Source organism: Xenopus laevis, chromosome 1S, assembly GCF_017654675.1.
Source record: "Xenopus laevis strain J_2021 chromosome 1S, Xenopus_laevis_v10.1, whole genome shotgun sequence".
Lineage (NCBI taxonomy): Eukaryota > Metazoa > Chordata > Amphibia > Anura > Pipidae > Xenopus > Xenopus laevis.
In genome coordinates, this window is record NC_054372.1 from 141,871,671 (window position 1) to 141,990,176 (window position 118,506).

At 40.7% G+C, this 118,506-nt stretch overlaps 3 protein-coding genes and 1 pseudogene across 7 annotated transcripts; 2 read left to right on the plus strand and 2 right to left on the minus strand.

Moving 5' to 3' along the window:
• Positions 1-18,168: 18,168 nt before the first annotated feature.
• On the minus strand, positions 18,169-47,690 carry med15.S (mediator complex subunit 15 S homeolog). Of its 5 annotated transcripts, none has more exons than XM_018244100.2 (18): positions 47,533-47,690; positions 41,644-41,731; positions 39,767-39,818; positions 38,286-38,315; positions 37,992-38,204; positions 35,091-35,500; positions 33,891-34,154; positions 33,340-33,759; positions 28,711-28,827; positions 27,645-27,778; positions 27,416-27,543; positions 27,184-27,318; positions 27,038-27,101; positions 26,387-26,453; positions 23,841-24,001; positions 22,552-22,718; positions 20,538-20,636; positions 18,169-18,672 (listed from the first exon to the last, which is right to left on the minus strand). In XM_018244100.2, the coding sequence occupies exons 1-18, from the start codon at positions 47,589-47,591 to the stop codon at positions 18,536-18,538; spliced, it is 2,745 nt and encodes a 914-aa protein (XP_018099589.1). In that variant the 5' UTR covers positions 47,592-47,690; the 3' UTR covers positions 18,169-18,535. The 5 variants fall into 5 exon arrangements, with proteins under 5 accessions (XP_018099589.1, XP_018099588.1, XP_018099590.1 ...); XM_018244099.2 differs by having other exon boundaries at positions 33,340-33,762; XM_018244101.2 differs by lacking the exon at positions 28,711-28,827 and having other exon boundaries at positions 33,340-33,762.
• An 8,972-nt stretch (positions 47,691-56,662) lies between these two features.
• klhl22.S (kelch like family member 22 S homeolog) lies at positions 56,663-71,779 on the plus strand. The gene is made up of 8 exons (XM_018244102.2): positions 56,663-56,881; positions 59,997-60,251; positions 62,255-62,420; positions 64,090-64,314; positions 65,167-65,660; positions 67,614-67,806; positions 69,103-69,336; positions 70,154-71,779. The coding sequence occupies exons 2-8, from the start codon at positions 60,046-60,048 to the stop codon at positions 70,511-70,513; spliced, it is 1,878 nt and encodes a 625-aa protein (XP_018099591.1). The 5' UTR covers positions 56,663-56,881; positions 59,997-60,045; the 3' UTR covers positions 70,514-71,779.
• Positions 71,780-84,415: 12,636 nt separating this feature from the next.
• LOC108707121 lies at positions 84,416-87,807 on the minus strand (annotated as a pseudogene).
• A 1,017-nt stretch (positions 87,808-88,824) lies between these two features.
• On the plus strand, positions 88,825-105,430 carry crkl.S (v-crk avian sarcoma virus CT10 oncogene homolog-like S homeolog). Its single transcript, NM_001091144.1, is given in 3 exon segments — positions 88,825-89,393; positions 93,481-93,943; positions 102,999-105,430. Coding segments are annotated over 3 exon segments (909 nt in total). The 5' UTR covers positions 88,825-89,082; the 3' UTR covers positions 103,134-105,430.
• The last annotated feature ends 13,076 nt before the right edge of the window (positions 105,431-118,506 follow it).

Below are 118,506 nucleotides of genomic sequence, written 5' to 3' on the forward strand. Positions count from 1 at the left end.
AGTGCATATTTTGTTTAATGGCTTTTTAATGAAAGTATAATTCCCCAGGTATTTGTGGAGATATGGCTTCATCACTACTCTCTTGAAATGTACCAAAAGATGCAATCTCCAAATGCAAAGGTAATTACTTGGCTTATGATTAATGATTCATTTTATAATGCAGGAACAGTTGATTGTTTGAACTGCTGTTGTGCGGAAGCACATCTTGTTACTGAACTGATTGCTTGCATATGGATTTTCCTAGCTTGCAAAGGAAGGTTGATCTGAATTTTTGCACATGAGTCTCTAGCCTTCACCCCTCTTCTGTCAGTGGATGCTGGGAGTTTAGCGATTGTGCACTTGTCTGCAAGTTATCTCTTACGACAAATGATACACAGTCATCTTTCTTATAGACGTGGAGCTAAGATTAAGGTAGGGAGAAAGGAGCAGTGATAGTGATCGTGCAAAGGGAGCTAATGGCCCCATGTGAATGCAATATCCACTGGTTAAAAAAGGATCAGCTGAAACCTATAAAAAATAATTAAGCAATTTTAAAATGATTTCCTTTTTCTCTGTAATACAATCCTGTTGGATTTCTTTAATGTTTACACTTTTTTTTTAGTAGGCTTAAGGTATGAAGATTTAAATAACAGTAAAAGCCATTATTCAGAAATCCCAAAGTCCCATGCATTCCACATAATACATCTCATACCTGTTTAACCTCTTAATAGGAATGAGCACTTTATTTACGAGTAGTACACAAACAGAGATTGTGCTAGTCTGTGCTGGCACTTTTTTAAGTACATGTGCATACTTTAGCAATGAACTTGCAAAACTTGGAGGGGAGCTCTTGTAAAAGTTCTGCTCCCTCCAAGTTTTGCAAGTTCATTGTAGTACTGTATTTACTTAAATGAACATTCAGGGGCTGCCAGAGATTCTCTGGCAATGGCTACATAAGTCTGTGGTTTCAGTCTTGATGAAATGTGCCTTTCCTGGCCTAGATGTTTTTTGCTTTTCTTTGGTGTTGCTTTTCCTGTGTTTCTGTGTCTTGCATCTTGCTTTTCTTCCACTTAACATTTCTCTTTCCTTTCTTGTAGTTGTATCTTTTGTAAAATGTTGTAATATCCAACCTATTTATTAGCCCTTTTTTACTGCAGTGTTCTGCTAGTAATTGCCCCTGTGTTATCAGACTCAAACTTAATTTAACAAGTTTTCATGTGCTAACTTTGTGTCCCTTTTTGTTTTAGTGTAGTAATGTTTAGTGTAATATCTAGTATACTAAAATGCAAATATTCAATCATTTTATTTTATGCAAGTTTATTACATTAGGCTAAGGAGATTTATTTGCCTGGCAACAAATTGCCTCATCCGCGGCGGGATGGCACTCGGATCGATTTGTTTTCCGAAGTCGTCCGAAGTTTCCTCGTGAGGCAACTTCGGCGACTTCAGAAAATGAAGCCATCCCGGCTGCGATTTAGATTCTAGCCGGGGGGAAGGCTTTTCAGGGAGAATAATCGCCAGAAGAAGAGGCGATTTGTCACCGGTCAACTAAATCTCCCCAAATCTTAGCGTGTGCCCTTACCCAAAGGGTCCCTCCAAAAATCTTGTAGGTACTTGTAGACTTATGTGAATTGTCCAGCTAAAAGTAATCTGCAATGATTCGGAACTAGGGTTGCCACCTGGCCGGTATTTTACCAGCCTGGCCCGGTAAAAACAATGATTGGTCACAATGTTATTAATAGGGAAAAAAGATACATATATAGGAAAGCCGGTATTTTTTTTCCAAAAAAGGTGGCAACCCTATTCGGAACTGACACAGTAACTTATTTATAAAGACTGGGCAAATTTGCACCTGGGCAGTAACCCTTAGCAACCAATCAGTGATTAGCTTTTTTTCATCCAGCTGCAGGTTGAGCAGTGAAAGCAATCATCTGATTGGTTGCCTTGGGTTACTGCCCAGGTGCAAATTTGCCCAGTCTTTATAAATGACCCCCACAGACTGTCTGTCTGGATTTGATACTGTTAGGTCAGCGAAGTACAAGGCATCATCAGCATTACATGTTTGATGTAGCAGGGTATTTTAGGGAATTTTGTTTAGGGTGTATACTGCTGTGGTTTCCTGTGTAGGAAGCACAATTATATGTAAAATATTGTAAGGGAAGCACTCTTATGTAACGGGTCATTTATAACCCCAATGTGCACAAGTGCAAGAGCACCCAGGGTTGTTGCATGGAGCATCACATCTAAAATCCAGCTCTCCATGCATAGAGCAGCATCAGGAGATTGGGTACAAATAGGGGCTGTGTCTCCTTCTGCTTCTTACTTTGCACCTCTGAAGTACATGGACGTACAGGGCTGGAAGGGGGGAGATCCATAGGTGCCTCCCCACACCACAATTAAGGAGCACACAGATGCTAAATTGAGCATGTATTTTTAATAAAACATAAATACATCTCATTTGATATAAACATTGATTTGGAAAAAATATTTGCACACAATTAGCACATGTATATTGGTGTAACTTTATTTAGTGCTACTCATATACCCATTGTTTATACCACATTTTTACACTAAAGTAACAGTTCAAACAGGCAGCATAAACACTTCAATAAATAAAGTTACAAAGATTGTGCCGTGTGCTAAGAGTCTCAAGAGAAAGGAATTGCCTGTCTCATGCAGCTCACAATCCGCGATGCATTTACTCCAAAGGATTTTATAATCATATTAGCAAGGGCTATCCCTCTCTCATTGGAAACCCTTTTATTTCAGGGGAATGTTGGTGCCGATCAGTGAACATTTAGTGGGTAAAAATAATTATTATTCAGAGCTTACAAATATATATTTGTGTTGTCCACTTTCTCTGGATTTATATAATTTCTCTCACTCCATATTTTGTGTTTTGTTATTTCTCTGTTTGTTTCTTCCCCATCAACTCCTGTTTGTATCTCAGCTGGAAGCTCTGCACAACAGGCTCAGTGTGTCCAGCGTTACGCCCGTTTATCCTGCGCTTCCCGGCTCCCTTCATTCATACCAAGTACTACCAGCTCTCTGCCTCACACACGTGTTTTTTTTTAATCAAGTCTAAAGGGTTGGGATGTCATGTAGGGGGAGGAGGAATTAAAGCATTGGTGCCCCCAGCTTGTGATCTCCAAAGCCTTAGCGTCTTGAGCAACCTTGCTTCAATATGCTTCCTGTGACTGAAGAGTGCATATATCGATCATTTTCTAGCTCCTCTATTTGTTAGCTTTTAGAGTGCTCAAAGGCCTCTATGCTGGCTGTGTGATTGTCTGAACCTCTGGATGATAAACTGCTTTGGCTGAATTGTGCTAATGTACATTATTTTGGTTGAAAGATGCACTTCACCCTAATAATGTTGAGACTCCAATATTAACCATTCACTTTCTATTACATAGACAATTTTATGTTTTTAAAAATAAATATATAACATTTTGAATTGCATGCTTATTGTAAGGCAATACTCTACAGTCTGGGCAATTTGCTTAATTCTGCACATTATTAAAGTGTGAATGCAGTCTAAAGACCTCCGATCATTTTTATTTTCTCCCTCTCACGTGATCTGACCATCTGCTGAAAAATCCCCGTCTGCACTGGTTTGTACTGCTACAAGCAATTTTGATCTGCGCTTTTTGGGTCTAAAAATCTTAGTATGTGTTTTTTTAAGAATTGTTTCACAATGTCTCTTGTTCTACCTCTTTGTCAGAGTTATACCAGCCCACAGAAGAGCATGTTCTAGTGGTCCGGCTTCTAGTGAAACACCTTCATACTTTCAGTAACAGCCGCAGGCCTGAGCAAGTGTCTCCCTCCACTCACTCTCATACTCCCAGCCCTCTGGAGGAAATAAAAAGGTGATGTATCTGTGTGTTTGTGTGGAAGATTAACTTCTGTTCCGAGTTCCGAGTCAGCATCTTACATACCTATGTATTCTGCCAATATGGCAGCCTGCTCAAGCGATAGCTGGCCAAGTCTCAGCCAGATTTCTATTGGACAGGGCTGCTGATGTGATCCTCTCCCAATAAGTCACCAATGGCCACTATATGAACTGATTACTGGTCCTGGGCCAAACAATTAGATCAGTCTGGACTGATAAAGAGTCATTCAATGTACAGTTATGAGATCCGGTATGCAGAAAGCTCTGAATTATGGAAAGGCTGTCTCCAGCAGACTCCATTTAATCCAATTTTTTTTTTAAAAAAAGTATTTCCTTTTTCTCTGTAATTATAAAACAGAACCTTGTACTTGATCCAATCTAAAATCTAATTAATCCTTATTGGAAGCAAAACCTATTAGCTTGATCTAATGTTTAAATTATTTTTATTAGACTTGAGGTATGAAGATCTAAATTATGGTAAGATCCAGGTCCCAAACATTTTGCATAATAGGTCCCATACCTGTATTATACAATTTATGGTTCTGACACTAAAACATGAGCAATGTAGATAAGCGGCTCCAGACTCCACAACATGGAAGCCTGCAACATCTGGCACGCAAAAGGGTTGAACTCAAACAGAAAAAGCAGATATCGATTCTAAAGGCATATGTTGTTTGTTGGAATGGATGGTACAAGCAGATATTTAAATGAATATATAATAGTCTTGTAGTTGGATTTCAAATATTTAGAGACCTGGTGCTTGATGCTGTTTATGGGTCAGACAGGAAGATTCCTTTCTAGTCAAGATATACTGTAAATGTAGCTGTATAAATGTTAAATTTAACAGTATATTGATACTAGTATATTGATATTTGATTTTTGAAATAGATATCTGAACCTTAAAATTGCACAGACCATACCCATGATACAAGACTGATAGCAAGAGAAATTGGCTGTATTTACTGGATATTGTAAATTTGCAGGTAGCATGTCAGTGATTTTTTTTTTTTGGCAAACAAACAGATTCTGACACTAGTCTGTGATTGGAAATGCCCAACTGTCAATCGTTGTTGTTTGCAGCAGGAATAAAGACGTTTACTGTTAAATAAAACACTCCACTTAGTATCTCAAGATTTATAAGAAAACATTAATACCTGTCGGGGAAATGCATTTATTAAACATTTCATTATAAACATTTGTACATTTTAAGTGTTTCCCTTTAATTTTTTTAGTATGAAGCATGAACATGTTTGATTTTGTTGCCTGAAAAATATAATTTAGTCTCCTTAAAGTTTGCTTGTTTCTTCTCCCAACAGGGTGGTTGTCCCAAGATTTATTCAGCAAAAGCTGTATATCTTCCTGCAGCACTGCTTTGGGTATTTTACAAGACCATTTAAACAATTTTATTTTCCTCATGTATTGTCTTAGATAGAAGTGAATATACCATTTATTTTTCTGTTGTACTTTTCCCATGCTTCTATTAAGGTATTTGTTAGTGTGCTTTTAGTTTCTGCCATGCAAAATATATTGTTTTTGACCAAAGCTAATCTACTTGCACGGTATTTCAGTGAGTGATTCTTTTGATGAGACCTTGTAGAATCCTGCATGGACATGGCCTAGTGACCATAGCATGGGTTTGATAGAATAAGTTGGCTAAATCTAAAAAAAGCAGTGGTAGCGAAACCCCTTAAGTTTGCTGAATGCTTTATTGAGAGAAGCCATTCCAACATAGTTAATTTTCCACTTCTAACTCTACGGGAAGTATTTAAGGCTTAGTGCCTTTTTAACATATCTGGTAGTAAATGTTTTACATTCTTTTCCAAGGTATTGGAGATGTGGCTAAGCTATGTTCAGCCCTGGCGATATGTCCTGGAAAGGTCTAGCCCTGTTAGTGGTGAAACACATAATCGCAATGTACCAGAAAAATGGTGAGCCAATGGAATGCTTGCTTACCCAGACAGCACAGAAGATATTTTTCTAAAGCTTACTTCTCACCACAGTCACCTCTAAATGCCATTGTCATGTTGTAATTAACATGCCATTTTTATACAGTTCAGGTGAATATATATCCATAATGTCAATACATTGCCACAGGAAAGATGTCACATACTGAAGCCGGTACCAAGCAAATTCTACTTTCATTCCAAGATATATTATACAGTGTCGTACACAACAAGAATACATATAAATTACTGACACATAGTTATACTATTCAAAAAAAGTTAAATTTATTGGATAATTTGTAGTATATTCTGATTGGCACCCTCATATACCTCAAAACCTCCTCATATACTTACATAGGTCTAGAGGTTAAATGATAACAGATATGGAGTATTGGTCACTTGATTCTCTCATAAGCTAAACGTTCTCCTAAATGTCATTTAGTTATTTATGGAAATAATTGTTTCGTTGAAATAGAGTGCGGGTCCTATAATACACCCAGATAAACACTTTATATCAAATAGCTTCCCTGGCCTACAGAAACTGAAGAAGGCTTTGCAGGACAGGTGCTGAAGCACACAACTCATTTTGTCAGTAATCATATGATTTTTGTATTATTGGTCATGTAATACCATTTTTTTAATACACAGGTCCACATTTGTGCAGGAGAATTTGCTTTTCTATACAAAGCTGTTTCTTCGTTTCCTCAGTCGTGCCCTTCGTACTGACCTTGTCAACCCTAAGAATGCTCTCATGGTCTTTAGGGCAGCAAAAGTGTTCTCTCAACAAAACCTACCAAAGATGATACAGAATGGTAAGAACAGCGTAACACGGGAGGTGCAATAACAAAGAAAAGTAGCACATGTAAATATTAGCAAGAAAATATGTTCTTCAAATATCTTCAAACAGACTAGTTAGTTATAGATAAAGTAAGAATTGTTGTAATCAGGGATACTACACCACGCCGGTCACATATTACTTATTTGACCGCACAAATTATACCCATATTCTAATTTTTGTATGCACTATACCCCTATTATTGGGGGGCTTCCAACACAAATAGATTAAAGGTTTAAAAAACAATAAAAAGGCCTCTCACTCCGCACCCAGTGCTTGTACTCACAAATTAATATTAGCTTGCCTTTGCCATTTTAACTTCTCTGCACATTTAATTCATGATAAAACATTTTATTATACATCATTTCACCAAAAATGCACATATACCAAACTCATTATCACATCTTATTACAATTCACAACCTTAAGAATCCAATATAAATAAAATCAAACACATGCTAGCTTTAACTGCTCCCTACTTCATACATTGCTTGTGGCACCAATGATTAACATTTAGGAACACGTTTTTGCTTTTCACAGATCTCCTGGGCCTTATTATGTTGCATTTACCGTCATTGTGTTTGCCTACTCAAAATGTATAACTTTATACATTTATAGGTGTTGATATTTGTAGTTCAGCAACACCATTGCAGCATTCCATTATTCCACAATGCCATCCACCTATATGAAAGTCTACACCAGCTTAGCTTTGTATTCAGCAATTATTATTTAAAAAGCCCTATTCTTGAACTTGTAAGACACAGGAAGGAACAGCCGTACAGTGCATACTTTACAGACATTTTTGTGATGCCTGCAGTGTATTCGTGAGAGAATGTCTTTAATTAACTGTCTCTCTGCACACTCTCACCTACACCTTGGGCCGTCCCCTGGTTTCTCAGATTTCAATCATAGCTTGCAAAGCACTTGGGGTATTAATACACAGTGCGCATAACCAGAATTCGCTCAATTTGCACTGCTCCCAAACTTAGCCAGTAAGGCGTTTTAAACTTCTTTACTCCTTCATTGAATTTTCTCCAGTGGCACCCTCCAGTCACTAATCACTAGTCTGTTTTTCCTGCACTACACCTTTCCACCCTTCAGTTACTTCCAATGGCCAACGCACGTTTCTCCTTTTTCTTCATTAGAACACACTTCCTTGTCTTAACAAAAAACTATGAATTACTTCAATGTGCCATTCCAAAGTTCTCATTGGTTGCTTTATTTATTGTCCTATGGGCTCAACCCCTCCTGGATTCTGTTAGTCATGCCTTTCATGGACTAAATTAACCACTTCTACTTCAGGGAGCTGTTTAACAATGCCCCCCTCTCTCCAGCATATGATATGATCACTTTAATATGTTCCATCTCTCTGAGTTTTTCGATATGTTTTTTCATCCCACTTATCTTTTATCACAACAACATTCTATTACGTATAGTAAATCACCTGCGTTGTGTTGCTGTTTATAAACTGTTTTATTAAATACATTTTATCTCCAGGGTCAAAAACTTTCTTCTTCTTCTGCTAAAGCTTTCCCACAGTTCATTAACTGACTGATATGCAGGCTGGGTGCTATGTGTCTATTCTAAGCTGCTTATCGCCTGTTGCCCTTTGTAATGGCAGGTGAACAGCTGTTTCTAGCACCAGAGCATGTTATTCCTCAACGGCAACACCGTCTCCTTCTGACACCAAACCTCAGTGGCAGCTTTTTGTCATCCTGGCAGCCCCCAATTACAGACACCTCTTAAAAAGTGAAGAGTCTGGAGGGACAAGACTGTCAGTATATGCAGATGTTTGGCACAGAAGCACGGAACCTGGTTAGTATAGAAACCTCAAGCCATGCATTTCTGTTCCGTCCTTTTTCTACAAACAAAAGACTGTTTATGCTTTTGGTTCAAAGGTCCTTCGACTTGCACAGATGATCTCCCAAGCCATGCAAACTGCCAAATCAATCTCTAACCACTCACCAAATCCCTCTGCAAATCAGTCTCTCTTATCTTGGTTTGGATTGGGTTCCCCAGATTTTAATGGCTCCTACAATGGGAATGATTTGGATGAAGCTGGATATGAAACCATTAGGAAGACAGATGAACATTAGAGAAAGCACTGGACTACTTTGTGAGATATTTAAGGTGAGCACACCTTTCCCTTCAGTTATTCTACAACCACAATGTTTTATTATATATTAACTTTAATGTGTAATAATTCAGATGTGAGGATAGTTGGTTACTGATTATTCATGTCTGTACTCAGCTGAACCCCACTCAATTTGGGCAACTTACAGCAAATTATAACAGCTCGCAGGATTATAATGGAAAGCATAAACTGCCTGATTGTATACAAAGTGGAGATGAATTGGTCCTCACCTCCTTAGGAAGATACCAGGTATGAGACTCTCCAGCCAGGTTAGGAAGGTAACTAACTGGCATCTGTAAGAACATTGCCATAACTTGTCTCGGCTGTACATATTCTTTGAAGAAAAAATTATATTTGCACACTCAATTGAAGCAGTATTTCCATACAGCCATAGCATATCTGATGAGTAGACTTATACAAATATTTCTTTATATCTGTAAACACTGAACCAGTTGAAAGGGAACCGATCGTGTGCATCTGTCTCTGCTCAAGATATTGCTGAGCACTTAAACAAAAGTGACCTCATCAGAAGTGACTACACTACTAAAACCCCCTAGACTTTCACCACACTCCCTCCACTCTTCCCAGTCTCTTCTGTGCTCCCTCTCTCCTGTGACTGATGAGGAAGTCTCAGAAGTTTTGGCTTCCTCTCACCTTACTACCTGTCCAAATTTCTCCGCAACACCAGTCCCAGTCTAGTTAAAGCCTTAACTCATCTATTTAATTTCTCTGCCTTCTCAAGGGGGACACAGGAAACAATGGTGTTAAGTTCCATCCTCCGGAGGCAGGACACTATTTAAATTAAGGGGGCGTGCCAGAGCAGGCTTAACCCCCCACATTGTACACTATAATCCGTTTTACAAGTGTCCTGCTCCTGGGAGGATGGATACCCATCACTCAGGTGGATTCTTCGGTCAGCTGAGTATGACACCCAGGGTGAAGCTTAGAACAGGAATACCTGTTCTTACATTAGCTAACCCCCTACGAGTGGAACAGCACCGAGAACCTGGCCATTCATTTTAAACCGACCACCCAGACGGATCCCTGCACTGATATTACCAGAGCAGATGGTTTGGACGGTGTGAGGGGTAAGTGGCATATTTTACCTGCAGGTTTATGCCTGGGGGGCCCTCATGCGACTGCATTGTATAAGTGGCAAGCGCTACTATTCCACAGCACCCCCTCCCAAACCACCCGCCCTTCTTACTACCTGCCTAAAACCTTGTCAGCCAGTACGTCTTCCCCTCCCTGGACTGCAGCTGGTTATGTGCAGTATAGCGTCTTAAGCCCAGCAGAAGAGAGCAGCCAGGGAGGGGAGAAGGAGCCTGCCTGTTTGTTTTAGGCGTGCACTGAGTTTGTCTCCCTCCAGACAAACAGAGTTTAGAATCAGGATAGCCACAGATGCCAGCCTACAAGGCTGGGGGGCAACATGGGACAACCTCTCAGCACAAGGTCACTGGTCTCCGATAAACATCCCCGAATTAAGGGGAGTAAAATTAGCACTCTATCAGTGGTCGCAACTCCTGCAAAACCAGCCTGTACGAATACAGAGTGACAATGTCACCACAGTGGCTTACATAAATCGCTACAGAGGAACACAAAGTCAGTTGGGGCTGGCAGAAGCCAGGCAGATTCTGCACTGGGCGGAGACCAACTCCGTGAAGCTATCAGCCATACATATTCTGGGAGTAGCCAACATAAAGGCAGACTTTCTCAGCCGGAATTAGCTGGACCCAGGGGAATGGGAACTGTATTCAGAGGCCTTCGAGCAACTCGTAAGCACCTGGGGACGACCAAGCATAGACCTAATGGTGTCTAGACTCAATCGCTCGCTCGCCACTGAGATCCGCTAGCAGCGGGCATAGATGCCATGACTCAGCACTTAGATCTAGCTTATGTCTTTCCACCTCTACCCATGCATCCACAAGTTTTCAAAAAGATAAAGAAGTCCCCAACCACGGTGATCGTAGTGGCTCCCTTTTGGCCCCGGAGGACATGGTTCTCCGACTTCCAGGAGATGTCGATAGCTCAACCAATCCGACTAGAGTACAGACCAGATCTTCTCCAGCAGGGACCAATAGTACATCATAATCCCGGCCTGTTCGCTTTGACGGGATGGCTGCTGAGGCATCCATCTGGCGGAGTAGGGAACTAGCAGAGGATGTCATTCCAACTATGCTCAAAGCACGCAAATCATCCTCTTCCAAATCACACCATAGTGTGGCACACCTACTCCAACTGTTGCAGAGCAGCTGAATTTACCTTCTCTGAGCTTGACATTCCTAGAGTGTTGTCATTCCTCCAGCACGGATTACAATTGGGTCTGAAGATCAACTCACTCAAAGTCCAGGTGTCTGCCCTGTCGGTCCTGTTCCAACATAAGTTGGCAAATGAAGATGCAATACGCACATTCCTGCAGGGAGTAGCTCATATAGCCCCTCCATTCCGCCCACCGGTGGCGGGATGGGATCTCAACATTGTGCTGGAAGCACTGCTGGAGTAGGTGTCCCTCTATAGTGACGATACTCGGATCTATCTCTCCTCTCCTGATCGCAACCCAGAGCTCTTAAGTCGGGTCTCTTACTGCCTGTCTGCTATCTCTACTTGGATGTGCACACCACTCCACACCTTGTGTCTCAATCCATTCCCCTTTTAAATTGTTAGCTCTTATGCACAGGGCCTTCTTAACCTTTTGTATCGATAACTGGTCGCTATGTATGTAATTCTGTATGTTCCTTGTATAAACACATTTATTTACAGCTCTGCGAAATATGTTGGCACTCTAAATAAATACATGTTAATAATAATAATCATACAGAATCAATATTCCACTTTATATACAGTACATATTTGTTCAGTTACTAACGCAAAGGATCTAAAGATGGTCACAAACTGGCCAATGAAAAGCTGTTTGGCCTCTCCAGACCATGCTTTCCGCTGAAAATTGGGCCATATGTCTATCAAACCATAGTATTCTCCTTTAGCTGATAAATATAAGCTGTCAGTTGTGGGTTCGGATTTATGCTGGCTGTTTCACAGATCAGAACTGCAGAATAAATGCTTCCCATGATGGCTCTTTTTGTCGGACACATGTACCTAATACAATAATAATATGCTAACGTGGTGTCTAAATCATTGAGTCTCTCTCTGCAACAGTAGCTATTTAATCCTAGCACATGAAATATCACTCTATTCTTTACTTATAGGGGATGCAGTTGGAAGCAACTTGATTAAAGGAGGAGGAAAGGCTAAAATGAAGTAAGCTTTACCAGAAAGGTCTATATAAATACACCAGTAAACCCCCACAGTAATGCTGATCTGAGTCCTCTGTAAAAAGAAACAGAATTTATTTCCTTCTCTTGTGTACACATTGGCTTCTGTTTCAGACTTCCTGTTTTCATAAAACTCCAGGGCTAGGGCTTAAGCTTGCTCAGTTTGCTCCTCTTTCCCTCTCCACCTCAACCCTCCACTTGCCTGCTGTAATCTGAGCCCAGAGCTACGAGTGAGCAAATGGCAGCTGCTATCCTAAACAAACAGAGAGAGCTTCTAGAGCTGTTTACTCAGGTATGGTAAAGCATTCTGCAGAATAAATATAGTGTTATAGCTTGCATTATTGTGGCTAATCTATTGGCTATAAACTGCTTTGGTAGCTTTCCTTCTCCTTTAATGGTGAATTACTTGCAGGAAGCTTTGTGACACATTTTATATTTGATACTAGCTACAGGAAGTTTTGAAATGTCAATCATCATTCATAGTTCCCTGGACCATGATTAGCCCTTCCACTTTTGCTGCCATTCTAATTGATATGTGTACTTACTCCAGATAAGAAATGCAAAAAAAGCCCCATAACTTCAGGCTCTGAGCCAGCAGCCCCACGCATCCCCCTAAGGTTCCTCGCCAGCTATCGCACCCTGGCCTTTTTGTTCATGTTTTACATGCTGGGTCCCTTTCTGTCTTTGGGGCCCTTGAGCTGCACATTTCTCCTCTTATTTGGCTGCATGTTTTATGCTATTGTCCAAACACTGCTCTCTGAAGAGCAGAAACCACACAATGACTAATCATATTTTTTTTTTTAACACTTTGGATACTGTTAATTATTTTAATGGGAAACGCTTTCTGACCATAAATATTCTGAATTAAATGTTTTGAAGAAAAAGATGGTGTGTGTTGCTGTAAATAAGGGTGAATGAGTACATTATCACATTTAGGGCAAGGGCATACTGAGCAGATCATCCACTTTCCTTAGCCTGAGTTTATATACAGGCAGAGGAAAGTTGATCCACTGTCATCTGCTCCTTAATGTGGCCCCATTCACTGGCACAGCGCGGCCTGTGTGTAGCTACACTAAGTGGATATTGGCACAGAAAAACAAAAGTATTCAATTCTGCTTTGAAATCCACTCGTAGCTCCACACAATGGAGTTGTGATTGGTTTGCTCTAGTGGTGCTGAATGTAGTATCTAACACCTCTCCCAGCACTGAGCTCTTTCTGTTGTCTGGGTAAGGGTTTTTTTCTACAGGGTTGAATTCTCCTTTAAAGGGTTTTTCACCTTCAAACAACTACTGTAATTGTTTTCAGATACATCACCAGCAATAACGACTTTTTCCAATTACTTTCTATTTTCTATATGTCACTGTTTTTCTAATATTGAAGTGTCATTTTTCACCTTCTAAAGCAGCTCTGGGAAGGGGTCGCTGACCCTGTAAACTGTTCTAAATGTATACATTTAGTTGATATATTTGTTATCTTTGTCCCTGCTGAGCAGATTCCCTGAGCATTACAGGCAGCTGTTAGAATTGATACAATAGTTGCTAATATTCCAGAGATGCTGCTGAGAAATGTATCAACTAATTGTTGCAAAGTTGTAACAGTTTAGAATCTGCACCTGAATTACTGAGCTGCCAGACTCAAACACCAGAGACACAAACATTCAACTTTAAACTTAGATTTTGGAAAAACATTAAAAAAAAAAAAAAATAATGGAAAGTAATTGAAAAACGTCTTTATTTCTCGGGAACAATCTGAAAACAACTGAACTGGAAAAAAGAAGATTATAAAATCAGGGAATTGTATTATGCATAATATATAGTTAGGACCAGAAAAAAAAACAATATAAAATGAGAACAAAAATAAAACCAAGGGGATGTAAAGATGAGGTTTCACTGTAGTCCATAATTTAAAGCCTAGTGTGTTACTACTGCATTTCAGAATTATCAGTTCCAATATTTGTACAGTTTCTTTTAAGGTTTATGCTGTAATTCAAGGCAGAATTTGATCCCCGGTAATTAGATGAAGTGACCTCTGTAAAGCTATAAGGAAAAAGCTTACCTATCCCTCACACAAGAACATCTGTAAAAAAAATAAAAATGTAATGCTGCATGCCTAACAAAACAGTGTGTATTCTGTGTGACATAATAAACCACAAGGGATTCATGAAATTGCTTTTGTGTGTTGGCTCTGAATCCTCTTGTGCCTCAGAGGTTAAAAGGATTGTCGTTGCCCATCAAAGCTGTGCAGCAGACATGAGGGGAGAAGAGGAGCAGGTACTGTGTGAGTGTTTATGAGTGTGAGTATTATGGACTAGCTACAAGGGCAGAGCCTCCCTGATGCAAAGGTACAAATTGCTTCACCCTAAGGGTAAAGACACACGAGGAGATTCAGGGAGATTTTGTCGCCTGGCTACTAATCTCCTTGTCTTTTGAGCAACTATCTCCCTGAACTGCCTCAGCGTTTCCCCCATAGGCTACAATGAAAAGTCGCCTGCGCTAATGCACACACGGCGATGCGTTTTCAATAGCTGTCTGAAATTGCCTCACTGAGGCAACTTTGGGCAACTATTGAAAACGCATCACCGTGTGTGCATTAGCGCAGGCGACTTTTCATTGTAGCCTATGGGAAAAAACGCTGAGGCAGTTCAGGGAGATAGTTGCTCAAAAGACAAGGAGATTAGTAGCCAGGCGACAAAATCTCCCTGAATCTCCTCGTGTGTCCTTATCCTAAAGCTGGCCCTTATTATGAGGAGATCCAATAGATTTAACTTCACATGGCACCTCCCATCTTATACTTTTTTCTCTGTTCTGTGTAACCTGAGGAGGCCTGTGAGTGACAGGGAGCCGGCAGGGGTGGATGTGACGTGCATCACCATGGTAACTGATACAAGCATGTAGTGCCTGAAACCGTGGCTGAAGTCACTGCTAAGTTTATCAATGCAGCCCGGGTGGGCTTGAATTTAAGTGGGACAGGCAGTGCTTGCGCCTCTCTCCTGGCTGGCAAACAGCAGTGTAATCAAGATGAGCAACTCATCCATGTCCATCAACTTGCTTCTACCAGTATCCGCTAGGTCACATGCTGATCCCGGATCTCGGACACCTCCAAGGCTTCCTTCTCCAGCAGAAGGGCTGCCTGGACTTGAAACCACAACCAGTCTGGCCAAGAAAATGTCTGTGCTGCAAAAAAGGATCTAATTTTTGCTGCAGGAGCAACGCAGATACCCTGCACAGCCTCCACCAAGAGATCCACCTCTTGAAAATGCAAAACTCAGGTACTGCCCCAACATGCTGCTTCCTAGGGGCAGCCCAAGTCAGCTTGGAGAGTCTAGCCATGAAACCTCACACAAAAGTAACTATTTTCTCTTTTTGCAGATCTAAAATATGAACTGATAATGCGAGAGAGGAAGAACAATGAAGGTATGTCGGCCCTTTTCCTTAGACTTGCTTGCATTGCCTTTTATTCATTATTAAAGGATAATAAACCCATATTCATTGAAATGCATATGTTACACGCACACACCGCCGCCACCACATTCCCAGGCTGACGGTTGTTTTTTGGAAAAAAATGCATCGGCCAGGGAAAACGTTTATTGTGCCTTTTCCAATCATCCGTCCTGTAGCTCAGTAGCAGCAAATCTGAACATTTTACTTAAAGGAACTGTTCAGTGTAAAAATAAACACTGGGTAAATAGGCTGTGCAAAATAAAAAATGTTTTTAATATAGTTAGTTAGCCTATAGGGAAGGGCGAATTTGACCCGTTTCGCCAAAAATTTGCCGCGGGCGAAATGTCGCGGACGCCCATTAAAGTCTATGGCCGTCAAAAAAATTTGTCACGCGGCGAAATTGTTTTGACACGTCTTTTTTTTTTTTTTAAGCACGACGCCATACAAGTCTATGGGCGTCATTTTCGCGGCGAAACAAGGCGAAAAATTTGCCCATCCCTATTAGCCAAAAATGTACAAAGGCTGGAGTGACTGGATGTCTAACATAATAGCCAGAACACTACTTTTGGCACGCACCTTTGGCACTGCTGCAGTTAACCTGTTATTTTTTTCTAGAAAGCTAGCTTCATTGGGCTCTGCAGGTAGCAGCAGCCTAAACACTGAGCCGGCACACCCCATACCAGTCGTTTCTAAAGCATCTCTTTGTGCAGAAGTCCACGCCATATCCTCTGAGATCACCAACTTTAACAGAACACGAGAAAATAATTCAACAGCTTTGGGCAACAAACCAGCAAGTGACACAAGAGGTAAAGAAGAGGGTATAAAACTAATAGATATTGCGTTTACTTCTCTGTCCAATGCTGATAGGGAAAACACAGATTTAACCCCCTGCCTCCCAATCTGTCTGTGTGTAGACAGATTTACATTGCCCCATGTCAGCAGTGATTGGTGTATTCAAGTCATGTGATGGAAGTGGGTCAAAAGTGACACAGCATTAGCCATAATCTAAGTCATACAGATGAAATAATTCAACATGACTCATTTTCTTGCAGCTGCTGCAAATAAAAGCGTTTTTGAGCAATGTGATCCAAACTGAGTGGAACAAGAAAGCCAAACCCTGGCCAAAGCTTTCCTGAGAGAGACTGTAAGGTGAGATCTAAGTGCAAGGGCACATGGCTCCGCTGCTGTTTCTCATGCTGAGAGAAGTGATCCACTCCATGTCCCAGCTTCGTCCATCTCATTGTTTCTGCTTGTGTGCATTCACATGTAGCAGAATGGAAGTCAGGCTGGAAATGTCTACTTTCGCATTTTAATCCAACCACTGCAACATGTGATTATACACTAGCTGATCTTATTAAAATCAATAGACATGGAGCACAAAGTGGATCGCTTCTCTCAGCCTGCAAAAAAATACCCTGGCTGAAAGCAGTAAAGCCTGTGATCCATGTGCCTTTGCGCTAATAATACTGTTGAAAGCAGTATTTATCGGAGTACTGTTTGGCTTCTGTTCTTTGCATTGCTGGCTCCTGGCCAGCTGATTAACAGTGTATTAAACGTGCATACCTGATTCCACAGACTGAAAGGAATCCATGCTACTCTGACAAACCATTTCCCAACAGCATTTTCCCTAAAGCTGGCCATAGACGCAATGATCTGATCGTAAGAATCGTGGGTTCGTTCGATTTTCGGACCGTGTGTGGAGTGTCCCGACGTTTTTCGTCCGGCGGAGATGGGTCGTTTGGTCGATTGGACAGGTTAAAAGATTTGTCGGCTGCTGATAATATCTCTGCATGTATTGCCGATCGTACGATTTTCAGAGGGAGACTGTCACCAGCTTTGTCAGACATAACTATCGTACGATTGCTGTCAGGGGCAGAACATTGCTGATCTGTTCATTTACTACTTTATTTGATCGGAATGGTTAGTAGCAGGTTGGGAGATGGGGAAGTCCGATCATTCGATGATTTGTACGATTTGATCTTTGCGTCTATGGCCAGCTTAAGGCCTTGTGTCATGCAACCAATCTCTCACCATATTCCATTGTAAAGAGGTGGCTTCTGGGACTTGAAGTCAATCTACAATCCAGAGAATCTGTGCACCACCCACTTGAAGTTACAGAATCCATAACTTTGCAATGAAACTTTGAGTCTAAGGGGTGGTGACCTGGTCCCTGCTAGCGGAGACATATTATCATGGTCTGTACAGATTCACAAGTACAGCAAAATAAACATTTGCACCCATACTCAGGTTCCCTGCTCTCCCCTTAACCCTATATTATTCAAGCAGGAAATTTCTAGATGTCAGTGCTGTTGCTCGTAGCATGATCAGAGTTTAACATTTACTTAGACACTTGTTGAATTGTAAATTAACTCTGTTCCCTTCCCTTTTACTCACAAGCTGGCTCTCCGAAAGCATTATGCAGACTGTTATATTCCCTTCACTCCGACACTCTCTGGTGAGCAATTTGGCCGTCAGACAGAAGAAAGTGCTAGCTGTTCAGAGAAGTCGTTTTCCGAGCATTCTGCATTAATGCTGTGTGGCTTTAAAGAGCTGTTCATTTGCAGCTAAAATAAACCACACTGGAGAATAAATATGTGCAGCTGCCAGCACATGCTCTGCTATCCCAATTCTTTGCAATTAACCAACTTCCTTCCAAACAGAGGACGATTCAGACACTTCCCAGAAAAACGCTCTTTTATTAGAACAACCAAAGACAACTGAAATCCATATAAAAATCCATCAAAAATCAGTTTGATAGCATTACAAATTTACTTATTAACAGAGCACATGCCAATGCTCATGTGAACAAAGGCATACTGTTGCATACAAAACTATAGGGCATTATACAACGTTAAACCATTTGCTGCAACTTGTCCCAGAACGTGATACAGAATGCTGTGCACGTTACTATGAATATTCAGCAATTTTTCCTGCTAGTCATTAGCTTAGCTCGATATCCTTGATAAGCAGGAAACGAATGCAGTGTCCACAGAGAAGTAGAATAAAGAGGCACAGATATTTGTTGTTATTATTGGACTGGACTCTATGCGGCAGAAAGACAGGCTTGTCTGATACTCTGGGCCCAAGTGTTCAGCAGTGCTGTGAGCGAGTGCTTGTCTGGAAGCTGCAGGAGTTTGGATGTCATGTAACGATATACAGATTGCAAGAAGGGATTTGCTTCTGTACAAAACAAATATGAACATTTAGCAGATCATACGATGGAGAAGTGATACAGTTATGGTCCACAAACAAAGACTTCATCAATTACTTTCCATCTCCATGATCCAGGAGCATCTGAACTGTTACAATTTGCTACATTTAATTGATTAGTTGATGAGCCACAGTATCTGTGGAATATTAGCAACTATTGTATCAATTACAGTTAGAGTTGTAGTATTTTTGGTCAGGTGATCTCTGAGGCAGCACACAGACCATCACAAAATGGTGGCTCAAGGCAAGAGATGTAAAAGGGCAATATTTACTTAAATATATATTCCAGTTTGGTCAGATTCTTTAATATGCCACTTAATATGATATGAACTATCTGTTGCTTAAGTGTTCATTTTGGGAGTATAGTTTTCCTTTAAAGAGTCGGCGACCCCCCCCCCGAGCTGCTTTAGAAGGTAAAAAAAATTAGAGAAATAGTCACAAATAGAAAGTAATTGGAAAAAGTCTTTATTTCTGGTGAACTATCTGAAACCAACTGAACTGAAAACAGTGTTTGAAGGTAAACAACCCCTTTAAAGGAATTGTTCAGTGTAAAAATAAAAACTGGGGAAATAGGCTGTGCAAAATAAAAAATGTTCTAATATAGTTAGTTAGCCAAAAATGTAATGTATAAAGGCTGGAGTGATTTGATGTATAACAAGTCAGTCAGGACACTACTTCCTGCTTTACAGCTCTCTTGGCTTACTCTGACTGGTTACCCTGGCTACCAGGCAGTGACCAATCAGAGACTTGAGGGGGGCCACATGGGTCATTTCTGTTGCTTTTGAATCTGAGCTGAATGCTGAGGATCAATTACAAACTCACTGAACAGAAATGTACCATGTGGCCCCCCTTCAAGTCACTGACTAACTCAGAGTTATAGAGCTGAAAAGCAGGAAGTTGGATTCTGGCTATTTTATTAGACATCTGTTCACTCCAGCCTTTGTATATTACATTTTTGGCTAACTAACTATATTAGAAACATTTTTTATTTTGCACAGCCTATTTATTTACACAGTTTTTATTTTCAAACTGAACTGTTCCTTTAAGTTAGCTTTCAGTATTTTATAAAATGACCAATTTTAAGCAACTTTGAAATTGGTCTACATTATTTTTTATAGTTTTATTATTTGCCTATTTCACCTGACTCTTTCCAGCATTCATACGGGTCACTGACCCCATCTAATAACAAATACTCTATAAGACTACAAAGTTATTAATATAAGATATTGCTCCTCTTTCTATTCAGGCCTCTCCTATTCATGTTCCAGTCACTTATTCATATCAATGCATGGTTGCCAGGGTAAATTGTATTCTAGCAACCAGCATGCTAAAATTGCAAACTGGAGAGCTGCTGAATAAAAAGCAAAATAACTCAAAAAACACAAATAATAAAAAATGAAAACCATATGCAAATTGTCTCAGAATATCACTCTCTACATCATACCGTAATAAAAGTTAACTCAAAGGTGAACAAGGCAGTTATAAAATGACTAACCTTTAGGGTGATGGCACACTGGGAAATTTGTCTGTGTTAAAATCTTCACTACCGCAGGCCCCCAAAAAAAGACTTTCCATTGAATATCATCACGATCGCCAGAAGTTTGTTTTTTTTCTCAATTTTCCCACAATTCGATCACTGAGTACTAGGTTTTACCGTTGCCAATTGTAATATTATTCATTGGAAAGTGTTTCTGGGAGATTTGTTGCCTGCAGTAGCCCAGATCTAACAACATGCAACATGCAATACAAAGTAAGATAGTGAAGGTCATGACATGCTGTTGTGGTTTCAGAGTAGAGGATCAGAGATCCTGAAACACTATGTGCCTAATAGTTACCATATTGGCGTGGGTTGTCCATCCACAGAGGACTTTGATCTGGATATTCAGCAGGAACGCTCAGCTGCAAAGGGGGAACACTCGGGAGGTTCTTATCATCTGGTAATACATTTTTAAGGGCAGGTTTATCATTTTGAAACACATCACACAGTCGCATTTGTTTTTCTGGATAGAATCTGGATCTTTAAAATACAAATATTATACTTTTTCAGCATGCAAACAAATGTAGACACCTGAAAAAAAAAATCTACAGACACTGGCAAGCTCTACAGTCATTCTTCTCACCACTGTAAAAAAGCAATATGCCTTACATTCTAGGGTTAAATGCCAGATTTGTAATATAATTAATTAGACAAAAATGTAATGTATAAAGGCTGGAGTGACTTGATGTCTAACATAATAGCCAGAACACCACTTCCTGCTTTTCAGCTCTCTTGGTTTCCACTGATTGGTTACCAGGCAGTAACCAATCAGCGACTTGTGGCGGGGCCACATGGGTCATATCTGTTGCTTTTGAATCTGATCTGAATGCTGAGGATCAATTGCAAACTCACTACAGAAATGTACCATGTGGCCCCCCTTCAAGTCACTGACTAACTTAGAGTTAGAGAGCTGCAAAGCAGGAAGTAGTGTTCTGGCTATTATGATAGACATCCACTCACTTCAGCCTTTATACATTAAATTTTTGTCTAAGTAACTATAATAGAAACATTTTTTTTATTTTGCACTGAACTGTTCCTTTAATAACTAGTGACTGCTTATTTCATCTTAACAGAATGCCTATTACATTTGCCAAGGCAAGTACAGGGCTAGGAGAACCTCTAAGAGGTTTATTTGTTAAACCTTGAATTTATCAGGTCAAGTTTTAAAGGGGAAAAAACCCTAAAATATTTCAAGATTTATTATATTCCAGCTAAAACCTGTCGTCAATAGTTATGTCAATGGCAGATAGTCCCTTTTACAATTAGAAGATGTTTTTTGCCTTTATGATGTTCAAATGTTTTAGGCTGTTTGACACTGGTTTTAGTTCAATAGTTCGAAAAATTCATGGTTTCTGTTTGATAACCCAAATAATTAAGAGTTTTCAGGTGACAATTCTAAAAATTTGCATGGTTCGAGTAGTCAAGACTTTTCCCGCATGGACTTTTTTCCATCAGATTTTTGATAGATTAATTTGTTATAAATTGTAATAGATAATTTGTGGTTGGGAGTTAGGTTGTTTTTTAGGAGTTTTAGTAATAGTGAACTTTAGCGGCAAATCTCTGGGGCATTTTTAGCAAATGGTTAAAGGACAGTTTGCAATGTTTCTCCAGAGGAAACTTTTTTTCTAGTTCAGGTAAACCAGAATTAACAACTTTTTCAGTTTTCACAAAAAAACCCAAAAAGTTTAAACTTCAATCTCTCTGGAGAGAGAGGGGGGGGGGGGCAACCTAAAGCTTTCTAATTCTGATTTTTTAAACATTTATATTATGTGCAATGTCAATTGTCCATGTCAACAGAGCACCCCAATACCAAATGTGTATAGTTTTATATACAAAAAAACAGTATCTTATCTCCTGCATGTTCTTAGATACAAAGATAAATCTGCATTAATATGAAGGCCAGGTATTATCTTATCATTTTGATGCCCCTGGGATTAATGCACAGGATTACCAAGATCAAAAATAGGAAAAAAGAAAACATTTGAATGTCTAATATTTAATTGAATAGCCCCGACCTGAAAATTTGAATCTAATTCGACTAAAAATCCCTCCTAAAAAACCCTCATGTCAGGAAGGCAATTAACATATTCGCATTGGGGGATTCAAATTCTAAAGTGTGAATTCTGACACCAAAAAACAATTCGAAAATTCGAATTTACTATTCGACCCTTTAGAAATCTGCCCCTAAAAGTTACATAGCACAATATTGTATCTACTGAACACATTAACAAGCGGAGGACATGGCCGAGTAGTACTTACCCCAGAATTAATGTAATTTTTAGAATTTACGGTATCAGGTCTTCATGACTCACCTATTTTGCATATAAGGTAGACGGTGCCATTATTACTGCAGTGAGATGGGTCCAGATTCACCAGGAATTTTGAGTGCAGTTTGGCGACTTCACCCTGAAGCACATTTGGAATACCCTGCCTCTCATCTTCTTCAAACTTTCTCTTCCTTGGCACTACCAGCTGAGACCTGATGAGATGAATAGAACAAAGTATAACCACATAAATGCATTTTGATAAGGGGAAGTGTCTCTTCTTCTATATAATTCCCTCAAATAGGCATTTTATTTATATCAAAAGCTATTGCTTAGTATACGGAGGGAGGATCTCCAATATATATACTGGTAAAGGTACTTTTAGCAGGTCAGATGCTGAGAATAAGCAGAGGACTGCGCCTCAGTCTGTATATGCAGAACAGTCACTCCATGTCCTGAGAACAGAGGAAGTCTTTTACATCTCCTTCATTTTAAAGCACAGTAGCAACTTTGCCACCATAGATTCATTACTTTACAACTACAATGTTCATGACTGTACAGTTAGCAGATGGAGCATTAAAGGGCATGTAAAGGCAAAAAAAAAATAAAATCCCATTTTTACCTTCGTTAATGAAAAAGAAACCCATCTCCAAAAAATGTGTACCGTTTTTATAAGAAACCTGACTGTATGCAGTGAAATTCTCCCCCTTTACTACTGTGGACAGGAATTGTCAGATGGTCCCTAACTGCTCTGCAGGAAAAACAATCATACTTATGAGCAGCAGGAAGAGCTCATCCCAGCCATGCAAAACTCAAGCAGCTTTGTTTGTTTCCCTGTAGAGCAGTCGGCGAATGTGTAGAGATTTGTATTGGATTTTATTTTTGCCTTTACATCCCCTTTACTGTTTCCAACTCCAACTACAGGGACAAAGATCATGGATCCAGATTTAAACAGATAAACCGGGATTCTATTTGAAGGATTATTTTGCTGCAGCCACTGGTTCTGCAGAATTGGAAAAAGTTTGTATGAAACAATACTACAACTATAAAATCCACATTAGATGCCTATTCTGATTATCAATCAGTCTTGCTGTATAGGCTTCTGGCAGATATTATTTGACGTGTGCAGCCCAGACCACACTGAGCATGTGCACAGTCTTGTTCTTGCAAAGATGTTTAACAAAGTTACAAGATGGTGACTCCTTGTGGCCAACTTTGAAAGCATAAATCAATTGTTTTATTAGGCTTGTGGTGCAGTAAGTTCATGGTTACTATACAAAATACAGCATTTCTAGCCTTATTCTATTTTACACTTTACTTCCCCTTTAATAACTCACGTAATAGGCTGCCCATGAATTGCAGTCATAGCAGGCATAAAGGTTCGGTACAGAGAGTGGTTGAAAACAGGCGAGCGGATGTTTGCCAGGACAGCATCCAGCAGAGGTTGGCACAGGTACTGTTGTTTTGTGGATGGGACTGTTGGTGGGGGAGGTGTTGGCTGCGGAAATTATATTGAGCATATATTAAACAGTACTTCAAGCAAGCAACGTTCATTTAACCTCCTTAAATAAGATTTATCTATTTTCCTATTAACACAAATGTATTGTTTAATATAGTGCTGCCCACCTGTTCCATATAGTTCCATTCAAGATACATTAAAATGAAGTACAAAGGACATATGTGGTGCTTATTGGCAAAATACAATCTTTAAGAGGATGGCATCTGTCCCACTGAATCCAGTTAAACAGCACTAGTCACAAATCTCTTTACTGCAGGCAGCAATGTATCTTTATTGCCATTAAAGGGTGTGCATGTATACTTCCCAGGATTCCTCTATACATCAGGTCTGCCTTGAAAGATTCTGAGAAAAACAGCAGTCATATCCAGTATTACATGAAAGGCAAACATATACAGTTGTGTTCAGAATAATAGCAATGTGTTTAAAAAGTAAATAAAGCTCAAAATCCTTAAAATAGCTTTTATTTCCATACACACAAATACATTGGGAGCACTGCACAATCTATTCCAAATCATGAAGAAAAATGTATCATGTTTGTCTTATTCCTTTACAGAAAGTGAAGAAAAGGGAATATTAGGCTGTTCCAGTGTCTGCATTCTTCTTTACAAACTCATTCACTGTATAAACTGAAAAATGTTTCAAGACTTTCCTTTGAATGACTGAACCAATATTTAGTTGTATAATCAGTGTTTCTGAGAACTGCTGCACATCTGTGTAACATGGAGTCCACCAACTTCTGGCACTTGTTACATTCCACAATTCTTCTGCATTTCTTGGTTTTGCCCCATTTTTGATGTAATCCCACAAATTTTCTGTTGGATTAAGGTCTGGGGATTGGGCTGGTCACTCAATAACATACAGGTCCGGACTGAGAATTAAAATAGGCCCTGGCATTTCAGGTACACAGAGGCCCAATCAGCCCACATAGAGGCCCAAACAGCCTCCATCAGCCCACTAAATACTGACTTTCTATGGCATCTTATAGCAGCCCCCCTGACATTTGCCAGAACCCACAGATTGCCAGTCTGGGCCTGATAACATCAATCTTGTTGGCCTGTAACCAAGATGTTGCTCATTTACTGGTGTGTTTGGGGTCGTTGTCTTGCTGAAACATCCATTTCAAGGGCATTTCCTCTTCAGCATCAGGCAACATGACCTCTTCAAGTATTTTGATGTATTGAAACTGATCCATGATCCCTGGTATGAGATAAATAGGCCCAAAATCATAGTATGCGAAACATTCCCATATCATGATGCTTGTGCCACCATGCTTCGCTGTCTTCACATTGTACTGTGACTTGAATTCAGTGTTTGGGGGTCGTCTGACAAACTGTCTGCAGCCCCTAGACCCAAAAAGAACAATCTTGCTTTCATCAGTCCACAAAATGTTTCGCCATTTTGCTTCAGGCCAGTCAATGTGTTCTTTGGCAAATTTTAACCTCTTCAGCACATCTTTTTTTCAACAATGGGACTTTGCGGGGGCTTCATGCTGATAGCGGCTTCACATAGACGTCTTCTAATTGTAACAGTATCACAGGTAACTTTAGACCTTCTTTGTTCTTCTTGGAGCTGATGATTGGCTTTGCCATTTTGGCAATTCTTCTATCCATTTGAATGGTAGTTTTCCATTTTCTTTCAAGTCTTTCAGGTTTCACGTCTTTTTGGTTGCCATTTTAAAGCATTTGAGATCATTTTAGCTTCTGCACTTTCTTACTTGTTTTCCCCTCTCTACCCTGTTCATCTGAACAATGTCTGGAACGACCCATTTTACTCAGATTTTCAGAGAGAAATGCACTATAACCAGCATGCACAACATTTGCCGTAATTGACAACTGTTTTTTCACAGAATGAATGAGCTCAATAATTGAACGTCACACTGCTATTACATGGAAGAAGATATTATTATTATTTGGAACAAGCCTCAATTAATGATTCAGTTACTCAGAATCAGCAGCATGCATGTCATGAATGTTGGCTCTGTTGGTTTCCAATTACTCTACTACACCTACTAGTAAATTATTTGCAATGTAGAAATATAAGTTCTACCAAAACCAGTGATTGATCAGGTTAGTGATGTCGGACTGCTATTATTCTGAACTCAACTGTATCACATGTTATGCTTTATATAACAACTGGGCAATGAAATATATTGGTTGCTAAAATCTCGGTTCTTTACAGCAAATACACATATAGCGGCCCTTCAGGAGATCACCACAGTAAAATGGTCAGATAATCTCAACTCATGCAAGATAAATTCTTCCTATGTGAAATATGTGCATGGTGAGAATAATTTTCTCAGGCTTTTCCATACTAATCAATTCATTCTTCTTTTAGCAACACATATAAACACATGTATATTTTTACCACAGCCATGTCATTTTTAAGCTTCTCCAGGGCAATTTCACACTTCTGCAAAGTTTTCAGGGGGCACCTATAAGAAATGAGCGCCAGTGAGTCTTAGGGAAGATTGCTGAAGTACAGAAATTATTGTGAACACATATTTATAAAGTGTCAGCATATTTTGCAGTGCGGTACAACAGAGGGTTATATACAAACATTATATTCTAAAACTCATCAGTTTAGGATATAAAGGGGCCCTACTCAATCTAGAGTCCTGCAGCGGGTCGGGTACCCGCGGGTTACACCCAAAAACCTGCAGTACCCTGCGGGTTGCAGGTAAAAGTTCCGGGTGCGGGTATAGAAGCGGTTCTGCTGGTCAGACCGTGGGTCTTCTCAATAGCGATATTTACTCCTTTTTTCTGATCGCGTCTACTTCAGATGACGTCACTTCCGGTTTACAATGACAGTACTTCCTGATTCTTGATGGTCAGCGGGTTGCGGATAAGGTACTTGTGGGTCGGGTAGTTGGTCCAAGTGGGTAAGAATGCGGGTTGCGGGTCCGGATTGCAGGTTGCAGGTATGGGTTCCAAAAAATGGACCAGTGCAGGACTCTAACTCAACCTACTATTTAAAAGGAGTAAGGGAGAATTCAGTCATGCACAATAAACAACTTACCTCTTGTTTGGATCTGTCAGTATATCCAGGAGACTCTTCATCTTACTTAAATCTTTCTTTCTCTCTGACATAAAAGTAAAATTTCAACTAAGCCATAGTACGGTAATACAAATACCCCCGTTTATCTGTAGGTTAAATGCACTCACCTTCATTTTTATCAATTTTATTGATCATTCGTCTCAGTGGTTCTATGTACTTGGAAAGCTGCTTCAGTTTATCCAGATACTGCTGTTCCTCTGATTGGTTGTTACTTGCAGGACTCATAACAGAATTTGGGTTTCCTATAACAATGTGTTAAAATGTGTACCATTATAGGTATTATTTAAAGAGTGGGGCATAAATGTATACCAGTTACTGACGGCCTCTTGTTTTTCTTACCTGGAGTATTAAGGGGTCCTGGTGATGGAACACTGAAGTTCTGAGGGGTGCGTACTGATGCTGGACTCTGGGAAGGTTGAGGAGATGGACTAGGCATGAAGCTACTGGGAGATGGAGCTGGACCAGAACTGAAAAACAGATATAAATATGAGGAACTGTACCTCAAAGAAGCGATCATCTTTGTTAAGAAAAAGAGGCAGTTAAGTGGATCCAAACAAAACAGACTTACCTGACATTAGAATTAGGTTGTGAAATTGGTTGAGATGGCTGAGGGGATGGTTGTGGAGGAGGAGGCATGGACTGTGTCGTTTGCGCCTGTACAGGGGATGGTGAGGACATTACAGGAATGCTGTTCTGATTGACCTAAAATGTAAATTGAAGTTGGTAAGCAAGAAGACACCTGCGTATGGGGGAAAAAAATACTTCTACGACGAGAGAAAACTAAACTCAGCAAGATCAAATCTTAGAGCTGGGAAACCTGTCCTTAAACACACTTTGGACCTGCTAAAGAATTGTTAGTGGGAGTTAGTGTCCTCTTCTGTGAAGCATCTACACAAGAGAAACAAAATAAGAATCCATTTGCACAAGCACAATAGTTACATCATTTGTGCAATAAATCAATTCTCGTGTGCGTCTTGGATTTCTAGGAAAAGCAACCGTGTTTTGTTAGTTTAACAGCATGAATGTTCCAGTGCTAGCAAAAAATGAAAACCATTGCCTTGTATAGAAGTTATCTGAAAATACTGTGCAGGACCTGAGAGTAGAAAAACACCCTGCTAGATTCTAGCAGCAGATAAAAAGGATTTCCAACAAATGGTTGGTATGATGAGCAGCGAGAAGAGAAATACTGGAACCCAGTAAAGAAGGACCTAAAGTATAAGATTCTCAGAGTAATATGGAGAACATCGTGTGTTTGCCCTTCCTATTGATTGTGGTGCTGATCTTGCTTATATTGAAGCAAACTCACATATAAAAGAGCGATTAGCGGGAAAAAGATAACTAAAGCAGGTACTATGTAGTAGCATGGAGAGGTTATCCAGATAAATACAATAATGCAACGCACAAAGCAGAGAAGCTAAACCCAGACTTGTTGCATGACACTCTAAAGTACACACTTTTGTTAATAACTGCCAGAGATGAAGGTGTTAATACAATTCAGACAATAAATTCCTGGAAGGACCACAGGGGCATAACTGACAACCCCCTCACAGAAATGTGTATGCACTCAGGATTGAGAAATTGTGGCTAGCCACCTGGACCAGAAGCAACATTGGGACCTAAAAGTTAGTCAATACCTGTGGGATCTGCTGTTCTCCCAAAGGGACGGAGCTTGTAGGATTGGCAGGAACAGTGGATGGCGGGAAGCGTGGTCTTACTGGCATCCCACCTCGAGGCATAGGTGTGGAGATCATCTTCAGAGTACAGAGGGATAAATGTAAATCAAGCAATGCAGTGCCAGCGGCACGTAGGAAAGGATGCATGAAGGCCAAATTAGCAAGGATAAAGGGCACCCTACAATCTATATGACACAGGATTGAACAGCACCCCAAGCTAAAGGGCCACAGCAAACAACCATCAAGCAAGCCAGGGCCATATGTGCTTCACTAAGAATTACCTACTGAGTTTACACTTTCTATGGCACCCCATCAATACATCTCTCGCCCAACAATGGGAAAAAAGATTAATACTCCAAGGCTGTGATTTGCAGACTGGGCCCAGTAATACTGGACTTGGAATTGAAAAGAGTTCAGAAGAAGTCCCGAATCATCCAGTGCCTAGTTGCAGTCTCATATAGGCAGTATCAAGTAGTATTAAAGGAACAGTTCAGTTGGGTAAATAGATAGGTTGGGCAAAATAAAAAATGTTTCTAATATAGTTAGTTAGGCAAAAATGTAATGTATAAAGGCTGGAGTGACTGGATATCTAACATAAAACAGAACAGAACTGTTTTTCAGCTCTCTAACACTGATTTAGTCAGTGACTTTAAGGGGGGCCACATGGGACATATCAGCGAGTTTGCAATTGATCCTCAGCATTCAGCTCAGATTCAAACGCAACAGATATGACCCATGTGCCCCTCCCTCAAGTCTCTGATTGGTTACTGCCTGGTAACCAATCAGTGGAAACCAGGAGAGCTGAAAAGCAGGAAGTAGTGTTCTGCTCTGTTATATTAGACATCCATTGATTCTGTCGTTAATTCCATTTTCAATATAGTACAGGCATGGAATCCATTATCCGGAAGCCCGTTATCCAGAAAGCTCCAAACTACAGAAAGGCTGTCTCCGATACACTCCATTATAATCAAATAGTACAAATTTTTCAAAATGATTAAAAATGATTTCCTTTTTCTCTGTAATAATAAAACAGTACCTTGTACTTGATCCCAACTAAGATATAATTAATCCTTATTGGAAGCAGAGCCAGCCTATTGGGTTTAATTTAATATTTACATGATTTTCTAAATAGACTTAGGGTATGAAGATTGAAATTATGGAAAGATCTGTTATCCGGAAAACCCCAGGTCCAGAGCATTCTGGATAACAGGTCCCATACCTGTATAGAAGAAATAAACACACTTGGAGGTGACATAAGGTAGTCAGCAAGTACAGTCTCAAGTGCTCAGAATTACACAAGAAACATTTTTAATCTAGGCTATGAGCTAGCACTAGCCCAATTTCATTTTTATTAGATTGATACAGATCATGTGAATCTAAGTATGCCCTCCTGATCTCCACAGCCACCAGCTAAAGCTAATATTCTTACATGGCCTTCTAGTTAGGTCTCTGCATTGTTCTCTGAAACTCACAGGTTAACTCCCTGTAGCAGTGGAAAGAGGAGTAAAGCTTTCACATAAGCACTAAACATATTACCATTCACAGTTCCTATGTGTACACTTAGGAAATGGTAATACATACAAGGCTTATAGGAGAAATACAATGAAAATAAAAGAAAATAACCTGATTTATGTTTATCTTTCTGCTGCTACAGAGAGTCATTTAACCCACGCAAAATACACAAACCAGGAATACCTGTTTAGCAAGAAGGCTCTGAATGAATGCTAAAAAAAAAAATATAAATAGAGCAAGCTACTATTTCACTTTCGAGAATGCGTTAACTTCCCCTTTATTTACGTATGATACTTTCTCAAGTTTGAATAAACAGATGACCGATAACAGTACACGAGTATTGCTCCTGTGCTCCAAACACTACTTCTTTTGCTGAACTGCTGATACAAGTCAGTCATGGGTTATAGAGTTAAAAAGAATTAGCACAATTAGGGAGAGCAATAGACTTTCGATATTCATTCGGCATGTTTAGAAGAAAGATATACTTTAGGATTAACAAAATAACTTTTGTGTTTAAAATAACATTAAGTCCACTAATGCTGTGAGAAATCATTCAAATATCCAGTCCAGAACAAAAAGGGAAAAGAGAAACAGTATTATCAGAGTTTAAGCTGGCCATAGACACACAGATCAAAAATCAAACCTGACCAATCGACCAATCTCCGCCAGACGAAAGCTGTCGGCACTCTCCACACACGATCCGAAAATCGTGCGAATCGTCAATTCGTACGATTTTCGGATCGTGTGCGGAGAGTGCTGACAGCTTTCGCCCGGCGGAGATCGGTCGTTTGGTCGATCGGTCAGGTTTGATTTTGACCCGACCGATCCAGCCGGAGCCCATTGCACATCGTAATCTGATTGTTCGGCCGTAGATTACCCCCGATATAGCCATGCTTGTTAAATCAGGGAAAGATCTAATAGGAACCAACGAGGGCAGGGATGTGTTCTTCTGTCTAAAAGATACATTCTGCTTAATATAAGCTGTGTTTTCAGTATAACCCAGTAACAAACAGTATAACACAAATCATGATGCCTCAAGTCATCCCGTACATTTTGTTGGATGACCAAAAATGAGCAAAATATTGTGTGCTAAAAAGCTAGAATTGGTTAACATTATCACAATCAAATCAAGACACCATTAGAACATGGAAACGCGCATAATATAGCACACAGTAATATTAAACTGTAGATTGATGTCCTGCCTTTCCATTGTAACCTGGCATAAAAGCATAACTACTTTAAGTAAAACAAAAACACATGGTGGTGCATTTATACATTTACCTATTCAGACTGTTGACTTGAATCCTCCGAACAATGAATGCTACCACAAAGGACTCTGCTAAAGGCCAGCTAGTGTATCATTTTTCCCACCACACAGGACCAAGCATTAAAGTTGGTGAGATTTCCGTTGTCTCTATATGTAGGACTAGGAAATCACATTCTAAATAAACAACCTCCCTGTTCTCTCCTTGCATGTCCAAGACACTAAAATAACATGAATTAAGCTTAACCAGGAATGGCAGCCATCAGGAAAATGCAGACAAACTTTAGGAGGGTAATGTCGTTGTTGGGGCATCAAACATCCAAAATTAACAAAACTTTGTATGTTATTGGAAGCTCCAAACTTCACTTATACCTAGGTAGGTCTGTCCCTTAACACTGTCGAAAACCTGCAATACTGCATTAATGTTTTGGGTTTTCAATATGGTTAAGCACAAAACAAAAACTGTGGTACCTTGTTAGCCAGTAGCAAAAATAACAAATAAAAAAACAAATACAAAAAGTATTGTAGAAGTGAACCCTATATTGGCTAACAATAAAAAAAATACATTGCAAGCTTTCGGAGCACCAAGGTTCCTTCGTCAGGCAAAATATGAAAGCTAGAAAGGCACAGCATATATTCTGTTAGATCAGTGAAAGGTATTCATGGGCAATAAATTAGGAAGTTACAGAAAGATAGAGATCAAATGTAGAGATAATACAATGAACTAGGGTGGGTTGTAAATAGTCCAGGAGTCTGGATTCAGTCAGGTCACATAGTGTGACATGAAACCTGACCCTAAATTAAGGCCCTGTCTTAATGTGGTTAATAACTCCATACATTTGAATTCATAAATCTTCCCTTCCCGTTCAGTTTTAAAGTTTAAGCAGTTTTAAGACCTGCGTGTCCTGAAGACTGTGATTTTGATTGCAGAAATGTTGCCCCACTGGTGTATCACATGATTTGGTGTTGATTTTATGTCTGTGATGGTTCATCCTTGTGTGCAATTTTTGTCCTGTTTCACTAATGTATATGCCTCCTGTAGAGCACCTAGTACATGTAATCATGTATACCACATTGGATGAAGCACACGAATAGTGGTCCAGAATGTTGTAGACTTTTTGTGTATTCGGAATTGCCTTGGTGCTCCGAAAGCTTGCAATGTATTTTTTTTATTGTTAGCCAATATAGGTATCACTTCTACAATACTTTTTGTATTTGTTTTTTTATTTGTTACAATATGGTTAAAGGAATTGTTCAGTGTAAAAATAAAAACTGGGTACATAGATAGGCTGTGCAAAATAAAAAATGTTTCTAATATAGTTAGTTAGCAAAAAATGTAATTTATAAAGGCTGGAGTGATTTGATGTATAACATGTCAGTCAGAACACTACTTCCTGCTTTTCAGCTCTCTTGGTTTACACTGACTGGTTACCCTGGCTACCAGGCAGTAACCAATCAGAGACTTGAGGGGGGGCCACATGGGTCATTTCTGTTGCTTTTGAATCTGAGCTGAATGCTGAGAATCAATTACAAACTCACTGAACAGAAATGTACCATGTGGCCCCCCTTCAAGTCGCTGACTAACTCAGAGTTATAGAGCTGAAAAGCAGGAAGTCGGATTCTGGCTGTTTTATTAGACATCTGTTCACTCCAGCCTTTGTATATTACATTTTTGGCTAACTAACTATATTAGAAACATTTTTTATTTTGCACAGCCTATCTATTTACACCGTTTTTATTTTCACATTGAACTGTTCCTTTAAGAATCACTTCATGCACAGGAAGTACATCACCCAGTTGCCTTAGGTGCTTACCTGCCCAGCTGCCAAGTGGGCTTGAGCTGCTTGCTGCTGAGCTGCCTGCTGTTGCGCCTGCTGTTGTGCCTGCTGGGCTGCTTGCTGAGCTTGCTGCTGAGCCGCTTGGTGCTGCTTAGCCGCTTGGTGCTGCTGAGCCGCTTGGTGCTGCTGAGCCGCTTGGTGCTGCTGAGCAGCTTGGTGCTTCTGAGCTGCCTGCTGAGCCTGCTGTTGTGCCTGCTGTTGTGCCTGCTGCTGTTGAGCTTGCTGCTGTTGAGCTTGCTGCTGTTGAGCTTGCTGCTGTTGTGCTTGCTGCTGTTGAGCTTGCTGCTGTTGAGCTTGCTGCTGTTGAGCTTGCTGCTGTTGAGCTTGCTGCTGTTGAGCTTGCTGCTGTGCCTGCTGTTGAGCTTGCTGCTGTGCCTGATGTTGCTGTACTCTTACCTGCTAAATATCAATGAAAGACATTTAATTTCATTTAATGGCAGGTGGAAAAACAATTAGAACCCAAAAATCAAACATTCAGTTTTGCATAGCATACAGATCAAACTAGAAATTTTGCAAAAAAACGATACCTGCAATAACTTTAACTGCTGCTGAGGTGTTAGTGTTACAGGCATAACTTGGGAAGGAATCTGTCCTTGGGCAACAAGAGATGGTGCCTGTGGCTGCGTGGAGAGCAGCTGCTGCTGCTGACTTTGTGCCACCTGTTGCATTTGTTGCAACTGCATTACTTGTGGAGGTGGTGGCTGCTGTTGCTGCTGCTGCTGCTGCTGCTGCTGCATTTGTTGCATCTGTAGATGTGCCATTCTCTGGAGCTGTTGCTGCTGTTGTAATTGCTGAAAAGAAATAACACATACTGTAAATATGTTCCCCTCATGAACTCAAACACAAGAAATCTAACAGCTCTGTCCTGTTAAATGACAAGGAAAGTCTTTTATAGGAATGCACCGAATCCAGGATTCGGTTCGGGATTCAGGCAGGATTCGGCCTTTTTTAGCAGGATTCGGATTTGGCTGAATCATCCTACCAGGCCGAACCGAATCCGAATTTGTATATGCAAATTAGGGGTGGGGTGGGAAATAGCGTGACTTTTTGTCATAAAACATGAAAGTAAAAAATATTTTCCCCTTCCCACCCCTAATTTGCATATGCAAATTAGGATTCGGATTTGATTCAGTAATCGGCTGAACCTTTCGAGAAGGGTTCGGTGGTTTAACCAAATCCAAAATAGTGGATTCGGTGCATCCCTAGTCTTTTAATCTACATCCCTTTATACAATAGAGACCCCAATGTGTACCTGATCACTAAAATAGTTTTTCTGAAAACCGCTCCTGTCTCGTTCAGTGCCCTCTGGAAGGTATCAATATTTCTCTGTTCTCATCACCAACATTTTCTTTTTAGTGACGCAATAAAGCTGGTACCGGCGAACTAACTGCGCATGTGCCAAAACTATTCCTCCCTCTGGGCGCGAGCACTTCTAAAAATCTTGTGCACTGTTACAACTTGCTACAATAACGGTGCACAAGTAGTTTTAAATGCGCATGAGCTGCCTTCCAGTTAAAACAACAAAGCAGATTCGCTGGTCTTGGTCTTTGCTGCATGAGCATGGAATCATGGTAATCTCTATTCTAATACTCAGCGGGTTTTTTTCTAGTATAGCTTTTCTGATCACACAAATGGAGGCATGCCTATCAATGAAGATTTATTCCACTTTCCTTGTCCTTTAAGGACCTTTAAAGTTACCACTGAAGTAATACATTTGTGGCAACCACCTGCTGCTGATTCTGCTGCTGCTGTAGTTGAAATTTCAGTATGTGTTGCTGCTGTGCCGCTGCCTGCATCTGTTGTTGCTGTTGCACCTGCTGCTGTTGCACCTGCTGCTGCTGCTGTTGTTGCACCTGCTGCTGCTGTTGTTGTTGCACCTGCTGCTGCTGTTGTTGTTGCACCTGCTGCTGCTGTTGTTGCTGTTGTTGCTGTTGCACCTGCTGCTGCTGTTGTTGCTGCTGCTGCTGCTGTTGCTGCTGCTGTGCTGCAGCAACAGCTGCCACTTGAAATTGCTGCTGCTGTGCCACTTGGAACTGCTGTTGTTGATGCTGTTGTTGATGCTGTAGAGCTGCCTGGTGCTGCTGTTGCTGAAATTGCTGTTGCTGGTGTTGTGCCATTTGCTGCAGCTGTAACTGAGCTATGAAAACAAAGCAAGCAACATTAAAATATACACCATTACAACCTAGCGATAATTAAAATAAAAGTTCACTTATATAACAGATAAACATTTTAATCTATGTTAAAAAATACTAGTTGAGGAAATGAATATTTGGGCTGAAAGTCAGTGGGTTAAGGATAAAGCTAAGGGCCTCCAAAGATCCTTCTTATACCATTCTGAAGCAAATACACTAGTTTTACCAGTGCAGGGCAACACTATATTATATTGTCATTGACAGCCTGTATGCAAATGCAAATCCATTACAAGAACAGAAAAAGCAAGTATACTCATGGGTCTATTACTCACTTGCAAAACATTTTAAGTGTTAGGTGTTGTGCACTTAACTTCTTTCAATCAACATTAAGCAGATTGTGGTTGTAGGGGACTCAATTATTAGGAAAGTGGATAGGGTAAGCTGTCGTTTTGCTGTCTACCTGGTGCCAGGGTTCGGCATGTGGTTGATCGGGTAGTCAAATTATTGGGTGGGGCTGGGTATGACCCAACTGTCTTAGTGCATATCGGTACTAATGACAAAATAAATGGTAGATGGAAGACCTTAAAAAGTGATTTCAGGCATCTAGGCTCTAATATCAGGGAAAGGTCTTCCAATGTCATTTTTTCTGAAATTTTGCCTGTGCCACAAGCAAGTTTAGGAAGACAGCGTTAGCTTAGGGACCTAAATGCGTGGCTCAAGTCTTGGTGATGGATGGAAGGGTTTGGGTTCCTAGAGCACTGGGCTGATAATAGCAGAATAATGCTAACTTAACATATAATTCTCCACTAAGTAATGCAAATTTCAAAAGTAAAAGTAGTAACCTCCGCTGTATGCTGGCAAATGCACGGAGTTTGTCAGGTAAAATGGGAGACCTAGAATTAATTGCATGCTCTAAAAATTATGATATAATTGGTATCACTGAGACCTGGTGGGATGAAACATGTGACTGGACTGTGAATTTAAATGGTTACACCATTTTTAGGAGGGACAGAGGGATAAAAAAGGGCGGAGGAGTGTGTTTGTATGTAAAGCCTGAATTAAAGCCATGCACTAAAGAAATAACCATAGCTGGCACTGGTGAGGGTGTAGAATCCCTCTGGGTAGAGATTTTGACTGGGCAAAAGGTTACAAAAAGAATTATCATTGGTGTATGCTATAAACCACCTCGTATAAGTGACGAGTATGAAGCCCAGCTACTCTTGCAGATACAAGCGGCTTCACAGCTGGGTCATGTTGTTGCTATGAGTGACTTCAATTATCCAGACATTGACTGGGGTAATGGGGTTGCTAAGTCAGAAAAAGCTAGTAGGTTTGTAAACATGCTGAATGACAAATTTTTATTCCAGCTCGTTCAAGAACCTACTAGGAATAACTCACTTTTGGACCTTGTAATAACTAATAATACTGAACTCATCTCTAACATTTGTGTGGGTGAGCATTTAGGGAATAGTGATCATAACATGGTCTCCTTTGAGATTCTGTTGCAGAAGCAATTCTATAAGGGAGTAACTAAAACACTAAATTTCAGACGTGCAAACTTTGACAGTATGAGGGCATCTCTGCAACATATTAAGTGGGAAATGCTTTTCACAGGGTTAAACACAGAACAAAAATGGGAAGTCTTTAAAATGCTGCTAAATAAATATACTTGTCAGTATATTCAACTTGTAAGCAAGGAACGTTGTTGCAAAGCAAAACCTTTTTCAATAGAAGTGTTGGTTTTGAGGTGCTTTTAAGGCTTTCAAGTTAGCTGGTACAGCCGAATCATTTATAAGGTACAAGGAGGCCAATAAATCATGCAAAGAAGCTATAAGGCAAGCTAAATTGATATGGAAAAGGATATTGCAGCAAGCAGTATTCAGCAGCTCCCCAGTTTGCAGTTTCAGCTGTCTGGTTGCTAGGGTCAAAATTACCCTACAACCAAGCATTGATTTGAATAAGAGACTGGAATAGGAATAGGAGAGGCCTGAATAGAAAGATGAGTAATAAAAAGTAGCAATAACAATACATTTGCAGCCTTACATAGCATTTGAAAGCTGGAAAGTGTCAGAAGAAGGCACATAATTCAAAAACTATAAAACATAAATAATGAAGACCAATTGAAAAGTTGCTTAGAATTTGCTATTCTATAACATACTAAAAGTTAAACTGAAGGTGAACCTCCACTTTAACTGTGCTGTGCAACCTGTGCCTTTTTTCCAGCTTGAATGGCTGCCCCTATTGCTACATAGTAGCTTGTTTACATAAACTATAGTAGTCTTTCTGAAGCAAACACGCTAGTTACCAGTGCAGATCAACAGTACATTATATTTTAATTTTTTTTGATACAGTTTTAGTTTTGGTTACTGTTCCTTTAAAAACAGAGGATTCTGAGTCAGAGGTATCATAAAATGAGGCGTCGGAGTAGAAGGATTAATATACCAACTCCACAGCCCTGCATGTAAACAAACAAACAATAATATAATGCTAACTTACTGGCTTGGTTCCCTGCAGCTACACCAGTTATTCCATGTGGTGCCATTCCTGATGCACCAGGCTGTGACTGTCCAGGCAGGTTCATTTGCTGCGCTATCTGTGTCATCCCTCCCATGGCTCCCATCTGAGCTCCTTGAGGACGGACACCCATGCCCATTCCTTGCCCACCAACTACAGCGTTGCCTGTTAAATTCTGAAGAGCATTCATGGGATCTGTTGAAAATACAACTGTTAGAATCGAAATCCTTCACTTTCTGAAAAAAGGTGCCACAAAAATTTGCATAACATCCTTACCAGAAGCAGCCGTCTGGTTCTTCTTGTTAACTGCAGAGGAAAGAAAAGAGAACAGACCACTCAAATGAAACATAGCAATATAATTCTTCATTTGTTTCATGGTACAATAATAAACCGATTACCACCCAAAAACTAACTATACAGGTGCATGGGAGTATATATCATTGCAGGCTGGCACCAATTCTGACCAAATAGTTGAAACGAAAAGCCATAAATTATGATTTAAATGAATTTGGATTTATTTTTACACTATTATATATATAAAAGAAAAAGTCTTACATGCTTCATGTCAGCAAAGGACACTTAAACACGGGTGGTTAAAGGCGTAGTTCACCTTTAAAGGGGACCTGTCACCCAAAAAATGTATTCCAAATCCTATTTTATCACGTTAGTCAAGCAAAATAAACTTTAATTACACTATATAAATTATATGAATCCTGTTTCCATCGGTTTGGGAACTGATAATTATAGCAAGCAGGCAGGAGTCATTTTGTGGACACTGTTATTAAGGCAAGACTTGAATTACCTCAGAATCTTGTTTGTGCCTCAGAATGGGGGACCTGATGTCCATCCTCATGAACTGGTTACACAAATATATGGTAAAGCGAGAGGGGGAATGCAGGGAGTGAAGTGACTGAAGTAAGTGCTGAATGGAAAGTGAAAGCAATAGCCTGCCCTGCCTCAATGCCTAAGTCATAGAGGAGGGGCAGGCAATTTTTGATTGACAGCTGAGATTTTTAAATGACTTTGCAGCAGCTATGGATTCTTTAATAAAAAAAGAATTTGGATTTCATGTTTAAATTGAAAAGGACTTTTATTATACAGCGTTTTATGTCTGGGTGACAGGTTCCCTTTGAGTTAACTTTTAGTATGATATAGAATGACCAATTCTAAGCAACTTCCCAATTGGTCTTCATTATTTATTTTCTATAGTTTTTTAATCATTTGCCTCCTTCCTCTGACTCTTTTCAGCTTTCAAATGGGGGTCACTGACCCATCTAAATTCTCTGTAAGCCTGCAAATGTATTGTTATTGCTACTTTTGATTACTCATCTTTCTATTCAGGCCTTTGCTTTTCATATTCCAGTCTTTTATTCAATGCATGATTGCTAAGGTAGTTTGGACTCTAGCAAACAGATGGCTGAAATTGCAAACTAGAGAGCTGCTGAATTAAATAACTCAAACACCACAAATAATAAAAAATGAAAAACCATTTGCAAATTGTCTCGGCTTATCACTCTTCACATCATACTAAAAGTTAATTTAAAGGTGAACAACCCCTTTAAGTGTGCAATGATGTACACCTATGCAAACTCCTTCTTGCTGAAAATCTGGGGCATGTGCACCCGGACTCACCATTATCTGCCATAAGCATATACTGACAACCACTGAACTGATCCTTCTGTTATTTACGTAACTATACAGGTGGATTAGTCTGTTCTCAGCAATAAAATAAAAAAGTTATGTATTTAGAGACTCACAGATGTCTCGGAAATGAATGATGAGACGAGCAACCAAAGAAAGGTATTCCTCCTGAAATCAGAAAAAAGAAATGTCACCTAAAAGTACAATAGAACATGTTTAAATATGTAAAATATACCCAATGTATTATTTTATAAAGGCACAGCGTCACAGGTCAATAGCTTTAATACATGTCTAACAGTGACTTGTAGTAACTGAAGCATTATTTATAAAGATACATTTATAGGAAATTCATGACTCTTGTGTATTATAAGTGGATTACTTCCACAATATATTCCTATATATGATAGGTTAAATTGCACATATTACTGACATGCTTATATTAAGACCAGAAATTGCTTTATATTTAATAAGTTTACTTCAAATATATTGCATTGAAATAAAGGACCAGAAATGGCAAAATGTGAAAATAGTTTTTTTTTTTTTGAAAATAGGTTTTTTTTTGTTTTGGTTTTTTTTATGGCAAATCTCTCCCACGGGTGAACCCAAATATACCTGCCCCTTCGAATTCCTCTGAATGGCTGCATATAAAACATTTAAATGAGGCAGGCACTGGTAATTGCCTGAAATCCCCACATCACCATCTGTCATTGCTCTTAAAGGAATTGTTCAGTGTAAAAATAAAAACTGGGTAAATAGATAGGCTGTGCAAAATAAAAAATGTTTCTAATATATTTAGTTAGGCAAAAATGCAATGTCTAAAGGCTGGAGTGATTTGATGTATAACAAGTCAGTCAGAACACTACTTCCTGCTTTTCAGCTCTCTTGGTTTACACTGACTGGTTACCCTGGCTACCAGGCAGTGACCAATTAGAGACTTGAGGGGGGCCACATGGGTCATATCTGTTGCTTTTGAATCTGAGCTGAATACTGAGAATCAACTACAAACTCACTGAACAGAAATGTACCATGTGGCTCCCCTTCAAGTCGCTGACTAACTCAGAGTTATAGAGCTGAAAAGCAGGAAGTTGGATTCTGGCTGTTTTATTAGACATCTGTTCACTCCAGCCTTCATATATTACATTTTTGGCTAACTAACTATATTAGAAACATTTTTTATTTTGCTCAGCCTATCTATTTACACAGTTTTTATTTTCACACTGAACTATTCCTTTAAAGATCTATTTCTTGACAACAAATATTCTGTTTTATATCAAAGTTCTTCATCCTATAGTCCTGTAGATTGCTATGAATTCTATTTGACCTGTTTATCTTCCTGTGTGGAAAACCACTGTATTCTACATGTTTATAAAGATTTCATACAGGCTCAAAATATAGAGTATCTAGAATTAATTTAAAGCAAATGGACTTTAAATATTCAGCACTCAGTGTGGTGAAATGTTTAAAAAAAAAAAAACTCACACGGTCCAGTTGTTTTAAACTTATTTCTACTAGATAATATATTCTACATAGCTTGTCTGTTATCTGCTACATTAAAGGGTTTGTTCATATGTTATACTTAGTATGTTGTAGAGAGTTATATTCTGAGACAACCTGCAACTGTTTTTCATTTTTTATTTGTGTTTTGTGAGTTATTACGTTTTTTTTATTCAGCAACTCTCAAATTTGCAATGTCAGCTATCTGTTGCTAATGTCCAATTTACCCTAGCAACCATGCATTGATGGATTGACTGGTCTATGAATAGAAGAGAGCCTGAATAGAAAAATGAGTAATAAAAAGTAGTAATACCAATAGAAAGTAAATAATTAAAAAAAACTATAACAAATATAAAAATGAAGACCAAATGAAAAGTTGCTTAGAATTGGCCATTCTATAACATACTAAAAGTTAATGTAAAGGTGAACCACCCCTTTAATATGCCCTTTTTTGCCCTTGAATGGCTGCCCTATGCCCCACTATCACTGTGACACTTACGCGGGTCTTTGCTTTCAAAAACACGTGGCTCTCCATTTCCTTGCTTGACTTGGTGTGAGCAACACCTGCTTTCCTCATTGCTTCATCTCTGGAAAACACAACAGCATGATTATGTAATGAGTTTTCAGTTAATTTCAATATGATAGAAATGTGAATCTGGGGAAACAGCTTTCTTGGGGCACATACACTCTGTGTCCACAACACCTTTTCTTACAATGTATTTGGTACGCGCTTCAATGCATGCACCGCATGGTAACACATTCTGACTCTGTACTCAAAAAACAGAAATCAGCACTGAAAGTAATAAAACCTGAAGCCAACCAGTTTTTTTTTAGAGCTAATGTCTCTGTGCTTATTAATTTATATACAAGAAAATATTTCAGCAGCACTCCGATTTTGGTGAAAAAAGAGTACTTTTATTCGTGCCTCAAGCTAAGCAACGTTTCGAGCTTATCAAGCCCTTTATCAAACACTACTTTGTCTTTGTGTGCTTATTAATTTGGTACAAATTAGATTTTCTCCATGTAATTAAATAATAATTTAAAACGCTGTAAATTACAAGTAACATAGTTAGATTGTGTTGAAAAAAGACCAAAGTCCATCAAGTTCAACCCCTCCAAATGAAACCCAGCATCCATACATACACACTGACCCCTCCATTCACTCACATAAACTATATATACTATATATTTGATTTGATCATATTTTTGGGGTACCGGAGTAGTGCCAGCTCTATTTTTCGTGTTTTGTATGTATTTCCCCCCCTGCTGAGGGTTTGGAGCATGAGCACCCGGACCCCATATGGAAAGCGGTAAGCTTCCTTACATATATATTTTTTTCAATGTTTTCTGCTTTTTATTTAGTTTGCTTTATATATACTCATACACTAACTATAGATTTTAGTATCACAATAGCCTTTGAAATAATGTCTGTCCAAGAAATTATCCAAGCCATTCTTAAAGGCATTAACAACATCACCCGGCAGTGATTTCACAACCTCACTGTTCTGAGGTTCACTGGCCTCTGGTACGGTGATCCACTTTACGGGTAAAAGGTCCCCGGCCATTTGTCTATAATGTCCTCTAATGTACTTGTAAAGTGTAATCAAGTCCCCTCACAACCACCTTTTTTCCAGAGAAAACAACCCCAATGCTGACACTCTACCCTCATAATTTCAGTCTTCCATCCCTTTAACCAGTTTAGTTGCATGTCTCTGCACTCTCTCAGATGAGGCCTCACCAGGGACCTATAAAGAGGCATAATTATGTTTTCATCCCTTGAGTTGATGCCCTTTTTTATGCAAGACAGAACTTTATTTGCTTTAGTAGCCACAGAATAACACTGCCCAGAATTAGACAACTTGTTATCTACAAAAACCCCTAGATCCTTCTCATTTAAGGAAACACACTGCCATTTAGTGTATAACTTGCATTTATATTATTTTTGCCAAAGTGCATAACCTTGCATTTATCAACATTAAACCTCATTTTCCAGTTTGCTGCCCAGTTTTCCAATTTAGTCAAATCAAAGTACAGGTATTACTCCCATTTTAAAAGGTATGGGGCGAATTTGACCCGTTTCATCTCGAAAAAAATTCGCCACCCGGCGAAATGACACTGATGCCCATTAAAGTCTATGTGCGTCAAAAAAATTTTGTTTTTTTGACGCACGACACCATACAAGTGTACGGGGGTCATTTCCACGGCGAAACAAGACAAGGCCCATCCCTAGTACTAGAATAAAATAATAGCTGCATGGTGCTTAGTACAGAGGAATGGCTAGGTTATTCCTGCTGGTACTACTTCTACACTGTTCCATTACAGGTTTTAGCGTAACCCCACCCTCCATGCCAAAACATAGACCACTGACTGTTAGATAATGCTCCTTGTTCATTTTTTGTAAGGGGAAAAGAAAAAAAGTCTGGGAACAGTAGAATCTTATGTCAATCTCACATGGGGTTCATTTGTACATTTTACTTGTTGCATTCCTTAGTAGCAAACAGGCCTGAACTGGGAGTCAAAATAGGCCCTGCCATTCCAAGTACAAAGAGGCCCAAACAGCCCCCTACCAGCCCACTATATGGTAACTTTCTATGGAACCATACAGCAACCACTCTGGCATTTGCCAGAACCCACAGATTGCCAGTCCAGGCCTGGTAGCAAAAACATTCACCATTGGCCACTATTAGATACATCAGTGGCCTTAAAAGAGAACTAAACCCTAAAAATGAATATGGCAAAAAATGCCATATTTTATATATTGAACTTGTTTCACCAGCCTAAAGTTTTAGGTTCTCAATAGCAGCTATGATCCAGGACTTCAAACTTGTCACTGGGGGTCACCATCTTGGAAAGTGTCTGTGACAATCACATGCTCAGTGGGTTCTGAGCAGCTGTTGAGAAGATAAGTTTAGGGGTTGTGGCAAATGTTATAGCAGAAAATGAGGTTTGTGGGTAATATTAGCTGATGCTACAAAGGCGATTATTACATTCTGATGCGAATTGCACTGGTTTCTGTATGTAGTATTATCTGTATTATTAATCAGTCTTATATTATGACATTTCTATACTGTACTGTATATTGTGAGAGTGTCCATAAGCTCAGTAATTGACAACAGCACAGAGCCTTGCAGTAAATCAGCAGAAAAGAAGATGGGGAGCTACTGGGGCATCTTTGGAGACACAGATCTTCCCTGATAAAGGGCTGTGGTTGCCTTGGGCTGGTACAAAAGCGCAAGGCATAATGTAGAACATTTCTAGCCTACTTCTGTAGTTAGACTTTAGTTCTCCTTTAAGTTAGTGCTTTTGCAATATATTCCAGCATATTTCTTATGACTGGGGTGTTGAAAGGAAAATAAAGTGGTTGTCTGTGCTGTCTACTTTCTGCTATTTGCTTGTGTGCTTTGTATTTAAATTAAAGGAATGTAATGGTTAAAATAAAAAGTGACTGGTTTTGCTTCAACACAATGTGCATGATTAGGTGACTGAGGCTACTAGCATAGTGAATATTGGAGCATCCTCAGTATAAAAAACAGCTTGTGTAACATTTCCTGTCGCTTATGGGCCTGTTTTCTCATTTTAGTTCTTAACCAAGTACTGGTTGCTTGAAATCCCTTTGTTCTCTTAGAATGGCGCCTTAGGCTGATGGCATATTTCAGTATGCGAAAAAGCACCCGTGAATGATAGCTCCCTTGGCTTCCACTCACTTCAAAGGAAAAACAGTGGGCAGCACAGGTGTGAGGAAATTTTGGCCTGAAAATGTGCCGTCTTGCAGCTACTCCAAGAGTTCAACACAATGCAATGGGCTTGGCACACATTTCTCACATACTATATTGATTGCTACGAGAGGAGGCAGAATGCAGTGTTTTTTTGTTTTTTTTTTGAAAACTTATTTATAAAGCCTGAAACCAATAGATAGGATCTTCAAGTTTTATGCTGCTCTATGCCCTAAATGTGTCTATTTAAATGTTGCCAACTGTAACAGTCAAAAAGAATTTACCCTATCAAAAAAATGGCAACAAGTGTGCAGATGTAGCCATTCTTATCTACTCCTACTAACAGGTGAAAAGATCTGTGATCTATTGTGTTTTATTTAAACACTGGAAGCAAAACTGGCACCATCACTAGTGGGACCTGAAAGGTTCCTTGGTTGGATATTGAACACCAAGAAACTGTGTAAATAGTGTTAATAGAACATGCCAGAGCCTCTAGTCAATAACCGAACATGATAGATCAGAAATCTGCTCATTCTAGGGATAAAAACATTCCCTGTTTTCTAAGCTCAGTCGAAATCACAATTCTAAATCAAATACAAAGTACCCCCCTCCCTAAATTCTTTGGCTTTGGTGGTACAACACGGTAGAATTCAATAAAGGATTACAAAATAATGAAGCAGACATGTTCTTGTTTATTTTCTTATTAAACCCCACTATACCAGGTTGGTTAAAGTAATAGGCACGCACTGGCACACCTTTTTTACCAAAAATGATTTCCAGCTCAGAAATGGCAGGTAGCAAATTGCTCAAAACTACTCCCTATTCATTTTGAATTGCGGATAAAGCAAGTCTGGCCAATTGAATTAATGGGGAGCGCGGTCAAACATTTGTCCCTGTTTAAGATTATAAAAAACGCTCCGCCAACCAAATGTCCAGGGTCAACCCAATTGTCAATGTCACTTCACCAAAGTTGAGAACAGACAGGACGCTGAAGCAGAATTACTGCTGATATGCTCTTTTATTTTCCACACAACATGTTTCGGACAGCATATGTCCTTTTTCAAGGACATATGCTGTCCGAAACATGTTGTGTGGAAAATAAAAGAGCATATCAGCAGTAATTCTGCTTCAGCGTTCTGTCTGTTCTCAACTTTGGTGAAGTTGCATTACTAAATTTTGGTGCTAGGACGGAGCGCCAGTGAGACAGTTACAGGACTGGCGATACTCTCCACCTTGTATATATCTACCAATTGTCAATGTCTTCAAGCTGTCATCTGGCTTCAAGAGCTGTAGAAAAGGAAACTTTCCCAGAGCTACATTGTATTAAGGCAAGATGTAGTTATACATACAGTGCTACGCAATATGTTGGCGCTATATAAATATATAATAATAATAATACATTGTATTTCTAAATATGAAACAGACTCCAAAAGTAAATGACAGCAAGTCAGAGCTACAAAGGACAGAATTAGTTATGACTTCATATTATATTATTCAAGATGTGCTGAAAATATTGCTTTTAAATCAAAGGTTGGCGTGCAAGGGGCAGTGAACTTTTCATAAGGCAGGATTTAAAATGACACGGTCAAGCTTCTTTTAGGTTGGGATGCACCGAATCCAGGATTCGGTTCACGATTCGGCCTTTTTCAGCAGGATTCAGCCGAATCCTTCTGCCCGGCCGAACTGAATCCGAATCCTAATTTGCATATGCAAATTAGGGGTGGGAAGGGAAATTTCGTGACTTTTTGTCAGAGAACAAGGAAGTAAAAAATGTTTTCCCCTTCCCACCCCTAATTTGCATATGGAATTCGGTTCGGTATTCGGCCAAATCTTTCACAAAGGATTCGGGGGTTCGGCCGAATCCAAATAGTGGATTCAGTGCATCCCTACTTTTAGGGTAAGGGCACACTGGGCGATTCGGGGAGATTTAGTCACCTGGAGACTAATTGCCTCGTCTTTGCGACGCCTTCCCTCTGTCTTGCGCCGGCTAAAATGAAAAATCGCCTGCGCTAAAGCACACGCGGCACTTCGTATTCCTAAGTCGCCTGAGGAAAGTTCGGGAGACTTCGGAATACGAAACGCCATGCTTTACTGAACTGAATTCAGATGAAAATACTGCTGATGTAAACAAGAAATGCAGACAAATGCTTTATTTGTACAGTTATTTAGAACACATTGAAAAACAGACTGAGGCATTTTATTGGCCCAAAGCAAATGTAAGCCTTTAGCTCTAGCTACAACCCCTCCCCACAAAGGGTAGAACAGGGATTGAGAGCTGATTCCGTCACCTGCAGTCAATAACATCAGCTTGGGAAAAGACCATAAGAGAGAGTGTGTGAACTCATTATAAACTGCCATATCTAACAAAAGCATAAAATTCATACAGAGGCAAGCACGAGAAAGCGTTCATTATAACTACAGACTACTGAACTCTACTTTGCTTTAACTTTGCTTTAACTCAGGCAGCGATCGCCGTAACCCAAGAAAAGTTTATCACATGTGTGAGCCCTCCTTCCGGGAAAATGATGCGCAACTTGGGAACAGCCTGAAAGAACTCGGCTACCAACAAAGCATGGACGCCTGTAAGCGCTTACTATTTATAACCTACAAATTACTAGAAGTCACCCCGGCCTGTCGGTAATTACGTCGCTCCCACCCTGCGCCCCCTCACTCACATCTGGCTGACCAGCTTCTGCCTGAACTGCGCGCTCCGCCAGTCACTATCCGCATCCATCTTCTACTACCGCTGCTGCTGTAAGGCCTAAACACTACACAAACCACTCGGAAGCGCTGCAAAGAGCGGAATTCTGGGAAATGTAGTTCAGCCAGGAATTTCCTGAACGCTCGCACTGCTCTCATTTAGAATTGGTGGCTTGTTTTTAAAGTAAAAACCCGCTATGAATTTGAGATAGATGGTGGAACTTTGTAGTTTGAAAACTTGCAATTTTTTCTTTCTTAAATACAATCAGAAAAGTGTACTTTTCCTCACGACCCTGGTACCTTCTACTTTATTTCAGTGAATTCTCTGTTAGGCAGTACCCAGTGCAAGATGGGAGATGTAATTTTTCATTTATGCTTTGCCTGCTAAGCATAATTTTCACTCAAGCTGGCCATAGACGCAAAGATTCGAAAGATCGGACTTCCCCATCTCCAGACCTGCCACTACTAACCATTCAGATCAAATAAAGTAGTAAAAGAACAGATCAAACAATGTTCTGCCCCTGACAGCAATCATACAAAAGTTATGTATGACAAAAGCTAGTGACCGTCTCCCTCTGAAAATCGTACGATCGGCAATCATGCAGAGATATTATCGGCAGGCGACAGAAATCTTTTAACCTGCCTGATCGACCAACAACCTTGATCTCCGCCGGACGAAAAATTTCGGGACTCTCCACACACGGTCGGAAAATTGTACAAATCGAGGATTCATACGATCGGATCTTTGCAGAGGCGGAACTACTGGGGGAGCAGGGGTGGCCCGCACACCCTCAGGGCCCCCTGGCAGCTCACGCGCCACTGACAGATGTGGCCAAATGCAGCCGAACGGAGGGGGGCGGGGCCCGGCTGCGCGTCACGCACCAGGGCCCGCCCCCCTCAAGTGACGCTACTGGATCTTTGCGCCTATGGCCAGCTTTATGCAGTTAATTATCCACTGCAATCAATGAAAAGATTGCTTTCACTTTCCAATTTGTATTGACCTAAACCTGGGCAATGCAGGCCATACATGTAGCCGATGTTTCATGAGAAAGAATACTGGGTTTTATTTAAAATCGAACACCCACTGTAAGTTTTTCAGGGGACCAGGAATAAGTAGTGTAAAATCTAGGAAAATGAAAAATCAGGTGAATGTTTAAAGCAGTGCTGTCCAACTTATATGTAGTGGGTCAATTATATGTAGGGTTGCCACCTGTCCAGTTTTGACCTGGACAGCCCAGGTCAATACTGCCAGTCTGGTTTTCGAAATTTGGAAAACCGGGCAGGATTCTCTAAGATTGAAATGGCGATCACACAATCACAGAGTCATAGCCCCGCCCCCGACATCATGGTCTGCCTCCTATGCGTCACAGCCCTGCCTGGTCTCCACCGAGCTAAAAGGTGGCAACCCTAATTAATGTTGGAGGGCCAGACTGAATTAAAATAAAGTTGTGAGTAAAGTCTATGGAGGCTCTAAACAGACTGGGGGCCATAAAAATCCTTTGGAGGACTGCATCTGGTCCACGGGCCTCCAGTTGGACAGCCCTGTTTTAAAGCAACTTATTCCTCTGTTTACTTTGAAATGCAATATCTACTGTGTTAATGGAACAGTATCTAGTTTATTATAGTAGTTGGGGTTTGATAGCTAATTAGTTAGGGTTCAATACACTCACGATTTGTTGAAACATTTTGAAAGATTCCTTGTCGGTATTATCTTCATATAATCACGTGACTCGACATGAGTTAACTGAAATTCGAGAAGATGCATTCATACGGTTAAATTCGGTGTACCCGAAGTACCTTCACTCAGTTTCAGGGGCCTCATGCCCCCATCGTCAGTGATAAAGTTTGATAGCTTTCTGCGGGGCTCTTTTTTTAACGTAGCCCAAAGTATTCACAATGACCACTGCACCCCCTTTATCAGCTGGTTATGATAATTATTTCTTATTGCTACTTATGCTCAAATTATGGTTCAGTTTCTTCTGCTTGGCCAGGATAGCTGATTTAACCCTAAATAATTCTGTACATTGATACTGTTTGGGAGTAAGGCCTGCACGGGGTGTCTACTTGACTTTCTTTCTTGTCATCTGTTCCTGTTGCATGGAGGTCAATATATTATTAAACCCCAATCACTATAATAAACTATAATAAACTAGATACTGACCCCACAATGGCCTATAGGAGAGGACTCAAAAACATAATCAAGAGGCTCCTAGCCACACAATCACATCTGTTAGATTTGATACCAGAGACCCCCAAAACAAGCACCTTTATATACTTTCTAAAATTCAAAAATAAGATAACCCTGGATAACCTATAGTATCTTGAATTGGCACTCCAATTGACAGCATATCAGGCTGGGTCAAGCAGATCTTGAAACCTGTTGTAAGGGGTCCACAAGCTATTTACAAGGTATAACCTGCAGGTATAGGACCGATTCCAGATGGCTCCAATTTGGCAAAAATGGATGTGGAATCACTATATACAAACATTCAAGACAAGGATGGTATAGCTGCTTGCAAATAATTTCTGCAAATGCATGGCCTACCCTCCTATGCAATTATACAACTGATGAAGTTTACCCTATCACATAACTAAATATCTGCAGCATATGAGAACCAACATAAGTATATGCTTTGCACCTCGATATGCAAATCTCATGGCAAAACTAGAAACGGATTTCATATCCACCTGCAACACCAAACCTTTGCCATGCCTCTGTTATATAGATGACATATTCATAAACTGGACAGGTACTGAACAAAAACTTATTTAAAAACGTATTACTAAATACAATGCCCAACAGGAGGACTGTAAATAGGAGAGACTAGTCAAAGCCTGGTAAACAAAAATACACACCGCCGCTTCTTTATAACTGATAAGAAACTGGACACCAGTAGGATACTATTTCAACAGCCACTGATCCATAAATGATTTAAGAATCTTGATTGTAATGGGAAATTTTAGAATAGAAAATGTTGGAAGTATAAATTAATGAAAACTTTCACCTCTCTGAAGAAGGTATTGAACCTAGGCATTGTATTTATGGCTAATTATGTAGATTAAGAACTGCCTACACCAAGATCATATGAAATTCCTTATATCTGACACTTGTTCTTTATCTTTTTATCCTTTGCATATTCCCTGGTATATCATTTTGTTAACACCTCACAGACAGCTTCATTGTTATCATCTTGCAAAAGGAACTAAAATGTTCTGAAAGCTTGCTATGATTATCTTAGTTATACAATAAAGGTATCACCTTTATACCATTTTTGTTATTTTTCTGACTGGCTAACATGGTACAACAATTTTACTTGCAACTACAATGTTAGCCCCTCCTACCCATATGTATAAATACAAATATACAGAAAAGGAATGTTCTGGGCACACAATAAGTTATACCCTCATACTGTACTGTCGGAATGCATCTGCTGGTGCAAATTCTGTATTTGCTATAACCAGGCTGCATCTTGGCTTACCTCTCTAACCGTTCATTCACTATCTCTTGTGCTAACAAAACTCCTCTTAATGTAGGGGTTCCAAAAGGCTCTGTACTGGGTCAGTTGTTGTTCTCCCTGTACACTCTGGGACATCTCATCAGCTCATTTGGCTTTAATTATCACCTGTATGCTGATGATACCCAAATATATTTATCCACCCTTCATTAACAGCTGAAACCGAGCCTCAAATATCTTACTGCCTCCTAGCAATTTCCAACTGGACGAACCAGTGCCATTTCAAACTCAACCTAACAAAAACTGAATTGATCATCTTTCTGCCTAAACCTGGTCCTACTCCCCAACTTACTATCTCTATTGGTGGTCTGCTCGTTAACCCCATCAACTCAGCACCCTGTCTGAGGGTAGAATCTGGCTCTTCTCTCTCTTTCACTGATCATATTAACACCACTGTCAAGTCCTGTCACTTTTACTCTTGCGCAATATGGCCAAAATCTGTCCCTTTCTTTCTCCTGCTACAGCCAAGATGCTCATGTATGCTCTCATCCTATCCTGAATAGATCACTGTAACTTTATACTACGTGGCCAACCTATGTATTAAATACTGCTGACATAATTCTCCTCTTCTCATCTAAAAGGGTACAGGCCCGCTCCTGCTGAAGTCCTTATTATGGCTTCCTATAAAACAAAGAATAACTTACAAACTCCTCCTCATAACCTTTAAAGTCCTTCATTGCTCTGCACCTAACTACATCTCACCTCTATTCTCTCTATATGCTACTGACTGAATCCTCCACTCCTCATCAGAGCAACCGCTTGGTTACACCCCCACTACTACTGCAGTTTTCCGCATCAAACCCTTCTGTCTTGCTGTTCCATGTATTTGGAAAGACATTCCTGAATGTCTCTGGAAAAAATCCTCCTTTAAAGGAGAACTAAACCCCCCAACTGATGAACCTACCCTTCATAGTCCCCCCCTCCCTGTCCACCCCACAGGTCTTAATGCCTGTAAATGCCATGTCTTTAATTACCCCTCGTTGCAGAATCAGCTGAGCTCACGGGCACCATCTTCACTGCTTCGGGAGTGTTCAGTAAGTAAGCAGCGTTTAGGCGCATGCGCAGTAGCGATTTTCTGGTCCCGAACAACTGCGCATGTGCCGACAACCTTGGTAATTGCAGAAGGACCCGAAGATTCCCAAAGCGGATGGCGCCGTGAGCTCCACCGACTCTGCATCGAGGGTTAATTAAAGACTTAGGGGCATTTACAGGTATTTACACCTGTGCGGGGGGGAACAGGGAGGGGGGACTATGGAGGGTAGGGGGTAGGGCTTTTCAATAGTTTGGGGGTTTAGTTCTCCTTTAATGTCTTTAGAACTAAACTCAAAGATCAACTCTTGGAGCACCTGCATAACACCTGAACTGAGAACTGGCACTTATATGGCAGGCACCCACTGTAACCTACAGCACTTAATATCCCCCAATTTGTCTGTAAGTTACCCTTCCATTTAGACTATAAACGCTACGGGGCAGGGACCTCCATCCTTTTGTCTCCTTGATACTAAGCACTTCATCTGTTTTGTAACTGTAATTTATTTATTTGTATTGTATTTTTGTACTTATTTGTATTTACTATTGCAATGACCCCCTGTTTGTTCTACTAATTTACTGTTCTGCTGTACAGTGCTTTGCCCTCAAGGAGCGCTATACAAATAAAAATATACATACATACTGAAATTACTAGACTAGCAGCCCATAAGACTTGTGGTCATTTAGAGTATGCTTTGGCCATGCTTTTGGTTCATGTGTACCTATACACAGGTAGATAAGCCGTTATTTGTGCAGTAGAGTAAATGCTACTACGCATGTGCACAAAGCAGCCGCAAGGGAGACCAGAAAAAATTATAGTGCTAGACCAGGGGTCCCCAACCTTTTTCACCCGTGAGCAACATTCAAATGTAAAAAGAGTTGGGGAGCAACACAAGCATGAAAAAGTCCCTTGAGGTGCCAAATAAGGGTTGTAATTGGTTATTTGGTAGCCCCGATGTGGACTAGCAGTCTACAGGAGGCTCTACTTGGCGTAATAACTTTTTTTTATGTAAATAAAACTTGCTTCCAAGCCTGGAATTCAGAAATAACTACCTGCTTTGAAGACACTGAGAGCAACATCCAAGGGGTTGGAGAGCAACATGTTGCTCGCGAGCTACTGGTTGGGGATCACTGTGCTAGACAAATGAATAGCTTGGGGATCAGAGATTAGCAATGCTAATAACTACTAGAGGATGTCTAATAAATTGGAACCACCCCCCAGTGATTACCTTTTCCTTGTCCTCTAAACACTGATGTACTCAGGCACCTGCATGCTCAACCCACTGCAAGGGATGCAAAATAAAATGGAGCTGCCATGCTGTATAACTAAGTAACCTGGGATGTTCAGATTCTGAAAAGACAAACCACCCCAGAATAAAAGGATGGTAACTTTAGGCACTAGAAGAGTACAATGGCACATCCAGTATTTACTTTACTTGCACTTTAACCTAGAATTATGACTAAACCACAGCATTGCTGTCTACCTGAATAAAATGACCCACAGTGTAGATTTTTCCAAATTGTTTTATGTATTTTTTATATTTGCTTTAGGTCTATTCATCCAATTTTATATCTGGGGACTGTTTTGAGTGAAGTCAATTAGAAAGCAGACAGTTCCTTGCTCTGGAGAACCAGAATTACCAACAGACAATAACGGGAAGCCACTTCATCTGGCTTGCCTATTTTGCATTTTTCCTAAATTAGCTTTGACTTTCCTCCTGCCATTAGTTCTGTGGCCAATAAATCTCCACAGAGGTCTTTGACTTAAACCGTTGCCAAGTGATCTGCACAAGTGGGCTCAATGTTGAGGATTGCAATTGGAAGATGTAGTTCTTGGGTAAACCAATATCAAAAAAAAGATTTAATATGTACTAGTAGTAATCTGAGAGTGTGAGCCAAAACTGTATTGCAAGATTACCTGTGTTTGGAGAGGGGAGTAGGCAAAGAAAACAAACAGTAGGGCAGTAGCAAGAAACCATACAGAAGGACAGCACTGATTGTTTACGGGTAGCAAAAATAAACATTCTGTATTAGCAGCACTGCCATTACCAACTTTGTTGTCAGAAGGTAATTCGATCCTCCAGAATTCAGTGACTTTTTTCCCCCAGTCCTGCATGATTATGTCAAGCTCCTGCCACATAAGTCCCGCCCACTGCCTGGCAACAAGGAGTCCTGATTCTTTGGGGTAAATTTACTAACGGCAAAAATTTGCAAGCGACAGCTTTGCAGCCATTTCAACACTTCCCCAGGCGAAACTTCGCTTAGACACCGGTGATTTACTAAAATGTGAAATTGTGTCCAGTGCGCTGAACGCTGGTGAATTTTTGCTAGCGTTACTTCTGCAATGCGAGCAAATCAAGGCGAAGATGTGCTAGCGTTCAATTCTGCCTATCACAACTTCGTTAGAGGTCTTTGCTCAGGCTAATTTGCATGCAGCGGGAAATTTAAAGTTGAATGGATGTATATGTTGTAGCAAATACCTTACATTACACATGTTCAGGGAACCTTATTAAAGAAAATAGAGTTTTTATAATGCCCTACACATGAGCCCACTGTATAGTTTGTGTTCCATATGTTAGAAAATGTATGGGGGGAACCCGGTTACCCAAAAAAAATTTCAAGGACTTTTGCAGGCTATCACTCTGGAAATAGGAAAAGATGCCAGCGTTTTTTGAAGCATTTTCCACTAAAAAATATGATGTAAGTAACAGGAAAATTAGGAAGATCTATGCACTCCATTGCACTTCGCCAGGTCTGAGCTGGCGAAGGGAAGGAGGTAATGTTCAGTAAAATCCGCATCTTTTGCAGAGTAACGTCCATTCGCCAGAGCGAAAATTTGCCTGGGGATAGAGTGTGAATGACCGCTAGCGTCTATCTCTTTCGCTAGCAAAGTGATGCCTGCACCCATTAGTAAATCGGCGAAGTCCCTGAAAACGGTAACGTTAGTCACTTCGACCTTTAGTAAATCTGCCACTTTGTACCTTTTTTCTGGCTGTTCAGTGCAGGGGATGAAAGAGAAAGTCGGAACATTTCAGTAACAAGCAGGCTGAGCTGTCAAAAGGGGGACTGTCCAGCTCAAAATGGGGCAGTTTGGAGGTATTAGGCTGGGCTCACAATTTGGCAGATTAGAAGGCAGGATGGCTGTATTGTAGTTTCAGATCCCCCCTTCTGCTCTTCACACTCTTAAGCTGGCCATAGACGCAAAGATCCGATCGTACGAATCAACATACGATCGGACTTTCCTGTCTCCCGACCTGCCACTAACCATTCCGATCAAATAAAGTAGTAAAAGAACAGATCAGCCAATGTACTACCTCTGACAGCAATCGTACGATAGTTATGTCCGAAAAAGTTAGTGATAATCTCCCACTGAAAATCGTACGATCGGCAATACATGCAGAGATATTATCGGCAGGCGACAGAAATTTTCTAACCTGTCCGATCGAGCAAATGACCGATCTCCCCCGGACGAAAAATGCCGGGACTCTCCACACACGGTCCGAAAATCGTAGGAATCCACAATTCGTACGATCGGATTGTTGCGTCTATGGCCAGGTTTAGTCTATCAGTTCAACAAGAATGCCCCTCCCCTCCCCTCTCCTATCAGCGTGGCCCCTCCCCTCTCTATCAGCGCAGAGAGAATGCCGGGACAGCCGGTAAGGATACATTAAAAAAAACTCCTTTATGACTTGTTCTGCTTAGTGTTTAAACTGTCTATTTACTTCCTCCCACTGTTCCTTTATCACAAGATTCTTACAGGTATTTCTCTGGTCTCGCCTCCGTTTCTCACACTGTGACACCATTAGCCCTTTCTTTGCCTTAGCAAAAATTGCCTCTGTGCCATCCTGTTATGAGTTCTGGGGTATTTATGCATGAAAATGGATAATCATCTTATTGACCCCAGCTGTACCATTATAATAACTGTAAAAATGACCAATGAGCACTCCAGCAATCCTAGACATGTTCATAAGATCATTTGAAATATATCCATTAAGCACTCCATTGACTCCAAATATGCCACTAACTCACTTTGGGAGATACTCAATAAACAGAGTGGCAATTCCATGTATTCCTCTAGAACTCCTAGCAGGATGGTACAGTTGCAATTTCACTTATAAATACCCCACAAACTCATAGCAGGATCATGGATGGCACAGAGACTATTTCATATATAAATACCCCAGAACTCATAGAAGGATGGCACAGTGGCAATTTCATGTATAATACTCCCAGAACTCATAGCAGGATGGTACAAAGACTATTTCATGTATAAATACCCAGAACTCATAGCAGGATGGTACAGTGGTCATTTTTGCTAAGGCAAGGAAAGGGTTAATGGTGTCACAGTGAGAGAACTGGAGGAGAGACCAGAGAAATCATTTGAAAATTATGAAAAAAGAAATCATTGTAAGAAATCATTGTAAGAATATTGTGATGAGGGAACAGTGGGGGAAGTGAACAGACAGTTTAGATAACCAGGCAGAACAAGTCATAAAGGAGATTTGTATGTATCCTTACCGGCTGGCCGGCATTCTTTCTGTGTTGATACAGAGGGGAGGGGCATTTGATAGACTGGGGGAGGGGCATTCTTGTAGCACCGAAGGGGTGTGTGAAGAGAGTGAGGGGGAATCTGCAACGTACAGGACAGCCATCCTGTCTTCTAATCTGCAAAATTGTGAGCCCAGTCTGGAAGCGTGAACAGAAAGCCTGGCGCAGAGATCTGGCATGTGATTGGCCGATGGATTCTGTGTGACAGCCACAGTTGCTGAGCCCGGACTGAGTAAGTAAAACGAACTGTACGAACACATACACCCCCTTCTAGTCTACCATCAGCTTTGCCAATGAAGACAGCGGGCCAGTCCAGACACAAACGTATTTATTTTTTAAAAAACAAAACGAAGCACAGTCAGTGGGCCCCAAAGTAGGAGGCTCCCCATGTTTACAGAAGTGACGTCATGGCAGGTAAAGATTTTTGTAGGTGCAGCTAACGTCACGGGGTGGCTCTCTACACCTGTAAGGCCGAGGCTGCTGTAAACTGTGGACTTCCTCTTGGCATAATGACTCCTATTCTTTACACTGATCTGATGTTTCATCTGCTCCCTGTACAGTGTCGGACTGGGGCACCTGGGGCCCACCAGAGAACCTGATCTGAAGGGCCCCCCAATTTACACACAAAAGCCCACAAGGGAAAATAAAGGCAATGCATACTAAAGTAAACATTCTCATTTGTATACTATTAAATGACATTAAGTTGCAATAACTATTAAATAAGCTTTAATACCAAAAAAGCAACAATATTAAAGAAAGATGTTAAATTACGGCACATACAGTATAATTGTTAATCACTTAACTTTTAATCATCTATAAAAAAAACACAAAATAAATTAAATTATTTGCAATGTCCCTTACAATGTTGTTAATATTTTGCATGTATGTACTTACTGTAGATAATTTGTAAGATCACTAAGGCAGGGACTGATGGGAATGTGAAGGGGTAAGGAAAGCAGTCCACGGAAGGTAAACATTATCATAGCTATATGTCTAAATATATAGATATATACACAATTACACACAGTTTATAATAACCAGTACTCCATTCCATTTAATCAACTTGTTATTTATTAATCAACTAAAAATTCATGTTACACTAACAATTAATCAAGTAAAAATTCAGTGAACATTTAATTTATTTAATCAATTTTTAATTCATTGTAAGCACACCAGTCACAGTAAAATAACTTATAACTCAACCAGGGGCAGAGTGATGGAGAGATGCAGCAACTACAAAGGAGCATGGAAACAGGCAGTAAAAGTAGAGCAGCAAACTTAAAGGGGCAAACAATCTAAGAGTCCTCAGGGGTTAAATGTAAAATGACATTTTGGTGCTGGAATGTTTGCCCTCCCCCAGGATCACTTGCTCTGATAGGCAACAAAATAATGCAGCTTAGAAGGAACACAGTGAGTGCGAGCATGCAGCCCCAACCGGCCCAGAAGATCAATCAGCACAGGCAGCCACTCTCTGTAATCCACAGACGCTCCCTTCTCAACTTGCCTCTCTCTGATTCCCTCCATGTGCAGAGTCTGACATCAGGTCACACAGCAGAAAACGTGCACAACCGGATAGTAGCAGGAACAGCGGGGCAGCATTTCCAATTAAAGCACTATGTGCCTGGTGGAGTGAGGCGGGCCCATTCAGTCCGAGGGGGGGCCCATATAGCTAGTATATACTTGAAACTATACTAGAAACTGGGGTGCACGATCTAACCACCTGCAAAGAAGTGAAGTAGCGAGTGCCGGCAGGGGCCCACCGGGATTTCTCCCGGTGTCCCGGTGGGCCAGTCCGACACTGTCCCTGTATAACTAGCTGCTCTCACTCAGCTGAGCTGTCTAGCAACAAAGCAACTAGTTCAGATGATCACACTGCAACTGTCAACTATATCCCAAAGCAAGAAGGATGTGGAGGATTGTCATCCAGCAACTGTGTAGTTACAGGTTAAAGGGGAACTCCACACAAACATAACTTGAGCTTTTTGAAAAGTAAACATAATTTCAAGCAACTTTGCACTATACATCAATTAAAAAATATGTAGACTTTTCATGATTTTTAATTGTTTGGAACAGTTCCCTAAGCCTAGCCCCCTGCTCTCCTGCTGATCTCTCTGACTACTTTGCTGAGCTGGCTGACTACTGTTACTTTGTATCAACAGCAATCTGTCCTCAGCCTGCATCCTTCAAACCCTACAATTCCCTGCACATGCAGGCCCGGATTTGCGGCAAGGCCGCATAGGCCCGGGCCTAGGGCGGCAAAAAATAGGGGTGGCATGCCGCCCAGCCGCATTATGGGGACGTTCGCGTCCCCGTTTAACTACACCAGCTGCGCTGGTGCTTTTTCGCCGGCGCGCTGGGAAGGTGGGCGCTAGGACCGCACGGCTGCCTGGTCGGACCGCGCGGCCTAGGGGTGGCCGGAGAAGAAATCCGGCGCTGTGCACATGTGATTTCAATAAGGACAGCGCCGGATTTACATAGAGGGCACCCCTAGGCCCACTGATGTTCGTCGCCCCCCGTCCCCTCCCTTTTATTTGGGAAAAGTTTCATCATTGGGACCGGAGCAATGGGGATTGGTGCACAGGAAATCTTAAAAGCTATTTTATCTCCTGCACATCCCCTGTGTTTCTGAACACATGCCTCCCCCTAAAATCCTGCCACCCTAGGCCCGGGCCTTGGTGGCCTTTCCACAAATCCGGACCTGAATAAGTAAAGGAACATCATAGTGCAATGCATTGTGGGTTATATAGTTCCTGCATGCTGTCTGTAAACTGTGGAGAAGTTGTTACAATTTGTAACATCATTGTGTAGTCCCTCGTTCCCTGCCAGGATTTCAAATGACGCAGAAAGAGAAGAACTGGTAACCAGCTGTATTTCAGCATATAAATGACATTTATTCATACTTTTTGAAGAAACAGGTAACTATGATGGGTATATTAGGGGTTTCTGTGTTATGTGGGCCTCTTTATCAAAAATTGGTTTGGAAGCCGGAGTTCCCCTTTAAAGCTCCACTGTATAACCAAACTTATAAGTTGTTGTGTAGTTACATACGCAAACACCACACCCCTCTGGCTTGTGTGCCCTCTTGGCACTGGGTGGGTCTTGATTTATCTCCATTTTCACTTTCTGTATGGCAATACAAAGTCTTCTGCTAATAGTGCTTACAAACTGCAGTCAATTGGTAGTGCTAGGCAGTTTCACTTATGTACTTAAAGGAACATAAACACCAAAAAAAGGTGTTTTGCTGTGTATCCTGTGCCTTTTCTTATTTTTCAGCTTTGAATGGCTGTCTCCATTACTACAAAGCAGCTTGTAGTAATGGGAGCTGTTAATGTATTCAATTCTTACAGATGCTCTTCTGGTTCAGCTATAAATTTGCTGCCTGAGGATTTAGAGACAATGAAGCCAAGTCAAGCTCCCCAACAGCCATCCCTCCCGCAGGGCAGCAGCAAGATGTACCGCAGTGTGGAACACTCCCATGCTCTCCTGAGTGGCCTGGTAGGGCTCAGGGATAGTGGAATCCTGTTTGATGTGGTCCTGAAAGTAGAAGGGAAGTGTATAGAAGCTCACCGCATCCTTTTGGCTGCATCTTGTGATTATTTCAGGTTGGTGACTGGGTACTTTCTCGAGGCCTATGCTTTCTGTCAGGGATCTGGTGTTGCTTTGTTTTTAATGAAAAAATAAGCAAATGAAATTGCAGCCTGGACACATTGCTCCTTTTCACATAATAATTATGCTGATTGTTATGTCAGTTGCACATACTCAGTGACATATAGCATAAGTGAAAACTCCCAAAATCCTGTATGTAGGCAATAATGAATAGTATATGTGTTAGTTTTCACTCTGGGCTAAAAATAATCATTATCTTAAAAAATGGCCACTTTATTGGGGCTCCCCATAGATCTGCTATTGCTCCTGCAGTTGCAAAGGCAGGCTTCAGTTCCCTATCAGGTACTTAAAGCAGTAAAATGCAGTGGTAAATTCATGTTTTAAAAAAAAATATGTCCCCTTAAAGAAGACATTTTGTGTAAAAAATAAGAATGTACCAGTGCATTATACTATTTTAGATATAGAAGAATTGTGCTTCAAAAATTAGTGTTTCAGGCTGATTTATTGAATATTTGCAAAAACCCTAATAATCCCTCCCACTTCCTGCTCCCTGAATTCCCAGGCTGTGCAGGGGAGCTGGCAGCTCTCAGCTCACTGCACTGTTGAATAGGAACCAATCAGTAGCTAGCGGGACCTGATAGGGAACTGAAGCCTGTCTGTGCTTGTGTGACTGCAGGGCTGTGATTGGCTGTCCCCCCCCTCCCTCCTTTCCCCTGGCCTACCTGTCCCCCTGGGTAAATGCCCCTAACTTGTTACTCACCCCTCTACGCAGGTCCTGTCCACGGAGTTCACAGTCGCCATCTTCTCCCACGCACGTCTTCTGCTCTGACCGGCGTCTTCTGGCGCATGCTCAGTAGGAACAGTTACCGGTATGGATCTACTGCGCATGCGCCGAATGTCACAAAGTTTTCCTATCTCACTTCGTGACATTCGGCGCATGCGCAGTAGATCCATTCCGGTAACTGTTCCTACTACGCATGCGCCAGAAGACGCCGGTCAAAGCAGGAAGAAGACGTGCGTGGGAGAAGATGCCGACTGTGAACTCCGTGGACAGGACCTGCGCAGAGGGGTGAGTAACAAGTTAGGGGCATTTGCCCAGGGGGACAGGTAGGCCAGGGGAAACGAGGGAGGGGGGGCAACACAGGGGAGGGGGAGGGGTTTTGCGCCTAGGGGGTTTCCTTCTCCTTTAAAGGTACGTGTGTCCAAAATTCAGTGGCCTTGAACTAGCGCACACTTGTCCCTATATATATATATTATCTTAAAGAGCTTCCTTTTGGACATTAGCTAACTTCTCTGTTATCAGGAACTTCAGCAAGAGAGAGAGACCACTATTTTGGAAAAACAGTCCATAAGCCACTGTAAAATCTGCTATTATTTCAATAAATGAGTGCATCATATTGATGGTATAAGTATTTATACCATCCTTTTTTAGCTTTGGTATTTCTAGCAAGTGATTTCTGCCATGGTGGCAAGCAAAGGAAAACTATTTTCCTATATTGGTATTGCTTCACCTATGTTATTGATTAAAGGAGAGGTTTTATTTATTGGAAGTGACCAGAAAAAAATAACTAAAAATCATTAAAAAAACAATATTTTTTCTTTTTACTTCTATGTCTTTCAAAGAGCTCTACCCATTTACAAAGTATTTTTGTTCTGTATTGTAACTGTACTTTATATTTATTTGTATTATATTTTTGTACTTATTTATTATTTACTATTGCAACAACCCCTGTTATTTCTACTAATGTATTGTTCTGCTGTACATTGCATAGCCCTCAAGGAGCTCTATATAAATAAAAATATACATAAACAGATATGTCAACTGGTATAACAGCAAACAAACCTAGACACTGTTTGGGGAATATCATGTGTAATTTTTATTTTATTATTATTCCATGTGATATCTGAGCCAGAAATTGTGTAAAATAAACTAACCAGTAAGAAAACAGGTAAAGTAAAGGAATATGGAGCTTACTGTGCCATTTATGCTTGGTGCTAGGGGAATGTTTGCAGGAGGACTGAAAGAGATGGAGCAAAGGGAAGTGCAAATACTTGGCATCTCATACAGTGCCATGTGCCGAATTTTGGATTTTATATACACCTCCGAACTGGAACTAAGTGTTAACAATGTGCAGGAGACCCTTACTGCTGCTTGTCAACTGCAGGTGAGAAGTACAATTAGTAGATGCTAGAAGAATAACAGTGGGCTTTGGTGTTAGAATTTGCACAACTGACATGCTTTGTGGAATAATCTTAGTGGTAGAGGGCACAAATTGTGAAAAAGTATGTGAATAATTTACCACCCTTGCTAAGCAGACACTATTCAATTCATATATGCTTCTTGGGAGGGTTTGGGTTTTGATCTGCTGATATTATTAAAAAAGCAAAGTACATCTCTGTGAAACATGAGCCCAATAAATATAGAATGTAGTAAATGTCTGTTCTGCCTTCCTTTTTAAGATCTATGGCACCTAGATTGATTGTCAGGCATTTCCCACTTCACAAAGGTATATAGGGCTGTTGTTGTACTGCTTCACACTTATAGCAACCTCATGCTAGTGAACTAATGGACCAGCAATCTCCATAGGTAATCTAGGAGAGATCAGTGTGAGAAAAACAGGATTTCATCAAGGAGGTTTGTGGAACACAGCGCTCCAACTATAGTGGTATAGGGTCTGCCTACCCTGACTTCACACTTACAGAAACCTCATGCTAGTGAACTAATGGGTCAGCAATCTCCATAGGTAATGTAGGAGAGATCAGTACAAAGTACAGGTATTGTACCCAGGCCTGGATTTGTGGAACCACACCTACATTGGTTCAAATACACTGGAGATATCTTGGAGATACATTAATTTTTTTAATTTCCTGTGCGCCAATCCCCATTGCTCCAGTCCAGATGATGAAAATTTGCACGAATAAAGGGGAGGGGACAGGGGCGACTAACGGCAGTGGGCCTAGGGGTGTCCTCTATGTAAATCCGGCCCTGATTGTACCTGCTATCCAGAATACTCAGGACTTGGGGCTTTTCCAGATAAGGGCTCTTTCCGTAATTTGTATCTTCATACATTAAGTATACTAGAAAATCATGTAAACATTACATAAAACCAATAGGCTGGTTCTGCTTCCAATAAGAACTAATTATATCTTTGTTTGGATCAAGTACAAGGTACTGTTATATTATTACAGAGAAAAAATAAATCATTTTTAAAAAACTTGGATTATTTGGATAACTTTTTGGAGAATGGTTTTCCGGATAATAGATCCCATACCTGGATTGCATCAATGAGGTTTGTGGATCACAGCACTCCAACTATAGTGGTATAGGGGGCTGCCTACCCTGGTCATTTTAAAATAAAATATATTAAAGTGCAACTAAAGCTCTCAATTCTGTACAATATTAACACTGAATAAGATGAATGAGCTTACAATTATACAATAAATATTTTCATAAAAAGTGCAAAACACATACAAATAACCCTCTTTTTTTTAACCACAGTGCACCGTATAATGGGTTGACACATACCTGACCAGATGTAAAGCACACCAATTTTCATATACCTGAATATCCTTGCAGTTTTAGTTAACAGAATTACTGATTGCATTTATTTATAATCTGATTAGCAACCAAGTAAGGGTTTCTTGTACCGGTAGTTGTACAACTTGTAGATCTGAGTCCTAGGCAACAATATACCATACATCTTTACAACAGATAAATTGAACAGATACACTTCATTAATTGCATACAAATCCGTAGAAAGAGGTTAGTCCGTATTCTTTGGTATTATATATAATGGTTTTATATCTGAATAATTCTTGCTGTTTTTCTTGCAGATCTCTGAAGTTATCCAGTTTTGCTGTGACTTTCTAGTATCTTGGGTTGATGAGGAGAATGTGTTAGAGTTGTATAAACTAGCTGACGTCTTCCACCTGAACCGCCTTACTGAACAGCTGGACACATTTGTCCTAAAAAACTTTATCACTTTCTCCCAAACACAAATGTATCGACAGTTGCCTTTGGACAAGGCGTACTCTTTGCTTAACAGCAACAGACTGGAGGTGAGATAAGTGTAAGCTTCTTGCAGTATTACAGTTTTGTTCAATGGCGTAACTAATGTTACCCCACCTACCTACTGCTCACCTACTCCCTGCCTGCCGGAGTCCCACTCCTGCACCCTTCTCCCAATTCTGATGTCTCCCTGCGTGTCCATGCAAACTATAGAGGGGAAGAGAGACTCCCCTGTTCCCCAGGACCCCCTGCCATGGGGTCTGCTTACTTTATAGTTCCACCACTTGTCTTGTTATTTAGGGAACATATAAATACAAATATGACGGATACACAATAGTCTTACTTAATTTTAATCACACATGAGTAATGACATCATGCAATGTTTGCACCAATTCTAAAAAGCAGAGATAAGAATTACACTTTAAGGACCAAATAAAAAAAATCATAAAGCAAAAAACAGGGCAACCACACAATCCACAAAAAACATGGTGCAACTGATAAAGATGAATGTTTTCTAAAACAAACTTCCCATTTTTATCTTAAAGGAATACAAACACCTTTTAAAATCATTCTTTCCTGGGGATGACATTTCTAGGGCAGACTTGCTAAGTAAAAACGGATTAGAGATATGTAGAGATGGTGTAGTAGCCTTACTTCCTAAATTCTCATTAATACGTCTGTATAAAAATTTGGAGACTTATCGGACATTTGCAAAAAAATAAAATAAGGATTTTGTTGGTATATGTGGTCAGTGAGTATTTCATATTCATACTACAGATGTACTACAAATGGAGGCTGGAGATAGATTGTCACCTGTTCCTATGTGTGCAATTGTATGAGAGAATACAGCCAGTTCATAAAATGAGTAAACCGTTTTATGAGTAAAATATGTTGTTTCTTAGGTGTCATCTGAGAATGAAGTGTATGAGGGAGCTTTGCTTTACCACTACACCCCTGAGCAATTGGAAAAGGACCAAGTAAGCTTGTCGGAATCTCCGAAGCTCCTAGAGGCTGTGCGCTTCCCACTGATGGATCTTGCAATACTGCAGAGACTACATGATAAGTTGGGACCGTGCCCTCTCAAAGCAACAGTGTTGAAAGCTTTAGAGTATCACAGAAATGAGAGCATGCAGCCAGTACTGCAAGGTCCCAACACCCAGCTACGCTCTGAATTCCACTGTGTGGTGGGTTTTGGGGGTATGTACTCTGCCCCCTACACGGTCCTTAGTGATCAGGTCAAGTACTTGAATCCTCTGCTGGGGGAATGGCGGCCACTAACAGCACCTCATGCACCACGCATGTCCAATCAGGGTGTTGCTGTGCTCAATAATTTTGTCTATCTTATTGGGGGAGATAACAATGTGAGGGGATTCAGAGCAGAAGCACGTTGTTGGAGGTAAGGGTTCTTCATGCTTAACAGGAATTGATTACAGTACTCTGTTAAATAATCCTGTAGATATAAGTATATCTTATTTATATTACTCCATCAGTTAAATCAGAATATTGAGAATTAATTTTCATGTTAATTACAGTAAGACTGAGTGTACTTTTTCACTTCTGTACACTGCAGCCCATGCATAGCTGTACTTTACATACATTTCCAAACGTTAGCTTTACTGAACAAATACATTTGCAACATCCAGTAAGCAGCATCAGCAGCTTAGCTAAGCAAGTGGCTGAGAATGTGTATGTTTAGTGACCGATTTGTACATTCTGAATAAGGCCTGAATTACATCTTAAGAGTCTGTAATCTTAATGCATTGCCCGCCCCTGCTTAGCCAACTACATACCATTAGTTAGTAACACAGAGAGAAGTCCGAGAACAGTAACTCTATATGGAATACAAGGCAGCCAGAAAACTATTGTTTGCCAAGCCAAGACACAGGTTTGAAGTCAGCACAGCATTCCTCACATAGGCAGGTGCATGTTCCACTGAGGCCACCATCCACGGAACAAACATAATATTGTAAAGAACAGCACTTTGTAATAAATTAAAAAGCCTTTGCAAGCTTTAAAAAGAGCAGAGGAACGGCTTGAAACTTCACTGTATACTTGGTCTAAGCCATGAAGTAATAAAGGCTTGTTAATTTATTACAAAGTGCTGTTCTTTACAATATTGCCAACAAAGACAGTCATATAACAACCAGGCACTTAATGCCCTACCTTTACCTATACAGGCACAAAATATTTCTATAATTCAAAATGAAATAAAGCACTTTCCCACAGAAATGCATGCTTTTTCTCAACATTAAAAAATATTTTAAACACAATATAACATTAATAATATATAAATACATACAACTAGGAATAGGGGCCATAGTAAATAGATTACTAGAAACAATAAATTGTATTATTTTAAGCACTGGTTCCTCTGTTGTAGTAACCTCTCTTTTACATTTGATTCATAACACTGCTGTTTGGAAGCACCTGCAAAGAATATAAATGTGAGTTGGTGATCATAGGAATAATCCCAAAATCTAGTTCAGATTGCTATTTCTGAGAATGCTGTAGATCAGGCACATGCCATAGAAGTGGCAGAGAACACACAGCTAATTATTTACCAGACTAACCCAGGGATGTTTGTAATTTTATATTTGTCACTGCTCAAATTATTTCTCCTACTATATTTAAATGAAAAAAAATAATAACAATGAATCGGTTAGATGACTAGTAAATATATTTATGATTATTTTACTTTTCTAAAAATGTCCAATCGTGGTGATTGATAAAAATTTGTTAAAGCATGATTTCAAGGGATATCTTGTTCAATGATGTGTCATTCGTTTTGTTCTGATGAGATTTTACCTACAAAGCTAATAGAGTTTCATTGGTGTCTTTAGAAACATTATTTTGCTATCTTGTAAGCAGAATAAATTAAAATTATGCAATATTGCTCTCTGCAGAAAAACCTGTTCTCGTATGTACTTCTGTGCATTTAAAGGGGAAGTATATTGTTGTCTTTTGTCGGTCCACAAATGGCCACGTAGACTTTCATTTTCCCGGGAGGTTTTGGTCCACCATTACAAATGTAAAGGGTTAACCTGGAAAAGGTGCGCTATACACCTTTACCACTAGTTGTGCTTTGCAAGCTCAATGAAATTCAGTCCTCGCTGATCTCGTCATGTTTTAGTGTGTCTGGCAAAAACTTTGGCTTATTGCAGAATGGCTGACACAAAGTTATTCTTTTCTAAAGGTTATTTTTATTTTTTTGGAATACATTTTTCTAATGATTCTTACATACGAAATTGTCTTCTCTTTTTAAGAGATGGCAGTATAGAAGGAATCAATATGGTCTCCTTCTCTTTCATTGAAGGTTCATCAGAATATGTATATTGTTTTTATCTCCAAGATACGACCCACGACATAACTGTTGGTTCCAGATACAGTCCATGCAGCAGCCACGTGCAGATTTGTCTGTTTGCTTGCTGGGGGACTTCTTGTATGCTGTGGCAGGCAGAGATTACCATGATGAACTGAAGGAGGTAGAGAGGTACGATCCATTTACCAACACATGGGAGTATGTGGCACCACTTCAGAAACAGGCAAGGATATTTTCTCTAAAGCAATATTTATATATATATAACAGTATGTTTTGCAAATGAGTATCGGTATAATAGAGTGTGGAAGAATTCAGGGAATTATGTCTACTTTGGTTGTTGGGACTAGCTGCTAACACTGTGTATCTCAGAAACTATTTAAAACAGAATGAATGTGAATTGTAAAAGTGCTACGAGGACCACTCTGAATACATTTACACCAGTTCATATTTTCAGTTTAGAACACATTAAAGACTTAAAGGGGCATATTTATCAAGGGTCGAATTTCGAATTTGAAAAACTTTTTCAAATTCAAAAAGACCAACCGAAAGTAAGTCGAATAGGTACATTTTCGATTGAATAGGTCCGTATTCGCCCAAATTCGAATCCTACCAAACGAAGTAATAGCACATACGATCGAATTCGAAACAAAGTTTTTCCCCCCATTTTTCAAAGTCCACCAATTGACTCCAAATAGGTTCTAGGAGGTCCCCCATAGGCTAAAACAGCAATTCGGCAGATGGCAAATGGTCGAAGTCGAATTTTTAAAATGACAGTACATGATAAATTTTGAATTTTCTTCAAATTCGAATCTAATTTGGACTATTCCCTAGTCGACGTACACAAAAATCAGCTCAAAATTCAAATTATTTGAATACAAAAATTCCCCTCGACCTTTGATAAACCTGCCCCAAAATGTGTCAATATAATTTGTTTTTGAATCATTTAGTTACAAAAAGTATTATAGTTTTTGGGAGGTGAAATGTTGGGGTGTGATCTGATAGAGGTACCCATTCATTCCCTTCCATGGAAACCTATGGGATGAAATTTGGAATTTTCCATGAAGTATGCAGTGCTACATGCTACATTTTTACATGTCTGGACTGCCTTCTTGATATTGCTGCCCTAGGTTTTGACACATCAGAAATAGTCCCTTGTTTAACATATGTGTTTTCATCTGCTTAGAAAATGTAGCCAAATGAATCCTGCATCTAGGGTTTTTTGTGTTACTTCACAAGGACTGAATTCTGTGAATCCCAGTGTCAGAATGGGAGGCTCTGAGACCACTGGGGCTGCCACATCAGGGGCCCACACACCCCTTCACCACCTGCACGCGCCACGCTACAAATCCCCCTCTGTCCCCCCGGCGGCGTGTTCAATGCGTGGTTGGCTGGACCCACAAGGACTGGGGCCTACTGGATTATTTCCTGGTGTTTCACTGGCCCGGTCCAACCCTGGTGAATTCATTGCTTTCTTTATAATTATTTAAGATTAAAAAGTTTTATTTCATTACCTTTGCAGGTACATGCACATGCAGCAGCAGCTCTGGATGGAAAGATGTATGTTGCTTGTGGCAAAAGAGGAAATGCCTATCTAAAGGACACTTTATGTTATGATCCAGAGATGGATCAGTGGGCAAGTGTAGCCTTAAGCCCAGTAAGAAGAGCCTGGCATGGCATGGCAGCACTTCTGGAAAAAATATATGTCATTGGTGGGAATAACGATAATGAAGGGTTCAGACAAGATGTCTTAGAGGTAAAACATAATGATAGTGGTTGGATGACAAGGAAAAATGTTGCCATGTTTGAAATAGATGATTAAAATATATATTCTTTATCATAATCCTTCCCCATTCATCCTGAGCATTGAAAGTAAACAGTTTTATGTGTATATTATCAGTTCCTGTTTATTTGGTTTCCTATAATAATAACCACTGTTACATAGTTACATAATTAAATCTGGTTGAAAAAAGACAAAGTCCATCAAGTTCAACCCCTCCAAATGAAAACCCAGCATCCATACACACACCATCCCTACTTTCTCATAAATTATATATACCCATATCTATACTAACTATAGAGCTTAGTATCATAATAGCCTTTAATATTATTTCTATCTAAGAAATCATCCAAGCCATTCTTAAAGGCATTAACTGAATCAGCAATCACAACATCACGCGGCAGTGCATTCCACAACCTCACTGTCCTGACTGTGAAGAACCCCCTACGTTGCTTCAAATGAAAGTTCTTTTCTTCTAGTCTAAAGGGGTGGCCTCTTTGTACAAGTTGTATTTTGTTTAGGAATAGGGAAGAATTATTTTTTAATATTCAAAGTCACCAATGCTCCCTTATTAAGTTATGAACAATTTACTAAAAGGCATAGTGACACATTTCAGGCTTTAACAGAAACATGTCACTGTGCCTGTACCTAGCATAAATCCTTTGGCAACCTGTGATTAAAGCTTTATTTCTTCTTTAAATCTGGACACACTTTGTGATAGCCTAATGAGAGATACTTAATGGACTGAGTTGCTTGATTCTTTGTATAATTTTGTTCTTGCTGTCTATCCAAGGTTGCTTGTTACAGTCCAAAAACGGATCATTGGACTCTTGTGAGCCCACTTCCTGCAGGGCATGGTGAACCTGGCATTGCAGTCCAAGCCAAAAATATCTATGTTTTGGGTGGAAGGTCACACAATCAAGGAGATCGAACAGACTATGTGCATGTGTATGAAACAGAAAGGGACTGCTGGGAGGATGGTCCAAGGCTGGAAGATGATATTTCAGGAATGGCTGCTTGTGTTCTCACCTTGCCCAGGTCTGTACTTACAGATACTGATGTCTGGACTCAGGAGATGTACATGCAGTACATGGACCCTGTGCAACATTTGGATGACAATGCTTCTGAAGTGCTGAGTGTGGGACTTGGATAAATTCTGGTGAATACTGAGTCCTGTGTAAATGGCATTGTACATGGGCTGATTATTCTTATTCTGACTGCCTTTCAAGAGCATCCAGCGCCTTTGCAATGTGCATGTTCTTTTATGAGACAGTTTAAAAAGTGCAGGGATTTAAAGTCTATGTTCAGTTGTTTGCCAGTGACTTTATTTGCACCAAAGGTGCCTTCAAGATTGTACATCTTCATGCAGAACCTGTCTAGGCCAGGCTATACCTTGGCTGGTCTGGCTGTTGCTTTTTGGATCATACTGAAACAGTGACTCCATGCAAAGTTCTCTTTAATCTTTTATGGGGATAAGACTTGTTGTTTAATATTTCAAACACTTGCCAAATGTACAAAAATGGAATTGTGTTTCTCTTTATATTTGTATGTCAGCACGGTTGTCTTTTACATATGCAAGTGCACAGGGTTAGAGAAGGCAGGGCATCGAAAAATGCAGTAAAGCTGGGGCCCCATATACATAACTACAGAAATAAAAGATATCCAGCATAATACTTCCTACCTGTTGCTGGATTACTTCTTCCTACTGGTAGTTGTAGTTCAATAACAAATACTATATCTGCCCAGCAATGTTCCTTCTAAGTTGTGTGTGTTTTTACAATTTATAATAGCGTGAGCACAAATAGTAGACTGAACATAAAAATGAACATGGCTTACATGATATTAGAGGGAGAATTGCTTTTCAGCCCTGCAGGTGCACTGAATTATAACTGGTTATAAAAGTCTTTCTTAACAAAAAAAAAAAAATCTTTGAGGACATGCCAAAACGTTTTTTTATGGATCTTCATTCTTAAATCAAGTTTGATTCTCTTCATTATATTTTTTGCAACAAATGATCTCATGGCCATTTTACAAAAAAGCAGAAAGAGAGGGGATCGTGCCATGGCCTTGGAAATGAACCCTCATCATATTATGGCAAGAATAGTAGCAGCAAAAACGTGTCTCCCTTTTATTTTAGTGGGAATGGATGGGAGTTCTTTAAGTAATTGTCTCAGAAAATGGGAGTGGCTGTCTATTGGGCAGATAGTTGTGGGATGTAGGCTACTCACTGTGATTCCCACTGAAGCCAGTTAGAATACATGGCACTTCCCCTGCACTTTTGTCACTTATACCCTTCCCCAGGACATCCCATACCATAGACCCTCTTGATTATCTATTATGGTTGTTAGTTTTGCTTTAAGTGTTCAAACTTGGTCTTAAGTGACACTGTAAAAAGTATATTAAAATCATGTTGCTTTCATAATGTGTTTTGAGTGCTGCTTTACTTGAATGGATACACTGCATACCCCATATTCACTTTAACTGTTCTTGTGCAGCTGGATCAATGAAAGCTAATCTTATTGGTTATGGTCCCAATCTGGCCATATTCCTACCTTCCCACTTCAGCCTCTCGGACAAAGCTATATATATGAAAATGTAATATAAGCTTTCTCATACTGAAATAAGAAACTTTCTAAATACAATCAATTAAAAATGATGTACTGTTTCTGATATAATCAAGTTTATATTCACTATCCCTCTCTCAGCATCTGTTTCTCTTCATTCTGTCTTCATGCAGCAGTTGGGTGTCAGATGAATGATCCAATATATCTTATAGGGGGGGGGCTTCCTTTCCTAACAGATGTATTAGAGCTCAAATAACTGATTCCAGTACTAACAATCTGTCAAAATAACAGACATGATTTTTGGTGATTTTAATAGAGTGAGCTCTAATACATCTGTTGCCATTTTGCTTAAGGGTGGTGGCACACGTGGCGCTTCCGGGGAGATAAGTTGCCCAGAGATAAATCTCCCATTTTTCGGGCAACTAATCTCCCCAAAATTCGAGCAAGAATGTGAATCACCAACGGGATGGCACTCGGATCACTTTGGTTTTCCTAGTGAGGCAACTTCGGAAAAAGAAGCGATCCGAATACTATCCTGCCGCATAATATCTTTTCCTCACTTAGTACAAATCTAAGAAGATGGTATTCGATATCAACATGTTTGCATGTTTGCAAAACGGGTTCTTTGATTATCACTGGCTCATATTTACATTCACTATCTATTTCTTTGAGTAAGTGCACAAAGTATAAACTCTCCTCTGTGGTAGCAACCAGTGCTACATATTCAGCCACACAGAAAGACAGTGCAACCGTGGGTTGTTTCTTTAAATTCCAAGAAATCAGTGCACCATTCATGGATAGACTAAAACAATATCCTGTTCTGCTTCTTCTGTCATTTAGGTCTGAGGCCCAACTAGCATCACTATGTGCCTCAAGATTTAAGGACTCCTTACATTTTCTGTAGCTTAGCTTAAAAGCAATAGTACTTTTCAAGTATCTCATCACATGTTTTGCTTTGTATGTTTCATATCCATCTGCATTGATTTTTATTGCACAGACCCATCAACCCCCCCCCCACTGCATTTTTACCTTCTGGTTGAGTGGTCAGTGTGAATGTATCATTCTCTTTTATTGAATCTATTTCATCTTTCATTGCATTAAGCCATATCTGTGACTGGGGTGAATCTATGGCTTCTCTTAAAGTTTTAACAGTAGCCGATGTTTGTCAGTATCTGGTCATTACAATCTGACTTTTGTACAGTCATCTAAGTATTGAGGGGCATCTTGTGCAATGGCTGTCCTGTATTTGGCCATTATCATTGCCCTCTGCAATCTCAACTTATGATACTGGGAATTCCTCTGGATTTGGGTTTAATATAGGGCGCACACACCTTTCCCTATAAATGTTATCATCAGCATCTAACAAAATCAGTTTGAGTTTGTCTCTCAGTCACACTCTTTGCCATAAATTCGGTGCCATTACCAGAACGTTTACATTTGATAGTCCCATAGGGGGCAGTATCCGCAATGAACTTTTCTGTGGCTAATACTGTATCACTCTTATTTCTCAGAAAGTACACAAATACTGCACCAGAGTAATCATCAGTAAATGTTATGGCATATCTAAAACCATCTTTTGCTATTGGCTCTATGGGGCCTGCTAAATCAGTGTGTACTAGTTCAAGTGATTGTTCGGCATGGGTGTCAGGCTCTCTGTTTCTGTTCTGAACAAATTTTCCCTGGATAAAAATTTCACAATTTAGGTTAGACTTATCAACCTTACCCTTAATCTTCATTCCATCAACCACACTTTGTAGTTTGAAAAGATGATCATAATTACAATGACCAAGGATTTCCTGCCAGGTTTGAATATCATAATAATCATGACAATTGTCACCAGTCTCTTCAAAAGTATTCAGATAATAAAGTTGATTATAATCCTTCATGGTGAATGTGGTACCTTTCTTATGAATTAGTTCATTCCCATCTAGCAGACGTCTTTTTACTGTCCGCCAGCTCCATATAGTGGTTCTCTGGCTTGAATGTCTCATCAAATCTTTTAAACTTTTTAATGTTTGTAATTATGTAATTAGTCCCTTTGGTGTTAAACTGTTTGACTGCCTCTCACTTATTTTGAAGGCAAATGTTTGCTCTATGTCATCAGCTGTTTGCTTTACATTGTCTTGCCCCTTACATCTGCAAAATGCCTCTTTATGTGTCGTGCTCTTGCAATAGTTACACCTATTGACCTTCTTTTATTTCATTTGCTTGGGCATGCGTTAGCTTTGTGGCCCTTTTGGTCGAATTCTGTGGGCTATTATACATGAATTCTGTGGGCTATTATACATGAATTCTGGGGGGTATTATACATGGAATTGCCTATGTGCCATGATCCTACTGTGAATTCTGGGGGGTATTACACATGGAATTGCCTCTGTGCCATCCTACTATATGAATTCTGGGGGGTATTATACGTGGAATTGCTTCCCTATTTTTTGCTTATCTATGTTTTCTTTCGTGTTCTCATAACTTTTCTTTGTTTTAGTTGTTCCGTTTTTCTCCTTTCCCTTCTGCCCCCTCCCTTTTCCCTCTGGCAGCGATTCCCTTTAATTATGTTAAATAGAACTGCACATGGGTAGGATAAGTTGGGCCCTAGTTATCTAGATAGCAGGCCATGATCAAATTCTTCAGCCCTTGTTCAATTTGTTTTTCCTTTATCTAATTTACTTTTCCATATATTCCATATATGTTATTCTTACGTCAAAAAGAAAAAATGTATATTTAATATTGGCATTGCCACTAATTAATATAAATGGAGAGGGCACCGAAAGTTGTTCGCCAGGGGGGCCTTGAAAGTTTCTCTGCAGGGGGGCCCCACAAACTCTAGTTTCGCAACTGGAAGTCCTCACTTTATTGGTAGGAAATAGGGATGGGCAAATTTGACCCATTTTGTTTCGCCAAAAATTTGCCACCGCCGAAATGTCCCTGACGTCAATTAAAATCTATGGGCGTCAAAAACATTTTCGCACGTTTTTGTTTTTTTTTTATGCACCACGCCATATAAGTCTATGGGCGTCATTTCCGTGGTGAAACAAGGCGAAAAAAATCGCCCATCCCGAGGAGGAAACACAAGATAATGGGAAGGTATTTATGGAATATATCATGAATGAGTTTCATGTGGTCTTCTCTGCGCTCTCCTGTATCTATAATATAATGTATCCAGCATCATAATCTGTTGCTTCGACTGTGTTGAACAAGCAGGATCCCAACTATCTGGCAACGATGGCCATGGATGGAATGGAGGTGAGGAAGGGCCAAGAGCCATTGAGGGTCCCATATTGGCATACACAGCAGAGAAAAAACTCAGCAATGTGCAGTGGGCGAGCACCCAGCCTGACTGGATTGCCATTTGTTATAACAACTGTCTGGAGATCCTGCGAGTGTGACTCTATTTATTCCTTACCCTTCTAGCCCACTCCTCCTGCCCCTTTCCTACTTGATTTTCCACGCCTCAAGGCCTACAGTTTTTATACATCCAGACTTTCCCATGTTTGGTCTAAGCCAGAAGATCCTCATACTCCCGGGGCTCAATGGCTTTCTGTCTGTTTTTACAGTATATGGCGCAATATGGAGGTATTAGTGCTGCTTAGTAAATCAGGTCCTGGTTTTTAACCTGCATCATTAAAAGGGATTCCCTTCCCTGGTCAGTCCCCTGTACTTAGCCTTGAGTGTATTTCAGTTGTTGGGGGGATTATGTGGGTGGGATGGTAACTATTGTACTGTAAAATGACGTGTCTACTATCCACATATAATACACAAAAGCCATGAATATCCTGTAAATTATATCCTTATAAACGGTGAGTTCTGATGTCATCAGTTATAAACGGTGAGTTCTGATGTCATTTCTGTCACATGACTCACCGAAACTTGTGTATTATAATAAATAAAGTACCCCCAGTTGCAAAATATGAGGATATTAGAAGTTACCTCGGAGTTCCATGACCTGTATAAAAACACTCGGCCTTCGGCCTCGTGTTTTTATATGGTCATGAAACTCCTCGGTAACTTATAATATCCTTATATTTTACAAAAGGGGGTACTTTATTCACTATATATGTGTGCAGGCCCGGACTGGCAATCTGTGGGTTCTGGCAAATGCCAGAGGGGCTGCTATAAGGTCCCATTGAAAGTCAGTATTTAGTGGGCTGGTGGGAGCTGATTGGGCCTCTGTGTACCTGAAATGCCAGGGACTATTTTAATTCTCAGTCCGGACCTGTATGTGTGTGTATTTGTAGTGTTGACATGCTATTTTTATTTATTGTCTGATATGAAATGAGTATCAGGTTCCCTCCATTGATTAGTAGCAATGATTTCACATATTGCTTTTTTAGATATGGACTCTGTACTCCTGGTTGCTCTTTGGATGCTTCTCTTCTGTGTCTTACTTACAGCTTGTATTTTGGGCAAGACATATCCGTAACTAATGATGGACCCAATAAAAACCTGGAGGAGAGATTAAAGGGGAAATATTGCAAGTGGGAGAAAAGGGGTAGGAATGGTGCAATAATATAAACATTTAGCCTGCATATAGTAGTCTGATAAGCAGATTTTCTCTTTATCCATGTGCAATTTTCTTTTTGGTTGCTAAAAAGTAGCTAAAGGGCTGTATGGACTTATACATCGGATGTTCCCCCCACATTAGGGATCCCTCGATCTCTATTCCTACTGCAGCTTCCCAGAGTACTGCAGCACTTCTGCACTTGCCTTACATTGAACTACAACTTGAACTACAAATTGTATTGCATTAGTTGCCTCACAAGGAAACTTCGGGCGACTTCGGAAAACGAATCGCCGCGTGTGATTAGCGCAGGCGATTTTTCATTTTAGCCAGGCGCAGAGCGAGGGGAGGCATTCGGGGAGAAAAGTCGCGGCGATTAGTCGCCAGGCGACTAAATCTCCCCAAATCGCCCAGTGTGTCCCAGCCCTAAAAGACGTAGTGATAAGCACGTTAGATCGGAACAGGGGCCTCTACTAGAGGAACAGAAATTGATGCCTTCTCATTGGCTGGAAGAGTTTTGGTGACTTGTCAATCAACTAAGCAATCCAAGAAAGGGAAGCACCCAAGCTACAAAGAAGAGTCAGGGGTTTGGGAGAGAACTTGAAAAGAAGTTATAGAGTAAATGGTACAGGTACACCCTGGAACTTACTCTTGCCTGAGAACTGGAAATCCAGCTCTGTTTAATCAGTGCCTGTGATAAAAATGACCAATCACATTTTTTTTTGTTACATTTCAAAACACCAATGCTGAACACAGTTACAACAGGGCTCAGAATCAGATGAAGGCTCACTAAGTGCTACATGATTCAGATGGAGGTTAAAACAATCACCCAAAGCCATTTTTATTTCCAGTCGAGAGAGAATTAAATTTCTTCTTGATTCCAATGGGGTTATGTAATAAAAGGCACTACGTTTGACAGTAACCCATAGCAAAGAATCAGCAGGTAGAGTTTACTGGTCATCTGTTTAAATGCAAACATCTAATTGGTTGCTATAGTTTTACATATGGGGCAAGCGGGCAATCAAACCAGTCCCTGGATCAATGCTAATGTCAGTAACCCTATATTTTCTCACTTGCTAAAAAGTCATCCCACAATTTCTCGAAGCTATATAATATATCTGCCATTACAACTGATTCTGGGAGAGAATTCCACAACTTCACAGCTCTCACTGTAACAAACCCTTCCCAAATGTTAAAATGGAATCTCCTTTCTTCTAATCTCAGTGGGTCCCTTGTGTCTGCTGGAAGGATATACTGGTGAATAAAGCATCAGAGAGTTTATTGTATGGTCCCTCTAGTATATTTATACATAGTTATCATGAAACTATGAACAACCCAAACTTGGCCATAAAGGAGACCTTCCATTCTCTTTGTTACTCTTGTCTGTATTTTCTCTACTGCAATAATGTCCCTTTAGGAGCTCTAAAACTGTCACTAGGTGGCACAGTGTGGCCCCTGTTCCATTGTTCCTGTTATAAGACTCTGCATGATATATTTTATTGCTGCTATATGAATATTTGCTTTGTTACTATAAGCTGTTATAGAGGATTTGGGCAAGGGGGTCTAACTCCCAGCAACTCCCTAATCCTAAACTCTGCCTAATCCTGAGCCGAACGGCTCAGTTCCCCTCTGGGAAAAAGTACATACTCTGGGAAAAAAGGACCCAGCCTAGCTAGCCAACTCAATCCCTGGGGTGTAGAAAAACCTCACCTACATATGTCTAAGTATAGGCTATGAGCAAACCTAGAAAATAGCTGCTGCTATACCAGTATGTAGCTCATCTGTCTGGGGTATATCCTGCTTGTGAGCTTATCCCTGTCCCCTGACATCATGGATCAGAATCAGAAATGAATATAGTGTATATGAGGAGCACTGGTGCCCTGCAGTACTGGGGTTGAAGGCTCAATTCCATCCAGAAAATGATTTGTAACCCCCTGTTCTAGCTTTCTAACCTCAACCTGAGCAAACCAATCAGTCTATACCTATACTACTATTATATTTCACATTCTCTGTATTTAGTTCATGCATTTCAAAAGGTTTTCTGCCATTAATGCTTTTAACTGTCTTTCTGAGTCTTAACCAATGATCTTCTTGGAGCTCCTAGTGGGCGGGACTGTTACTGTTGGCAACCCCAGCATTGCACTGTGAGCCAGGGCCGCCATTAGAAATCACAGGGCCCCGTACAACAAAATTTTTGGGGCCCCCTGGGCCCCGCCCACACTGACGACCAAGCTCCGCCCCATATCCCGCCCACATCGCAGTTAAAAGACCACACAGACATCAGCGCTAAAAAAGTAACCCCCCCCACACAAGTTGTAAAAAGCTATTGATGGTCAGGGCCCCCTTATAAAAAATTGGGGCCCCAAAAAAAAAAAATTAAATTTTTTTTTTTAAAAAACATTGGTGGCAGGGGCCCCCTGTTAAAAAAAACTTGGGGCCCCAACAAAAAAAATGTAAAAAAAACTAAAAAATAAACAAACATTGGTGGCAGGGGCCCCCTTCTAAGTTAAAAACAAATTGGGGCCCCAAAAAAAAATTTGAAAAAAAATTAATTTTTTTTTGAAAAAAAAAAAAACATTGGCGGCAGGGGCCCCCTTATAAGTTAAAAACAAATTGGGGCCCCAACAAAAAAAATTTGGAGAAAAAAAATTTTTTTTGAAAAAAAAAAAATGGTGGCAGGGGCCCCCTTACAAGTTAAAAACAAATTGGGGCCCCAAAAAAAATGTAAAAAAAAAAAAACTGGTGGCAGGGGCCCCCTTACAAGTTAAAAAAATTTGGGGCCACCAAAAAGAAAATTAATTTTTTTTTTAAAAAAAAAACCCAAAAAAAAACAAAGGTGGCAAGGGGCCCCTTACGAGTTAAAAAAAAAATTGGGGCCCCAAAAACAAAAGTTTTAAAAAAAGATTGGTGGCAGGGGCCTATAGAATATTAAAATAATACATTGGTGGCCAGGGGATTAAAAAAAAAAAACACAAACTGGTGTTCAGTAGAATTGAACTCATGGCTTCAGTACTTCAACTTCGCCTCCTTTCGTGACTTCGGGTCTTTTCACCGCTTCAGGACTTCGGCTTCGGCTGTTTTCGTGACTTCGGGTCTTTTCGTCGCATCGGCTTCGGCTTCGGCTGTTTTCGTGACTTCGGGTCTTTTCGGCGCTTCGTGACTTCGGGACTTCGGCTTTTTCCGTGACTTCGGGTCTTTTCGTCGCATCGGCTTCGGCTTTTCGGCACTTCCGCATTCGGCACTGAAGAGGCAAGACGTACGGCTCGGGCGCTCGTAAGGGGGGCCCGGATCTTCAAAAAAATGCAGCGCTGCCGGGCCCCCCTTCATGCCCGGGCCCAGTACGCTTGTCCCCCCTGTCCCCCCCTGATGGCGGCCCTGCTGTGAGCAGTTACAGTTGGGAGATTTGGAGAGAGACAGAGCAGCTAGTGATTTAGGGAGAGAGAGTTTGCAGGAGATTTTTCAGTGACCCAGGCAGCCACTTATTGGAGTAAGTTAAGGGTATATCATGGGGGGCTTTTTTATGGGATATTAAAGGGGGCAATGTTATTAATGTTGTTATCAGGGGACTTTATTTACAAAGTGTAGGTACCAAGCACAGACATACAGACTAGCAGCAACATCTGCCCATGGATAGAGATATGAGTTGGCATGTATAACACACAATACAGAGGTTGGCAGCTACATGTGTCAGCTTAATGGGAGCTAGGGTTGCCACCTGGCCAGTAAAAATGATGGTTGACCTCAATGTTTTTTATATGGAAAAAAAAAAATATATATAGGAAGGCTGGTATTTTTTTCCAGAAAAGGTGGCAACCCGAATAGGAGCCAGTGATAGTATGAATGCTGGGGTGAAAGAGACAATTTTATAATTGTGGGTGGGGGGGGGCTGGTTTAGAAGTTCGTAAAGTATGTTGTAGATTCTCTTTATTCCATTAATTGAACACAGCTATGTACATTTATTAGGTTTCCATCAACTGCTTCTTTTAACTGTTGATGTTAAGAGTTCTTAACCAATAATCTGCTTGGGGCTCCTAGTGGGCGGGACTGTTACTATTAGCTACATCCACTCCTCTCACCCCTCACCCTTGCTTTCACCCACCTCCTCTCATCCTTGTTATCACCCCCTTCTCTCACCCTCCACCCCTTACCCTTGCTTTAACCCCCCTCTTCTCAACCCCTTACCTTTGCTTTAACCCCTCCTCTCACCCCCAACTCTTACCCTCACTTTAACCCACACTCCTCTCACCCTCCACCCCTTACCCTCACTTTAACCCCCTCCTCTCTCTCCCCAACTCTTTACCTTCACTTTCACCCCCCTCCTCTCACCCCTTACCCTCGCTTTAACCCCCCTCCTTACCCCCACCCCTTTCCCTTGCTTTCACCCACCCTCTTCTTATCCCACACCCTTACCCTCGCTTTTACTTCTCTCCTCTCACCCCTTACCCTTGTTTTAAACTCCTTCCTCTCGCCCCCTTTACCCTAGCTTTCACCCACCCTCTTCTTAACCCCCCACCCATTACTTTCACCCCCTCCTCTCACCCCTGCCCTCACTCTCACCTCCCCCCCCTTACCCTCGCACCCACCCCTACCCACTTATCATGCACCCACATTAGTACTAACATAAGCACTCACATGCACATACATGCACCCTCCCTCTCAAACATACATATAAAGCCATGATCCAGGGAGTAATACCGATTGCCATTTGGAGTCAGGAAGGAATTTTTCCCTTTAGTGCAGATTGAAGTACTCTAGGGTTTTTGCCTTCCTCCGCATCATCGGCTGTTAAGGATGCCCGAACCCAATTGACTTTTAATATGAATAAATCCTGTTCCCACCAACAGGTTTCCCCATAAATATGTCTCTGTGTATTTCTTGAATCTCTATGGTAAATATTGAGGGGAGGGAAGGTGCTCCTGTGCCTCATTCTTATCAAGGTAACAGACCAATAGTGTGATTTAATACTGAGGAGAGGCTGCTCAAATGTGCAGATGCAGGGCAGGGTGGGATATAACTCAGCAGTGGTATTGATAGAGTCTTAAAGATCTGTATAGTTTTATATCTATGCAGGTTTTTTTTAGCATAGGTACTGCTCTGGGAATTCATTGGTTAAAATGAACATCATGGGGCTGAAATACCCAGGGTCAATATTTGTGCAGGGGGTTGTTACAATGGGTAATGATATGCAATTTCATTGGTTAATAATTACGTGATAGGACTGATAGACACAGGGTCGATATCTTTTCAGGGTTTCTATGGAATATAATAGAAGGGGTGATGTTCACCTCTTTCTTCTTTCTGTGCCACCCCCAGAGCCCTGGGCATCAAGCATGACTGTACCACGAAAATCACAGGACAAGCTCATGTTATCTATTATGGTAAAAGGCCCATCCTAAAGCTTTACATGGGTAAGAAAGCCTAGGATGGAAAAACCAACTAAAATGTATCCTAACACCCATACAGTGCCCTCGAAATACACCACAGGCAAAACACAGTGCCCCCATAAACCTCACAGGCAAAACAAACGATATATAGTGAAGTTACCCTTAAAGCTTTACCTACACTAAATATCTGATTTAGTGGATCTGATAGGGAATATTTTCCAGGCAGCTTCTCTCTAACTGTTGTTTGACTACCACTCCCAGCACCCCCAGGCACACAGCTTCAGCGCTGCACACTGGATATCTCTGCTATACCTGCAACAGAGGCATAAATAAAAAATCTGGTTGGGAGTTACAGGGCGTTGAGTCCTGCACTGGGTCGGGTACTGGCTGAATACCCACAAATCAGTCAGATTCTGTGTTGAAAGTCCCCAATTCCCTGATTATGAGAGCAGTCTATGGGTACCAAGCTTGAACGCAGGGTCTTATCCCCCAAGTGCAAGGAGCCTAGTGGGTCTGGTTTGGAAAAGCAAAAAGACACTGGATTCCAAATCAGGTGTGATACTGGAGGAAGACCTGTAACAAATGCTGTAAAAGCCCATGAAAAATATGATTTATCTCTAAGTACAGGTATCTGTGATCCACTATCTGGAAACCCATTATCCAGAAAGCTCTGAATGACAGAAAGGCCATCTCCCAATGACTCCACTTTATATAAATAATTTCAAAAATGTCCTTTTTCTCTGTAATAATAAAACGGTACCTTGTACTTGATTGCAACTAAGATATAATTAACCCTTAATGGAAGTAAAATCAGCCTGTTGGGTTTATTTAATGTTTACATGATTTCCTCGTAGACTTAAGGTATGAAGATCTAAATTATGGAAAGATCCCTTATCCAATAAAACCCCAGGAACATTCTGGATAACAGGTCCCATACCTGTATTTCCATTGGGTTACCACAAAGGATAAAGAGAGGGATTACAAAAGAAAACATTCAGTTTCAGTGGAGCCCAATATTAATATTATAAGCCCCTCCCCTATTTATTGTTCAGAAGGGGCCCAAATAGCCTGGGAAATAAAAAGATCAAGGGTTTGTATGATCCAGATTTGTTGAAAAACACCAGCATTATAATAGAGTAGGGGCGCCCTCTAGTGTGTGGTGAAATTGCCTACATCTCAGAGCACACAACAGATTATGGGCTGTTTTTATAGACACTAACAATGTCTAAGGGTACAGTGTCCCTGCAAAAGGGTGGGTCACCTTTAAGTATGTTATAGAATGCCTAATTCTAAGCCAAATTCCCAATTGGTTGTCATTATTTCTTTTTTTCTAGCTTTTGAAATATTCTCTTTCCAGCTTTCAAATGGGGGTCACTGACCCCATCTAAAAAACGAAATGCTCCGTAAGGTTACACATGTATTGTTAAAACTCATTTTTATTACTCTGCTTTCTATTCAGGCCTCCCCTATTCATATTCCAGTGTCTTATTTAAATCAGTGCAAGGTTGCTAGGGTAATTTGAACCCTAGCAACCAGGTTGCTGAAATTGCAAACTGGAGAGCTGCTGAATAAAAAGCTAAATAACTCAAAAAACACAAATAATAAAAAATGAAAACCAATTGCAAATTGTCTCAGAATATCCATCTCTACATTTTACTAAATGTTAATTTAAAGGTGCTCAACCCCTCTAAGAACCTTTAATGTATATATCAAGCCTTTGCATATTTTTTTGTCAAATTATAAAATGTTCCCCCCCCCCCACACACACACAATGTTTCTTACGTTTCACCTCTTTTTAAATATACATGGGGAAACCACACTTGAGCCATTGGTTGGTTGAATGGTTTTGAGTGGTTTATTCTAACAACACATCTTTATACAAAATGAACAAATCTGTGTGGAAAATCCACTATTCCCTGACAAATTCCTCATCTTCATTATACATTAAAAAAATCAAAAAAATTAATTAAAACGTCAGTCAAAACAGATCCAAAAAACCCCACAATTATTTATCACACCTCACGTTGACTGCTGAGGTAACGAGTGGTTGTGCTGGCCAAGTTCATTGAAAAAATCCAATTCCAAACAAATCCAAAATATACAAATTTGTAAAAAACCAACAAAAAAAATAAATTCACATTTTCTGGGAGGAGCCTGCTGAGTTTCTCTGCGCTGGAAATCGACAGGAGTGAATGAGCTGGTGCTATTATCAATAATTCATTATGATGATGATGAGCGAAGTCAGTCTGAGATTTAATATTTCAAAAGTTTTGCTTAAAAAAACCCATATAACTTTCTTTTTTTAATAAACAAGTCCAGTACATGGATTGCGATTTCACTTTTCCAGTGGCTTTAAATTTATCTGTAAATGCCATTGATTTTAAAAGCAGTGTTTGCATATCCTTGTGCTTTCTGGTTCTGACAGGTCCATTCACCTTCAGGTTGGTTAGTCGGCTGGTTAGACTGTTGAGGAGTCAGCGTGGAGGGACACATTTGACTCTCGCATATTCTGCACATGGGGGGGCATTTTTCTTTGCATCACCCTGGTCACATGACATATTTCATACAAATGGATCAGGATGCAGCAGGATGTAACAGCATAACAAAATCTACAGGACAGCAATGCACGTGGCTCCATGCGTCCTACACCCTAGTTTTGCGCTCACAGCAAAATAATCAGCATTGGCTGGCTGCTCCAGAGTCGGACAGTTTAAATAACAGCAGTGCTGGAAATGGGAGACTGCACAATATTCATCAAAACCATAAAATAAAAATAATTTAAATGAAAAAAAACACAAAAAGGCAGCAAACCGGAGTGTGTAAACAAAAGCTAGTAGGTGCAAGAACAACACCACTCGAATTTCCTACGTGCTGCTTTGGGAAGGACAGGCTTGTCCCGAGTTACAGTGTAAGATGGCAGCATGGGCCTGCAGTAGCCACGTAGGGTGGAGGGTATTTGGAAGAGGGTTCCTGAAGGCACAGGCCAGCCAAGGCTATGGGATGATGGAGCAGCACTGAGCTGAGGCTTCTACTGGAATGAGCCCCTGCTGTTCCTGAGATTCACTCACAAGTTGCCTGCTGCACAGAATGGAATAAAAAAAAAGAGGATGAGTTGGGGATCATCTATTATAAGACATAATGTCCCCCCTCCTGTAAATGATAAGACTATTAGAAGTCATTGAGGGGTTCTGTGACCCCCAAACTGCCCCCCTTACCTGGTCCTGCAGCATGTATTGGTGTTTCGTTCCCATGTCCCCTTGTGAAGTGGCTTTGGGGAGGCTGCATTTGGAATGGCATCCTGTAAAGAGGAGATAGAGAGAGATTAAAACATGAACTCACTGGTAAAACAATAAGTCTCCACTTCTCCACTTAATACTGAACTACAGAACCCAGCATCCTCAGCCAACCAGCCCCTATACATGATATACGTTAACTCGTATTCACATTGGCCTATGGATTAAATACCAGAAGAACAGAGAATACTGGGAATTGTAGTTCAGTAGGAACTGGAGATGCTACCGACCAGATGGCAGCAATACACTTGCCACAATACTCACCACTGGGGTCGGTACATATTCTGGAAAGGGGGCATGTTGCCACTTTGCTCAAACATGACAGCCTGAAAGTGTCCTCTGTGGTGATCCAGGTTCTGGTATATGGGCCGCAGAGCAGCGTGGCCATTAGTGTCACCTTGAGCTAGGGGCCGCGTGGCATGCACAGGTGGCTGGAAGGTATGCTTGAGGTCAGTAATGGTGCTAAGGTGGATAGGGAGGCTGCAGCATCACTTATTTTTCCTTCCTCCTTTGCATTGCCTTGGGCTCTCCCTCCAGGAGAGGGGACATAAGCAAGCTCCTCAGATCCCCATTCCCTGCATATTTTGGGGGGCTCCTGTGTGAGCATAGGTTCCTCTCTGATGAGGAGGCTGGGGCCAGTGAGGATATTCCTGAGGGTAATAGGGTGGGTGCTGATAGGCTGATAGGGAGAATGTGCTAGTTGTGGGTGCCGTTGGCAAGGATAAGATGGGTCCTGATGGGGTATCTGGGAAAGGACCCTGGTGCAATTTTGAGCGTGTCCATTACCAAATTTCTGAGGTGGAAAATGTGAAGCATATGCCCCTGGGGGGGCCTAACAGTCCCAGGATTGCGGGGAGGGTCATAACCTGTTTTAATACCCCTAGTGGATAACAAGGAGGCCAAATTCCTGCCAGTCTCTGTCCCTGGTTGGGGGTGAACTACATCCTTCCAAGGGTTCACTCTTTGGGGTCTCCTCCACAGTTTCCTTCGGTTGCCCAACTTCTGTTTTCCCTTCCACCACATTCCTGTCGTTCACAGCATTATTAGGGCCCTGGTGGGGTGCCAGGCTGGCTGTAGTAGGAACATCCTGGGTGCCATCTGTGAGACCCCATGGCTTTTCCTGATCTCTGAAGGTGCCACTGGCTGGATTCCCTTGGCTTGGAGGGGGCTTGGGGCACAGAGGAATGACAGGGGGAGCCTTGGGTTTGGGATTCCCCTGGTGACAAAGCTGCAAATAAAATACAAATGCAATGATTAGCAACTCTAATAGGTTATATTAGCTTTGCCAGAGTTTTAATTTCTGGACTCTGATTGGCTGCAAGTTGATCTAGCTCTATTGCTCTAATTGAAAGTAGATAAGAATAGAGAATGGGCCAGGCACATGTAATACCTAACTTTCTCTCCTGGAACAGTTGTATGCGTTCTATCCATGGCAGGGGGTTGGTAAAAATCTCCCCCATTCGCTGTGCCCGAGGAGGTGGATAGGGTGTGGACCCTAGAGGTGAGGGGTAGACAGAGCTTGGAGGACCAGCAAGGGATGAAAGTCTCTGCATGGCTACCATCTCCGGACTGTCCATCATGGAGTTTCCAGCTGAGCCAAATGTATTCCTCCCATTGTAGACTGAGTCCGGTGGTCTCACCATGCGAGGGTCCATAGGCGGTGCAAAGTGTTGGGGCCTTGGAAGATGGCAGCCCAAATTTAAATGGGAAAGAGACAGTAACCCTAAGAGGGGTAACCCTACCAACTGTGAGACCAGCTCTCATCTGGGGCAGGTACCCCTTGGGGGTACAGACGCCCACCCTCCTGTGATGAAGTGCTCATTCTGGCAAAATGGGGTGGGATATGGGGACCCCGGGAATGTCTGAAATTGGCTAGGTTACTGTTCAATGCTTCAGGAACATCAGGAGAGGCCTGAAATGAGACAGCACCTCTTTACCTCAGCTCTCCAACCATATAACAACAACCTCTGTATAGCAAAGAGGAGGCTCCCCGTTCTGCTCTACCTGAGTTCTGTAGCTTTGGGTTTGCTGTACAGGATCTCCAAGTTGCAGTTCTGGAAATCGAAGTGCTCCATAACCGAGACCAGGCTATGAACTCCTCAGAGGCGCATGCATCCCTGGGGCCGACCCTACCCTACATAGACCCCCGTCCCTCGTCCCCCCCCCCAGCCTAGCTGCTACCCTGGGCAAATGCCCCTAACTTTTTACTTACCCCTCGGTGCAGATTCATGCCATCGGAGTTCACGGCAGCCATCTTCTTCTCATTGGTCTTCATCAGGAAGTAAGTTCCATATCGGTGCATGCGCAGTTGGAGCAGTCTTTGGGTTTTTGTCAACTGCGCATGTGCCGAAAGTCACGAAAATTGCTGAAATGCCAGAAGACCTGATGAAAACCGAAGAAGAAGAAAACTTAGGGGCATTTGTCCGGGGTAGCAGCTAGGCTGGGGGGAGTGCCTATGTATGGTAGGGGGGTAGGATTTTTTTTAATAAGGGGTTTACTTCTCCTTTAAGTGCTAAAAGCAGTGCATACTGTAAAAGGCTCATCTTAGCCTATCTAGCAAGCTGGGCAGCTTCCCTTTTAGTCATTACCATAATAGGTTGGACTAATGAGTCGCTTGAGGCTACACATGTTCTGGGCAAAGAATAATTAGACCAGGGGCCCACTCAATACTATTTTTCTTCCTCTCCTCATTCAACCTAGTCTCTTTTCTTCATATACTATACTCTATTTTTACAACTTTTTAGCCTCTGTGTTCTCATAAAAATAGGGAATGACCATGAAATAGGCCAAATGTTTAGTTAGCAGCATGAGGGCCCACTGACACCTGGGACCACCGGGATTTTTCCTGGTGTGCCGGTGGGCCAGTCCGACACTTGTCATACAATAAATGGCATTTCTAGCCTTATTCTGTTTTAGATTTTAGTTCTCCTTTAAAGATACTTTCACATTACAGTATATTTTTAGATATTAAATGAGCTAAGACATGGCCTGAAAGTGATTTATTTGCTATTCCACGCTCATGTCAGATGTCAGTCTGTCTGCTCAGCACAAATGGAGTTTGTACCATTAAGAGGTCAAGAATAAACGATTCCCCCTAGCGACTTATTTAACAATCTGTCAACTGGGACAGCCACAAGTGCGTCACAAGAACACCAACACGTGACAAAAGTCAACTTTGAAGCCACTTATTCCCCGATATGATTTAGAATGAAAACTATCTCTGACACAAGGCAAGCGCGCCAGTCACTCGTAGAAATCTTTTTCTGCTTGAAACGTGCAATCTGCGCGATGTCTGGGACTGGAATCTGTGACTTTATTGCGGATGGGGAAGTTTGTCAGTCGCTGCTGTACGAGGCTGACATTTGCTCTGCAATAAATCGTACGTCTGAGTCACTGTGACATAATTAGAAGGAGTGACGTAATGCAGCTGCGGGACGTCACCTGTCAGTTTGCGCTCGAAGCCAATGAGCTGACAAAGACGTTACTGCACAGCGCTTGGCTGTCAGGTTTAGCATTGTGCTCATTTCATTGGCTACTTATGCGAACATATAGTTCGCCTACTAGACATAGACTGACAAGCATATTGTCCAATTGTCGTTCAGGAAACGGATCGCGCCTTGGTATCATTGGTCTAAAGCAATACAACCAGGGCCCAATCGTAGCAAGGATTTTAGGCGGCGCATAGATATCGTCCCCCAAACGCTAATTGGCCAGTGTCTGTTAGTGACGTGCTTCCGTTGGCTGTATGTGAAAGCCTGCCGTCTCGCCGCCATCTTTATTATTTCCTCAGCCTAGCGGGGTTAGGGAGGGGAATCTTAGCGCTCGATTCATGTGCAGACAGCGCGGGCATAATGGGACGTGCAGTTTCCTGATGGACATGAGAGGCAGAGCGGGCAGAGGTCGTGTCTGTAGCTGAAGAGACAGATTATTTCCTTTTCGCAAACTCTGTCCAGTTCGCTTTTATCCACAACATCACCTACAAGATGTCGTCCGCTAGATTCGACTCCTCGGACCGCTCTAGTTGGTACTTTGGACCGGTGTCGCGACAAGAAGCTTTATCGCGGCTGCAGGGGCAGCGCCACGGCGTATTTCTCGTGCGGGACTCGTCCACTTGCCCCGGCGATCACGTGCTGTCCGTGTCTGAGAACTCGCGGGTCTCTCACTACATCATCAACTCGCTTTCTGGCCGGAGGTACAAGATCGGCGACCAGGAGTTCGATAACCTACCGGCCCTGCTCGACTTCTACAAGATCCACTACCTCGACACCACAACTCTGATCGAGCCCGCGCCCAGGTAAGCCAAGTGAACGATCCATTGTGCCTGTCATAAGGGCACTCCTATTGCTCACTGGATCCCCGCTAATGGGGGAAACTACAGCTCCCACAGTCCTCTCTGCCAGAGCTCAAGTGGTTTTTAAGCAATTACACGGGTAGGTTAGGGGGGCACATGCTAGACATCCCACTTACTGGTTAGCCTTGTGTTTTTCCAGTATGCTCTTGGGGCCCCCAGAATCCTTAGCAAAAAGGTGTTTCTGGTGGCCCTGTCTCCAAATTATTTAACATATTTTCCCAGAAACCCCCTCATAGTGTCAGATTTATGCCCCCTCCGACTTGTCCAATATGAGCCCCTCCAGTTGTGAACAGCATTTTATACCTGAGAGATTGGCATGGCATTAAAGTGATACTGACACTAAAAAATTATTATTCCAAATATTAATGTACATCAATGTATCTCTCTAATGTGCAACACCAGCAGGAGGGCACCTGAAAGCTTCAGAGCCAAGAGACAAGTATGTTCTTTCATGACTGACTAAAAAGTGTCTGTTTGTGAACTTCTAACTTACACATACACATGGACAGATTTAATAGTGTCCTCCACACTTCCTGTTTCACAAGGGCTTCTGTGTTTGTGCCATGTACTCCATGGTTAAGTATAAATTCTTTGCATTCTTACATTTAATACAGGAGAGCTTCCAAACGTTGGAATACATTCACTTTGTAAGGGGAAGTCTACTTTCTGTTTTTAATGGAACATAAAGCTGCTATGCCATATTTCTTGACCAGAAGCTTAAGGCTAGGGGCACACGGCGCGATTTCGCCGCGATTCTGCGCTGGGCGAGTTGTCGCTGCGTTTTTTAAGCCGAAATAGCTTTGCTAACTTTGGCGCTGGCGTCAATGCAAATCGCGGCGAAATCGCTGCGCTAATTCACACGCGGCGATTCTTTTTCTACTGTCGCCCGGAAACGCCCAGCGAGGCAACTTCGGACGACAATAGAAAACGAATCGCCGCGTGTGAATTAGCGCCGCGATTTGCATTGACGCCAGCGCCAAAGTTAGCAAAGCTATTTCGGCTTAAAAAACGCAGCGACAACTCGCTTAGCGCAGAATCGTGGCGAAATCGCGCCGTGTGCCCCTAGCCTTATGTCACACAAGAAAGCCCTCATGAAAACCTGACACCCTTTTTCTGTGTTCATTCTAGCCTGTCATTATAGTGTGCGCCCAGTGGGTGACCTCGGGACACAGGGTGTTTTTTTTTTTTAAAAGTTTTTTATTTAGAATTTTAAACATAACAGAGTTAAGAACAATAAAGAGACAGAGCAGGGAGAAAGTTAAGAGAAAGAGAGAGGGGAGGGGGGTACGGTATAGAATGTTACATCCAGTAAATTAGCGTATAGGCATGCAATCATCTTGGACAGTCAACCAAGTACCCCACATTGCTTCAAATTTCGCGGGGCATCCTCTCGAGAGAGAGGTCAGTTTTTGACTCGAAAGAGAGTCATTTACCAGAGTTCTCCAATATTGTACCGTGGGAGGGTTGAGCGATTTCCAGTGCATTAATATAGCTTTCTTAGCATAATACAGGAGCTGTAAATACACAGGGTGTTTAATGCATGTCAGCACTGCACTTATTTTGTGCCCCTCTCGATTTGTGCTTGAAAACAGAAGGGGTGGGGCTGTACTAGTGAATTCCTTATTTCCCCATATAAAGTTTAAAATATTACACAACTATTGGTATAAGGCTCAGTAAGGGTAAATAAGCATTTGTCCATAACATATTCTTAGGTAGTTGAATTTAAACCAGGGTACATTGATCTACAATTTAACAAATCTCTTTGCCAACCACCAGATTAAAGGGTTTTTTCACCTTTAAATTCATTTACAGTATGATGTGGACGGTGGAAGTCTGAGACAGTTAGAACTTGTTTTTTCTTTTTTTAATTATTTAACTTTTTTGTTCCGTAGCTCTCCTTTTGGAATTTCAACAGCTATGTGGTTGCTAGGTTCCACTTTATCCTACCAACCAAGCCGTGGTTTCAAGGAGAGACTTGAATATGGAGAGGCTTGAGTAATTAAAAAAACGTATGATAACAGAAGCAGAAGAGGAAGGCAAATTATTAAAAATAAACTAGGATGAACATACTAAAAAATTAAGATGAAACTACCCTCTTATTTGTTCCAGGTATGAGTTCTCTGTTGAACTAAAACGCCAAGGTGGAATGAAGTGTAACAGATGAAATGCTACAGATGTGTCTCTAGCAGCTCCTTCCTGTCTTTCAGTATAAATGCCTGTTAACAAAAAAAATGTGGCCTCTGTGCCATTGTATGTCCTTATCCAATAATTTTAGCTTTGATTTCTTATGGGAGCATAGAAAGGCATGCTTTATGTGCTGCTTCTGTATTTCATACAATCGATTCAATGCCGTGCTGGTTGCCATCTGCAAAGTGTATTGGTAACATTGATTTCTTTACTGTGGTATCCTATGCTTCACTGGTAATTGCATTTCCAAAGTAGGTCAGTGTGGTTGGGCAGCAGGGCTACTGCCAAGTGCTGGCCGGTCTAAGCTTTCTCATTCAGCATGTGCAAGGCCAAAGAAAATCTGCTTCTTGTTTTGGGCTCCACGTCCTGTCATTCACTTCATTGCTCATGCCTGCCAGTGCCCGTCATATTGTTTTTCCACAAAGCAAGTTGTGAATGCTTAGGTTCATTTGGTTGTTTCTTGACAATGGCATCATACAAATGAATGCAGGCATAAGGCGAGTTGTGGCACGTATTGGTTTGGCCTAGAGTTTTGTGGGTCAGGAAGCTGATATAGAACATAGAACACCACCTTCTTTTATCCCCTTTCAGTCCATTATGCCATTTTTAGAGAAAGTACTGAGCCAAAGCCCACAGAGGGACATTCTAGTAAATGAGTTTAAAGTGGGCACATCTGTGTTTTTTTGTATGCAATCCGATAAAGTGTTTAAGGATAAGGCCTCACAAGGAGATTCAGGGAGATGTTGTCGCCTGGCGACTAATCGCCTCATCTTTTGAGCGACTATCTCCCCTAACTGCCTCAGCGTTTTTTCCCAAAGGCTACAATGAAAAGTCACCTGCTCTAATGCACACGCGGCGATGCGTTTTCAGTAGTCGCCCAAAGTTGCCTCAGTGAGTGGGAAAACGTTGAGGCAGTTCGGGGAGATAGTCGCTCAAAAGACGAAGCGATTAGTCGCCAGGTGACAAAATCTCCCCGAATCTCCTCATGTGGACTAGCCCTTAATAAGTGGCACACTGCCGGGCTATGCTACAAACATCATACTACACTATAGTCAGAATGCTCAAACAAACCCGCTCAAAAAAAGGTGTTTGTGCCAAAGACTATACCTAGCCTTGCAGGAGAGTAATCCAACATGGCTGGACACTATTTCCTTACTGTAGAGTAAAGCTTGCCGTTTAGTTGCTGAGCTGTGTAGATGTGGGACTGTGCGGCTGCTGCATTGCATCACATTAGGAGAGAGTTGAGCAGGATTCCAGTGCTGTATGTATAGTATTTAGCAGTGGAAAGGGGAGAGAGAAATCTTTGGAATTGAGCAGCTAATAGACAGACCCTGCTCTCCTCTTATGAGTTGGTTAAGGGTTATTTATTGGTATTTTATGTTTATGAGCTATACTTTCACTGAGAGAATAAATAACACTATTAAACTATCTGTAACTTCTTGTTCTTTGTCATTTTATGTTGTGTCCTAAGCACCAGGGGGGACGTTAGTGGATGGATATTTGCTAAATCCCATTGGTGATGCTCTATTTGATAATTAGTTGGTTGTGCAATTAATTGGATTTGATTATGATAGCTTTTGTTCAGCACTTTAGTTTATGTTTTATAAGTTATGTATAGGGAATCACTCCATGCAACATCACAACATTTTTTTTCTACAGTTTAGTCATAATATACAGCTGTCAGAAACCTTTTACACAAAAATGTGTTGACATTTATTTCTTCAAGATGTACAATACTATCAGACTTGGCCTCCAAATACATTGGTTGTGTGGTAACATTTGGTCATTTTTTTTTTTTTTAATGCTTGTGCAAAAATCTGACTTCTCTTTTGCTTTCTTGTAGGTATCCAAGCCTACCTGTAGGAACTGGCACTGCTCCCAGTGTACCTGTGCCAGAGGAAAACCTGGAATATGTTCGGACTCTGTATGACTTCCCTGGTAATGATGTTGAGGACTTACCTTTTAAGAAAGGCGAGATTTTAGTTATTGTAGAGAAGCCAGAGGAACAATGGTGGAGTGCCCGGAACAAAGATGGCCGGCTTGGCATGATACCAGTTCCCTATGTGGAAAAGCTATCCCGTCTTTCCCTTCATGGGAAAATGGGCAACCGAAATTCAAACAGCTATGGAATTCCTGAGCCTGCCCATGCTTATGCTCAGCCTCAGACCCCCAGTCCCCTGCCTGCTTCATCCACCCCTCCTGCTGTCATAAACCCTTTACCATCAACACAGAATGGACCTGTTTATGCTAAAGCAATTCAAAAACGAGTGCCGTGTGCTTATGACAAGACAGCACTAGCGTTGGAGGTAAGCTTCAATACAGAACACTTGAAAATGATGAACAAACCTTTAGCTTGTACCTTATTGGCTTTACAGTCCCAATTACAAGGTTACAAAACAAATGTTTTTGTATCGGACAACCAGACAAAAAAAATGGTTATCCCATGCTAGAGTCCTGCATCGGGTCGGGTACCTGCGGGTTAGGGGTAGAAGTTCAGGGTGCGGGTATAGACACGGGTTTGCGGGTCTTCTCAATAGTGATTTTTACTCCTTTTTCTGATCACGTCTACTTCCAATGTCACTTCCGGTTTACAATGAAAGCACTTTCTGATTCTTGATGGTCAGTGGGTCTGGGTTGCGGATAAGGTACTTGCGGGTCGGGTTGGGTAGCGGTTCCAAGCGGGTAAGAATGCGGGTCCGGGTTGTGAGTTCCAAAAAATGGACCTGCGCAGGACTGTATGCCATGTTTTAATTAAATTGCAGTATATGCCTGAATCCTAATCATCTTTCGGGTTAAGGCCAAGTGCCCAACTGATAGGGGGCAGGGAGGCACACAGTTTGGCATCCCGTGCTGCAAGCAGTTTTGTTGGACAGAATTATATTTAACAGTATAATTCTACTTCTTCTTAAATGTGTTCTTTTTCAGTTAAAAATCAAGTCAGACAAGTAAAGTAGGCCTTGCCCTTGCAGAACAGATGTAAAGATCAGAATAAGTAACTGTATACAGACTTATTAACTTCTACAACATATTCCTTCCTTTTCCCATTTAATACAACCCTGGCAATTAGCAAAACGTAATCACTGCTTTCCCCTGTGCATTTTCTAATTAGGTTAAATATATTTTTTAACTGACCCACTGTGTAATACGGTTTTAGTTAAGTAGGTTACATTGTTCTAAGTGGGGGTGTTACAATCCCAACAAAGAAGAGCTGGGTCACTTGAAGGGAAAGTTACACAATGTTGCTATCTAGGGATTATAGTCGGCCTATTTTATAGTTGCACATTGAAATCCAAAAGCTTTGTATATTTGGAGAGAACTTTTCCACTTGACTGTTTGAAGATATACGTGAGTGGAAGCTGTCATATTGCTTGCTCTCCACAGAGATTATGGAAAATGTTAAATTAAGGTGAATATTGCTGCTCCCACTTGTGAGTGTATATGCAGCAGTTACATGTTTTATGCTCATTATAATCTATACCCTCATACCTAAAGCAAAATGGAAACCTAACAAAGTAGCAGGTTAGAATACTGCACATTATGTTTTAGGGTTATGTACTAGCCTATGGCAACGACAGCCCATTAGCAGTGGAAATTTGTGCCTCCAAATTTGCCCCCCCCCCTCCCAGTGCTACTGTCACTTACCTGAGCTTATGGACCCACTCACAACATACAGAATATAACTTTTAGGATATAAAGATGATTAGAAAGAAGCACAGTTTGCATCAGAATTTAATATTCTGCTTTTATAATAGGCAAACCTTGTGCTTGAATTGCGAGATGGCCTTTAAGCTTCTCAGCAGCTGCCCAGAGAACACTGAGCATGTATGTGTCGCTGACACTCAAAAGGTGACTTGATGAAAACCAGTATGACCTAGTTCGTTATTGGAAGTTTTAGCCGTTATTTAGCATTTAATGCCTTTTTAATTTCCATTACATCTATAAATCATTGAAAATGTTTTATATATTGGAAAGGTGCGTAAAATATTTTTTTTATCATTAAGCAAAGAAACGTATTTAATGGGGAAGTCCCCTGTTCAAACTTTACATCCGGCCTGCTGCTGGGGATGTTTGCTTGCTGATGCTGCCCAGACCAGCCATGTTAAGCTTGTGTTTATTTATTGCTGATCTTTCACTCAATGCTGAGGAAATGTATCTATGAATGTTTCAAATTTTAAAGCTCCTCATCCTAGCTGATAGAACGTACAATATTAAAGGACGAGAAAGGTTTAATCATTGGGGGATTGAGTTTGTCACACCTTCTAGTGATTATATTCACTTACCTCATACCCTGGGCCAGTGCTACTGCAGAAAGCCTGGGATGTTCTAGCAAGCAATGCACCACCATCTTCTTATGTCTCTGGAATCTGTTACAGCTGCTGTGTGTTGTTGCATGCACACTAGAGTAAAGCTGGCCATAGAGGCAACGATCCGGTCGTACGAATCGTGGATTCGTACGATTTTCGGCCTGTGTGTGGAGAGTCCCGACATTTTTCATCCGGCGGAGATCGGTCGCCTGCCGATATCTCTGCGTGTATTGTAGATCGTACAATTTTCAGTGGGAGACTGTCACTTGCTTTGTCTATTGTATGATTGCTGTCAGAGGTAGAACATTGGCTGATCTGTTCTTTTACTACTTTATTTGATCGGAATGGTACGATCGTACGTTGATTCGTATGATCGGATCTTTGCGTCTACGACCAGCTTAAGTTTGGATTTCACTGTGCTATGTGTGTGCGCATTGTTCAGATCAGCCGCAAGGGTATCCAGAGACAAGGTGGCTGCGCAGACTATTCAAGTTCCCAAGGCTGGTGTGACTTTAAGCAAGAGGCTTGACGGCTCGGGGGGCTGGCGTTGGTAATAATAATCACTAGGGAGGGCTCTAACAAACTGTGGTTAAGCCATCTCCTTGTCCTTTAATAGACATTTAGTGTATAATGATCTCAATTGTAGTGCAGCTCTTGTGATCTTGCTGCATCTGGTTCTCTGGCATTGATTATTACTGTAGCGATACTAACATGTCATGCACTGCTACAATGAACTGGCCAATGCTGGTTTTTGCTGGCCACACATATAAGCATGTGGTGTTGCCATAAAATTAGAGTAAAGTTAACTTTAAAGGCTCCCTGTCTGTTCTAATCTTCCCATGGGACGGCAGATGTGGGCCGCTTGTTAAAGGTACTTGCAACCTGAAACATTGCTGCTCATCTTATATTTTTGAGGCACGGGTGTCTAAAGTAAGGTGTGTGTGTTGGCCAAGTTGTTGCAGTTTATTTTAGTGCTCCCCAAGGTGAAAGGTCCAACAGGGACTGTGTGCCAACATTAAAGGACCTGGGCCCAAAAGGAGGGGAATCTGCACTGAAAAAGACGTGTATAGTGAGTGGCCATGTGTGGGGAGTGGCACTCAATGACCAACTAGCGTTTGAGGCGAGTTTTGATATTTTTGATTGATAAGGGTCTGTGCAGATTTGCTGAAGGCTAAGAGTACCTTTGTATAACAATTTTCCATCTTATGAGAGCAACCTATTGGGCTGTAATAATGGTCCTACGTTTGTAACCATTTCCCTGTATTAATCCATGTTTATATTGCCAAGCTCAGGGGGCACTTGCCTGTGATTAACTAGGCATCCTTTTACTAAACCTGTATATGGTATTGGTGTCTATGTATATGCTGCATCATGTCCATTTCCAGGGAAGCGCTAGTGTGTCGGCAGTAGTTATCAGTCATAGCAGCCTGTCAGTGAGTCAGAGGGTTAGTAGCAGCCTTGTATTTATCAGCGAGAGTGTTGGTAGCACCTTGTATTTATCAGTGAGTTCCCATGATGAGGAAGTGACACATACACGGTGCTTGTATCCTACTTAGTCACAGGAACAGTGAGCATTCAGGTGGGACACAATACAGAATGTGTGGAATTTTCTGAGTCATTTTCCTCACCCTTAAAGGGGAAGGAAACCTAGTCGGCGCAAGCCCCCCACCCCGCTCCCGTTTGTTGCCCACCCTCCCTCCTCCCCCCCTGGCCTACCCGTCCCACTGGGCAAATGCCCCTAACTTGTTACTTACCCTTCTGCGCAGGTCCAGGCCAGGGAGTTCACCGACGACATCTTCTTCCATGCGATCTTCTTCCTGCTGTGAACGGCGCATGCGCAGTAGGATAATTTCGCCAGTACAATCTACTGCGCATGCGCGTGACTTTTGGCGCATGCGCAGTAGATCCGTACCGGCGAAATGATCCTACTGCGCATGCGCCAAAACGTCATTCACAGCAGGAAGAAGATCGCGTGGAAGAAGATGTCGTCGGTGAACTCCCTGGACTGGACCTGCACAGAAGCGTAAGTAACAAGTTAGGGGCATTTGCCCAGCGGGACGGGTAGGCCAGGAGGGGGGAGGGAGGGTGGGCAACAAACGGGAGGGGGGGTGGGGGGTTTGCGCCGACTAGGTTTCCTTCCCCTTTAAAGGAAGGAAAGTGTGAAAATAAAAACTGGGTAAATAAAGGCTGTGCAACATAAAAAATGTTTCTAATATAGTTAGTTAGGCAAAAATGTAATGTATAAAGGCTGGAGTGACTGGATGTCTAACATAATAGCCATAACAATACTTCCTGCTTTTAATCTCTCTAACTCTGAACTAGTCAGCGACTTTATGGGGGGCCACGTGGTACATTTCTGTTCAGTGAGTTTGCAATTGATCCTCAGTGTGCAGCTCAGATTCAAAAGCAACAGATATGACACATGTGGCCCCACCTCAAGACACTGATTGGTTACTGCCTGGTAACCAGGGTAGCCAGTCGGTGTAAACCAAGAGAGCTGAAAAGCAAGAAGTAGTGTTCTGGATATTATGTTGTACACTCTCACTCCAGCCTTTATACATTAGAGTTTTGGCTTACTGACTATATTAGAAAAATGTTTTATTTTGTGCAGCCTATCTATTTACCCGGTTTTTATTTTTATACCGAACAATTCCTTTAAGCTGTAGATTGCAGCCCAAACTGGTGGGTAATGAGAAGCTGCTGGTAATGTCCTGAAGATACACGTAGGATAGAGTAAACCTTGCTTAGAGTCACTGTATAAGTGACATGTTGGGTGTCTGTAAATAGTAACCCTGAAGGGCCCTGCTTCTTTCTATTCCATGACCATCACTGATTATAAAATTAATCTATACTAAATACCAATTATCTGACCAGGACTTCCTCTTATACCTTTGTAGTTTTCGTCCAGAAATGAATGAGAAACTCTGTAATCCGTGTTTATCAGATTACAGCATATACAGATGGGTGAAGGGTTCCTCCATACCTTGGTCATCCTCCTTTATTCCAACTAGAGGGGTACAACCAGGCATTACCTAAAAAAAAATTAGCAAAGCCCAGTTGCATAGTTGGTAAAGATAGGCATCCCTTTAAGATTTTAGGAATACTTTTGACATTTATCCAGTGCTTAATGGTCTATTAACAGAAACACATTCTTTCTATCCTTAATATTCTCGTGTTCTCTTTGTATCTAGAAGCCTTAATATTGTCATGTTTCCTATAATGACATATATTGGAAATGTATGAGATAACGTGTGTATCGTATGGGACAGAAAGCAATGTAAAACTAAGGTAGTTATATTTTTACATTAAAGGGGTTGTTAATCTTCCAAGCACTTTTCATTTGAGTTGTTGATTGTTCACCATAAAGAGAGACTTTTTTTTTTTCATTGTTTTCCCTAAACTGAAGTTTAAAGTTGAATGTTCGTGTTTCAGTCTGGCAGCTCAGTAATTCAGGTGCAGATTCTGATTCTGAACTATAACAATTTATTACATTTAGTCGATACATTTCTCAGCAGCATCTCTGGAGTATTGGCAATTATTGTATCAATTCCAACAGCTGCCTGTAATGAAACTCGAGGATTCTGATCAGCAGGGACAAAGATAAGAAATGTATCAACTAAATGTATCCATTTAGAAGTTAGTCGGCGAACCCCCCCCCCCCCCAAGTTGCTTTTGAAGGTGGAAAATTTTACTTTTCACTCCAATATTAGCAAAATGGTCACAAATAGAAAATAATTGGAAAAAGTCTTTATATCTGGTGAACAATCTGAAACCATCTGAACTGAAAAAAGGGTTTCAAGGTGAACAAGCCCTTTAAAAACTGTTAATCGTGGGGTATTTGCCTGGTTGCCTGTGCATGTACATAGGACAATTGTATTTTCTACTATTGAATGTTACATAATAGATGAGACTGTAAACATGACATGTGCAGATAAATGCTGCATAACTATTGCTCGGTCTAGAGGAGGGGCAAATCTGAAGCCTTGTACAAATAGAGCTGAAAATCAGCTGGCTTGCCACTTTGTTTCAGGAGTCCGAGGCAAAAGTGCAGGGCATGTAAATGATAAATGTCAATTATTTTTAACTCTCTGAAAATGTGCTTCATGTATATTGGAATTTTGATTAAAGTTTTAAAGTTGTAATTTTTTTTTTGAGGTTGAAAATACACTGAGCTACTAGTAGCTGCTACTTATCACGGATACAAAATGCCATAAAATACCCTGCTATAGACAGTATTGTGAATTGTCCCTGCTAAGGGTCAAGGCACACGCTTAGATTCGGGGAGATTAGTGGCCCGGCGACAAATCTCCTCTTCTTTGGTTAGATTAGTCTCTCACCGGCTAGAATGTAAATCGATGGCAGGATGGCACTCAGAGGAAACTTCGGGCGACTTCGGAAAACAAAGCGCTCAGAATGCCATTCTAGCCGGTGGGAGGCAGAGATTAGTCGCACTGAAGAAAGAGGAAATTTGTCGCCGGGCGACTAATCTCCCCAAATCTGAGTGTGTGCCCTGATCCTAAAGCACATGTAGAGACAATTAACTAAGGGCACACTGTCAGATTCGGGGAGATTAGTCGCCCCAGCGACAAAGCGCCTCTTCTTAGGGATGACACTCCCCTGAACTGCCTTCCCCTACCGTCCCGCCGGCTGTAATGAAAAATAGCCAGCGTTATGGCACTTGCGCGATTTGTTTTCTGAAGTCGCCTGAAGTATCCTCATGAGGCAACTTCGGAAAATGAAGCGCCACGTGTGCCATCCCACTGCCGATTTTTCATTATAGCCAGTCGGGAAGGTAGGTGAAGGCAGGTCGGGGAGATTGTCGCCCCATAGAAGAGACAATTTGTCGCAAGGTCGACTAATCTCCCTGAATCTGCCCGTGTGCCCTTACCCTAAATTATCAGCATTGTCTATTTTTGTAGCCATGACAAGTAGCTGCTACTAGGGTTGCTCCCTGTGTCTTTAACCTGGTGTGGCAGTTGCCTAAGTACCTATTCTACAGTGTAAAAGTGCATATCATTTGCAATAATTGCAGCTATAAAATATATAGGCCCCAAATAATGTCAGTGCTAGAATTACGTAACTTTTACACAATCATATATTTTTATTATAGAATCAGTAAGCAAGTAGCTAGTCACATGACTTGCTTTCATGTGCAGATTGGCTTAATCCTCCATACTAAGTGATCGTCTTTGTGACAGTGTCAGACACCCACGGTACAATGATTTGCACAACCCCTAGTCATTGTGTAAGGGCTCAGAGAGAAGTGTGCAAGACAAGTCCATCAAGTTCAACCCCTCCAAATGAAAACCCAACATCCATACATACACCCCTCTTTGTCTTTTTTCAACCCAATTTAACTATGTAACTGAGGACTTTCCTGTACCCTGTGAGGCGGGGCTACATTTAAGGGGACTTGTTTGGCTTGGGTGTGTTTTATTAAATCATTTGCATAATAAATACTCCAGTTCCGCAGCCAGCCTAAAGCTCCCCATAGACGCGACGATTCTTCTTGCTGAACGACCGATTTTAGGGAAGCCCGACCAATTATCGTGTGGTTAGTGGTATTCGAACGATCGTACATCTTACGATTTTTCGGCCGACATCTGTCGGGAAATTGATCGGCCAGGTTAAAAAATCTTTGTCGGTCCCAGTGCAATCTCTCTATGTTTGCAGGGCCAAGCAAGCAGCTCCCCTTTGTTTTCCCGGTAAATTGGTCTTTTTAGTTGATGGCAAATTCGTACGATCGTTCTGAGAAGATCGTGGTCTCACGATCAGGATCTGATCTTTTAAAAATCTCAACATCTATGGCCAGCTTAAAGATGCCCATAAGAATTGAACTTTCATAGGATTTTCTGAGAGTGTGTGGATCGTCCCGACATTTTGTGTACTATGGTGATCGATTGGACAGGTTAGAAGATTGTCGAGTAAGGATAATATCTCTGCATGTATTGCCATCAGTGAGTGATTGTCACTTCTATTTTTTGGCTATAACTTTCATACGATTGCTGTCTGTCAATTAATGGCCAGAGCATTGTCTGATTTATTTGATTACTTTTTATAATTGGAATGGTTATTGCTAGGTTGGTCGATTGCAATGAACAATCGTTTGACGTATACAAGAATAAAATCTGTATGTCTATGGCCAGCTTAAAGGAACAGTAGCACCAAATTTGCGTTTTTGAGTAATTAAAATATAATGTACTGTTGTGCTGCACCTGTTTGCTTCAGAAACGCAACTATAGTTTATATAAACAAGCTGCTGTGTAGCCACGGGGCAGCCATTCAAAGCTGAAAAAGTAGAAAAGGCCCAGGATAAACAGATAAGCTCTGAAGTAGATTCTGCAGTGCTTGTCTGTTATCTACTATGTTTCCTGTGCTTGAATGGCTGCCCCCATGGCTACAAAGCAGCTTGTTTATATATGAACTATAGTTGTGTTTCTGAAGAAAACACCCCTGTTTTCCTAATGGGGGCAACACTTTAATTTGTTGATGTTACTATTCCTTTAGGTTTAGTTCACACGAGGAGATTCGGGGAGATTTTGTCGCCTGGCAACTAATCGCCTCTTTTTCTATTCGACAATCTCCCCAAACTGCCTTTGCGTGTCTTCCCATCCGGTATAATGAAAAGCCGCCTGCGCTAAAGCACACGCAGAGCTTCGGTTTCTGAAGTCGCCCAAAGTTTCCTCGTGAGGCACTGTAAGTGCTGAGGTCTGATGAAGCCACTCTTCAGTGAGTCTGAACGGAGTCATCCAGCCTGTTTAGGTACCTCCTGGCATTGAGTGGTGTGTGTTCCTGAGCCAGAGCCTTCCAGTATTGTAACCTATACCTTGACACTCATGGTAAACATGCATACATTAAACACACATGTACCAGATGCTAAACTACAGTTGATCCCATTGCAACCTTACACATTATGCACATGACTTTAGAGTTCTGTGTGATATTCTCCATGTTGGTAAGGCACATGACCATTCTATAATGTATTTTTGCTGCACACAAGATGTTTATTGCATGTTAGAATCCTGAACTTGACCTTTTCTGTACATTTCTATTGCAGGTAGGGGACCTGGTGAAAGTGACCCGCATGAATATTAATGGTCAGTGGGAAGGAGAGGTGAATGGTCGGAAAGGGTTATTTCCCTTCACCCACGTCAAAATCATTGACCCGCAGAACCCAGATGAAAATGAGTGACCAGCGATCTGTCCCTTCCTCTTCCTGCTTCTCCATCCGCTCTATTCGTCTCTCTGGATGCCCTGAAGTTTCCCCGGCATTTCCTTCAACTTTGTTTTTTCATCGGCCTTGTTATGACACTTCAGAGAATAACACACTGCAGAGTTCACCTACTGACGCATGTAACATAGCGTGTTTGTCCCTAATGCAAAGCTGCTTACCATGTGCAGAAGTTTGAGACAGCAGATCCCACTCCTTGCTTATTGGGAGAACAATATGGCTTAGATCACAAACACTCATGGATTGATTTTTCTCGAACAAATTCACATCGTGGCTGAACAATTCTGATGTCTGACCCCGGCTGTTGCCACACACAATATACAAACAATACCAAGACTTGAAGCCTCTTTCTCTGCTCTAAAAACAAGGATTTTTATATACTTCAGGGGAGATTATGGGGTGTGGCAAGGAATGGCTTGTTCTGCTCTTGTCACCTATATATAAAAAAAGCTGAGGCCTTTATAAAGTGAAACCATATTAATGGCGGATCTGTGTAATACACAGTTAAATGATGATGGCGTCTATACGCAAGAGCTGTGCGTGCTGAAGGTTAACCTTCCTGCAGTTCCCTATGCTCACTGGATTTCACAGCATGCAGTGTTCATTAACTCTTGTTCCAGTGCCAACACAATACATTGAAGCCAAGCGTAAAGTCAACGGAAAAATACTGTGTTTTTAGCGAACAATGAAAGTGTATTGCAGTGGGCAAACCTGCATCAGGTATTTCACTGAGGGAAGCTGCCAAGCATGAAAGCATTTTACACTTGTCCACTAACTTATGATTTGCCATCTACATGCCCAGCCATTTGTGCTCCATAATTTCATTGAAACCTGCTTTCTTTACCCTTTTGCTTGGATGCTTAAAGGGATAGTGTCATGGGAAAAAATATTTTTTTGTCAAAATGCATCAGTTTAGTGCTGCTCCAGCAGAATTCTGCACTGAAATCAGTTCTCAAAAGAGCAAACAGATTCAGGTTAGACATACTGTCAGTTTCCCAGCTGCCCCAGTCATGTGACTTGTGCTCTGATAAACTTCAGTCACTCTTTATTGCTGTACTGCAACTTGGACTGATATCCCCCCCGACTAACAGAACAATGGGAAGGTAACCAGATGGCAGCTCCCTAATACAAGATAACAACTGCCTGGTAGATCTAAGAACAACACTCAATAGTAAAATCCAGGTCCCATTGCGACACATTCAGTTATATTGAGTAGGAGAAACAACAGCCTGCCAGAAAGCAGTTCCATCCTAAAGTGCTGACTCTTTCTGAATGACCTGAGATGGAGCCTACACACCAAATATTATAACTAAAAGAATACTCTACAATACAAAATGTAATTCCTGAACAAGCAAGTGTGAATTATTTGCAGTGTAAACAGTGTCATTTAGAAATAAAATCGACACCATAAAGATCATGACAGAATCCCTTTAACAAGCTTTCCCCGGGGTTTCTCGTCGCTTTCTCTGTTCATTAAGTGAGTGCAATTAAAAGTTTGACTACAAGACTATGATAAAAGTGTTTGATTAGTAAAGACCAGATGATTTCCTCTAGAACATCCACTGCAGTAGTTCTTCAGCAAGCAGGGGGTCTAAAGTAGAACAGGAGTATATTTATTGAAATGGAAGTGTATGGTGGCACATATGGGCCAATCCTTGGCTCATTCCTTTAGCAGTACCAGTTTCCTGGATCCTATCATTCTACCCCAAATCCTGTCATGGGCTGCATGAGAGCAAAGCCCCTTATGTAATGAGCTGGATGCTACCGAGGCCCGAGTAAGCTTAGCGGCTTCTGTTCTGTTGCCATCATTTTGCTTTGGGCAGATATTAAAAAGCAGATCTGTCATGTTGGGGCATCTTCCTATGGCAGGTTGTCTCATATTTTTATTTTTGTAAAGGGATGACAAATACATTTGTGCCATTTTGTTTGCTTTGTAAATTGTAATTTTATATTGTATTTCCTTCCTGGGATTGTGTGTCTGGGTTGCTTTTCTGATCCAGTGTAATTAACATTCAACTGTAAATTTTCAATCCATTGATGCTCCGCCTGCAGGCTCCTCTTTTTACATGTCCCTGCGGGATGTTTTTAGAGTGGCGGCATTCACTGGCTTGGATTTCACCATGAGAACACGTACAATATCTTAGGTGTAACCTTTTAACTCTTTGTTTTGTTTTCTGGGGAGGGAATGGGGGAAATCATAGCTTTGAGTTTTATTTTTTGTGCTGTAAAATTAACAGTATTAAATGACTTATATTCTTAGAGCTCAGTTTGTCTTCATTTCCAAGTATTGTTGGCATTTTCATTTAGTTATAATTAGCTCATGCAAAGCTTTACATGCATCGCTGCTGGGTAATTGCGATTTGTCAACTGCTGCTGATTTGCTCCTTTATCTGCTGGGACAGGAATGCCATTGTGACACACAATCCACACTGCATATCTACATAAAGGCAGACACCATTCCTGACACTGCACACATATAAAGAAGTCTGTGTGTGCGACATTAGCCTTAATACAGTTTATAGAAATAACCATAGGAGCATTCACTCAGACTGAATAGGGCTGCAAGGCTCATGTTTACAAAGCAAATAACGAATAAACTCTGCAGAATACAATGGGTTTAGTTTGAGGAAGATCAACAGGAGCCAAATGCCATTCGAGAATGGAAACTTAATTGGACGCTTGTTGCCAATAAATAAGTTTGTAGATGCTTGATCAACAAACTTAAAATGTAAAGTCCTGGTCTTTTAAAGGGGAAGTAAAGTCTAAAATAGAATAAGGCTAGAAATTTTGTATACTAAACATAAACTTACTGCACCACAAGCCTAATCAAACAAATGATTTATGCTTTCAAAGTTGGCCACAGTGGGTCACCATCTTGTAACTTTGTTAAACATCTTTGCAAGACTAAGACTGTGCACATGCTCAGTGTGGTCTGGGCTGCTTAGGGATCATCATAAATTATCAAAAGAGCACAAGTCAAATAATATCTGCCAGAAGCCTATACAGTAAGACTGATTAATAATCAGAATATACAGACTGCACTGAGTCCTGTGTTGTCATGTAATTTAATGTTCATTTTATAGTTTTTGTATTGTTTAATACAAATTTTCTCCAACTCTGCAGAACCAGTGGCTGCAGCAAAATAATCCTCCAAATAGAATCCCAGTTTATCTGTTTAAATCTGGCTCCATGATGTTTGTCTCTGCAGCTGGAGTTGGAAGCAGTAGAGGGGATGTAAAGGCAAAAAAAAAAAATCCAATACAAATCTCTCCACAGTCTCGCCGACTGCTCTACAGGGAAACAAACAAAGCTACTTGAATTCTGCATGGCTGGTAAGTAAGGCGGGGGCTCTCCCTGCTGTTCATAAGTATGATTGTTTCCCTGCAGAGCAGTTAGGGACCGTCTGACAATTCCTATCCACAGCAGTAAATGAAGGGGGAATTTCACTGCATACAGACAGGTTTCTTATAAAAACAATACACATTTTTTTAATTCAAGTGAAAGATCAGTGCAGAATCTCTTCAATGTAAAAAAGTACATCCATTAAAACCATAAAGCTTATATAAATAGTATGGGGCAAAGTTACGCTAGCATTGGGTAATTTGCATACGGTGTGCAGTTAAAGTACAATGGCCGTATATGTTGCAGCAAATACATTACATTACACAAGGCCAGGGAACCATAATAAAATAAAATAGAGTTGTTATAATGCTCTACACATGAGCCCACTGTATAGTTTATGTGCCAAATGTTATCAAATGTAGGGGGGAAGGAGGGTACCCCCCAAAAAAATTGATCTTTTTCAGCCTGTCACCCTGTAAAAAGGAAGATGCCAGCGTTTTTTTGGGACTTGGAAAAATTTTCAACAAAATTTCAAGTCCTATCTACTCTATTGCACTTTGCCGGGTCTGAGGTGGCGAAGGCAAATCTGGTGATAGAGGTAACGGTCAGTAAAATCAAAAACTTAATGACTTTGCATAGCATTGCTCTTTCGCCAGTGCGAAAACTCACCTGGCGTTAAGAGTGCGAAATTACACCAGAGTCTATCTCCTTCGCTAGCGAAATTACACCAGCGACTGTTAGGAAATCGGCAAAGTGTCGAAATGACGTCACGCTGCCGAATTTTCACCATCGTTGGCCACTTCACTCTTTAGTAAATTAATGTGTAAAGAGCTAAAATAGATATGCAAAATTCTTGAAAAATACTTTTCCCTAATTCAACCCAAATAGTATTGTAGCGTATAATACGAAATAAAACACAGTGGGGGTCATTTATCAACACTGGGCAAATTTGCCCATGGGCAGTAACCCATGGCAACCAATCAAATTGCTGCATTCATTGTTCTACTTGCAGCTGGCTTCAAAAAGCTAATCACTGATTGGTTGCTATAGGTAACTGCCCGTGGGCAAATTTGCCCAGTGTTGATAAATGAGCCGCAATATATGCAAAAAATTCAGGAAATAGCATAAATAATTCAATAAGGTAAACCATTAATAGTGTATTCACACTTCAGGTTACTGCATTCTAACGGATTGAATGAGGAATGTCCTGTTTCTTGTGAATATTTAACTTGATTTTATCCTTTTCTCTATCAGGGACAGTTCTTGTGCTCGCCTTCGTTTAGAGTAAGAAGTGTGAATGTATTGGGAAATACTATGGAAAACTGTTTCAAGAATCTATTTTAGCTCTTTACACATTAACTGTTTAAGCTTCATGGTTTTAATGGATGTCATTTTTACATAAAAGAGATTCTGCACTGATCTTTCAGTTGAATAAGTAACTACTGAGGAGGCTCATCCGTTGGAATTGGTTTACCACTATTGGTGCATGGACTTTAATTGAATATTGGTTACGCTTTATATACACCCTTTGCACTTGTGTTCCGTATGCTTGATAAAGGGGCGTGCCCCCGAAACGTTGCACTCCACATTAAACGTGCAAGGCAATCTTGCTTGCATCGATCCCGTGTGCCTATGGATTACTTTCTATGGAGCATTGGACATGAGGTGGCCGAGCCTCTACCTTGGTGCTCCAGGTATCGTTAAGTTATTTGAAGTCGGTGTGCGAGAGCCAATGTTGTTCCTAATCCAGTTTATATCCCAGCCAACCCCACCCTCTCCTTGTTGAATTAAGATGGAGGGGATTTAGCCATTGTGTACATCTCTGGCATTATATTGAGCATAATGAAGTTGATATGATCCAGAACACCAACCCCTGGCAAAGAGGTGGCATTGCATTCATCTTTGGGCTTTACTGCTAAATGATATGGAAATGCAACTCGAGTTCTTCACCACAAGGTGGCAACAGCACCCTGAGATATTTTGTACAGAAAAGTGCATTTCGAGCCTCTGTACATACAAACCTAGATGGCTGACATGCTCCCTGATACTGAATTACTGGACCACTTTAAGAAATGGCTTTAGGCCGTGACCCATCAGCTCTCTCAGCTGCAATCCTTTTTTTATATTACTGTTAGGGTTGCCACCTTTTCTGGAAAAAAAATGCCGGCCTTCCTATATTCTTGCCGTTTTTTCCTATTAATAACATTGGCATCAAGCATCATTTTTACTGGCCAGGCTGGTAAAATACTGGCCAGGTGGCAACCCTAACTACTGTACATACTTCATAGCACTCTTAATTCTACTTTATAAATTACTTCTTTAGATGATAAATACTCTTAATTCCTAAATACCCTTTGTTTATTCCGTTTTTATATTCACTCAATAGGGGCTATATGGTAGGGTTATCCATCTTTGTAGGGAGCCAGGAGCATCGGTCTATGCACAGCGAGCTGGAGCATTTACTGCATTTGGATTGTGAGTGCCCCTCTCCTTATTACACATCTATTATTAGGGATGCACCGAATCCAGGATTCGGTTCGGGATTCGGCCAGGATTCGGCCTTTTTCAGCAGGAATCCTTCGGCCCGGCCGAACCGAATCCGAATCCTAATTTGCGTATGCAAATTAGGGGCGGGGAGGGAAATCTCGTGACTTTTTGTCACAAAACAAGGAAGTAAAAAAAAATTTCCTTTCCAACCCTTAATTTGCATATGCAAATTAGGGTTCGGATTCGGTTCAGTATTCGGCCGAATCTTTAGTGAAGGAATCGGGGGTTCGGCCGAATCCAAAATAGTGGATTCGGTGCATCCCTATCTATTATGTACCATTGAACTATTCCAGACGTCTGTATTACCAGGTCTAGAGTAGGCAATGTCATTTCAGGGATATTTTGAACAAAAAGTTTGATACATAGTGTCTAACCAATCGGTGAAATAGACATTATAAGGGGACCACCAATGCATATAAGTGTTTTTAAGGGTGAGACCAACTGTTCCTAGTACATTCCTTTACACTGCACACATTTTGTGACCTTGGACAAATTTTAAAGGGGACATGAAATACAAATTAAATTGTGCTTTTATGATCAATTACTTTTATTTTGAACTTATTAATATTCATTTTTGGCTGTTTCAGCACAGAGACTCTTGGAAGATGGCTGTGCCAGTGTCCTGGTGCAACGGAATATGCAGACATATGGGAAGCCTCTCTGCTTATCTAGTGCTTATCTAGCCTCAGCATTGTGCAGCCCCTTCCTTCCAGTACAGCACAGTCACTTTATTCTGGACCATGTGGGTAAATGATAATGCAGTTTGGATCCAATATTCCCCCTCACTTATCTTGGGAATAATGTGTGTGACTGAGCCTGAGCGTGCCATCACTGGCAAACCCCGCACTCATTTACATGACACTGTAACATTGCAGATTATAACTGCAGATTCAGATGATCAGAAGAACCAAACCTGGAGGTAACAACCCACTGGCAATAGTACTGTACTGTATTGTACCCTATAGAATAGATGTGCCAGAGGGTAGTACAGGTGTGAAATCTAGTTTTGAAAATTCTATTAGGTGGCTCTCAGTGCTCCATTTCTTTTTATTGTACTCCCCTATTTTCCCATCTTTCAGAATTTCCCTTCATACAATGTCAAACTTACAACCCCTACAACCCTCTGCTTATATTTCCTCTATATGCACTTTTATACTTTATAACGTTCTCCTCACTCCCAGAGCCTTTCCCTTATTCTCTTCCTTCCTCTTCCTGCTTCTTTATAGTTCACTACCCTTCCTGTTTCCTTATAGTCCACTACCCTTCTTCTTCCTGTTTCCTTATAGTCCACTACCCTTCCCCTTCGTGTTTCTTTATAGTCCACAACCCTTCCTCTTCTTGTTTCCTTATAGTCCACAACCCTTCCTCTTCCTGTTTCTTTATAATCCACTACCCCTCCTCTTCCTGTTTCCTTATAGTCCGCTACCCTTCCTCTTCCTGTTTCCTTATAGTCCACTACCCTTCCACTTCCTGTCTGCTCCTTTTATTGTCTACCTCCCTTTCTATTCTTGATTGTCTGTTCCCTTTGTTTGCCTCCCTTTATAATCACCTGCATCCACCTCATTAATTATTAGTACCGCCCACATTATGGGCCCATGTGGTACTTACAACTCTGGCCTAGTTTAAATGTGTTCTGCCATACAACCAGTGCTGTACCTAAGTTCAAATCCCACTCCCTAGTGCCCTCATTTTATGCTCCAGTATGCTCTCTCGTTTTATACTCCATGAGTATGCTACTTACCCTCCTACAGAGTCCATTAAGCACAAGCCATTATTCATAAAGCCAAATTAAATCTCAGTATTGTTTATACTATAAGTCTGAACAGAATTGTGTAGCCCACAACAGTGAATGTGCAACATGTCCCTGATATTTACAGGACCAAAAAAAGAAATGACCCAATATCAGCTCTCTGTTGTAATTTTTTTTTAAATTCACATGTTTTATTGGTTTTCATTACGAAAAGACTTGAGCAGCCCTCTTGTTGTGGTTCACTGCACAAGGAGAAACAATCATCTTTAGTAGCATAAAAATTAAAAGGAAGAGGAAAATAACATACAATAATAACAATGTGGTGGCTGGGGATCCAACTATTACATTGAAAGTGACAGTTGGCATTCATACATTTTGTGATGAAAAGTTTACATCAATCAAGAATGGAGGAGTTGCAGTTACTTTAATATCTCCACTATAGATGGATTTATCTTATTCTATTCAGTTTTTTATATTTTCACAAATAGGGGTACACTACAGGGCCATCCATCTTTGTAAGGACCCAGTGACTGCATGGACCCAGAAGCAACAATCTGTGCACACTGAGCTGGACCACTTACTGCATTTGGCTTGTGAGTTCCCCTCTCCTCATGACAGAATAAGTCTGCAAAAAAGATCTTCAGCCTGCCATAGGAAACAAAGACTATTACTAGTACATTCCTTTACACTGCACACATTGTGTAACCTTGGGACAGGCTTTAAAGGGGGCATAAAACCTGTGTACAAAATAAGAGTGCCTTCAGATAAAAGTTATTGCATTTTAAAGATGAATTTGCTTTGCAACATCCACCAATAGCAGTAGCACTTCTGTATCGTAGCCGGCAGTATAGATGTGCCCATAATCATATTGGGTGTCTGTCAACTCTCACTTCTGTTCATTGTATTTCCTGATTTCCCTTTCTTTTATGCTTCCCCTTGATACAGTGTTAGACTGGCCCATCAGGATACCAGGAAAACTCCCGGTGGGCCCAGGTGTCAGTGGGCCTCTTGCTTCTAACCATTTGGCCTATTTAATGGTCATTTCCTGTTTCTTTATGGCAACAAAGAGGCTAAATAATGGAAGAATACAGTACAGTATATAGGGAAAAGAGTCTAGGAGAATAAAGAGGTTGAGTGAGGCATATTTAAGTTAAGAAAGTGGGCCCTCGGCCTAAGGTTTTCTGGTGGGCCCCTGGCATTCCAGTCCAACACTGCCTTGATAACAATGTTAAACCTTCAACCCTCCATTTCTTCTTATGTTCTCCTCTATGTCCGCTCCTGTGGTTTGGTAACAGAATCTCTTAGTATCCCTTTATAATACTGATAAATAGTAATGTAATAGGAAAGGAAAGTCGCAAAATTGGCTTTTGCTACCTGAGGCTTCTGGGAGTTGTAGGTCAGTAGTTAGGGTACATTACTCCCAATAGTATATAGGGAAAGTTGTTCAGTACATGGTGATTGCTGCAGAATGCAAATCTCTGCTTTACATAACACAAGGTTCACTTTTAGGCAGTATTTTTTCTTTGGGCTTCCCTTCCCCATCATGGTGTGACCTGTGCTGTGTGTTTGGTAAAATAAATATATAGAGATGCCATTTATACACTGTATATACTGTATGTAAAATCGCTCTGTATAATTAATTATCTATTTGTCCATCTTTGTTTCTGCTAGAGGCAGTGAGCCCAGCAGTCAGTCCTGGTCGGAGTGCAGCAGAACAAACACATTAACAATATAAAAGCCAAAACATATCAAATTGGAGCCCACTTGTAAATTGTCTTTGAATAGCATTGTCTCCATCAACAAGGGAATTGTCAGGTAAATGTTCCCTTTAATGTGCTTTGGGTTGTTCAGACTGTCTGGACATGAGAGAAAGTGAATGAAAAAAGAAAACAAGGTTTGTGTAATTGGAAAAAGAAATAAAAGGAGCAAGAGGAAGGAAAAGGCAGAGACAGAAAGGTAAATTCCCAGTAAAGTTCCTTTGCACATCAAAGTAGAGATGTGTGGGGCGGAGACTCAATCCACATCCCAGACAAGGGGCTTGGAGGCAAGTGGGGAAAGGCAGACAGAGATGAGCTGCTTCAGTCTGCAGGAAAGAGGAAGTCTCTTGCAAGAACACTTTATATTCATCATCAGCATCCTTATCATTATATATATATAAAAAACAAGGGAATGTTGTGCTCACCACTAATTTTTAAAAACCATTAGGCGGGGGTGCAATGAGGGTGTGACCACAAAATATATATAGACAAATACAAGAGTCCTCTGCACTCAACCCATTATCAATATATTTAAGACAGAGACATTTTGTGCATACTGCTACTGAAAAATGCCTTACCCTTTAAACAAAACAGGGATTGTTTGTCCATATATTGCAATATATTTAAGCTGGCCAACTACGTCAAAGTCATCCCATATCTGGCCAGTCTTATGCTCAATTTTATCTGAATCATTAAGAATTCTATTGCTTCATTATACATTTTACAAAGGGACTAAGTTTTACCTGCAACTTACCTTTTTGTCGAGAGTGCTGGCAGCTGGCAACATGAAGGTTATATATATACATACATACATATATATATATATATAGATATATATAGATATATATATACTGTATATATATACATATATATATATATATATATATATATACACATATATATATATATATATACACACTTTCCAATGAGTATCCGCACTCCAAGGCTGTTGCTAATGGCGGGGTGCACGGTAATTGTATGTATGTCAATTATCAGCAGACCAGCACTCCCTTTAAAAACTTAATAATTTTATTGTCGTAGTATCAACTGCCCGACGTTTCGGTCCACATTTGGACCTTTTTTCAAGGAAAAAGGTCCAAATGTGGACCGAAACGTCAGGCATTTGATACTACGACAATAAAATTATTAAGTTTTTAAAGGGAGTGCTGGTCTGCTGATAATTGATATATATATATATATATATATATATATATATATATATATATATATATATATATATATAAATAAATGATGATGATGATGATGATGATGATATATTATAATCCCTTCAATGACGGCACTCCAAATTCAATCAGGCTTAGACAAACAGTTCAATTCATGTAGGTTTATTAGGTGGACCTAATAAACCTACATGAATTGAACTGTTTGTCTAAGCCTGATTGAATTTGGAGTTCCGTCATCAAAGGGATTATTTAAATATTTAAAGACTGGCACCCAGCCTTCAGATCTTCTTTATGGTTGTGCGTTCCTTTTCGTTTGGTATATATATAGGGTCACCGGGACTTAAACTCAGTGACCAATAAGGGGAAGTAATGGACAGAAGATCCCTCCCCCTGTGCTCCTGCCCTGCCTTCCCGAAGTCAGCAGCTCTCAGAAAGCAGGGCCCGGCTAATCAGAAAGTGCGGTGTGGCCGGGCCCCCTTACCCTCGGGGTCCCCTACAACCCCCCCTGATGGCTGCCCTGTGTGTGTGTGTGTGTATATATATATATATATATATATATATATATATATATATATATATATATATATATATATATACACGCTCTATTGCTGGATATTTTTGTGCCCTGGGTTTTACAACTGACCAACTGCTATTTATACAGAGAAATTCATAAAACACAGGAATGCAGGAGTGGATATTGTGCAAAATAATGCAAGTGTCCTAAAGCTGCTGCCTGCTGTGTGTGTGTGCTGAGGTTGCCAGGGAATAAACAGTATTTTGAATGCTGTCTGAGTGGACCTATGTGCAACCCTACCTACCGTACTGGCTCTATGTCTGTCTCTGATCATTATCATAATAATGAACGTTATTCATAGGATAGATGTGGTACAATTCTTTTTGTGTGGGACGGTGTTGCTACAGCTAGGTGTTCCTTCAAACAATGTTCCATTTAAACCACTTGCTCATATGTGCACAACACATATTGAAGCCAGCTCAAGCAACAAATACCCACCCACTTCCAGGGGCACATGGGTTTTTAAAATATAAAATAAAAAATTAATGGGTTTAAAAGTTGACAAGGTGAACAGTTCCCAACAAGTGACGCTGCAGAATTACAAGAGTCCTCTCAGCATGTTCCATGGAGAGGAGGGACCTTGGTTTTCATGCCTTAATGTAAAAGCCTACCCCATTTATGCCCGTGATGGTATTTGCATGAGATATGACCCCCAAGTACTGTATGTGCACTCTGGGCATAACCACAACATCCCAGCAAGGAGGGAGGGGTTAGTGATATACTGAATCCACATTTTTGGGATTCTGCGAATCCTTCATAAAATACTTGTCCGAATATCAAATGCTGTAAGGGGTAGATTAAATATTAGGGCCATGAATGACAGGGAGATTTATCTCCCACGCTAAAAATGCACGAATGTGGGCGACAAATCTCCTAAAAATGACCCTTTGTTTGAAAGAAATTGCGGTCATTTGAATGAAAGCCTGTAAGACAACTAGGAATTGGCCTGAATAGAAAGGTGAGTATAAAAAAAACAACAACAGTGTAACAATATAATTGTAGCCTTACAAAACAATAGCCGTTTTGGCTGCCACACTCAGTGGCCCATTTGAAATCTAGAAAAAGGCAGAAAAGGTGAGCATAATTTAAAAAAATATAACAAAAAAACAAAGACCAGTTAAAAGTTGCCAAAAATAGGCAGTTCTAGAATATACTAAAAGTTAACTTAAAGTGAACTACCCCTTTAAAGCCAAATTCTTTACAGAGTATATTACGAGAAACAACTAGCCTTTAAAAAAACTTTGAAATCAAATTAAAAAATTTTAAGTTTTTCGATCGAATTCGGACAGATTAGAACAGGGGTAGGGAACCTGCGGCTCCAGAGCCAAATGCGGCTCTACATCCTGCTTGCTGCGGCTCAGTCTTGCGGCTTTGCCTGCCAGGTTGTATTTACAGCCCTCGCACCTGCTGGTGGCTTATTGAGTGTGCGACCGCAGTAAGCACACTCAAGAAGCTGCCAGCAGGTGCGAGGGCTGTATAGACGTCCCAGGAGTGACAGGTAAGACCGAGCAGCAGCAAGATGATTCATCATGGTCCTTACCGCAGTCACACACTCAAGACAAGAGAGAGGCGATCAGCATGGAGCTTCAGAAACAGAAGTCACATTAAACATATGAGAACACTAGCATTTAATAGGGCTATTCAGTGTTTAATTTATTTCAAAGTAGCCCTGCATATACACAATGCACAAAAGTTTATAAGCTGTGTTATGTTTTGCGGCTCCAGACTATTTTTCGTTAGTTGGAGAGGGGCAAAATGGCCCTTTTGATAGTAAAGGTTGCTGACCCCTGGATTAGAATAATACGAATCTAAGTAATAGTGCATTTGATCAAATTCGAATCAAAGTTTATTCCAAAAAAACCTTTGATTTTTCAAGTCCACCAATTGATTCCAAAAAGGTTCTAGGAGGTCCCGCATAGGCTAAAACAGCAATTCGGCAGGTTTTAGATGGCAAATGGTCGAAGTCAAATTTTTAAAGAGACAATACATGATAAATTTTGATATTCGAATTTCAAATTCAAATCGAATTTGGACTATTCCCTAGTCGAAGCACACAAAAATTAGCTCGAAATTTTTTTAAATTGGATTTTTCACTTCGACCTTTGATTAATCTGCCCTAGTCAATATAGGGGGGAAATTCCTTCCTGACTCTAAGATAGCAATCGGACCAATCCCTGGATCAACTTGTACTAAGATCTATCTTCCATAACCCTGTATTCCCTCAATTGCTAAAAAGCCATCCAACCCCTTCTTAAAGCTTTCTAATGTTGATATATTAGATAGCTTTAAGATTCAGTTGGACTGCTTTTTAGCATTGGAGGGAATACAGGGAAGATAGCTCATAGTACAAGTTACCAGTAGAAATAATTTAGGGAAAGAATTCCACATCTTCACAGCTCTCACTGTAAAAAAAACTCCTCCTAATATTTAGGTGGATTCTGAACCTATGCACCTGGTTATATATGGGTTTACTCTGCCAGCATATGTTTTTTTTAGGAATATCCAGAAAGGATGTCATCATGCCAGAGTTATTTATGGGGATATTTGCTGGATGGAGTAATTCTTCCCTAATATAATCCATTTGGAATTGAAAATACAGTATACAGTATCACTTATCACTGTGTTATTTGGTCACATGATTATAACAACTCTTATGGTAGCTATCTTGCTCAGAGACAAACGTGTCAAGGGACCTGATACATATATATCAGAGATTCTAAGTATATCGTGGAAAAACTCAGTTACTTGAACAAGAACCATGTGGTGCATCATGTATACAGTATACTGTACTGTATACGTACAGTATAGTCCCTGTATCTGACACAGACATGTTCTCAGCACATGCTATATACTTGGGCACTTGTTACACACATGCACCAATATTTAAAAGTGCAGCTTGTAAGCCTCTATACATATATATTTAAATATTAAATAAATATATATTTATATATATATTTAAATATTAAATATATATATATATATATATATATATATATATATATATATATATATATATATATATATATATATATATATATATATATATATATATATATATATATTAAATATTTAAGGCATATGGAAGTGCTTTAAAGGGGTTGTTCACCTTCCAATAGAGTCCTGCATGGATCCTATTGGAAGGACCTGTGCCTGAACCAGACCCACTAACCCAACCCACCACTCAACACATCCCCCTACCCAGAGCCGCTACCTGACCTGGACCCTATACAGTTAATCTATCCTTCTGGCCTGGGACCATACAAAGCCAGACATGTTATCATTGTTGTGATGTCACTCTAGCACTGATCCAACAGGAAAGACAAAAGAATTGCCTACAACACGAGGGAGGGAGCAAGCAGTCTTAACAAGGTACCCAGGGATTTTCTGCCCAAAGCCCGACCCTGTGCAGGATTCTACCTTCCAACAATTTTCCACAAGAAATAAAAACATTTTCCAATTATTTTCTATTTGTGACAATTTTTTTTTAACTTCATTTTCAAAGTTTCATTTTAAAGGGGTGGTTGATCTTAAAGTTAACTCTTGGCATGCTATAGAATGGCCAGTTCTAAGCAACTTTCCAATTGACCATTATTTATTTTCTATAGTTTTTGGATTATGTGGCTTCTTTTTTCCAGCTTTCAAATGGGAGTCACTGACCCCATCTAAAAAACAAATTCTCTGTAAGGCTACAAATGTATTGTTATTGATACTTATGTTTACTCTTCTTTCTGAATCAGCTCTCTGTAATATAGTTCTAATGGATACATTTCTTTCTTTGTCCCTGCTGAGCAGAATCCCAGATTTTCATTAAAGGCAGCTTTATTGATATAATAGTCGCTAATATTCCACAGATACTGCTTAGAAATGTATCATCAACTAATGTAGCAAATTTTTCACCCGGACCACCGAGCTGTCAGACTGAAATACTAGAGACTAGTAAATAGTTGGAGTGTATAAAATAATACCATCTATAATAGTGCAGAATTGAGGGTCCCCTCCTTGAAATGCATGGTTTGCTTTTATGGGGTAGGTATTTTAGTTACACTGGAATAAATGAGGGCTTTTATCTGTTGAATGGCTTTCATTATTCACTATGAAAAATTACTCCTGGATATCTGAGGGTTAAATCTTTGGTTATAGTCATTTCTTTATTTCTAGTAATAGAAAACACCCTGGATAA

Excerpts from the sequence above, each read along its gene's own strand:
- med15.S (XM_018244099.2), bottom strand. The coding sequence starts at position 47,591 with ATGGATGCGGATAGTGACTGGCGGAGCGCGCAGTTCAGGCAGAAGCTG. Across the intron at positions 26,454-27,037 it reads CTGACAGATCCAAACAAGAG|GTGCCCCCTGAAAACTTTGC; the intron begins GTAAGTTGTTTA and ends CATTTCTTATAG. Across the intron at positions 20,637-22,551 it reads CTACCTTATATGCAAAATAG|ATGATAAGAACCTCCCGAGT; the intron begins GTGAGTCATGAA and ends ATGTATTACCAG.
- klhl22.S (XM_018244102.2), top strand. The coding sequence starts at position 60,046 with ATGAAGCCAAGTCAAGCTCCCCAACAGCCATCCCTCCCGCAGGGCAGC. Across the intron at positions 67,807-69,102 it reads TGGCACCACTTCAGAAACAG|GTACATGCACATGCAGCAGC; the intron begins GCAAGGATATTT and ends TTACCTTTGCAG. Across the intron at positions 69,337-70,153 it reads TCAGACAAGATGTCTTAGAG|GTTGCTTGTTACAGTCCAAA; the intron begins GTAAAACATAAT and ends TGTCTATCCAAG.